At 45.4% G+C, this 144,179-nt stretch overlaps 2 long non-coding RNA genes and 1 pseudogene across 3 annotated transcripts; 1 reads left to right on the forward strand and 2 right to left on the reverse strand.

Moving 5' to 3' along the window:
• Positions 1 to 14,421: 14,421 nt before the first annotated feature.
• LOC148220209 (uncharacterized) lies at positions 14,422 to 86,960 on the forward strand. Of its 2 annotated transcripts, XR_015799111.1 has the most exons (4): positions 14,422 to 18,084; positions 79,678 to 84,242; positions 86,103 to 86,220; positions 86,713 to 86,960. It is a non-coding gene; the product is annotated as an uncharacterized LOC148220209 (long non-coding RNA). The 2 variants fall into 2 exon arrangements; XR_015799110.1 differs by lacking the exons at positions 79,678 to 84,242; positions 86,103 to 86,220; positions 86,713 to 86,960 and adding exons at positions 19,934 to 20,199; positions 28,912 to 37,190.
• Positions 15,223 to 21,018, reverse strand: LOC148220210 (uncharacterized). The gene is made up of 2 exons (XR_015799114.1): positions 20,732 to 21,018; positions 15,223 to 15,613 (listed from the first exon to the last, which is right to left on the reverse strand). It is a non-coding gene; the product is annotated as an uncharacterized LOC148220210 (long non-coding RNA).
• Positions 21,245 to 27,812, reverse strand: LOC148220211 (uncharacterized; annotated as a pseudogene).
• Positions 86,961 to 144,179: the final 57,219 nt, after the last annotated feature.

Consider the following 144,179-nt stretch of genomic DNA (forward strand, 5'->3'; position numbering starts at 1 on the left):
TAAATCTTCTTCTATGTTGAATATTCTAATTTCCACTAACCAATCTAATACAAGACACAAATTCTCTAACATTTGCATGAAACCTATAGGAATCACTATATTACCATGTTTACCATAGCTTAGAGATAAGAAATGGCTTGTGAAATGACGAATACAAAAGGAATTTAGCTTTCCCCCCCCTTGGAAGACCCTCTTATCTATCTTCAGTATTAGTGGTTCATTTTCTTTTAGTATCCATAGGCCAGCTTTGAATGCAAAATCCTTTAGGGACTGGTTAGAAAGTAGAATATCCTTGGTAATTGGTGCAAATTGTAAAACCCTCAAAAGATATAAAAACCCCTGTAAAACAATAGCCCTTGGTATATGCTAGATAGGATGCCTTCATAGAATAAACTATGGATTTGTGCCTTTCTGCATATGCTGGTTTCTTTTCCCCGCTGGTCTGAGAGCTCACCGTAAGCCAGAATTCTATCTGGGCAAGGCTCGGGAACATGCTCCATCACTGAGGGCTGCAGAAGCAGTCTCAGGGGTCCCAAAGGGACCCTGAAAACCCCAATCAGTGAGACTGCTTAATTTTTATTTTTGTCCTTGTTTTATCCCTTATTAAAGAAATTGGAGGTTCCACCAAGATACAGACCTCAAGTCTCTGTGGCTCTGGGGTTTAATTAAGCACCCCCCCTGGGCTTCTTCTGCAGCTACAAGGGACGATAGATTAACCCTTGGTAGGATAAAAAGGGACAAAAAGAGAAAGTAAAATTCCCCAAGGATCCACAGTAACTTCTAATCTGTGCACGAAGAATCCAGACGGGTGAATACATAATGAAAAAGAGGGGGTCGCGAAAATCCAGGAGTGTGTGTGTGTATGCATGAGACGTAGATGAGACAGTCCCTGATCTATGAGGTGAGTGGGGAGTCCTTCTAACCGCATTTCCATCTTCCCGTGATGGAAACGACTGGTGAAATGGTGAAGCGAATCCTGGAGGCTGAGTGAAGGCCTAAGGGGTGGCTTGGCTACTTTGGGGTTAAAATGGGGAATGAAGAAAACAAAGGGGAGAAAAAATTGCCTGTAATTACGACTGCAGAAAGCCTAATTGCAAGGTAGTACTACACTCCTATCTCTGACTGCCTACAGGAATCTTGGTTATATTGAGGGTTAGAACAGTTAAAAGGTTGGTCCAGGGTTTGCAGAAAAGTGAGATGCTGAGAGCCTGAAACCCCAATATACCCTTGAGGCATGAATGGTTGGGCTGATCTGGAGTGTTTAGCTGCTAAATAGAAAAACACTACCTGAGAGATCTGATAAACTGATTAAGTCTGCTTGATAACAGGGCAAAGTAAAAGCCTTGTAGCAGGACCTTTGAAGTTTATTTATGTGTTGCTATATGGTTGAGGTTTTATAAGTAGGAGGGTGGTGAGATAAAAATTTTAAGTTTGGGGTATCTTCAAGGGGTTCAAGGCTATTTCAGGGAGATAGGTCGTTGTGTAAGTGAATAAGTATTCGCAAAGGGATGTACCTGATTCAACAACCAGAGTTTTTATTATTGTTGTATAAATGTGTGCCAGGTGAAGGTGTATGTTTTGCTTTGTTTTGTGTGACTGACGAGTGCAGCCACAGAGTTAATGAGACATGCTATTAGCATGCAGCAAGTGAGGAGCTCAGATCTGCCGTTCCGTTCTCAGGCAACTGGGGTGGCCAGAGAAGAGCAGAGTGTTTGTTGTTTATAATAAAGGTTTTGTGTTTGTATTTCTGAATGAAATTTTGTGCTTGAGTTGTGGACCTGGCTGTGAGCCTTGGGTTTCCTGTGAATGTAAAAACTGTCATAAGAGGTGATAACGCACTGCTATCCTCAGAAGTGCTTGATGTCAGGGGTGCTGGGAAACATGAGTAGCAGCCAGATACTGGGCAGTGAATTTCTTAGTTTCTGTGGGACACAAGGAAGAAGACAGCCCAAGAATAAGAACAGCTTGGAGGGAAATAGAGGCTGAGTCATGACAAGCAAAAATAATTAAAGTAGTGCATGGCAGATGGTATTTCGTTCCCAGAATTTGGATTGAATCTGAGAGGAATTGGGAAAAGACTTGTAAAGAGTGTATCATTAGTTTCTCGTGGACACTAAAGAAAAAGAGAGGCAAAGGTGCTGTGCGAGAAGTGGTGGGATAGAATGGGTGAAATGGGAGACAAAGTAAGCAGAGAAAAAGCCCCCAGAGGAAAGGGAAGCCAGATGGATGTCCCTCCCAATAGTCCCCTAGGTATAAAGTTGGCACAAGTGGGAAAAGAACCCCTATACAAAAGATAAAGATAAGATCAAAATTATAGACTACTGTATGATAAAATGGACTAAAGAAGATATAAGATCAGATCATTTATATTGGCCTCTATACAGTTCTTTGAACAGGAAATGTGCCAAGCTTTGAATATTTATGTAAATGCCAAAGAAGCTGTCAGTCAGGAGGAAAAAGATTACGCTGCTTGCTGGGGGAAGGGAACTTATCCGGGGGAAGTGAAGGCATTTAGATTAGAAGAGAAGAAAAACTTGGTTCCCCTTGATTGTCTACCACCCCCTTATCCACCAGTACCCAATGCACCCCCTCCACATTCTGACGGACCCAGTCAGAATACTAGGGGAAGAGTGGCCCAGAGGGAAAAATTGAAAAATGAGGACCAAGCAGTATCACTATACCCTCTCTGGGAGGTCTTGTTGGGAGGGGCACAGGGGGGGATTGGGTTTGAAACTGTCCCACTTAACTCCTCTGAAGTGAGGGCATTTAAAAAAGAATTAAAAGATCTACTTGAAGATCCTATTGGATTAGCAGAACAAATAGACCTGTTTTTATAGCCCAGTATTTATACATGGGACAAAATGTAATCTATACTAAACCTTCTGTTTACATTCGAAGAAAGACAGATGATCTGAGTAGCAGGGATTCTGATATGGGAGAGGGAAAACTTAATGGACCCCCTGGAGAGGAGAAGATACTTCTACAGCACCCGATGTGGGACCACAATGCCCCGAGGGGAAGGCAAAATATGGAAGAATATAGAGCATTAATTATCAGGGGAATAAGGGAAGCTGCCCCCTGGAATCAAAATGCCCATATAAGGCATTTACTGAGCAACAAAAAAAAGAGGAGACTCCAACTGAATGGATGGAAAGGTTAAAAAGAAATATGAGACAGTACTCCGGGATGGATACTGATATGGAGTCTGCACAACTTCTGTTAAAAGTGACCTTTGTCACCCATGCATGGAAGGATATAAGGAAAAAGCTAGAAAGATTAGAGGATTGGCAAGACAGAGGGTTGAATGACCTGTTAAAAGAAGCACAAAATGTATATGCACTGAGGGACTAGGAGAAAGCAAAGGCAAAAGCTAAAGTAATGGCAGGGTCTATTGTTGAAGGAAACCACCATGCAAAGACCCACTTCTTTAAGGAGGTGAGGCCCCAATCAGTCCAAAACAAGGGTGACCAAGAAGAGTCTAAGGGGAACAGAGTTCCCTGGGGAAGGGGCCCAAAAAAGGGAAAAGGGGAATTGAATACTCGGAGCCAAATCTGTCACTATTGCAAGGAAATTGGACATATAAGGGGGAACTGCCCACAGAGGGAAGAGGATCTGAAAGTTTTCAGTGAGGATTGAGAAATAGACAAATAGGGGGGTCAGGAGCTTTTCCTCCTGGGGTTGAAATATCAGCAGGAGCCTTTGATAACTTTGAAAGTAGGTGCCCAGGAGAAAGAATTTGAATTTTTATTAGATACCAGGACGGAGAAGACCTGTGTCTAAAATGCCAACTGGATGCCAGAAAAACCATAATACAATTCAAGTAGTAGGGGCAAAAGGAGAAGGATTTCCTGCACCAGTTATAAAACATGTGATATTCGAAGGAACAAACAAAATAGGAATGGGGGACCTTTTATTTGTATCAGGGGCAGGATGCAGTTTGTTGTGGAGGGATTTACAAGTGCAATTAGGCATCGGGGTGCTTCCAGAAGGGGACAAAATGATAGTCAAACTTTTCCAGTTAAAGGAGGAGGATGAAAAGCAAATTGAAGTGGTCTGGGCCAAGCCTGGAAATAGGGTAAGGTAAACATAACCTCTATTGTAACTAAAATAACCAACCAAGATTGCCCAATTCAAGTATGGCAATATCCTCTCTCTTTAGAAGGGAGAAAAGAATTACAAACAATAATTCAATAATTAATTAAGGATAGAACTTTAGAACCGTGCCTGTGTCCCCACAATACTCCCATCTTACCTGTGAGAAAATCAAATGGTACATACAGGCTTGTCCAAGACCTGAGAGAAGTGAGCAAAAGAACTATAGACCGATACCCAGTGGTACCTAATCCCTACACACTATTAAATAAAATTCCTCCATCACATGGGTGGTTCAGTGTGATAGACCTCAAAGATACCTTTTGGGCCTGCCCCCTAGCAGAGATATATTTGCTTTCTAATGGAAGGGTCCTGATACCAGGAGAAAGCAACAGCTTAGGTGGACCAAATTACCCCAAGGATTTACTAAATCCCATAACTTATTTGGACAAATTTTGGAAGAAGTATTGCAACTCTTCCCTACTGTACCAGAAGTAAAACTTATTCAATATGTTGATGATTTACTCCTTTCAAGGGAGGATGAGGAAAAAGTCCAAGAATTTGCCATATCATTACTAAATTTCTTGGGAGGTCAAGGGCTTCGGGTATCAAAAGAAAAACTTCAATTTGTAGAAAATTAAGTAAAATACTCAGGACATATTATAAGTCAAGGGAGCCAGCGATTAAATACTGAAAGAATTACCGAAATCACCTTACTCCCTCGACTAAAAACTAAAAAGGAAATCAGAAAACTTTTGGGCCTGTTAGGATATTGCAAAATATGGATAGATGGGTACACTCAGGCTGTTAAATTCTTATATGAAAAATTAATAAAAGATGAAATTGCATGGGGAGAAGAGGATGAAAAGAGATTCGAAACTTTAAAACAAAAATTGATTAGTGCCCCTGCTCTGAGTGTCTCTGCTTTAGATAAACCTTTTTACCTGTGAGTAGATGTGGAAAATGGGGTAGCCCATGCCGTCTTAGTCCAAGAATGGGAGCGATCTAAGAAACCCATGACGTACCTGTCAAAACTGTTAGACCCTGTTAGTAGGGGGGGGCCCACCTGTATTGAGGCAGTAGCTGCCACTGCTATACTAGTAGAAGAAAACAGAAAATTAACATGTGGAAGAAGATTAAAAGTGCACATCGCACATGCAGTTAGGAATATTTTGAATCAAAATGCTGAAAAGTGGCAAACTGACTCTTGAGTGATGAAATATGAAGCAATTCTGATAGATAAAGATGATTTAGAATTAGTCACAGATAAACACTCCAATCCTGCTCTGTTTCTGTCACTGGTGGGGGTTTTCAGGGTCCCTTTGGGATCCCTGAGACTGCTTCTGCAGCCCTCAGTGATGGAGCACGTTCCCGAGCCTTGCCCAGATAGAATTCTGGCTCGCAGTGAGCTCTCAGACCAGCGGGGAAAAGAAACCAGCATATGCAGAAAGGCACAAATCCATAGTTTATTCTATGAAGGCATCCTATCTAGCATATACCAAGGGCTATTGTTTTACAGGGGTTTTTATATCTTTTGAGGGTTTTACAATTTGCACCAATTACCAAGGATATTCTACTTTCTAGCCAATCCCTGAGGGATTTTACATTCAAAGCTGGCCTATGGATACTAAAAGAGAATGAACCACTAATATTGAAAATAGATAAGAGGGTCTTCCAAGGGGGGGGGGAAGCTAAATTCCTTTTGTATTCGTCATTTCACAAGCCATTTCTTATCTCTAAGCTATGATTTTTCCAAGGAGCTTGTTCTGAGGATGCAGGGAAACTTTCTTCTGTGTTTTCTGCTCCCTCCACAACTCCTCTCTCTGTATTTACTAAAAAGGCGCTTTCAGCAACTTTCTTAAAACATTGAACAAAACATGCAAACATAACTAACACAATGACAACTACGATTAAAATCCACAAAAGTCCCTTGACCAGAGATGCGGCCCACCCCGTCAGTCCCCATTGTCCAAAAAGGTTGTTGAGCCAGTCTGGGGTGGTTTCTACTTTCAAATCCTTCACGAGGTCCTTCAGCTTCTGGATGTTGAACGTGATGAGAGATTGAAGCAGCACATCCCCTCAAAGTCTTCACAGCCATGTCTGTGGGCGAGCAGCAGGAAGTCAATTGCAGATCGATTTTGCAGGGATGCGTGTCTCGTGGTTTCTTTGAATCATGGTTTTAAAAAGTTAGAATTTTTGCCAAGAGTAGAAGTAGTTTCCATGACCAAGATGTAAGTTAGGTAGGTAAATGGTAGGTTAATAATTACTAGATGCTTAGGCTAGAGCTAATTGGTATAATTATCTGCAATTATAAATTTATGTACAGAAGAACGTAAAATAAGTAAACTGTTAACCATGAAGCACGGAGCCTTGGATCGTGCCAGAGGGTCACTGAGACCTGATGAAGACTCTCCTGACTTCATCCTTGGAGACCACTGACCCATTTCGAGACCACCGACCCAATTCAAGAGAAGAACTGAGCACGCGTGAAGGACTGATGGGCTCATTTTAATATGGGATGGGGATGGGAGGTGCTGGGGTTATGCATATGTATTGTATGTAAGATCTTGGGGAATAAATAGATGGCAAAGAACCTTGTTCGGGGCAGTCACGCCTTTCAGAGGTGACTCCCGTGCCACCTGCAGGTGAATAAACATACCACTTTCTAACTTTAATTAGTTAGAGGGTCTTTGCCCGTGATTGTACCGTTTTTTTTAACAATTCATCTTCATCCTTTAAAAGATCACTGAAAGCAGCAGATGTAACGTTGGCTTGCTTACTGAGCCAACACCCTAAATGAGTAATTTCACCAAGGACTTTTGCTGCAGCCACTCGTGGTAAGAACAGGGAGACAGTAGCTCTTGAGGATTTGTTCGAATTGTACAATTTAGGGTCACAACTTTCATCAAATTCAGTGTAAGGTCTTTTTTTGCGTTTTGATTCACTCTCCTTTTTACAATTATGTAATAAGGTAATGTTGGGGGTGAGGGTAGAAAGCTTGCCAAGGCTACAGGGTCCCCCCTGAAGGCGAGAGGGGATTCCAGCCCAAACCCGATCACCACAGATAAGAAACATTTCACCGGGTAACGTTTTGGGGTGGATGGAGGATTCAGAGAGAGCACGAGTGGGGTAATTGCACCAATCTGGATAATTGTAGTCTTTGTTGATGGGTGATATGTCTTTTCTGTATGTGTTTCGAATTTGACTCAATCCAGACCAATTTTGCTTTGGACTAGTGTAGTAAAATTTGACACAGTATGTTGGTTTGGAAGACTCCGGCAAATCTAATTCTTGGGGTTCCTCGGGGGCATTTGGCAGTATTTTTGTCCAATGGTCCCAAGTGTCAACTGGATTTGGTCTCTTATCAGTGGTTCGGAGGAGCTCTGACTTCTGGATGGGCCATTCGTCTGCTACAAAGTGAATTCCTACCAAACATGTGGAAAGTGGGTTATCAAGGTTGCCCATTGTGCTGGGGTACAATGCAAAAATGTGTATTCTATCACCATCTGTTGAAATGTGGGAGGGATGGTGATCCTTATCTCTGTGGGAGATATCCTCTGCTGATGTGCCATCTGATAAAATAAGGGGAACGATCATCGTTGTCTTTTCACAACCCATCCTTCCTCCAGAAGATATATTCTGTTAATGGGCCATTAAGTCCTATTGTGTGACTGATAAGATTACATCATCCCATTGGGAGATGCCCCAAACAGGGGCAGGAGCCAAGCCTTTCCTACCTAGATAAAAAACTGGGGTTTCCGACGCAAAAGCAGCCCTTTCTACTGGATCCCAGAGGAAAGTCTCACCTTTTTCACATCATCGCTGGACCTTCGGAGGAAAACTGCATCCTTCTACAGGACCACTGCTTCAACTGAACCACATCCGTCATCCAGGAGGACTGCAGCCACCATTTATACGGACTGCTACCAACATCCTGACTGACAGGGTGTCAGGTTGTATTTCTGACTGTGTTGGTGGTTGTTTCTTTTGTATTGTTGCATGTATTTTATTTTTTTCTCTTTTTTTCCGATTAAATTGTATTACTGACCTGAAGTCTCTCACTGGTTTTGCTTTCAAACCAAGACACCCATAGACAGGCACATGTTATCTTGTTTCAATGTCTTTGCTCAAGTCACCCAGACATTTTGTTTGGGTTGTGGACTGATCCAGCTGAAGGCATGTGGCATAGTGAAGAGGATCCAGGCAGCAGTGAGGACAGCATCAACGGAGAAAATTTTCATCTTTGGACAAGGATGGGCCTTCTGATAGGGAATATAAGTAAAGTCAGTTATTTTTATGACTGGGGAGAGAGAGGGTTAAGGTTTTCTCCTTCATCTCCTTCCTTTGTCCCTTGCCCTCCCTTTTTTTTTTTTTCCTAGGGACAGGGAAATGAATACAGGATTAGGGGTTATAGTAAAATCATTGGGGGGGGAACTAATACTAGGGTGTTTCAGTAGAGGTAGTAACATCTAACTAAAGGTCACTTTGCGGCCAAACTATGTCTAGCTTATGATTTGCCTGAAGCAGCAGATTGCTGCTTAGTTTTTTGTCTCATCTGCTGTCTTGTGAGAGGACGATCTTTTCTTTCATGTGCAGGTGTTCGGCGGCATCTTGTTCTCCAAGCAGCGCTGGTTTGGTTTTGAGGAGGTCTTTTATTTGACTCTAGGGAGCTTTTGTTGTTGTCTGTTGGATTAGGTTCCACTGTGCCTAGGTATGGTTTTATGTTTTTTCCTGGGAACCATCTTGGTCCAGACGGCAGGGAGATGCAAGCGTACTCCCTTCCCCAGGTAATTAATTGGAAAGGTCCTGAAATCTGATGTGTTTAAGGGTCTTTCACCAGCACTGGTGGTTTCTCAGTGAGCTTTGCTTGAGTTGAGTTTGCAAAGTGTCGGAATATTGGGGGGTCAGGTTCTGACTCGGTTCCATTTAGGAAATTGATGACGTAGAGAGCTTTGCAGAGTCTTTCCACTGGAGATAAAATTTCTGTGTCTCTTTGCTGTTGGTGAAAGACTGTTTTGATGTTCTGATGAGTTCTCTCTACAATGGACTGTCCTGTGGAATTTCCCAGAATGGTCTGAATGTGTTCAATTTGCCATTCACCGAGGAACTCTTGAAATTTGTGAGAGATGTAGGTGGGTCCATTGTCAGTTTTGATCTTTTTTGGAACTCCCAGAGTGGCAAATGCTAGGAGAAAGTGCTTGATAACGTGAGTGGTGTTTGTCCTGCATGAGCCAATGCAAAAACTGCTCCAGAAAACATGTCAACTGACACGTGCACATACTTAGATTTTCCAAAAGGTGGGAAATGGGTGACATCAGACTGCCATGGCTGGCAGCTGTTCAGGCCTCTGGGATTGATTCCCCTACCCATAGATGGTACTTGGTAGTTTGGACAATTTGGGCATGTTGCCACAATGACTTTTGCTTGGCTTTTTGGAATTTTAAACATTCTCATGTGGGCAGGTACATATTGGTGGAAAAATGAATGTGACAGCTTCGCTTGAGCAAAAATGTTGGGGATGTTTGCAGTCTCGACTGGCATGGCCTGGGTGTCCGCTTTCCCGTTTCCCTCCGTAATAAAACCTGGGAGGTCGGTGTGTGACCTAACATGCATGATATGGTAGGGTAATTTTCTGTGGGAAATGAGGGTCATCAATGAAGAAATCAATTGGTGTAATTTTGGATTGGAAATGTCTTTGAGGAAAGCATGTTCTGTTCTCGTAGCTATACCAGCTATGTAAGCAGAATCTGTGACTAAGTTAAAGGGTTTGTCTTTGAATTTCTCAAAGGCTCTAACAACAGCTGCCAATTCTGCAATTTGTGGAGATCCCTCCACAATTTGGACATCAGATTCCCATTCATCAGTTTTGGGGTTTTTCCAAGTCAAGACAGACTTGTGAGAGGAACCTGAGTCATCTGTAAAAACTGTTAGAGCTTTGAGGGATGCTCTGCTTTGAACGAGTTTTGGGACCAGATTGAAGGTTGCATTTCGATTAAAAAGTTTGTGTCTTGGTAAGTGAATAGAAATTTGGCCTGTGTAGCTATCTAGAACAAATTGAAGGTTTTCATTGGTTTGGAGCAGATTTTCCAAATCTCCCATGGTCAGGGGCAGGTAAATGCCTGTGAACTCACACCCTGAGAGTGGAGGTGGGTTCTGGTCTTGTTTATCAAATGTGCCATAATTTCCTGAAACATGGTAATTGTCTTTGTGGGTTGATTGCTTGTGAAAAACCATTCAAGGATCAACAAGGGGTCTGTGAGTTGAGGGTCCCATTGAAAAATCAGTCCATAGAAGCGAGGGGCCTTTCCTAAAATGACAAATTGGAAAGGCAAATTTGGCTCAAATCTGTGTGCTTCACATGAAGACAGGGCTTCCGGAACTTTGATGATGGATTGTCGGGCTTCTGGGGTGAGTGTGCGTGGGGAGTCCAGGTCCTTGTTGCCACGGAGGAGGTTGAACAGAGGGGCGAGGTCTTCTGTTGTGAGTCCCAGTAGGGGGCGGATCCAGTTGATGGATCCACACAGGCTGTGTAGGTCTCTTAAGGTCTTTGGGTCATCTCGAATGGAGAGCTGCTGGGGTACAATGGTCCTTTCTCGGATTAGAAGTCCTAGGTATTTCCAGGGGCTGATGTATTGTACTTTGTCTTAATGGATTTCAAATCCTGCTTTTTCTATGGTTTGAACGGTTTTTTTTGACAGCTTTTTCTAAGTAGGTCTTTTCTGATGCACAAACTAGGATGTCGTCCATGTAGTGATGAATTATTGCTTCTGGGAATTGTTCTCTATCAGGAGAAAGGATGTGTGCCACGTGCCATTGGCATATCATTGGGGAGATTTTGAGTCCTTGGGGAAGGAAGAGCCAATGGTATCTTTTGAGAGGAGCTTCTCTGTTGAGAGAGGGGACGGAGAAGGCAAATCTTGGTGTGTCTTGGGGATGCAATGGGATGCTGAAAAAACAGTCTTTGATGTCAATGACAGCAAGTGTCCAGTCTCGAGGCAGCATCGATGGGGAGGGCAGTCCAGGCTGGAGAGGGCCCATGTCTTCAATGATGTCGTTGATTTTGCGAAGGTCTTGGAGAAGCCTCCACCTGTCTGTTCCAGGCTTTTTCAGGACGAAAACTGGGGAATTTCACACACTGTTGGATTCAACGATGTGGCCTTTTTCCAGCTGTTCCTCAACGAGGGCTTGCAATGCACGCAGTTTGACCTTTGATAGGGGCCACTGTGCCTGCCATAGGGGTTCATCACTATTCCAGGTGAGACGAGGAGTCGGCGTGACAGTGCGTGCTTCAATGGCCCCCATCAAAAATCCTGACTTTGAATTCGGAGAGAAGCCCCCCATTGGGTCAGGGCATCTCGGCCCCATAGAGTGATTGGAGCTCTTACCACGAATGGTTGGATGGTTGCCAGTTTTCCTTCAGGCCCTTTGATGATGACGTTGTGTCTGCTCCTCATGGAAACAGCAACTCCCCCAATTCCAGACAGCATGCCTGCTACAGGTTGAAGTTCCCAGTGTGGTGGCCATTCCGAGTGGGCAATGACGGTGACGTCAGCACCACTGTCTGTCATTCATGTTTTCTGAATTTTTTCCCCATAGCAGAAAAGGCTGCACTCAAGGATGGGTTTGTTTGGACCCATAATTTGTGTCCACATTATTGTAGAGTTGAGAGGGATCCGTTCCATGTGATTTTTTGGAAGCAGGAAGGCTTGTGCTATAGGTGTTTTCTGTGGAAGAAAAAAGGGAATGTCCGTGCAACACAATTGGACAAAGATTTCTTTTCCAGGTGTTACATTTGAATTTCAGTTAAAACAGAAATTTGTGGTGGACCATGGAAACTGTCACCGAGGATTAAAATGTCCCAAGGACCATCTTGTGGTCCATACTTTCCTGTAGGAATGCGATAAAATTTTTCATCTGTAATATTTAAAGACAAAACAGTCAGCAGCTGACGCCTGGTTCCCATCAAAATCTCGCCAAATGTTGGGTCTGCCTGATGTGGTTTGGAATTTTCAAGGATGATGGGGTTTGATGTTCTTCGCTTTTCATCATTGGGGCTGGGTGGAAGGCAGCTTTTGGTTTGTTGTCTGCACCCAGAGCTGAAACCGGGCTGTGTTGGAAGTTTTTTGGCTGCTGTTGTTGTTTTTGTTGCCTTTGGGGTTTGTGGTAGTTGTTTTGGGGGTTATGGGTGGGTGGTTTGTTTGGGCAGTCACTAATAAAATGTCCAAGTTCCCCACAGTAGAAACAGCGAGCATTGTCTTTGGAGACCATTGCTGCAAAGGCTCCGGGGACTCCATTAGCAATGCCCTTGGCAACTGCTTTGGCCACTGTGTTTTCAGTGGACATGTGGCGTGTGCAGCTTTCCACCATCTGCTCGATGGTGGGATCAGTGTCTATAGGTAAAGCTCTTAAAATGGTTTTGCATTGTTCGTTTGCATTGCTTAAAGCAAGTTTTCTTAAAAGTTCTTTTTGCGCTTCTGTGCTCTCAATTTGTTTTTCAAGAGCGTCCTTGAGCCTGTCTACAAATTTTATAAAAGTCTCGTCTATTCCCTGCTTGATATTGGAAAAATGCAAGCTAGGAATAGAGTCGTCAGGGGTAAGGAGGAATGAGGTTTTTGCTGCATTAGCAATGTCCTGAAGTGTTTCTTCAGGAATAGAGTTTGCTTGTTCTGAGGGTTTAGAAAATTGGTTTTCACCAACAAGTTGTTCAATAGTGAAATCTTGTTGATTGGGATCTTTTGAATACTTATCAGATAGTATTTTTAATTGTTTTTTCCAATGCCTTTCCCATAACATAAATTTGGCCGGTGACAGAAGGCAAGTAGCTAGATTTTTGAGATCATGGGGAACCATGACAAAAGCCGCAAAAAAGGCTTCTAAAAAATTTCTAAAAATGTGTGCTGATCTGCCGTGTTCTTTTGCAATTTTTGCCAGTTCTGTCACTTTTTTCATGTCAATGGATTGCCATTCTGCTCTGTTTGAGGATCTTCCTCTGTGGCCTCGTCTATAAATCACAGGAAAGGCAGAGATTCTTTGGGCTAATTGCCAATTTCCATTTTGGGTTGCCTCCAATTTTGCGGTGGCCCACATATATGGTTCTTCTGAATCAGAGGCAGTGGAGTCACTGTCGCTGTATTCAGAGGAAGAGTGGCGTCTTCTTGGGGCACGATGCGTTTAAAATGCGAGGGGGAAGGTTGGAGGGGGGGGGTCGTTGCGGGGGGAAGGGGTCTGACCGTGTAGAAAGATGTGTGTGGGTGCACTGCATGGCTTGGTCACAGGGTGGCGCAGTCGCAGGTGTGCCAGGCGCACACCTTTGCTGCGGTGGGGGGGCTGCGCAAGAGCTGCAGTTGAAATCGGAGACGTGCTGGGGGATGGGTGGGTGTGGGGCTGCTGCGCAGTCGGGGTTAGGAAGGCACAGGAGGGGTTTCGGGGGATGGGAGTGCAGTGGGACCACGCTGTCGGGGGGAAGAGGGGTTTTGGGGAGAGCGGGGATATTTGTTGGGTGGACGGCTGGATTCCTGGACGGAACTGGGAAAGGAGAAGGAGCAGAGGGACCTTCGGAGACCGAGGAAGCATGAAGGGACGGTGGTTAAACTCCGGGGACAGGAACCGGGACAGGGGAAACTTGGGGGCTGGGGGCTGGAGGAAGCATCCTGGGGTAGCATTAGGGGACGAACTGTGGTGGGGAAACGCAGAGTTGTGTGGGGAGGTGTTGAGATTTGTGTGTGTAACTTGAGGATTACCAGAGTTAAGGGAGGCAGACTGTGCATGGCATGGGGGCTGGGACAGAGAGGGGTGAGGGGCGGTCACCGAGGGAACGGGGTGTGGGGCGGGGAAAATCAAGGGCTGGGCTACAGAGGTGGGCGGGTGAGCGACAGCTTGGGGGTGTGGAGAACTCACTGTGTGAAGGGCGGAGTTTGCAAACTGTGTAGTAAGGGAAGTTTCTATAGTTATTTTATCAGTTGTTGGGGGGAGGAGAGGTGCTGAGGGGGAAGAGATAACAGGGGCCGCGTGCGAAGGGGGGATGCCGAAGGGGGGAGGGGGCGGAGGGGGAGCGGTGAGAAAAGTTGGAGAGGTAGCTGTGTGTATATGACCTTGAGAGTAGGTAGGAATGTTGGTTTCCATGGAGATAGGACTTTTAGGGCTAGGGAGTAAGGAGGGGGGGCAGGAGTCTGGGTTGTGGCTGGGGGCACCACTGTAAGGGATGGGGGGGTGAAACGGGGGAGGCAGGAGCCAAGGAATTGGAAACGGGATTTTGGAGGATCGGGAGGGGTGTGGGGGGGAATTTGGGTATTGTCGGAGGGGATAAGGGGGGGAAGAAAGTGGGGAGAGGGTAGGGACAGTATTTTTTTTGATTTTTCGTCTTGCTCTTATGATATGTTGAAAAAGAGGAATGAAAGAAGTCACCGAAAAATCAGCATTTGCTTGGCATTCATAGATCTTCCTGCCAACAGTGTCCCAGAAAGAATCCAAAAGGATAGTTTGGTTATTAAAGTTTGAAAAGTGAGTGGAAAGCCATTTTATAAATCTTTTCAGGACAGTTTTAGAACAAGAGCGTTTTGAAAAAGAAAAATTGTCAAAGGATAAAATTTGTTTTATTATATTATAAAGATCTCTTTCGCTATGGGAGAAGGTAACTTTAGAAAAGAGATGTCCCATAGTGAACCCCGAGCCTCACGAGCAGAAGAGAAAACAAAAGAAAAAAAAAACCAAAACCCAAAACAAGACCCTAGGGGAAGAAAAGCTGCTTATACTCACAAAGCTTATCTTTGGCGGGTCGTTAAAACTGCTTGTCAGGTGCTGGCTCAACTTCAGTCCTGAGCGGGGAGGGGTCTCAGGGTTGTTGAAGTCAATTCGGTGCAGTTAAGTCTTTTAAAACAGAGACTTAACTGCCGAATTTTTCGTGACACTGCAAGACGAATGCAATCAATTTCTTGATGCCGTTCACAGAGAGTGGGCAAAGTCCACTTCTGTTCGGGGCGCCACTTGTCACCGGTGGGGTTCGGGGACCCTTTGGGATCCCTGAGACTGCTTTCGCAGCCCTCAGCGACGGAGCAAATTCCCGAGCCTTGCCCAGATAGAATTCTGGCTCGCGGTGAGCTCTCAGACCAGCGGGGAAAAGAAACCAGCATATGCAGAAAGGCACAAATCCATAGTTTATTCTATGAAGGCATCCTATCTAGCATATACCAACGGCTATTTTTTACAGAGGTTTTTATATCTTTTGAGGGTTTTACAATTTGCACCAATTACCAAGGGAATTTTACGTTCTGACCAATCCCTGAGGGATTTTACATCCAAAGCTGGTCTATGGATACTAAAAGAAAATGAGCCACTAATATTAAAGATAGACAAGAGGGTCTTCCAAAGGGGGGAAGCTAAATTCCTTTTGTATTCGTCATTTCACAAGCCATTTCTTATCTCTAAGCTATGATTTTCCAAGGAGCTTGTTCTGAGGATGCAGGGAAACTTTCTTCTGTGTTTTCTGCTCCCTCCACAAGCACAGGGTCTGGTCATAGGAGACCTGCTGAAACAAGAGAGAGAATTAATAAAAATGAAAACAAAGGAATGTTAAATTTACAGCTTAACTGATTATCTTCATACATTTGATTCAGGGGTATGTCTGGAGGTTTTTTTTAAATTTAATTGGAATGTTGAGAGAATTCAGGTTAAACAATAAAATACAAATCACAAAATCATTCTGTAATACAGAATTCATACTCTTAATGCAATGGTTTTGAAATTAAATATGGAAACTAAATTTGAGCCTTAAAAATTGAGCTTATAGAGAAATACTGTTCTTTCCAATGTATATATAAAGGAAATTTTGGCTTGAATTAAATCCTACAGTTCAAATGATGGTCCTAGAAGTGGTCTTGATTTTTGTTCATGAAGCATTTTATTGTTAATTTGAGAAATGTAAACTAGAAATTTGTTACAAATTGGTTTGAGAGAAAGCTAAAATACTGGTAATAAACTTGTGAGGCATAAATCTGCAAGTTTCTTCTTTAAAGAAATTCAAAGCTTATTAATTCATAATGAGTACATTACAAAAACTTAGAAGCTGGGAGGTTTTTAAAAATAATTAACACGCGAAACACAGCTCAAGCAGCATCGATGATGGTGCTGAGGACCGGTCCCCAGAGATGTTCTCCCCGGCTGTGGGGGACGGCGGTGGCTGGTTTGTGCTTGAAAAAAATTGCGGCACAAGTAATTTGCAATAAATTGCGACATCAATTGAGAAAGCGGCATAGAAGTCTCTGTGTTTTCAGAATTAGTAAGTGGCTCACTTAAAGACTCTGTGATCAATCTCCAAGAGGATAATAACAAAAGGGCTTCTCTATCTCCCCGAGTAGTATCATCTAAAAGCTTAACTCCTATTTGATCCCATAGAGAAGTACTTAAAGCAGAATCGGGATCTATATTTGGAAAATTCTTCCGAACATATATTAAAAGGTCTCCTAACTCATCATCTGGAACATTAAAGTCATTTTTCCTTAACAAAGATTTAAAGTAATCAAAGATATATTTCTGCCCTTCAGATATATTTTTTCCCATCTCTATAGGTTACCACAAAGCGTAACTTATCTCAATATCAGATATATTTCTGCTCTTTTGGCATATTCTTTCCCATACTTTCAGCTTGCCCCAAAGGCTCACCTCAGTATAAGATAGGTGATGAGAAGTTCTGGCCTCTTCCCCAGTCATCCAGCATTTATTGCTGCTTGCTTCTTCCAGCAATCGGTGGGGTGTCCAGCCTTCCCCTTACCACACTTAAATGAGGCCCTTTGAGAAGGCCAGACAGTAGCTTAAAGCCCTTTTAAAGCGAGTTAAAGCATGGCACCAGACACGGGCCACCAATTGTTAGGTTAGCACCTCTGGGTGCTCTTAGGCACCCAACTTGTCCGGTTGTTTTCTTCAATGAGCCAAGCAGCTAATAGTTGCTACAAAGTTGTTTATTACAGAAGCACATCAGTTTCAAAGCAAAAACAAAGCAAACCAATGGCAAAAGCAAAAGGCAATGGCAAAAAGCAATGGCAAAACCACCAGCTCTCCCCAATGCATGTTCTTATAGAGAAACTTCCCAACAAGCGAAGACACAAACTCGGACCAGTACTTCTTAACCTATTAGAATTCTAGTTTCTTAGCACGCCAGGATACATATAAACTAGGTACATGGCCTATCTTGTTCTAACTGAAAAATGTAAGCAATATTCTTTACTATAACTTTATGATGTCTGAAACTAGATTCTTGGAGCCTCCACTGAGACAGGGAATTGAAAAGTAAGGAATAGTTCATCAAAAACCAAGGCAATGAGGAATGCCTGACATTTACTATGCTTGCAAAAATTGGGAGGAGAGGCAGACTGCTTTGTGATAAATGGAGCCAGGACTTGCAAACAGGGTGAGGGGTACAAGGCTACCAGTGATAAGTGATAAATCCAAAACCCTAAATCAGCAAGAACTAATCTCAAGGTCTGGAATGTGCCCAAATGGCTAAGATGCATACTCCGGAGACAAAGTTGAAAAGTTCAAGTGCGATGAAGAGTTTGGAAGCTTTCATCAGAGACCCCCGACCACCCCTGAATTGGGGAGACGCAAGCGCAAGAGGACTTTTGGTTCATTTGAATACTAAGCGAGAGTAGGTGGGGCTAGGACATGAATATGTATTAGGCGTATTGTGTAATCTTAGGCTTTTAGGGAATAAATAGAGCAGTAGTTTGAAGTTTCGGTGTGCATGCTTTGGGAGGAATTATCCCCGTGCACCTCAGCGATGAATAAATATATACCTACTTTCTAACTCTCATTTCCTACGAGTTATAGAGTCTTTTCTGCGTATCATTTCGCGAGCGCCAGCCAGATCTCTGTCCGGCTGAAAGAGCGGGGCGGGGAGCGGACTCCCTGAGACACGCCCCGGGATTTTCCTGGAGGGACTCCGTGACTCGACTTGCTCTATCGGGGACAGACAACGACCTGCTGGCCCGTGGATAAACGGTACGTATCAAATTTAGGGAACCTAGGGAGCCTGTAAGTCGTATACGCTTGACTAGGGGGGCAGCCAGTAAGCCGCATTGAGACGTCTTTGCGCGTGGGCATAGACCCTGTGTAAGTAAGGTCTGAGCTTGCAAGCGGTGCCGGCCTGGATAGGGGGCCAGCGGTAGAAAGATACCGGCTCGGGGGGGGGGGGGGTACCGGCGGGGGGAGATTCGCTGACCGATAGAGCAGCCGCTCGCTACCCTGGGGGTGGGTCGAGTGAATCTCTGTTTTATTACTGCTATTTTGTGATTGCCAAGGTCCCGACATGCTGTGTTTTCGCGCTGTGTTTTGATGGTGTGAAATAATTTCTTCCGTTTCGCTCGTTTCCCAGGCAACTGGAGTGCCTGGAGTGAGTGCAGTGAGTGCTGATTGGCTGCAGAGTAAGGGACGCTGCGTGAGGGACGCTGCGTGTGTGCGTGTGGGTGTGTGTGTGTATTTTGCCTAGGCAAACAAAAGGAGTCCTTCTCGTCCTTCTCCATGAGTAAGTCTAGGCTTAACTCTTGAAAATTTATATACTTAGGGCGCTTGGGACTAAGAGTGCCCGATCTATTTGGATTCATAGATAAGGGCAGAAAAGTGATTGTTTAAGAAGAGAAAAAGTAAATACTGAGAGCCTCAATATGGGGACGAGAAATAGTAAAGAGATATCTAAGGCAAGTCCACTAGTGTGTGTTTTAGCCCATTGGGGAGAGATAGTAGGTGTAAAAAGTACGGAGAACAAGGGGACCGGATGGGAGGAATTTAGAAGCCCTATTAGATGAGGCATGGAGAGTTTTTAGCAACCGGGAAGAGGGATATAAGCACGGAGTGAGGAAACTAGTAGCAGTTGTAAAAGAGGAGAAAGGGAAGGGAGGACAAGGACCATGCAGGCAGAGACCGCCCCGGCTAGACAGAGACCAGTGTGCAATTTGCAGAAAATTTGGCCACTGGAAAAATCAGTGCCCAGAACGAAAGTGCCAGGGAAAGGGGAATAAAGGAAAAAGGGGGTGGTGGTCACACATATGGAAGAAGACTGAAGAAGACCGGTGAATCTTTCCCCAGAAGATCCACTGGTTATAAAAATGAAGCTGGGGAAGAAGAGAAGGCGGTGGAATTTTTAGTTGACACGGGGGCAACATATTCAGTCTTAAATAAAGCTTTAATGCCTGTGGAGGATAAGAATGTAATGGTAAAAGGGGCAACTGGCCAAACTGAAAAAGCATACTTTTGTAAGCCTTTAAAGTATAAATATGAAAAACAATAGGGCATTCATATGCTTCTTTATATGCCCAACTCCCCAGATCCGCTTCTGGGGAGGGATTTATTAGCACAATTGCAAGCAACCATTACATTTAAAGAAAATGGGGAGATTACTCTGGATGTAAACGATCAAAAATATGTAGAAATGTTAAGATTAATATTAACAATGATTAAAACTGGAGGAGAAATTAGTGAAGAAATAATGAGCCAAGTATTTCCTGGGGTATGGGCCTCTAATATACCAGGGAAGGCGAAAAATGCACCTCCTATATAAATCAAACTAAAGGAAGGAAAACAGCCAGTGTTAAACAGTATCCCTTAAAAAAGGAAGATAGAGAAGGAATTGGCCTGATAATTGAAAACTTTCTGCAGTTAGGATTGTTAAAAGAGTGTCAATCTGATTTCAACACTCCCATTTTACCTGTTTGAAAACCTGACGGCTCATATCGAATAGTACAAGATCTACGAGCTATCAATAAGATAACTGAGGATCTTTACCCTGTAGTGGTCAACCCATATACTCTATTAACATGCTTGACACCCGAACTAACCTGGTTTACCATTTTAGATTTGAAAGATGCCTTCTTTTGCCTCCCTCTCCATGAAGCCAGCCAGAAAATTTTTGCCTTTGAATGGCAAAGCCCTAAGAGAGGGCGCAAAACACAGCTCACCTGGACATGGTTGCCTCAAGGTTTTAAGAACTCGCCCACCTTGTCAGGAGAACAACTTGCAAAGGACCTGGAGACCTGGGAAGCCCCACCAGGAGAAGGAAGGCTGTTGCAGTACGTAGATGACCTCCTAACAGCCACCCAGAGAGCATGTGTGGCCTGGACGGTAAGCCTCCTAAATTTTCTGGGACTCCAAGGGTACAGGGTATCAAAAAAAGAAGGCTCAGGTAGTGAAACAGAAAGTGATCTACCTGGGATACGAGATCACTGCTGTACAAGAGACTTTGGGGCAAAATCATAAAGAAGCAATACGCCAAACTCCAAAACCTGAGACAATCAAAGAACTGCGAACCTTTTTAGGAATGACAGGGTGGTGCAGATTTTGGTTCTATAATTATGGACTACTTGTAAAGCTATTGTATGCTCTCATTGTGTCTTGGTTTGAAAGACAGGTATTTGCTAAGGAAAGGCAAGAGCCCCCTTCCTGAGATGCAGAATGCAACCCCCTCCCTTTTAATTATTTTAGTTTTAAATCAGAGGCCTTCAGGCAGGAGATGTGGGGATAAGAATAACAGTTCTCTACTGATATCTAACAAAGCAGAAAACAACAACAGCTATAAAAATTGACAACAGAACAGAACAGTATAACTCAGTTCCAGTCCCTTTTGGCCACAGGCCATCTCCCTGCGCTTAGTTACCGGTGCTGTGGGCAGGGCAGGTCCCGCGCAGTTGAAGAGGGCTGGGTGATGGCGGCAGTGGCCCAGGGGTGAGAGGGATGGGGAAAGTGACTCCCCCTCACGGTGTCGGTCGTGGTGCTCGGCATAGTGTCTGGAGGTAGTAGGGTGAGGTGGGAGAGCAGCAGAGCGATGTCCAACGGCAGGGAACGTGGATCTCAGCGCTGGGGTGGCAGGGGAGATGCCAGATCAGAGCATGGGGCGTCCTCTCCCTCCACGAGCCAAACGAGAGAGAGTCCCAGTCCTCTTCCGACCCCTGTGCCACCTTTCCTTTTTCCGGTTCCCCCCCCCCCCTTCCTCCACACACCTCCCTTCGAGAGAACAGTACCTTAAGGTGTAGCCACTTAGCATAACAATGGGAGAAATTCCACCGAAAGAAAAGGGAAGCATTCAACCCCCAACACATTGCAACTGGGAACAGGGACCTTCAGTGGACAAAAGAGGCCACACGAGCCTTTGAACAATTCAAGAAGGCTCTTATGTCAGCCCCAGCTCTGGGACTGCCAGATGTAAGTAAATGTTCTGGTTTAGGAAAAATTTGGGAGGAAACCTCTGAAGGAGGTCCTTCTAGGAAAAAAGGAAAAAAAATTGGAGAGAAGTGGAAAAAAAGAAAACTATTTATTCAACAGGCAACACACCTCCCAGCACAAAAATGAACAATATTAAACAGCAAAACCTTTCGCCGTTCTGAAGAGATGGCAGATTTAGAAGAGTGTTTTCCGTGGGCTGCCCAGCGCACTCAGTCTGTTCTCAGTCTTTCCTGTGCTGGGGAATGCTGCAGCCCAGGCCAGGCCCGGTGGGCCACAGGTGTGAGCTCCCAGTGCTCTGCTGGGTTTTCAGTCCAGAGCAGGTTCAAACGGTTCCAGGAAAACAGAAGAAGGGAAAAAACAATCCAGGGGGCTTCTCTGCCTCAGCTAACCAGAAAACTAACCAAGAGCAAAGGAGAGCTTTCTCTCTGTTTACCGCAGACAACACAGTTTGTGTGCAGGAATGCGGGGGAGCCAGTGCAGTCTCTGATAACAAATTCTGCACTTCTTCTTTCCCCCTCTTCACTCCTGGAACCAGTCTTAAAGTTGCAGAATTTAATATTCAACACCAACAGAACAGACGATTTGGGGATATAGGCATCATACAGTCACCCCAAGACATTCTACCCCTTATTCCCATATCGTCAGCTTACTACCATATCTGATACATACTCTAATTTTATAAACACATACATTATATACATATATATATACAAGATACAGCTATAGACAGACAATGACAGTGATATTCAGTAGTAATATTTACATATGGTTCTCAGCCAACAATTAGATCTCCCTGAGGTGCACATCGTGTTGTCCCATTCTTATGCATTATCCACCACGTGCAACCTGGTCCTTGAGCAAAGACAATCCCATGAATGGGTTTGCCTGTATTCGAGGCAGAATTGATTTAACTTTCTTTCTCAACAAACCTCTGGCATGCACCACTGGGACTTTATTTTCATCTACTGTATGCAAGGACTCAGACTGGGCAGGGTTTTCTCGATTTGTGGAACCTCGGGTATTAACTAACCAGGTGGCCTTTGCTAAATGCTGCTTCCAATTTTTAAAAGATCCCCCACCCAATGCTTTCAAAGTGGTTTTTAACAGTCCATTGTACCTCTCCACCTTCCCTGCAGCTGGTGCATGGTAGGGAATATGGTACATCTACTCAATACCATGTTCTTCAGCCCAGGTGTTGATAAGGTTATTCTTGAAATGAGTCCCATTGTCTGACTCAATTTTCTCAGGAGTACCATGCCTCCACAAAACTTGTTTCTCAAGGCTCAAGATGGTGTTCTGAGCAGTGGCGTGAGGCACAGGGTAGGTCTCCAACCATCCAGTGGTAGCTTCCACCATGGTCAGTACATAGCGCTTACCTTGACGTGTCTGGGGCAGTTTGATGTAATCAATCTGCTAGGCCTCCTTATACTTATATTTGGACCATTGCCCCCCATACCAGAGGGGCTTTACCTGCTTGGCTTGCTTGATGGCAGCACATGTCTCACAGTCATGGATAACTTGAGAAATACTGTCCATGGTTAGATCCACCCCTCGGTCTCGTGCCCACTTATATGTGGCATCTCTGCCCTGATGACCTGAGGCATCATGGGCCCATCGAGCCAGGAACAACTTTCTCTTGTGCTGCCAGTCTAAGTCTATCTTTGACACTTCTATCTGTGCAGCCTGATCTACCTGCTTGTTGTTTTGATGCTCCTTATTAGCTTTACTTTTGGGGACATGGGCATCTACATGATGGACTTTCACAGGTAGCCTCTCTACCCGAGTGGCAATGTCTTTCCACTCGTCAGCAGCCCAAATTAGTTTTCTCCTACATTGCCAGCCAGCCTTTTTCTACCTTTCCAGTCAACCCCACAGAGTATTGTCTACAATCTATGAATCAGTGTAAAGGTACAGCTTTGGCCACTTCTTTCAGCAATGTCCAGGGCCAGCTGAACAGCTTTGAGTTCAGCAAGTTGACTCAATCTACCTTTTCCTTTGGTAGTTTGAGCAACCTGTCGTGTGGGGCTCCATAGGGCTGCTTTCCATTTCCGGTTTATTCCTACGATGCGGCAGGAACCATCAGTGCAAAGAGCATAGCATGTTTCATCTGCTGGCAGTTGGTTATATGATGGGGTTTCTTCAGCCCGGGTCACTTCTTGTTTCTCTTCGTTAGCAAGACCAAAGTTTTCACCTTCCGGCCAGTTGGTAATTATCTCCAAAATCCCAGGGCGATTCGGGTTTTCAATACAGGTGCGCTGTGTGATGAGGGTAATTCATTTGCTCCATGTGGCATCAGTGGCATGGTGGGTAGAAGGAACCTTTGCTTTGAACATCCACCTCAGGACTGGTAGTCGGGGTGCCAGGAGGACTTGTGTTTCCGTGCCAACCACTTCTGAGGCAGCTTGAACTCCTTCATAGGCAGTTAAGATCTCTTTTTCTGTTGGAGTATAGTTGGCCTCAGGCCCTCTGTAATTTCGGCTCCAGAATTCCAGAGGTTGCATTCGAGTCTCTCCAGGAACTTTTTGCCAAAGGCTCTAGGACAGACCATGGTTCCCGGCTGCAGAGTAAAGCACATTCTTTACCTCTGGTCCTGTCCTGACTGGGCCAAGGGCTACTGCATGAGCAATCTTCTGCTTGATCTGGGTGAAGGCTTGCTGTTGCTCAGGGCCCCAGTGGAAATCGTTCTTCTTGCAGGTGACCAGGTGAATCATGGTTTTAAAAAGTTAAGTTTTTTGCTAAGAGTAGAAGTAGTTTCCATGACCAAGATGTAAGTTAGGTAGGTAAATGGTAGGTTAATAATTACTAGATGCTTAGGCTAGAGCTAATTGGTATAATTATCTGCTATTATAAATTTACGTACAGAAGAACGTAAAATAAGTAAACTGCTAACCATGAAGCACGGAGCCTTGGATCGTGCCAGAGGGTCACTGAGACCTGATGAAGACTCTCCTGACTTCATCCTTGGAGACCACTGACCCATTTTGAGACCACCGACCCAATTTAAGAGAAGAGCTGCACATGCATGAAGGACTGATGGGCTCATTTTAATATGGGATGGGGATGGGAGGTGCTGGGGTTATGCATATGTATTGTATGTAAGATCTTGGGGAATAAATAGATGGCAAAGAACCTTGTTCGGGGTGGTCACACCTTTCGGAGGTGACTCCTGTGCCGTCCGCCGGTGAATAAACATACCACTTTCTAACTTTAATTAGTTAGAGGGTCTTTGCCCATGATTGTACCGTTTTTTTTTAACGATTCACAGGTAAAGAGGGCTCACAATCTGGCTGTACTCAGGAATGTGCATTTTTCAAAAACCTATGGCGCCTAGGAAAGCTTGTGTTTCCTTCTTACTGGTTGGTGGAGACATTGCAGTGATCTTGTTGATGACCTCAGTGGGAATCTGGCGCTGTCCATCTTGCCACTTCACTCCCAGGAACTGGATCTCTTGGGCAGGTCCTTTGACTTTGCTTTTCTTGATGGCAAAACCAGCTTTCAGGAGAATCTGGATGATTTTTTCTCCTTTCTCAAATACTTCTGCTGCTGTGTTCCCCCACACAATGCATTGATGTACTGCAGATGTTCTGGAGCCTCACCCTTTTCTAGTGCAGCCTGGATCAGTTCATGGCAAATGGTGGGGCTGTGTTTCTACCCCTGGGGCAGTCGGTTCCAGGTGTACTGCACACCCCTCCAGGTGAAAGCAAACTGAGGTCTGCACTCTGCTGCCAAAGGAATGGAGAAAAATGCATTGGCGATGTCAATGGTGGCATACTACTTTGCTGCCTTGGACTCCAGCTCATACTGGAGTTCCAGCACGTCCGGCACAGCATCGCTCAGTGGTGGAGTAATTTTATTCGATGCCTGATAATTCACAGTCAATTTCCATTCTTCTTCAGATTTACGCACAGGCCAGATGGGGCTGTTGAAGGGTGAGTGGGTTTTGCTGACCACCCCTTGGCTTTCCAGCTTACGGATTATCTTGTGGATGGGGATCACAGCATCTCGATTCGTCCGGTACTGCCAACAGTGCACCGTCGAGGTGGCAATTGGCATTTGTCGCTCCATTACCTTCAGGAGTCCTATTGCAGATGGGTTTTCTGATAGTCCTGGCAAGGTGTTCAATCGCTTAATGCCTTCAGCTTCTACAGCAGCTATTCCAAAAGCCCACCTGAGTCCTTTTGGATCTCTGAAATACCCATTATGGTGGAAGTCTATGCTTAAAATGCGCAGGGCCTCTGGGCCAGTCACAATAGGGTGTTTCTTCCATTCATTTCTAGTCAGGCTCACTTCCACTTCCACCAAAGTAAAATCCTGCGATCCCCCTGTCACACCAGCAATAGAAACAGATTCTGTCCCTACATGTCTTGATGGGATTAGTGTGCACTGTGAAGCGGTGTCGACCAAAGCTTTATATTTTTGCGGTTCAGATGTGCCAGGCCAACGAATCCACACCGTCCAAAAAACACGGTTTTCCCTAGCCTCTACCTGGTTAGAGGCAGGGCTCCTCTAAGCCTGGTTATTCTTCTTTCCCTGAGCATATGTCTTGGAGGTTCCTTTAAGGGGATCGGACATGTCATCATCATCATCATCGTACCTGTCAGTTTGGCTACGGGCAACTGGGGCTGCTTTCCTTTTGGTGGAACTTCCTCTCTGCATCGCGCTGTCCTGCAATTTAAGCACCTGTTTTACCAGAGCAGCAGTAGGTTTTCCATCCCACTTCTTCATGTTTTCTCCAGAATCACGCAGGAAAGACCACAATTCAGCTCGTGAGAAGGGTCTTCTCTCCCCATCTGGGGAACGTTTACATTTGGGGCCAGCACCTTTGATCTGTATAGCCGAGATTTGGAGAAGGTTCTCTTTAATCTCTTCCCTGAGTTTCTTGTGATTCTTCTCCGTCCTATCTTCTAATTTCTGCAGATGTGTTTTCACAGCTGCAATTCTGGCATGTGTTGGGCCATGCACGGCATCTGCATATGCTCAGAGCTTCTTTGCCATATCAAGTACAGTCTCCTCCCTGTCATCCCGCTTCATTATTGCTAAAGCAGAAGCATATTCATGTGGCTTAAGTTGTACAAGTTTTCGCCACATCACGGATGTACATGGTACTAAGTCTGGATTCCTAGTGTTAGGTCATCTGAGAAAACAATCTATGCCACTGCCATTTCTCTCAAGCATTGAATCTTTTGTTCTATGGTCTTTCATTGGGTTTGTTGCATATAGAGATTGTCTGCACACAGGTATTTTTGTGCTACACTGTCCAGGACCCGTGCCTAGAGACTCTGAGGATTAGCCCCCCTCATCATTCCTTGGTCAATAACTGGATCATGTGACACGGATCCCAAATGCCTGGCTTCAGTACCATCCAGAATTGTAGCCTCGCCTGCAGCATGCCAAAGATGGACTAGCCAACTAATTACAGATTCATCAGGTCATCGGGTGTAATCCTTTCTCAGGCCACGAAGGTCTTTCAGAGATAAGGACTTAATATTGGCTTCTGATCCTGTGTCAGTTGCTCTGACTTCTGATTTTGTATCAGAAGCCTGCCTTGAGGATCGTTCCCCTTCATCATTATCGTCCACTGTCCGATCAGTTTTGCTGGTGTGCTTTCTTCCTGCAGCAACTGCCAGTGGCTTAGGTTTACTATTTGGTTTAGCTACAACCGGAGTGACTGGGGTATTGGCTGATTTATCTCCCTGCCTCCTTGCCTCTTTCTGCTGCCTTACAGTATTTAGCAGTGTGTGATAAGCATATGCCAGGGCCCAGCTTATTGCAATGATCTTTTTCTCATTAGAATCATCATGGCACTTCTTTTCCAGATATTTCCTTACTTCTTCTGGGTTCTGAATTTGTTCATGTGAAAATTCTCAGGCTGGTGGATCAGAAAATTTCTTTAGGGTTCTATCCATTTTCTCCCATTCCCCACACCACTCAGAATTTTCCATGCCTGGGCCTACTCCTGGATCAGGGGTCCCATCAGCTCCTCTGGACATCTCAGCCTTCATTCTAGAGAGGCTGCAGTCTTTGTAGAGGAAGTTTACCAGATTAAATACCAGGACGGTGGTATCTTTGACATTCAGGGGAAACTGAACATCCTCAAAAAATGACTTAACAGATTCAAGGGAGAAAAAAGAAAGTAAAGGCTGAAAAGCCTCATCCCTTGCTTCTCCTTTAACAAACTGGGTGCAATTACTAATGAACCCCCAAAACATGCTATTTGAACTGGGATGCAGGGTAGGACGAAGAAACCATAAACCATAAATACCTGGAACAAACTCCAGTAGCTTTATAAACTTTCTATAAATCATTATCACAGAGCCCAGCATAATAGCTATTCTAATTCATGCTCTTCTACTGAAAAAACTGCATGTTAGGGACACTACCGGAGCTATCTTCAGATAAGAAAATAAGCCTAGAGACCAGAAAGGTATTAAAACCTTAAAAAAGCTTAGAGACTCGAGACCTGTAAAGGCCTTCACCCCAACAGACACGACAGACATTATGACTTCAAACAACATGGTTACTGACTGTTCTACCCCAATACAGAGTAAGTATAACTAAAATGCAATCAGAAGAGGTTTTTTCTCCACTTTCTCGAGCCACGTGTTGGGCGCCAAAGGTATATGTTCTGGTTTAGGACAAATTTGGGAGGAAACCTCTGAAGGAGGTCCTTCTAGGAAAAAAGGAAAAAAAATTGGAGAGAAGTGGAAAAAAAGAAAACTATTTATTCAACAGGCAACACACCTCCCAGCACAAAAATGAACAATATTAAACAGCAAAACCTTTCGCCGTTCTGAAGAGATGGCAGATTTAGAAGAGTGTTTTCCGTGGGCTGCCCAGCGCACTCAGTCTGTTCTCAGTCTTTCCTGTGCTGGGGAATGCTGCAGCCCAGGCCAGGCCCGGTGGGCCACAGGTGTGAGCTCCCAGTGCTCTGCTGGGTTTTCAGTCCAGAGCAGGTTCAAACAGTTCCAGGAAAACAGAAAAAGGGAAAAACCAATCCAGGGGGCTTCTCTGCCTCAGCTAGCCAGAAAACTAACCAAGAGCAAAGGAGAGCTTTCTCTCTGTTTACCGCAGACAACACAGTTTGTGTGCAGGAATGCTGGGGAGCCAGTGCAGTCTCTGATAACAAATTCTGCACTTCTTCTTTCCCCCTCTTCACTCCTGGAACCAGTCTTAAAGTTGCAGAATTTAATATTCAACACCAACAGAACAGACGTTTTGGGGATATAGGCATCATACAGTCACCCCAAGACAGTAAACCATTCTTACTATTTTCCCATGAAAAATAGGGGATTGCCCTGGGAATACTGGCCCATGATCTGGGCCCATATCAAAAGGCAGTTGCTTACTTTTCTAAGCAGCTTAAAGCGACAGCCAAGGGCTAGCCAGGATGCCTCCAAGCCGTAGCAGCAGTTGTGCTAAACATCCAGGAAGCATGCAAATTCACCTTGAGCCAGAAAACCCCAGATGGGACTGTGCTAGTGTCTCACACAGTGTCCGCAATGCTGGAAGTGAAAGGTGGCCACTGGCTTTCCCCACAGAGATTCCTGAAATACCAAGCCATTATAGCAGAACAAGACAATGTACAAATAGTGGTAACTAACATTATCAACCCAGCTTCTTTCCTCATTGGAAACCAAGGGCAACCCGTACACCATGACTGCCTGGAAACCATCGAAGCCACCCATTCCAGCTGCCCAGACCTGAGGAACACCCCCACTTAATGATGCAGAAACCTGTTTCACTGATGGGAGCAGCTACGTCATCAATGGAAAGCGACATGCTGGGTATGCAGTTACCACCTGCAAAGAGGTAACAGAGTCTGGACTTTTACTAGTAGGCACCTCTGCACAAAAAGCAGAGACAGTTGCTCTAACTCGTGCCTTGTAAATGGCAAAAGGAAAGAAAATAAATATTTATACACACTTGGGGTTGTACACGCACATGGAGCCATTTGGAAGGAAAGAGGACTGTTGAATTCGCAAGGGAAAAACATCAAACATGCACAAGAAATAATACAACTACTAGAAGTAATTCAACTACCTGAGAAGGTAGCAATCATGCACATTAAGGCACACCAGAAGGTGAGCTCAGAATTGGAAGAAGGAAATGAGCTGGTGGACAGAGAGGCAAAAGAAGCAGCAAAGGGTGAGGTAGCAGCTGAGGGAACCTTGATCCCAGATGGACAGATTTCCCTTGAAGGTAAGCCAGTATATAATAAAGAGGATAAAGAATTAATTACAAGTCAAAGAGGAAAATATAACCAAGAGGGATGGGCTGTTACTAAAAAAGGAAAAGGGAGGCTAGTCATTCCCTCTAATTTATTGTGGTCACTGGTAAAGAAAGAACATCAGAAAACACACTGGGGAGTAGAGGCCTTGTATAACTACTTAATTGAAAGAATTGTTGCTCAGAAATTATATGCCACTGTCACTCAAGTGACCCAGCAGTGTTATCTTTGCCTCCAGACTAAATCCAAAACATCCCAAAACTTGGCAAAATTGGAAAAGGCCAGGGGCCTGGACAACAATGGCAGATTGATTTTTCAGAACTTCCAAGAAAAGTGGGGTATTGATATTTACTGGTCCTAACAGATACCTTTTCAGGATGGCCAGAGGCTTTCCCCACCAGGACTGAAAAGGCTCGAGAGGTAACAAAGGTACTGTTACATGAAATAATAGCACACACTGGAGTTCCAGCTATCATGTCCTCAGGTAGAGGGTCACATTTTATCTCAAAAATAGTGTAGCGGACAAGCCAACATTTGGGCATAAATTGGAAACTCCACACCCCATATCACCCTCAGTCAAGTGGGCAAGTGGAGAAAATGAATCATTTAATCAAACAACAGATTGTAAGGCTAGGACAGGAAGCTAATTTGCCCTAGCCCCTAGCTTTCTCTCTGGCACTGCTGCGAATTCGGACTAAACGTAGAACCAAAGAAAAGGTAAACTCTTTTGAGATGCTTTATGGGACACCATATGGGGTCCAAAAGGGAATGTCTACTTAGGCAGGGGAAGAAACACTGACTGTATATATGGTGGCTTTAAGTAAACAACTTAGAAAAATAGAAAAATATGTAGCTGGAACTCAAAGTGTAGGGCCTGATGACATACAGCCTGGAGATTATGTATATGTTAAGTCTCTTGCAGAAAAAAACCTTGAAACCACAGTGGGAAGGACCATACCAAGTACTTCTCACCACCTTTACTGCAACTAAGATCAAGGAACAGAGTGTTTGGATACACCACACTCTAGTGAAGAAAGCTCCTGAAGCTCCCTGGAAAGTAGCACTGGGCGATGATGAACTAAAGCTAAAATTCACCTGAGCAAAATGACTACATTTCAATCAGGAACTTTTAAGAATTTAATTAAGAAAACTGTTCTGTTTGTATAATTGTAATATTGGTTTTAGTTGGTATAAGCTTTGTAGTATCTATTATGATATGTGTGTAGGATTGAAGAATGTTGAAACGCATAGCAATTTTAACCTCATTATCAAAGGTGCATGGAAAGGTGTTGAGAGACACCCATTGTAACAATTGTCTAGGTAGAGAATCCTTATAGCAAGTAAAAGAATTTACTTTAAAATTTCCAGAAAAGGGGGGAAATGAGACAGGGAATTGAAAAGTAAGGAATAGTTCATCAAAAACCAAGGCAATGAGGAATGCCTGACATTTACTATGCTTGCAAAAATTGGGAGGAGAGGCAGACTGCTTTGTGATAAATGGAGCCAGGACTTGCAAACAGGGTGAGGGGTACAAGGCTACCAGTGATAAGTGATAAATCCAAAACCCTAAACCAGCAAGAACTAATCTCAAGGCCTGGAATGTGCCCAAGAGGCTAAGATGCATACTCCGGAGACAAAGTTGAAAAGTTCAAGTGCGATGAAGAGTTTGGAAGCTTTCATCAGAGACCCCCGACCACCCCTGAATTGAGGACTTTTGGTTCATTTGAATACTAAGCGAGAGTAGGTGGGGCTAGGACATGAATATGTATTAGGCGTATTGTGTAATCCTAGGCTTTTAGGGAATAAATAGAGCAGCAATTTGAAGTTTCAGTGTGAATGCTTTGGGAGGAATTATCCCCGTGCACCTCAGCGATGAATAAATGCATACCTACTTTCTAACTCTCATTTCCTACGAGTTATAGAATCTTTTCCGCGTATCACATACTATTACCAGAAGATATTTAAATCTTGCTACTTGGGGCATTTTGGTAAAATCCTCCTGGCATCTTTGGAAGGGACATACAGCCCAAGGCCTCCCTCCTCTGGCAGTTTTCTTTGTAATCCTTTTATTGGTTTTATCACAAATCAAACAACCCTCAATAGCTCGCTTTGCCAGAATAAAAAGACCCACAGTAACATACATTTTGAGGAAGACTTCTGCCAGTCCTCGAGAGCCCAAATGACTCCCTTCATTGAGTTGTTTTAATATCTGTAAGGCCAGAGCTTTTGGTATCCAGTGCTTACCATCCCTTGTAAATTAGTTATCCCTTCTTCCCGCTGCCCCACTCTTTAATAATCTCAAGCTTTTCTGGTGGAAAACACAGCTTCTCTGGCATCAGTGAGGTTACTGGGAGCAAGGAGAGGATCTTAGAGATTTTTGGCAACAATGCAGCTTTCTGAGCTTCTTCATCAGCTTGTCACAGAATTCACAGAATGACTAGGTTGGAAGAGACCTTCAAGATCATTGAGTCCAATCCATGCCCTAACACCTCAACTAGAACATGGCACCAAGTGCCATATTCAATCTTTTTTTAAACACATCCAGGGATAGTGACTTCACAATCTCCCCAGGCAGACCATTCTAGTACTTTATCATTCTTTCTGTAAAAAACTTTTTCCTAATATCCAGCCTAATTTTCCCTTGACGCAGCTTGAGTCTGGTGCCTCTCGTTCTGTTAGTTGCTGCCTGGTAAAAGAGACTAATCCCCACGTGACTACAACCACCTTTCAGGAAGTTGTAGAGAGTGATAAGGTCACCTCTGAGTCTCCTTTTCTCCAGGCTAAACAACTCCAGCTCCCTCAGCCGTTCCTCATAGAGCTTGTGTTCCAAGCCCCTCACCAGCCTTGTTGCACTCCTCTGGATGCATTCAAGCGTCTCAACGTCCTTCCTAAACTGAGGGGCCCAGAACTGGACACAGTACTCAAGGTGTGAGTACAGGGGAAGAATGACCTCCCTGGTCTTGCTGGCCACACTATTTCTGATACAGGCCAGGATGCTGTTGGCCTTCTTGGCCACCAGGGCACACTGCTGGCTCATGCTCAGTCGGCTGTCGACCAGTACCCTCAGGTCCTTTCCTGCCTGGGCACTGTCCAGCCACACCCTCCCCAGCCTATAATGTTGCAGGGGGTTATTGTGGCCAAAATGCAGGACCTGGCACTTGGACTTATTAAACTTCATCTTGTTGGACTTTGCCCATCCATCCAACCATTCCAGGTCTCTCTGCAGAGCCCTCCTACCTTCCAACAGATCGACATATGCTCCCAGCTTAGTGTCATCTGGAAATTTACGAATGAAAGACTCAATACCCTCATCCATGTAATAAAAAAATATATTGAACAGAACTGGCCCTAGCACAGACCCCTGAGGGACACCACTGGTGACTGGCCGCCAGCTGGATGAAGCACTGTTCACCACCACTCTCTAGGCCCAGCCATCCAGCCAGTTCTTAACCCAGCAAAGAGTGCTCCTATCCAAGCCACGGGCTGCCAGCTTTTCCAGGAGTATGCTGTGGGAGACAGTGTCAAAGGCCTTGCTGAAGTCCAGGTACACAACATCCACAGCCTTTCCTGCATCCACCAGGTGGGTCACTTGGTCATAAAAGGAGATCAGGTTGGTCAAACACGACCTACCCCTCCTAAACCCATGCTGGCTGGGTCTGATACCCTGACCATCCTGTAAGTTCTGTGTGATGACACTCAGTATATATTGTTCCATTACCTTACCAGGTACTGAGATTAGGCTTACTGGTCTATAATTACTAGCATCCTCCTTCTTACCCTTTTTGTGAATGGGTGTCACATTGGACAGCTTCCAGTCATCTGGAACCTCACCAATGAGCCAAGACTGTTGGTAAATGATGGAGAGCGGCTTCACAAGCTCACCTGCCAGCTCCCTCATCACCCTGGGATGGATCCCATAGATTTATGAATATCCAAGCATCTCTGCAGTTATCTGACTGCTTCCTCTTGGATAATGGGGGACCATTCTGCTCCCTGACATCATCATCAACCAACCCAAGAGGACCGCTGTCCTGAAGGAAAGTTGTTTTCCCACTAAAAACTGAGGCAAAGAAGGCGTTAAGCACTTCTGCCTTCTCCTCATCTGCAGTTACTAAGTTCCCTCCCTCATCCAATAAAGAAAAAAGGCTGCACTTACTCTTCCTTTTACCATTAATATATTTGTAAAAACATTTTTTACTATCCTTTACAGAAATTGCCATTTTAAGTTCAAACTGAGCATTGGCCTCCCTAATTTTTTTCCTACATGCTCTAACAGCCCCCTTAAATACTTCCTGAGAGACCTGACCCTCCTTCAGAAGATTATACATGCTCTTTTTATTCCTAAGTTCCTCCAAAACCTCCTTGCCAATCCAGGTTGGATGTTTGCCTCGTTGACTCGTCTTTTGGCACACAGGGTCAGTCTGTTCCTGTGCCCTCAAGATCTCAGTTTTGAAGCACGCTCACCTGTCCTGAACCCCTTTGTTTTTAAGGGCTGCTTCCCAAGGAACTCTCTGAATAAGTCTCCTAAATAGGCCAAAGTCTGCCCTCCAGAAGTCTAATGTAAATTTTTTATTGATGCTACTCCTTATTTCACCAAATATTGAGAACTCTATATTTTCATGTTTGCTATGCCCCAAGTGGCTTCCAACTACCACATCTCCCACCAGCCAAATAAGTTGTTTACGTATTGCCTCCTCTGAGCACCCTGCCTGGTGTCTCCCAACGTGTATTATTGCCACCCCTTTTGGTAAATTCACCACCCACAATAGGCGAGAAATTAGACTCTCAATGAGCTAATGTTTTTCCCCTGCAGGTTTAAAAATCTCTTTCTTCCCATAATTTCCGAAATGCATGTATCACCTCATACGCATGTTTAGATACATTAAAAATATTCACTATCATGTCCCGATATGATTCACAGACTCTCACAAGCGCATACATCTCTGCTGTCTGCGCAGACCACGTGGGCGGCAACCTCCCCCCATTCCTTTAATTCCTATCCATTAATGATAGCATATCTTGTAAATTGCTTTCTTTCTATCACTCTTGAAGACCCATCAATAAGTACATTTTCTCCCTCAGGCCAGGGAGTGTCTCGTAAATTTTCCCTAGCCTAGGTCTGGAGATCTATCACTTGAATGCAGTCATGGGTTTCTTCCAGGCCCCCCTCTTCAGGACATTCAGGCTGGGTTAAACCCTTCCCCACTTTTCAATTCTAAATCCTCCCGTTCCATTAAACAAGATTCATACTGTAATAACTGAGCCCACGTCATCCACTTAAAGGCTCTTTCAGTTAACAAAACTTTAACCTGATGTGAAACTTTAACAATCAGATATCCTGCCATTGTCAGTTTTCGGGCCTCAATTACTGTCACAGTATAGGCTGGCCTGTACCGGGCAGTTAATCTGACTACTGATTGGATAAGTAGCCTGGCTGAAAAGGCCAGCCCCCAAAGAACAGAGATAGGACAAGATAAGAGACAGACAAGGATTTAATCCAATGAGTTCCAGCCCTGGCTGCAGACAGCTATTGGTCAGAGGGCTGGGCAGCCTGACCTGGGAACCAATCATAAACGCTTGCCCAGGAACATTGAAAGGGGTATAAAAAGCGAGGTCAGAACTGAATAAAGGCTTTTGTCACATAGATCACAGAGTGTGGGGTTTTCTGTCTCGGATCCCACACCGTTCAAACCCAACAAGTTACTATCAAGGCTGTGGCTGCACAGTTCTGCAGACAATGAGGCCAGCCTCTGGCCACTGGGTCTAACAGCTTAGAAAAATAAGGAGCAGGTCTCTGTGTTTCTCCGTGTTCTTGTACCAAAATTCCTTTAGCATGGCCCTGTTTAACATCCACATATAACTCAAATTCCTTTTATGAGTCAGGAAGAGCTAAGACTGGGGCATTAACAAATTTGTCTTTTAATTTCCTAAAGCTTTGCTCTCCTTCTGGTGTCCGTACCACAACATTAGTACTGTCTTGGGTTAAAAAGTCATATAAAGGTCTGGCCAAAACAGAAAAATCCCCAACCCATGCTCTGCAGTACCCCATCCACCCTAAAACCTGCCATAACTCATTTTTTGTCTGGCGTAATGGTACTTGTAAAATTCCTTGTATTTTTTCTGGATTGTTAGAGATGAGTAATGCGATGATTGGCTCTCACAATTAAAGGATGAAACTGTGTATATGTTAAGATAAGTTTTGTGGATGTATAATTATGTTATTGCAATATATCCTCCCATAGTCCTCTTTCCCCTCCCCCTTGTATTGTTGTCACAAGATGGCTTGGTTAGTCAGGCATTTGGAGAGGGCCAGCTTGTTACTACACCTGACCTCAAATCAAGATGTAAGAAAGTAGTCTCCAGGAATGGATGGCAGAGAAGGAGTTAACCGACAAGACTTTGGGAGGGCCTAGGGGTATAAAAGGCAGAACATTCATTCTGTAGGCGAGCACATGGCAGTTTAGTCCTATGCTCTCAGCGCTGATTTTTCTCCTTATTCAGTCTTTTGTTGTATTTTTTTTTTTTGCTAAGGTTTAATAAACCTTTGAAATTTTAAAAGGGAGTGTCATTTCTTACATGGATCAATACACTGTAACCCTCCAGTCAGAATGTGTCCCAAATATTTAACGTTTTTCTCTACCAACTGTGCCTTCTTTTCAGACACTCTAAGTCTCTTTTTGGCAAGAAAATGAAGCAGCTTCACAGTAGCCTCTTCAACCACCTTTTCCTGTTCCCCTGATAAATGCAAATAATTCATATACTGCAACAACCTAACTCCCGAGGGTGGAGTAAACTCTTTTAATATTTTCTGCAAGGCTTGACCAAACAAAACCGGTAACTCTATATCCCTTTAGGAGGACTGTCCATGTCAATTGTTTTACCATTTTCCCTCCTTCCTCCTGCTCCCACTCAAAGGCAAAACACTGTTTATTGTCCTCGGTAATCAGACACCCCCAGAAAGCATCCTTCAAATCCAGCACTGAATAATACTGATGTGAAGACAGGATTTGATTCAGGATGATATAGGGATCCGGAACTGTGGGATGCCTTCTTTTGGCAATTTCATTTAATATTCTTAAATTCTGCACCTTTCTGTAGGTTCTATTTGGTTTCTTAACCGACAGGATAGGAGTGTTATAGGGAGACATACGTGGGTCCAAAAGACCTGCCTTTAGCAGGGACTCAATGACAGGCTGTAACCCCTTCTTTCCCTCCCTTGAAATAGAGTATTGCTTTTTAGATGCCACTTGTCCTGGTTGCTTCAAAGTAATTTGGAGAGGCTCTATGTCTAATTTTCTGTATTTCCCTGGAGCTGCTCACACTTCTGGGTTTATTTCAGCATAAGCCTTCTCAGACATTTTACACAAGGTTACCACAGTGTTAGCCTCTGTATAATTTTTCACAATGCTAATTTTCATTCCTACTTTAGCCTTCAAATCCCTTCTGAGTAAATTACATTCACAATCAGAAACAAACAGGAATTCATGCATTTCAAACCTATCCCCCACATCTAATAGTAGCAGCTGAATAAAATGCACCCACTCATCCTTTCCACTCACCCCTTGAATAATCAATGATCTTTTTGACAATTTTTCCCCCTTAGGGATAAAATTCAAGGTGTCTCAAGAGGCCCCTGTGTTGCTTTTGTGTTCAGCCTTCTGATTGTTGATAGATAATTTTTTGTACTTTTTTACATTTTGTTTTTGTAAACAATAAATGTTTTGCATTCCTCTTTGGAGGAAGAAAGAATTACTGAACTCTTGATGGAACCTATGGGGTCAGGAGGTATTATCCTCACTGTCCAATCCATGGTCACTGTTAGAATTCTATAAATAGACATAAAATGTAAATAAAGTGGTTCCTTTCCTACTTAATTCCTCACTGAGTGTGAGTGTCTTTCCTTCTGTGTCATTTGATAACACCCCTGTGTCTACCAGGAAACACATCTTCTCAATCCAGACCCACCTTAAAAGTTAGCAAGGGCTCCAGTGTGGTGGGTCCCTGGTATAATGAGAGCCCCCAACACTCCTAACAATCCATCTCCATTATCCTCTGGACTTCCTCCTCCTGAGGATCCAGCTGTCTCTGTGGACAGTCCTGCCTCCAGTGTCCCTCTGCCCTGCAGATAGCACACTGATTCCATCCCAACCTCTGTTTGGGTTGGTTCTCCCCTGTTGAGGGGGAAATGCTTCTGCCACTTCCTTGTAGCTGATCCTGTTTCCTCTGTCCCGGGGGACCCCTTGGACCCTGCGATTTATTCCTCTGAGGCTGTAAAAACTCTGCCATAATTTTTGCCTTTGCCTTTTCCTCATCCCTTACATATATCTTCTGTGCTTTTCTAACCAATTCCTCCAGAGGCTTATTCTGCCACTTCATATTTGTGTACTCCTTTCCTTATAACAGGCCAGGCTTTTGCAACAAATTGTACCTTCAGCAATGTGTCAAAGTCTGGCCCCTCAGGATCCATCCCCACATGGGGATGGGAAAATAGCTACCAACAGACTAGATGGACGTGCTCACAGGCCAGCCGATAGACAAGTCTTCATCTGTGAGAAGTACTCAAAGGGTCTTCACCAGAGGGTCGCTCTTTTATAGTCCTTCTCCAAAGTGAGTGACTTCTGGCCAAGAGGTGGGAAGATTTATGGACCATTGTGTGGTGCTGCAGGAGACAGGTGCAGTAGAGCAGTCCTCAGTTGGTACAACACAACCTCTGGTTGGTGCCACAACAGCACAGTCCAGTAAAAACAATACACTAGCACACAGTCACTTGGCAAGCATCCATCTTGGCCAGGCCAGAAAACCATTGTCCAGAGTCAGCCTGGGTGGGGGTCCTTGAGGTCTCCTTGCGACGGTCGAGAGGCAAAATCAAGGGAAACTTCGGACTGACCCTTACACAGATTTGCAAAGCAGGCAGTCCACGAGGGTTTACCCTCATCTGCAGTGGTGCAGTGTGACCTTGGCAATCAGTGCAGGTGTTAACAATGTTACAAGCTTCTGTTTGACAGCTGAAACTGCCGCTGCAAGGCTCGGACACCTTGGTGGAAGAAATTATGTGACATTCTTGCTTGTGTTAGCATATCTGGCTGTGGTGCTGTCCAGGCAGGAGCAGCTAACTTATCTGCTCGAGCATTGCATTCTGTGATGAAACCTGGCAAATTTGTGTGGCTTCTGATGTGTAATACATAGTAAGGACTATTTTTAGTTTGTATGGCAAAGCACAGAGTTTTAAGCAGCTTAAACAGTTGTGCATTTTCAACTTCCTTTAACAGTGCTTGGTTTAATCTTTGAGTGATATCAGCTACATATGCAGAATCCGTTACTACATTTAGAGGAGTGTGAGGGAAATGCTGAAAAGCCATAGCTACAGCTCGTAGCTCTACCATTTGAGGTGATCCACTCTCGTATCCTTCTAGGGTTTGCCAATCACTCCCCTCTTTCCATGTTGCGATGGCTTTCCCTGTTCTCCCAGAGCCATCTGTGAACACTGTGGCACCCTTTAAGGGTATGCAGCTACTGAGAGGTTTGAGAGAGAGTTCAGTCTCCCCACTTAGCTTAAGCAGTCTATGGCTTGGCACATGATAAGAAATCTGACTTGAGAAACCTTGCAAAGCACTTTGCAAGGCTGTCCTGTTTGCAAAACACCATTCAAACTGTTCCTGCATCACAGGAATAATGATTTTTGAGGGATCTTTAGCATTTAACTGCAGACACCTGTGATGACATTTGATAATTAACTGTGCTATTAACTCAAAGATGTTGGGAGCCGTCCTTTTGGGCTGGTGAGGCAAGAACATCCATTCTAACACATGCAGAGGATCAGGCCAGTGTGAATTTCACTGTCTGATAATTCCAGTTGGATGAAACTTAACAATGATAATAAACACAGTAACACACACCTCTGGGCATATCCGGTGGACTTGTTTCTTTGTTATGGCCTGCTCTACTATTTTAAGAGCAGCTTTTGTCTTTGGATTCACCTTTCTCGGTGAAGTCAGTTCTGGATCACCCTTTAAAAGGTTGAATAATGATGCCAATTGTGAATTAGTTAATCCTAAATACCGTCTAACCTAGTTGATAGAACCCAAAAGTTTTTGTGCACCATTTAGGGTTTCTATTTTTGTTGAAAATGGAATGGTCTGTGGTTGTATGGTCTGATTTAAAATTTTTAGTCCCAAATATTTCCATGGTGCTTGCTGCTGCACCTTTTCAGGAGCTACTTGCAGCTCAAATATTTTTAGTGCTTTTAGTAAGCTTGGTTGAATTTCTGTAAGTTCTTTTTTTGTCTGGGTTGCTACCAAAATATCGTTCATATAATCATAGCAATATGCCCTTGGAAATTGCTCTCTCACTGATGAGAGTGCTTGAGCCACGTACCATTGACAGATCATTGGACTATTTCGCATGCCCTGCGGAAGCACACGCCATTGATAACATTGCCCTGGTGCAGCGTTACTAATGGAAGGCACTGTAAAAGCAAATTTTGGGGCATCATCTAGGTGTAATGGAATAGTAAAGAAACAGTCTTTCAAGTCCACAATCAGGATGTCCCAAGAGGCAAGTATCACTGTGGGAGATGGCATACCTGGTTGTAAAGCACCCACGCTTTCCATAACAGCACTGATTTTTCTTAGATCATGGAGTAACCTCCACTTTCCAGATTTCTTTTTTATGACAAATATTGGACTGTTCCATGGACTCATAGATGGTTCTATGTGCCTTTGAACCAATTGTTCTTGAACCAGGATTTTGAGGGCTTCTAATTTCTCTTCTGTTAGGGGCCATTGTGGAACCCACACTGGTTGAGTAGTGAGCCATTTCAAAGCAAATGTGGGACGCTGTTTGCACTCTATTACAACGGCCCTTGTTAAAAATCTGTTCCCACCCAGACCCCCATGCTGATAACACATCCCTCCCCCATATGCTCATATATCCTGCTAGCACATATGGCCGCACTGTGGCTGTCTGCCCTTTATCACTTTTGATCAGCACAGGATTATCACTAAGATAACTTTGTGTAGTCCCTCCAATACCAGCAATAGTAGTTCCTGAGAGTGTAGTAGGCCAAGATAGAGGCCATTTGTAAGCAGCAATGATAGTAACATTTGATTTAGTGTTAACCAAACCCTTAATCTCTATCTGTGAGGGCTTGGCTTTAGGCATAGTAACAGTACATTTTATGATAGGTCTGTTTTTACCTATGATTTGAGTCCAAAATACCTCTGGTTGTCCCGTTGATCCGAAGCCTTGGTCTCCCCGCTCCTTTGCATCTGCATTGGGGACACAGGACTTAAAAAGGACAAGTTGTGTAATTCTATTTTTTTCAGGGATAGTTACAAGCGGAGAAGGAGTGGATACCATGGCATATATTTGTCCTGTGAAGTCAGCATCTATCACACCAGGATGCACAACGATACCTTTTAATGTAGCACTGGATCTTCCCAAAAGAAGGGCACTTAGTCCTTTCCCTATGGGCCCTTGAGCCTCGAGGGGGACCCTATGCACTTCTAATGAGTTTATGGTTACTGTGGCTGAGGTGTAAACATCCAGGCCAGCTGATCCCCTTGTCCTGGCTGTGAGCTGGTCACAAAGGCTTATGCAGGAGGTTGAGGAAACATTTCTGTCCAGGCGCATTCTCCCGTTGTGCTGGGTCTCAAGTTTCCCTGTTCCTTAAGAAGCTGACCATTAATATGATATTTGGATCTGCATACCTTACTTTCATGTCCAAGTTTTCCACATCGCTTATAGGGTAAATTGACATTACCCTGTTCCTGAGCCTTCTTCTGTGAGGTTGGTTTCTTGGGACAGTTCGCTTTTACATGGCCTGGTTGTCCACAATTGAAACAATTCACTTTCATCCTTACTGCGGCTGCAAAAGAATTAGCTAACATATCCATGCTATGTGATGCAGTCCCAGTAGTAGCACATGCATTAATCATTTCTTCCAAGGATGGATTTTCTTTGGGCAATGCACTTATAATTTTTCTACAGTTCTCATTTGCATTATCTTGTGCTAATTGTAACAATACCTGATTCCTTGCATCTTCATTAGCTATTTGTTTTTCCATGGCATCTTGCAATCATTCTATGAAGTGCATGTACAATTCACTAGGAATTTGTTTTATATTTGTATATGTCTGGTTTGGCACAGACATGTTTGTAACCTTATTTAGGGCTCTCATCCTTAATTCTTTTGCCTGGTTTAATATTACAGAATTTAAGTGTGCTTGGGTTTGAGGATCTTCCATGGGATGCACTCTCATTAGTTGGGGGATCCCCATCCCAAAGCACGGGTCTTGCTGTGATAGCCTAGAGTTTTTTAATTCTTGTTCCTCTGCATATGTTCTCCAGGCAGATTCAAACATCATATACTGCACTGGAGCACAGATTAATTTTGCAATCTGTTTTATATCATAAGGTGTCAGTTCATTAGCACTCACGAATCTAAGCATATTTGTCACAGCAGGGGATCCCAACTCATGCTTAGCAGCTAACTGGCATAATTCTGCAAGAATTTGCCAATTAAAGGGTAAGTATTTATTCGGAGTAGTTTCATTTCCTCTTATTACTGGGAATGCCATTATTGTTTTTTCTCTGCCCTGCCAGTTCTCTTCTGTTGGCGAAGACATAGGCACAGCAATTAGTTCAGCTCCCTCTAAATCACCAGATTCCAAAGCCTTTTGCTTTACCTTCATTCAGAAGAGAGCCAGGTCTCAGGAAGAGACGACCTCTGATCAGAACATCAGTGGGACTGGAGCTGCTGTTTGGAGGGTGGTAGACGGGGTGCAGATTGTGTTCTTTTCCTGGGTGCTTTGAGTATTCATGTGCTCAGTGGTTTCCTGGGGCTGTCCCATCCTTGGCTTTTGATGTGAAGAGGCTGTGGGTGCCGCAGGATTGGGGTTGAAGCTCGGTTTTGGAGTGGTTCTCGGGGCTTTGGTGTTGGTATCTCTTGATCCTGATGCACTTTTGGGTTTGTCATGTGTCGCTCCTGGTGTGATGTTATCACGGCGCACCTCTTCTTGGGGGTCGGTGGGGGGTCTCCATGGGACTTGGGGCCAAGACATGACCTCTGAAGGCTGGCCCGTGTTAGGGACCTCTCCTGCCTGAGGCTGGACCGAGGCTGGAGGTACTGCCCACCAAGGCGTGGTCGGAGTAGGAGGCGTGCCCCACCAGGGCTAGGCTTGGGGCAAAGGCATGCCCCATGAGGGAATCTGCGTTTCCTTTTTCCCGCCCTTGACCACGTGGTCGCCGCCATCTTGGGATTGTTCCCGGGCCTCCGTTTCTGCCACAAAATTGCCACCATCTTTGGGGCTTTTTTTGTTCTCTTTTCTCCCCCCCGCTTTTCCCTGGGATGGCGCGGAGCGCTCTGCTGGCCTCTTATTTCTGGCTGCAGTGGGTTTACTGGTCTGTGGAGCTGCTTCACACTGAGAAGGGAATTCATTCTCTGTGCTGCCGTTCATAGGGGATAAGCTGCGTTTCTCCATGCTTTCTCTTATCCCTGCCTTGTTGCCACCCTCCTTGTTGGTCTGCACTCTTTCGGGGGTCTCCCGACTCTCGGACGGCCCTGACTATCAGCCAGAATTTCCTGTCTCTCAGACAGCCTTGTCTCCCCCGCTTGCGGTGGTATGGCTTTTTGAGATCACGTCGAGGTCACCAGTTATTGGGTCGACTGGCACTGTGCTTGAGACAGAAAACACAGCATTCTCTGATCCATGTGACAAAAAGCCTCTTTATTCTTCTGACTTCTATTTAAATACCTTTTTTAATGTTCCTGGGTAAGCGCCTGTGATTGGTTGCAAGTTCAAGCTGCTTAGCTCTCTGACCAATAGCCTCTGCAGCTTAGACTGGGGCTTATTGGGTCACATCCTTGTCTATCTCCAATTCTGTTCTATCTCTGTTCTCTGGGGGCCTATTAGGCCAGGCCACCTCTATCAGTGGCCAAATTCATTGCCCGGTACAAGCCAGCTTGCAGTGGCATCTTTGACTTGTACTTGCTGGAAGTATTCCCGCCTAAGTCTCATTTTGCTGCATGAGTGGTCACTATAACCCCCCCCCCCCCCCCCCCCCCACACACACACCTCCCATCTTTCCTAGTTTAAAGTTCTCTTTACCAGGTTGGCCATTCTATTGGCAAAGACACGTGTCCCATTTCATGAGGTGGATCCCATCTCTCCCAGACAGCTGCCAATCAGCAAACAGGGTGCCATAGTTATAGAAACCAAACCCCTGTCACCAACACCAGTGATGAAGGCAGTCGTTTACTTGGTAAATCCATTTAGTTCTTCTCTTCTCATTTGCCCTGACAGGATCAAGAAGTTTACATGGACCTCCAGACCCATATATATAAGGAGGCAAAATATGCAGAGAAGTGATTAGGCACTGGAAGAGCATTCCAGAGAAGTAGGGCAATCTCTATCCTTGAAGATACTCAAAACTCATCTGGATGAGTCTGAGCAGTTAGCCCTACTGTGAGATGCACTTGGATCAGATGATCTTCAAAGATCCTTAAAATTATCTTGTGAATCTATTTTGAAAAAATTATGGGTTTTTTTTCCTAGCATTTATTTCTGCTGCTTGGAGGATGACTGAAACCTTGACTTGAAAAATATCCTTGGCTGGGCTGAAGCAGGGTCATGCCTCTGTGACTCTAAGCCAGTACTGGAAGGATAAAAATCTCAAGTCATAAGTGGCTGTTAAGCACCCTTATGTGATTCATAATGTATTAAATTAGATTCCTATGTTTTTTTACACTCTTACGATGTGTGTGCTCTGAAGATAGGAGCCTTTTAATACTCCTTGCCAATAGATGCTATATAGAGAGTACCCAGGAAATTATTTGTAACCTTTTTCTTGCATTGAAATAGCAAGGTAGTGACTAATTATTGTGGTTTCCTTTATAAAGTGTTTATTTTTGAGAACGGGAGATAAGCGTTTGAATTGTCGCTATTTGTTTGGCTTTAATAAAAGCAGAAGTTTATTTCCCTTTAATTTTCAGGCACCGAGGTGATTAGAGAAGAACCTTCCAACTTCATCTGTGTGTTGGTTTGAAAGTAAAACCAGTGCGAGACTCCAAGTCAGTAATACAATTTAATAGGAGAAAAGAGAAAAAATAAAATACATGCAATAATATAAAAGAAACAACCACTAACACAGTCAGAAATACAACCTGACACCCTGTCAGTCAGGGTGTTGGTAGCAGTCCGTATAAATGGTGGCTGCAGTCCTCCTGGATGACAGATGTGATTCAGTTGAAGCAGTGCTCCTGTAGAAGGTGCAGTTTTCCTCCGAAGATCCAGCGATGATGTGGAAAAGGTCCGACTTTCCTCTGGGATCCAATGGAAAGGTCTGCCTTCGCCTCCCAAACCCCAGTTTTTTTTATCTAGGTAGGAAAGGCTTGGCTCCTGCCCCTGGTTGGGGCATCTCCCAATGGGATGATGTAATCTTATCAGTCACACAATAGGACTTAATGGCCCATTAACGGAATATATCTTCTGGAGGAAGGATGGGTTGTGAATAGATAACGATGATCATCCCCCGATCTTATCAGATGGCACATCAGCAGAGGATATCTCCCACAGAGATAAGGATCACCACCCCTCCCACATTTTAACAGATGGTGATAGAATACACATTTTTGCATTGTACCCCAGGACAATCTGTTACTCTCATTGATGAAATTCTGTCATTGAGGAATTTGTGGAGATGTCATGATGCCCAAATTGTGCTTTTGTTTTATTCTGCATAGGTTTTTACCCATCTGCAACCACTAATAGTATCACTGGGTGGTCTCAGAATGCTTTAGGCAACACGAATAGCAGCAGTGATGTGCCGCTTGGTTTTGCTTTCATTGCAAGGAGGATCAAAGGGAAAGACCACTGAGTGCTGGATAAAATTTCAGTTTTGGTTGTCCTATTACTACAAAGAGGTGAATAATGTGTTCCAGGGATGGATTTGTGAGATGTACTCTTGTTCAAATTGCACTTTTCATGATGGAGAGCAGGTGTAAAATATCCATCTTGCTCCGGTGATCCTTCATTTCTGTGCTTCCCATTACTCTGGGACAAATCACATAAACCTCCATACCTTGAGCAGTGTGTCTTATCCTTTCAATACAGGTTTTCCACACCAGAGGCAGAGTATCCAAATGTAGCCTTTGTCTTCACATTGTCTGTTAGTTTCCAGCTCAGTGCTGAAAATCAGTGTCATCTGGACATTATGGGTAGCCAGCATAGAGAATGAGGTACTTAGAACTACATCTTTCTCAAATTATTTTCCATGCTGTTTGAGTTTTTTAAAGCTGTTGGCTTTGTGTCTGGATCTCCCCACTTCCAGACTATTTATATGGGAAGTGTTAGCCTGGCTGGACTAATTTGCTTGCTTTCTTCCTGAGCAATGGCAGAAACAACAGGTGATGAGCTGACCATAACCCGCATTCCCTGTCTCCCTGCATTGCTGGAGGGGAGGAAGTAGAGCTGGGAAGGATGGAGGAGTGTGGAGGAGGTGTTTTTTAAGGTCTTATTTTACTTCTAATTATCCTGCTCTAATTTTTTTAGTAATAAATTCAATTGATATCACTTATTCGAGCCTGTTTGCCCATGACAGTATTTGGTGAGTGTCCTGGTTTAGGGAAAATTTGGGAGGAAACTTTTGAACGGGGTCCTTTTAGGAAACAGATTCAGGCAGTCTTTTCTCCAACTGGTTTGGGGAAATATTTCCTCAGAGAGAAATGGGAAAAAAACCCTGTTTATTTAACAGGCAAAGCACTTCCCAGCACAAAAATGAACAATACTAAGCAACAAAACTTCTCTCTGCTCAAGAGAGATGACAAATTCAGAAGAGTCTCTTTTGTGGGTTGCAGCCTGGCTCACTCAGTCTGTTTTCAGTCCCTCTGGCACTGGGAAATGCCTCGGTCCAGGCCAGGCCTGGTAGGCCACAGGTGTGAGCTCCCGGTGCTCTTCTGGGTTTTCAGTCCAGAGCAGGTTCAAACAATTCCAAGAAAAAAGGGAAAAAAACACAGTCCAGGGAGCTTCTCTGCCTCAGCTGGCCAGAAAAGCTAACCAAAAGCAAAGGAGAGCTCTCTCCTGCTGTCCACTGCAGACAACACAATCTCTGTGTGAAGGATGTGGGGAGCAAATGCAGTCTCTGATAACAAACTGCACCTCTTGTCTCCCCCTTCACTCCTGGAACCAGTCTTAAAGCTGCAGAACTCAATATTCAACACCAACAGAACAGACGATTTGGGGATACAAGCATCATAAAATCATCCCAAGACAGTGAGTGATCTCTCCCAGTCCTTATCTCAACTCAAGAACCCTTCATTATATTTTCTCTCCCCTGTCCAGCTGCAGAGGAGAGTGATAGAGAGGGTTTGGTGGGTGCCTGGCATCCAGCCAGCATCAACCCAACTACATGCATTATACTTTGCCAGTTCATTAGACTATGTAGTAAATACAAATAGTACTATATTTGCACAAAATTAATATTTTCTTGCCTTCAAATTTCACACCTGTCAGCCATTACTTTGATTCTGCAAAATCCATACCAACTTCACCTGTGAAACTAAACAAAATCATTTTCTGGTACAACACCAAAAAATAAATTTGTAAGAAAAGGGAACGACAAAGCTGACAGCATGTATAGAAAACTGAGTGTAAGCAGATGAGACCAGTTAAAAGCCTTTTATTTAATCATTCTGCTGTTTTTGACATGCTGTCTAGTGATAAACCACATGAGTATTCCCTTGCATTAAGAAAACCACCAACCAACAATAACATAAAAATCCAAGACAGAAGGAAAAATAAGTACACTCTAGCACATATGTGATTTTGAGGATGATTGTGAGTGAGGGTCCGTAGGGATGCAGAGTCCCGAGGCAGGTGCAAAGAAGAGCCACTTTATTGCAAAAACCAGGTCTTTTAAAGCAGTTAGGCCTTTATCAGTTACATAGTTTTAAATCATAACAAACTTAATTCAACCAAACACTGTACACCACGATGTGAACACATAATGGTTATATAAGTTGTTTTTCTACCTATAATTCAGCTGAGTCACTTTCCCATAGTCCTTTTCTGCTTAGGTGAAGTAACAGACCTGAGCCATGATTTTACGAGGTCTTCCCTTTTTTAAGGTTTTAACTATATGCAACAGATGATGTTCACATGCATGTAACCTATCCAACAAATGGCTTTTCCAGTAGCAACAGGATTAATTATCTTTTTGAATTGGTATAATATTTTCCTTCTCAGAGTTTTCCTCTTTGATTAGAGAATATTTACAGGGAGATTTTTACTTAGATGTTTTTGGACATAGGTATGCCAAGAGAGATATAAGCACTGATGGTTACCAGTGCTGCCAGTTGTTCTGTGCTACAGAAAAAAATCTGATTAGTCTGTGGTTACTCAATGTGTTTGTAGCACATAGGTGCTGCTTGGCCTGTGGAGTGACAAGGACCAACACTGTAGCACAGTATTATGGCTTGCCCCAAAATTTGAAGCCCTAGTCTGTATGGTTCACGTGGAAATCCCAATATGACCTTTTTCTTTCATTACACAATGGAAAGAAAGATCACAGGAAACAGCTCTAAGAGTCTGTATTCCTCCCAGAAGAGATCCCAAAAGCTGAGTTTTACTTGCTGCTTCTTCCTGTAGTGAGCAGAAGCTCAAGAGATTTATTTTTCTTGTGGAACTGTCTCCAGGGATTTTGTGCCAACCCTTTTCCCTGCATCCCAAAAGTCATAAAATAGTCCAAATGCAATGAACTGCTGATCTGCTGACACAGTGGGGATGTGTTGGGGAAACAGTCTGCCTGCCCAGATTTTGTTTGAACACCTCAGCCAAAAACCTTATAGCATCTAATTTACTTAAACAAAAGCAGAAACCCCAGCATAGTGAGATGTGCTGCACTGTATCAGTTGAGAACAGAGGCTCAGGGACTGTTCCAAAAAGAACATAGAGCAGATATTTTTGATGGTTATATTCTCCAGACCTGTGAGGTTTTGCTTTTTGTGCCTTCTCCAGTTTTGTGCAGGTCAACACCTATCATAACTTCAATGCCCACCAATGCCTACATAGGGTGGAGGGTTTCTTGCACACCTTGAGATATTTTTTTTTTCTTTTATGGAGGAACGTTTTACACATTCACAAATACCGTGCTCTTCAGAGGCTGCAAATCATTGTGTGTGAGAGGTCCCTTCTGAGAAGAAGGAACCACAGTTTATATTCCAGCACCATAAAACTCTCTTTGAATGCAAAAAGATGATGCAAAACAACATTTCGAGGTGAGAAGTCAGTTAATAAGGAGCAGCCAGAGGGTCTGAGAGCTTTCAAGAGCACTGGCAGAGATTCCCTGGGTATGCACTGGCATGGTTCCTCAGAGTCAAGAGGTATGTGGCTTTTGCAAGAGGATCTGGTCTCTGGCATGTGTTCATGGAAGAGGAGCCTAGGAACTGTGAATCTTATAAAAACCTGACTATTAACAATAACCAAAATGGGATTTCATTTCTGGTATCTGTTTTAATAACCAAAGCTGAGCAAAAGAGCAGATATTAGGATTGGGGTTTTATCCCTAAGAAAAAGAAAACCATAATGTGTGGGTAAATTTATTTTACTTAAGTAGCTGATGAGAAACACCGCTTAGAGTCAATGCATTCATCACTGAAAATCTGATTTTATTCAGTCAGTTAAGAGAAATAAAGATGCGCACATATACATACTGTGGTCATAGGTGCTGCAGCATTTTCTAGGAAGTGAAAGATATGCACAGTGCTGTTATTCACTCTCAGTTGGAGGGGCTAGGACTGGATTTGGACCTTGCATTACACCCAATGAAAACATAAATTCTCTTTACAAAGCTATGAAAAAAACACTAAGTCTGGAAATCATGGCAGAGTGTATGCTGAGTACCTCAGCCTTCTCCATATCTTGGGTAACCAGGTGTCCTGTTTCCTTCTGGTGGAGGCCCACATTTTCTCTAGTCTTTCTTTTATCACCGACATACCTATAGAAGTTTTTCTTGTTGCCCTTGACATCCCTGGCCAGGTTCAATTTTACGACAGCTTTAGTTTTTCTAACCTGTCGTGTATGAAGGCTAGAGACACAAGCTAGATGCAAGTGAATCTGCTTTATTGCAAAGTTAAACAGCATTTATACCTTTAGCCCAAAAAGCTGTTTTTAGCCACCTACTTAAAGCCAGTTATAGTTCCTCAATAAATCTGTTGTCTTGACAGTTTGTTATTCTTTTCTCAGGGCCACAGTCCAGGAGAGCAGGAAGGCATTCCTGTTTCAGATCCTATATGGTCAGCATTCCTCCATGCTCTGGTCACCACAGCCCCCCATCCAGGCATGTGATGCTGCTGCTGCAACCACTGCTCTCCCTGTAACCCTTTCTGTAACCCTACGTTTCCCCACTCTGATTTTATTGAGGTCATAGATAAAGCTAAGGGGACCATGACTTGTTTTTGTGTCCTTTTAACAGCTCTAACTATGCTGAAAAGGACAAGACAGAAAAAAAAACCCCAAACAAACAAACAAACAAAACAAACAAAGGATATTACTGCTAAACAACCCAGTCCAATGAAAACCCAAACTCATAAATTTATTCCAGAAAACCAATTTTTCAAATTTATCCGAGAGAGATCATTTTTTTGGTCCGTCAATACCTTTTGTTCTTCCAGAGTTTGTAATGCTCTGAGTTGATCTTTTAATTGAGTGTGAAGTGAATGAATAGCTTTTAAAGTTTTATCAAAGGCCCCTGGGAGGTGGTTTTTAACTGTCTCCCAATTCTGATCAGTTTCATTCCACGGAAGAGGAGTGACACATAAAGAATTATGGATATGTTCCCAATCACAGTGTAAGGATTGGCAAGTTTTTTTGGCCTCAACTTTTTCACCTACCCATATAGGAGCACTTTCTAAGGCATATAATCTGGCCATTATTTCTTTATCAATTTGTTCTTGTGTTTGTAACTCTTTCGTAATATTAATTAAAGCTTGTCCCCTGGTATGGGCAGTTTGAATGGAATGAGTTAAGGCCACGACAGCCACGGAAGGTGTGGTCAATATTATTACAGCAGAAACAATAGCAAAAATTAGTCAATCCAGAAATTTGCGAGCTCACTTCTTACTCTTTTGGATTTCCTCTTGGAATAGTAAAGCCAATTGTGAAAGACCATCTTGTCCTTCCCAAGTCTGAGTCAGATTTACAGGTATTCAGATTTCAGGTCATCTTTTAAATGGAAGAAGGACAGAATAGTTACACATATCCTCATAGGTTACACGTGATTTAAAAACAAAAGAATTAGTGGATAAAAAATACAAATAATTTCTATAATCTATCAAAAAATCATTAGCTAAAGCAAAAGCATATGGGTATGAAGTACAAATCATTAGTAATTGGTCCTTCAGCAACATTAAATTGGCAATTGTAGCATTCCTATTCAATTTTACTTGGTATATCCTATTGCCAAAAGCAGGTAACAACATTTTCCACAAATGTTTATGAACATGTGATGGATTATTGTCTAAATAACATTGAATCAATGGTCTGGCCATCCTACCATCATGCCAAACAATACTGTGGTTTGCCTTTTGGGATGGGAGAATGGTTGCATTAGTCCCACTTTCTCTAAGGATACCATGTGGTCCCCAGTCAATTACTCTTCCATATTGTAAGAATTTTTGTTGTGGCTGTTGTCCTATACTTAATGTCCATTCCAAATACCATATATTGGAAATGGATGTAAAACGACATTTAAGGAAATGAGGTGGAGTGGCATCCACAGATTCATTGGAGGTAGACAGAATGGCCAACAATGTAATAGCAGTCAATTTTTTGCAATCTCCAAGTGTACATATATGAAATGTATTGACATAGAAAAATTAGCACAAAGTAAGGGTAAAAAGGTACTTGTTTGATTCCACATTAAGCATTCAGGTGGTAAGTCAGTAACATAAGCAGCATTGCTAATATACATATTTACAACATCCTGATCTAGGGGAGGAAGACAAGTTCCTCCTACCCATTCTCTTCCATTGTTGCTGAGGGGGAAGCTCTGGATCCCACCATGTTAGAGCTCAACAAAGTGGTGGTTCAAGAATGTGTGCCCAATAGATTCTTCTTTCCACCATTTGATGGTAGTATAGCAGTAGACGGACAACAAGATTCATTGTTGTCATCCTTGGCTGGGTTTGATGAGTTGCACCGGGGACCAAGATGGTCCTGTGGGTAAAGAAACACATCCATAACCTCTCCCCCAAGCTAACAGTGGAACTGGACCTTTCCACTGACTGCTATGTATATCTTTGTATGTAACTTCTGGGTAAAGTCCTTTCCATCAGTGGTCTGGCCTAGGTGTCTCTGATGATCTGTTAGGTCATCTGTAGTGGAAAGACTCAAAAAATTTAAAACATAGGTTGCTTTGTCATGCTTCTCTTGAGGGAGCATACCTTCCCAGGTTCCCCCTTTTTTGTTTAATATGTTTTTTAATGTATAATGTGCTCTTTCCACTATGGCTTGCCCCATTGGAGAATGGTCAATAAATGTAACATGTTTGAGGCCTTGAGTGTGGAAGAATTCTTGTGTTTTATGAGATGTATATGCAGGTCCGTTATCTGTTTTTAACTGTTGAGGGACCCCCATCGAAGAAAAAGCATGCAGCCAATGTCGGGTTGATGCCTGGAAAGGCTGACCTGGAACAGAGACTAGACAGAGCAAAAGGAATAAAATAGGTATTTACTGAAAGGATACACCTTGGGCAGCGCAAGAGCCTGGTTAGGGCTATATCCAAGTTAAATCCAAGATGGATCCCAGTCACAAGATTTTACAGTTTGTTGGAGGTTGAATTACGCCCTTTTCTTTCAGTGGAATTTTCTCCCATTGTTATGCTAAGTAATTGTGGCTACACCTTAAAACGACAGATAATGTTCTCTCGTAGGGGGGTGGCTGGAGGGGGAGGGGGGGGGGGGGGGGAACCGGAAAAGGAAAGGTGGGACGGGGGGGGGGGGTCTGGAGTGGGGCTCTCTCTCGCTTGGCTCCTGGAGTGGGAAGACAACCTGGGCTCTGCTCTGGCATCTTCCCCTGCCATCCCAGCACTGAGATCCACGCTCCCTGCCTTTGGACATCGCTCTGCTGCTCTCCTAGCTCACCCTACTACCTCCGGACACTCTGCTGAGCACCACGACCGACACCATGAGGGGGGAGTAACTTTCCCCATCCCCGCTCACCCCTGGGCCGCGGCCGCCATCACCCAGCCCTCTTCAACTGCGCGGGACCTGCCCTGCCCCCACAGCACCGGTAACAGCACAGGGAGACGGCCTGCGGCCAGAAGGGACTGGAGCGGAGCTAGACTGTTTCTGTTGCCAATTTTTATAGCTGTTGTTGTTTTTCTGCTTTGTTAGATACCAGTAAAGAACTGTTATTCTTATCCCCATATCTCCTGCCTGAAGGTGTCTGAATTGGACCTAAAATAATTAAAAGGGAGGGGGGTTGCACTCTGCATCACAGAAAAGGGGCTCTTGCCTTTCCTTACACCATACCTGTCTTTCAAACCAAGACAGCTTTTGGCGCCCGGAACGTGGGGCATTGCCTGAGGGCATTGAGAGAGGGGCAGAAAAGGGGATAACAGTTCTTAAATTACCCAAGCTTGTGGTAGGTGACACCATGCTGTCCAGCTTACCCTGGATTGGCCTCCATGTGGTCACTGCTATATCTCTCCCATTTGCAAGCCCTTTTTTAAACATGAGTTTCATAACCAAGGTTACTGTGGCTATTATCCAGTTTATTATGTGGGTTGATCAGTTGAGGAATTCATGTATTTTTAATTTTCTCTGGAAGATGGCCACATGGATTCAGAGCTATCACACTCTAAGTGTGTGTTTCTGGGGCTACTTCAATAATGGTACTTACTGTGAGGAAGTGGCAGCAGGTGAAATTTTTTCTCAACCCATCACAGGGTTTTTGAAGTTCACCCCACCAGTCTTCAAGGGGTTCCAATCCACTTTAAATGCTAATGACATTATATTGTGGCTAGTGTTGCTTATATCCCTGTTAAACCTGTTCTATCTAACATTCAGAGATAAGGGGAGATTGACTTGGATAACAACCCTGATACCTACCCCAGGGATTAGTGATGTTACCCCAGAGCCTGATCCTGTCCCAGAGACTAGGGAGGTTACCCCAGAGCCTGATCCTGTTCCAGAGACTAGGGAGGTTACCCCAGAGCCTGACGCTGTTCCAGAGACTAGGGATATTAACACAGAGTTTGACCCTGCTCCACAGCCCACCTCGGAAAGGAACCACCCAGAATGGGTGGGGGTGCTAGCAAAGGAGATACGTGAGATGGGCCAGATGCTGAAGGAGTACCTCTCCCCAGCTGGTGAGAAACCCTCCCCCTGCCTTAAAGAGGGAGACTCTGATGGTGCAGCAGTGGGACCCACAGATGTTACATCTGTCCAGGTTCCAGCTGAACTGCAAGGGCACTCAGCAGCAGCAGTTGCCCCTGTGGAAACTAGGAAGTCTAAGATGAAAACAAGGCACCTAGATAATAAGGGTCAGGAAGGGGGCCCCTCACAACCAGCAGGGGAGCCAGAAGTTGAGATCATCACCGAGTCCCTGTCATACGAGAGTCTCCGTAACCTGCGAAAAGACATTGTACGACGGGGCCGTGAGGCCTTTACAACCTGGTTACTGCGGGTCTGGGACCTTATGGGTACAGGTGTGCAACTAGATGGTACTGAGGCAAGGAATTTGGGAGCCTTGACCCAGGACTCAGGTGTGGACCAGGTATTTGTAAGGGAGACAGGTCTCCTTTCCCTCTGGAAGTGACTTTTAATGAGTGTGAGAGAGAGATTTGTCCACAGGGAAAGAATGCAGGAGTACCACCAGAGAACACGTTGGAATACCCTTGAGGAAGGGATCCAAAAGCTGAGAGAAGTGGCAGTACTGGAGGTGCTCTTTGGGAGGGATGGACAGCATGACAATGACCCTGACAAGGTCAGGTGCACAGGGCAGATGTTGTGGAATCTGGCAAACCTGGGCCCATCTCAATATACCCCCTTTATTGCAATGATTGATGCTGATACCAACCAAGTGACAGTGGGTTCTGTTGCCAACAGGCTCAGGAATTATCAGAGTATGATGGCTGGCCCAGTGCAGGCTCATGTCTCTGCTGTGGCTAAGGACCTCAGAGAGGAGTTTAAGGAGGAGATGAAGGAGATAAGGGAAGAGGTGAGGAAGATCAGTGCAGCACCAGTGCGAGTCATGGACCCCAAAAGTAGAGCCCAACGCCCCCCAGCTAGGGAGAGAGGGTACACCCCACGTGCTGACCTGTGTTTTTTTCTACGTGACCACGGGGAAGACATGAGAAGGTGGGATGGGAAACCCACTTCTGTCCTGGCAGCACGGGTGCGCCAACTCAGGGAGGGGAACACCAACAGAGGGAACTCCACTAAAGTGAGGGTAGCCTCAGCCTCCCATGGAGGTGCAGGGTATTACAGAAGGGAAGATGATCTGTCATATCCCCTTGAAGGAACCTCCAGTATGTATGCCCAGGAGAGAAATAATAACCAGGGCTAGAGGGGCCCTGCCTCTAGCCAGGGAGAGGCACGGGAAAACCGGATCTTTTGGACGGTGTGGATCCGATGGCCTGGCACATCAGAGCCACAGGAACACAGAGCATTGGTTGACACTGGTTCACAATGTACATTAATACCATCAGGACATGTCAGGAAGGAACCTGTTTCAATTGCTGGGGTTATGGGGGGATCTCAGGAATTGACTCTGCTGGAGGCTGAGGTGAGCCTGACTGGGAAAGAGTGGCAGAAACATCCAATTGTGACTGGCCCAGAGGCACCATGTATCTTAGGCATAGACTTCCTCAGGAATGGCTATTACAAAGACCCAAAGGGACTCAGGTGGGCTTTTGGAATAGCTGCTGTGGCAGCAGAGGGCATTAAGCAGTTGAACACCCTGCCTGGACTATCAGAAAACCCATCTGCAGTGGGACTCCTCAGAGTGAAAGAGCAACAGGTGCCAATTGCTACCTCGACAGTGCACCGCCGGCAGTACCGGACAAATCGAGATGCCGTGATCCCCATCCACAAGATGATCCGTGAGCTGGAGAGCCAAGGGGTGGTCAGCAAAACCCACTCACCCTTCAACAGCCCCATCTGGCCTGTGCGTAAATCTGAAGGAGAATGGAGATTGACAGTGGACTATCGTGCATTGAATGAGGTGACTCCACCGCTGAGCGCTGCCGTGCCGGACATGCTGGAACTGCAGTACGAGCTGGAGTCCAAGGCAGCAAAGTGGTACGCCACCATTGACATCGCCAATGCATTTTTCTCCATTCCTCTGGCAGCAGAGTGCAGGCCTCAGTTCGCTTTCACCTGGAGGGGTGTGCAATACATGTGGAACCGACTGCCCCAGGGGTGGAAACACAGCCCCACCATCTGTCATGGGCTGATCCAGGCTACACTGGAGAAGGGTGGAGCTCCAGAACATCTGTAGTACATTGATGACATCATTGTGTGGGGGGATACGGCAATGGAAGTATTTCAGAAAGGAGAAAAGATCATTGAGATTCTGCTGGGAGCCTGCTTCGCCATTAAAAAGAGCAAAGTCAAAGGGCCTGCCCAAGAGATCCAGTTCCTGGGAGTAAAGTGGCAAGATGGACGGCGCCAGATCCCCAGTGAGGTCATCAATAAGATCACTGCAATGTCTCCACCAACCAGCAAGAAGGAAACACAAGCCTTCCTAGGTGCAATAGGCTTTTGGAGAATGCACATTCCTGAGTACAGCCAGATTGTGAGCCCTCTTTACCTGGTCACTCGCAAGAACAACGATTTCCACTGGGGCCCTGAGCAGCAGCAAGCCTTTGCCCAGATCAAGCAGGAGATTGCTCATGCAGTAGCCCTTGGCCCAGTCAGGACGGGACCAGATGTGAAGAACGTGCTCTACTCTGCAGCCGGGAACCATGGTCTGTCCTGGAGCCTTTGGCAGAAGGTGCCTGGTGAGACGCGAGGCCGACCACTGGGGTTCTGGAGCCGAAGCTACAGAGGGTCCGAGGCCAACTACACTCCAACGGAGAGGGAGATCTTGGCCGCCTATGAAGGGGTCCAAGCTGCCTCAGAGGTGGTTGGCACGGAAACACAACTCCTCCTGGCACCCCGACTGCCAGTGCTGGGGTGGATGTTTAAAGGAAAGGTTCCCTCAACCCACCATGCCACTGACGCCACATGGAGTAAATGGATTGCCCTCATCACACAACGCGCCCGTATTGGAAACCCGAATCGCCCTGGGATTTTGGAGATAATTACCAACTGGCTGGAAGGGGAAGACTTTGGTCTTGCCGACGAAGAGGAACAGGAACAGGTGACCCGGGCCGAAGAAGCCCCACCATATAACCAACTGCCAGCAGATGAAACATGCTATGCTCTTTTCACTGATGGTTCCTGCCGCATCGTGGGGATGAACCGGAAGTGGAAAGCAGCCGTATGGAGCCCCACACGACAGGTCGCACAAGCTACTGAAGGAGAAGGTGGATCGAGTCAACTTGCTGAACTCAAAGCTGTTCAGCTGGCCCTGGACATTGCTGAAAGAGAGAAGTGGCCAAAGCTGTACCTTTACACTGATTCATGGATGGTAGCCAATGCTCTGTGGGGATGGCTGGAAAGGTGGAAAAAGGCTAACTGGCAACGTAGGGGAAAACCAATCTGGGTTGCCAATGAATGGAAAGACATTGCCACCCGGGTGGAGAAGCTGCCTGTGAAAGTCCGTCATGTAGATGCCCATGTCCCCAAGAGTCGGGCTAATGAGGAAAACCGACACAATGAGCAGGTAGATCAGGCTGCACAGATAGAGGTGTCGAAGATAGATTTAGACTGGCAGCACAAGGGAGAGTTGTTCCTGGCTCGATGGGCCCATGATGCCTCAGGTCATCAGGGCAGAGATGCCACATATAAGTGGGCACGAGACCGAGGGGTGGATCTAACCATGGACAGTATTTCTCAAGTTATCCATGACTGTGAGACATGCGCTGCCATCAAGCAAGTCAAGCGGGTGAAGCCCCTCTGGTATGGGGGGCGGTGGTCCAAATATAAGTATGGAGAGGCCTGGCAGATTGACTACATCACACTGCCTCAAACCCGCCAGGGCAAGCGCTATGTACTGACCATGGTGGAAGCCACCACTGGATGGTTGGAGACCTATCCTGTGCCTCATGCCACTGCTCGGAACACCATCCTGGGCCTGGAAAAACAAGTTCTTTGGAGGCATGGTACCCCTGAGAGAATTGAGTCAGACAATGGGACTCATTTCAAGAACAGCCTTATAAACACCTGGGCTAGAGAACACGGCATTGAGTGGGTGTACCATATCCCCTACCATGCACCAGCTGCAGGGAAAGTTGAACGGTGCAATGGCCTGCTTAAAACCACCTTGAAGGCACTGGGTGGGGGAACTTTCAAGAACCGGGAGATTAATCTACCAAAGGCCACCTGGTTAGTGAACACCCGAGGTTCCACTAACCGAGCAGGCCCTGCCCAATCTGAGCCCTTGGGAATATCAAATGGAGATAAGGTTCCAGTGGTACACATGAGAGGTATGCTAGGAAAAACTGTTTGGGTGAATCCTGCCTCCAGCAAAGACAATCCCATCCATGGAGTTGTATTTGCTCAAGGACCAGGTTGCACCTGGTGGGTGATGCAAAAGAATGGAGAGACCAGATGCATACCCCAAGGAGACCTTGTTTTAGGGTGAAATACCTATAGTACTGTGCCTATGTCTCTAACTGCATGTATGTATATATAATGTAACAGTTTAATTTGATATAGCATATTAGTATGGGAGAAATTCAGGGGTGGATAATGTTGGAGGTTGAATTACGCCCTTTTCTTTCAGTAAAATTTTCTCCCATTGTTATGCTAAGTAATTGTGGCTACACCTTAAAACGACAGATAATGTTCTCTCGTAGGGGGGTGGCTGGAGGGGGAGGGGGGGGGGAACCGGAAAAGGAAAGGTGGGACGGGGGGGGGTCTGGAGTGGGGCTCTCTCTCGCTTGGCTCCTGGAGTGGGAAGACAACCTGGGCTCTGCTCTGGCATCTTCCCCTGCCATCCCAGCACTGAGATCCACGCTCCCTGCCTTTGGACATCGCTCTGCTGCTCTCCTAGCTCACCCTACTACCTCCGGACACTCTGCTGAGCACCACGACCGACACCGTGAGGGGGAGTAACTTTCCCCATCCCCGCTCACCCCTGGGCCGCGGCCGCCATCACCCAGCCCTCTTCAACTGCGCGGGACCTGCCCTGCCCCCACAGCACCGGTAACAGCACAGGGAGACGGCCTGCGGCCAGAAGGGACTGGAGCGGAGCTAGACTGTTTCTGTTGCCAATTTTTATAGCTGTTGTTGTTTTTCTGCTTTGTTAGATACCAGTAAAGAACTGTTATTCTTATCCCCATATCTCCTGCCTGAAGGTGTCTGAATTGGACCTAAAATAATTAAAAGGGAGGGGGGTTGCACTCTGCATCGCAGAAAAGGGGCTCCTGCCTTTCCTTACACCATACCTGTCTTTCAAACCAAGACACAGTTTTATAAGTTTTGGTTAATCTACATATTGGGGTCAATTGTCCAACCACAGCTTGGCCCCTTCCCTTCGATGTTGTTTATGCTTTTTGGGTAACGGGTGTCCTTGATTCTCAAGCTGGAAAGGGATTGTTTTGTCTAACTACCCTGTGGAAAGAACTTACTAACACCTAACATGAAGTTTCAGAGTTACACATCATGCAGCAGAGAATGTGAAAAATATAAAAGCTAAAGCCCAAGGTATCAGTGTGGCATCTCTTGATTTCTCACCTTTGTGTGCTGTTGCTACTATGAATCCTGAAAAGTATCAGTGGAAGCACAGACGTTTAAAAGTCATGAAAGTCAATATGTGTGTCATCTGTTTGCTTAATGTCATTAGATTTCAACCCTCATGGGTTTGTACCTAATGTTTGTGGCAAAGAAAATTCTGTTGACATTGTGAGCAAGTATTCACTATATCCTGTGCTTGTGGCAAAGTCAAACCAAATTGCTTAGCCAGCGTTCAGGCATTTTGATGGTAGAAATCATGAGAAAGTTTTGCCTGCCCTAACTTTTGTGGTATAGTGACTGTCATGGCAAGAGCATGTGCTCTCACATTACACTCCACTATAGGTCCGGGCAGAGTGGTGTGGGACCTGAGGTGCAGAATGTAATATTCATGAGACTTGTGAAGTAAAAAGTTGTACAAAGGGGTTAATAACACAAAAAGATTTTTCTTAGAGACTTCCTTCAGCAATGAATGCTCAATTCTCTCACCTATTCCTGCAACATAAAGAGGATCACAAACAGTGTTAATAGGTTCCTGTGAAAAAAGGTGAAATGCTTCTACCACAGCTGCTAGTTCAACCAATTGGGTAGATCTGGGTTGGAAGGTGTTGGAGTGTTCCCACTGTCCCGCATCATTTTTCCACAGGGTTACAGCTTTGTGTGTTTTCCCTGATGCATCAGCAAAAATAGTTTTGCATCAGGGATAGGCTTCTTTGACTGTAATCGGCACAGTTGGAAGGGAAGTTCTTTGAAGGATTGTAACAATGCATGTTGAGGCACTGAGTGGATAAACTGCCCATCATAGTCAGCAATGGCAATTTGAAATGACAGTGAGTCCCTGAATAAATTTTCTAATTCTGTTGTAGTAATAGGGAGATGTATTACTGCTGGATCATATCTTGTCAGTCTCTGGCATTGGAGTTGTCCCATCTACAGCAGTCAAATAAGCCCCTCATGTTGAGTGGTTATAGTTTTTGTGAAAGTGTGTGGCAGAAAAATCCATTCTAATAGCCAGAGATGATGTTCCTGTACATCACATTGACCAATAAGAGCATAAGGTTGAAAAGATTGTAGAATTAGGAACAAAGGTAAAGGCAAATCTGGATTCCAACGTATAGCAAAAGATTTAATAATTTTGTCACATGTGCCAAAGCCTCTTGGACAGTCTTTGCTAACTGCCATGGGGAAGAAAGATCTGTGTCCCCTTTTAACAATTGAAATAAAGGGGATAATTCTTCTGTGGTGATTCCCAATAAAGGGCGAATCCAATTAATAGTGTCCAATAACTTTTGCAAATCGTTCAATGTGCGTATGTAGGTTTTTTAAGTTATTGGCTGTAGGGTGACTTGTTTCTAATAATTTAAAGCCCAGGTATTTCTAAGGAGGCTGTTTGGATTTTTTCTGTGGCTAGGCATAAGCCTCTGCTGGCAAGCGTTGCCTTTAAAGGAGCAAGGCAATCACACAACAATGAAGACCTGTCGGAAGTAATTAAAATATTGTCCATGTAGTGATACAGCAAAACAGATGGATATTTTTGCTGTATTGGTTGTATTACTGAGTGAACAATGAATTGACAGATACTAGGACTGGTTTTTGTACCTTGAGGTAGCACAACGCAGTGGTATCATTCCATGGGGGTCTCATGATTGACAGATAGTAAAGAAAAGACAAATTTAGGTGCATCATCAGTGTGGTTACTGCGCTGAAAAGAGAGAGAAAGGACAGCAACACACACGGACTTCTTTGGGGAATAACGGCCAACTTTATTGTATGGACAACCCGTATTTAAAGTGTGTTACGTGCAGCTAGGACAGGACAGTAGTTCATTGGACAATTGGGAAAAACATCCTTGGGATAGTACCTCAGGATATATCCCACGGGAAAGACACCAGGTGTTAATATTTATTATGAATTCTACTCTGTTTTTTACCATATTATCACCCTGGGAGACTTCCTCCCTAACTGAAGCTGTAGTTAGCTTGTCAGCCAGGGAATGGACCCGAGAGTCAGTAGAAATCCAGGCCTGAAAAGAATTCCCTAGCTGTAATTCCCTAGCTTTCTAAATGTGTGTGTCCACATATCAGGATGTAAAGGAATTGTGAAAAAACAGTCTTTTAAATCAATTATTACTAATTCACAATATTCTGGAATCATTGTAAGGTTAGGTATTCTGGGTTGTAATGCCCCCATAGGTGATATGATGGCATTAATGGCTCTGAGATCCTGTAACAGCCTCCACTTTCCCAATTTCTTAGGGATAACAAAAATAGGTGTATTCCATGGGTTTGTGGAAGGGATTATGTGACCCAAATGCAATTGTTCTTTATGATGGTGATACAGCTGGACAGTATGCCTCCTAAGAGGAGGAGGGGTTTGGCTACAGAGAGCAGACACCAGCCAATCCCTGATGACAACATAAGCAGGCAGCTATTGGCCAGTGGGTTGAGTGGTAGCCAATCAGTTTCCAACGTGGAGTCTTTTGAATAGCCTGTATAAGAACAGTGCAGGCCATTAAAGCTCTCTCTGTCACACGAACCACGAGTGTTGTGTCATCTCTTTGTCTCCCACCACTGCAACGTATGGTCACCCCAACATGATGACGATAACTAAGCCAAGAGAAAACAAAGGATACAGAGCACCAGAGAGGAAAATACAGCCAGAGAGCTACAGTTGGAGAGTTGTTGCAGCCAGAGCTGCAAATAAAGCAGACAGAGCTGTGAGTGAGAAACAGCCTGAGAGCTGTTGAAGAATGCAGCCAAAGAGCTGCCTAGAGCCAGAGAGCTACAGCCTGGAGAGCTGTGTGATGGAGATAGCCAGAGAGCTGCTGGACAGCCGAGGACCTGCTATTGTCTAGAAGACGACATAAAAGGGTGAGCTACTGCTGGGTACAATGGGTGCTACAATTTCTGCAGAGGATCAAGCTATAGTGAATATATGGACTATGATCTTAAGTAAAAGACGGGTTGAGCATGATGAAGAGGGTCTAGAGACTTTATTACAGCTTTGCAGGAGCCAGGGTGTAGAAATCACCATAGATACTGCCTATAGTGTTAAAACCTGGGAACAAGTTGGACAACTGATTTTTGACTCTGCCTCTAGAGGGGACAAAATTGCTATAAGTGTTTTAACTACTTGGAGGACATTGATGGATATGTTAAAATTGATAAAAAGCCAAGAGAAATGCAAAAGGGGCTGCTAAGACGCCTGTGCTGGTCCCTCAAAATGGAGGGAGAGCACAACGCAAGTGTGCGAAAAACCCCAAGATGGAGGACACCACATGCTGCAGATGCCAGTCCCCCAAGATGGCAGACACCACATGGTGCGGAAGTCACTTACCCAAGATGGCAGATGTCACATGGAGCCAGAGTCACTCGCCCAAGATGACAGGCACCACATGGTGAGGGAGCTGCCTGCTCAAGATGGTGGTTCCTGCACACCACAGGGGGCAGCGTGTGAGGGATGCCATGCTGGGCACACATGGGGATTGGCTGGAGGGGGAGTGGCCATCATTTGGGGTCCCCAGCCCCACAGTGTCAGGGTGCCACGCTGTGGAGGGAGCAGAAAACGCAGAGGAAAGTTTCCCTGCATCCTCAGAACAACCTCCTTGGAAAACCATAGCTTAGAGATGTTATAAATGAGAGACAAAAGTCTCGATATTCAGCAAAATTTTGGATTGCTTTATTTGATATAGAAAGAGCAAGCAGCGCGCTGGGGAACGCGAGGGGTCACCGCCCACTCCACGCTCCACCGAACCTTGGTTTGCAGTTTCTTCTTATACTGTGGTTCCTCATTGTAATCAATAATTTTTGGGGTTTTTTTGCTGTCATAATTTTGCTAGGTAAGCAGTGGTGGTCGAATAAACATCCTTACACAAATTCACAAAGCCTTTGGGTGATAATCAGTCACAGATAGCTATCTGGTCCTTGTAGATAACCACCAGAGAAGTTCTGGAAGTCTGCTTTTTGGGATAGGCAGTATTGATCAGACAAAGGCAGGAAGGGCTTTTTGGGAAGTTCGATTTTGCAAGCTGGTAGCCGATACAACTTATTTGAAAAACATAACATAATATAACATAATGTAATGTAACATAATACAACATAATACAACATAATATAACATAACAAGGTGTTTTTAAACAGAATTATTTAATCATATAATTTCCTTTATCTAGTGTCCATGCTTCACTTCAGAGCTTAGCATTCTGGTTTATGCAAACCTCAATGCTTTTGTGATTAACACGAATCTTTTATCAATTGTCACAATTTCCCCACTTTTCTTTTTTTATCCTATTGATTTGTGTTCTGGTTTCAAATTTTGTCAGTACTTCTTGTACTGCCATTAATTTTGTTGCCTTCTCAGGGTCTATTGGTATTGTAGTAACTTGCATTCCTTGAACCACTGACTGGATTAGTCGAATGAAGCATGGAACAAGACAAGGGATGAACAGTAGTCTTAATAATGCACATGTTAACATAAATTCTAATTTTTCCACCAAGCTTCCCCCAACAGGTTATTTCACTAATTATCATTAAGCATAGAGTTCCAGGTTTGTACAGGTACATGGGCTATTCGTTTTATTTCTTCTGTAATTTTAGTAATTACTTCACCATTATTATCAATTTCTAAGCAGCATTCAGAGTTATTAAACTTTCCACACACTCCCCCTTCTTTAGCTAACAGATAGTCTAGAGCCAGTCGGTTTTGATATACTGCTGCTCTAGTTTGGGTAAGTTGTTAAGCTATCAATTCCATTGCTCGGGCTGTCCGGTTTGAAGTAATTTCTACCACGGCTTGTAGCCTGATAATTCTATTTAACATATAAATTGGAGTGCGATAGCCCCAGCTCCCATCTTTAGCCCAGGTAGTTGGTCCATAATATTCAATAATTCGTTCTGGGGCCATTCATCATCCTTCCATATTTGTGTTCCCCCTATGTCTGTGCTCCTTTTATTTCGATACAAAGTTTCATACAAGGGAACTCCTAACACTTTATTACCCTTTTCCTTTGGTAATGTAAAAAGCGCAGGCTGGATAATCCCTAGAGTACATGTCCCTCTCCATTTTTTTGGTAGGGTATTATAAGCTTTTTTCCCACAGATCCAAAATATTCCATCTGGGGCTTTCCAGCTTAGTTTAACTGATTCAGGTTGTTGCTAATAGGTTCTTACACTTTTTACTTCTTTATATGGGTTGGCTTTATTTTTATTATACTAGCATAGTCCTGTAAAATTGTTCTTTATACAATTACCTTTACTTAACTTTCCCCAATATCCTTCTGGAGCTTTGGGCCACCAAGACTGATTGCTTGTATTTGTAATCAGGATAGTCTTACAGGGGGTGTGCCCCACATATTGGGTAAAGTTAGTTCCCTGACGTGTTATACATACCTCTCCTATTACCTCATGACTTAGAACCTACCCTTCAGGTCTATTGACTCCCCTCGATATTTCCGTTTGATTCCACTGTAACAACTGCTCTGGGCCCAATCCCTCCCCCCTCCATGGCCATTGTTCAGTCATTTGCATTCCTCCACAGATCCAACAGTGAGTTAAGTTCAGTTCAGTAGTGATTTCTTTCATTAATTTTACAAATAAATTTGTTCCCAAGGTGGGTAAGTCTCATTCGCTGAGTTGTTGTTTTATTTTCTCATACAAGTTAAAATTTCCCCCATGGTTTGTTTTTGTTCCTTTGAACACCATAGTTATATTTTTTATCAATTCTTCCTTGTAGTGATCTTGCACTCTTCCCTGATCTGAATATCCTCACATACCTTCTTCTGTGAAGCAGAGGTGTGTCTCTCCTACTGGACAACTTTGGTATGCTGATGGAGCCCACCCTCCTTTTCTTAAATTAGTGGCTACCCAGTAACTTCTTCTCATAATAGTGCAAGTTTCTAAGTTGTGTTTATTATAGCAGGCCGAATTGATGTGTGTATGGAAGGCAAGGGTGGATACCGTGCGTCTGCCGTACCTAATTGTCTGGTAACACTTGGAACAAGCATTAGCACTATTTCCTTTTATCATCATTAGCAATAGGATGACTTCCATGACCATTTTTATCCCTCTGTCTTTCTCAAGGCCTACGGGGTTGCTGCCAGTAGCCGAGGTTTGTTTAATCTTCTTGGCAGCAGGGAATATGTCCTGGGGTCTCCCACATTGTCTTTCTCTTTTGGTAGTGTTTCTTAATTTTGTTCCAGTTTTTAGCTTTAACATTCCAGGACGAGGTACAGCAGTAACAGCACAGTATACACAACCCTTTTGACACTTTCTTGTCAATACCTTTGCTCTGGCTCTCTTTTTTTCCTTATTCCTCCCACCAGTTATGATCATCAATTTTGATTTCTCCTTGTGCTGATAGGGTATTAATACTTTAATAGTTTCCTTATATTAATTTCTTCTACACTGGACACATAATGCGAATGGGGGATACCCACCATAGGAATAACACCACAACAACTCAGTACAATATGGACACCTTTTCTTGATGAACGGGCTACACCCGGGTTTGGGACAGGTGACTTTCAGTCCTGATTAGGAGACCTTCGAGACGAATTGATCCGATATTGACATCAAGTCTTCCGAATTCGCACTTTGAGGTCTCGAGGCTCAGATGTCACTCTCCAACCTGCAGTAGGAGGGGTTACAGGACCCTTGACTCTACTCACATGTGTCCATCCCTTTTCAGCTGTCCTCACAGCTGTTTCAGTCGTTAACAGAACTAAATACGGTCCTTCCCAATTTGGAGCTAGATTTTCTTCTTTCCATACTTTCATTAACACATGTTGTCCTGGCTTAATTTTATGTATGGCAAATCCTAGAGGGACAGTTTGAGCTAAAATCCCCTTCTCTCTTAATTCTTCCAAGTTTTTGCTGATTGTTATTATGTAATTCTGAAGAGAAGGGTCCTGAACTAAGGTCGGATCAAGGTGTACTCCTTTAGGGTAAGGCATACCATACAGCATTTCATATGGTGAAATCCCTGTTTTTGAATTTGGCATTGTTCGTATATTAGACAGGGCTAGTGGGAGGCACTTTGTCCATGGCATTTTAGTCTCAATCATTAATTTTGACAGCTGTTGTTTTAATGTTTGATTCATCCTTTCAACCCTCCCAGAACTGTGAGGGTGCCAAGGTATGTGATACTCCCAGCTGATGCCCAGTGCTGAGGTCAGTAACTTAAGCACCTTTGATGTAAAGTGTGTCCCCTGGTCTGAGTCTATTGCTCGAACCAGGCCATACCTTGGGATTATGTGTTCCAACAATATTTTGGCTACCACTTGTGATGTGGCTCTAGCTGCAGGGTATGCCTCTACCCAGTGGGTTAATTGGTCTACTCTCACTAGTAAGTATTTCTACCTTCCTATTTTTGGTAATTCTGTAAAATCTACTTGTGTTCTTTCAAAGGGTCTGTAAGCAGTTTTCTGTCCTCCTGATGGACCTTGTTGCATACCTTTTTTATTAATTTTCTGACAAGTTAAACAACCCTGTACGTTCTGCTTTGCAATATCAAAAATGCCGATGCATCCAAAGAATTTTAAAAACTGGTCTGCTAGCGCTCTGGTTCCCCAATGTGTTTGTTGGTGTAATTGTTCAATAATTTGTCTGGCCTGGGTCTTCGGTAAAATTTCCCTGCCAGCTGGTAAAATCCACTTATTCTCATGCTGTTTTGCCTTTAATTTTTTTATCGCTTCTTTTTCCTGAGGAGTAAATAGCTTTTGTAATTCTTGGTTGGGGCTGAGATCTTTAACTGTAGTACTTAATACAGAAACCGGTTTTTGCTCCAATGCTGCTTTTTTTGTTTCTTTGTCAGCCAGATTATTCCCCCTTGTATGGTAGCTTGTTCCTTTTTGGTGCCCTCCTATATGGACCACAGCAATTTCAACGGGGCCCCTAAGAGCCTCTAGTATTCTAACAATTAATTCTTGATGTATCAACCCCCGTCCTTGAGTGTTAATTAACCCCCTTTCTTCGCAAATTTTACCAAATGTGTGGACTATGCCATAGGCATACTTAGAATCCGTATATATTGTTCCTTTTTTACCTTCTAAATAAGACAATGCCCTATAAAGAGCAAATAGTTCACAAGCCTGAGCGGACCATGCTGCGTTTAAGGGTCCGGATTCTACTAATTTTAATTTTTCTTCTCTTACTATGGCATATCCTGATTTTCGTTTTCCTTCCACCACTCGAGAAGATCCATTTATAAGCAATTTTACTTCATCCTTAAGTTCAACTTCTCCCAAGTTAGGTCTAATTTTTGTTTGTAATTCTATAACATCCACATAATCATGTTCTAAATTTTCTCTTGGTTCCCCATATAGGAATTGTGCAGGACTTTGGGCAGTTGTTGCTTTTAGCTCCAAATCTGGGGAAGTGATTAGAATAGCTTCATATTTTAATATTCGGGCATCAGTTAACCATTTCTCAGCTTTTTGATTCAGAATTCCCCTTGCGTTATGAGGGGTGTGGACCACTAGGGGTGCCCCAAAGGTAATTTTTCGGGCTTCTTCAATTAAAAGTGCTGTGGCCACTAGGGCCTGGAGGCATGTGGGCCAACCCCGACTGACAGGGTCGAGCAGTTTAGAATAACATCCCACTGGCTTTCGACTGCCTGCCCATTCCTGGGTGAGTACCCCATATGCTGTTTGATCAGAGGTATTTACAAATAACTGAAATGGTCTCTCCAAGTCTGGGAGACTGAGTACAGGGGCTTGAATTAAAGCATGTTTGACCTTTTCAAAACTTTTATCATCCTTTTCTGTCCATTTTAGGCGATTAGTGGTAAGTTTTTCATATAGAAATTTTACTTTCTCACTAAATCCCTCTATCCACTGGCGACAATATCCCAGCAATCCTAAAATTTTCCTCACTTCTTTTTTGGTTTTTGGAGGTCCCAGGCTTAATATTCCAGAGACTCTATTAGGATCCAATTTCTTTTTTTCTTTACTTAGCCAATGTCCCAAATATTTTACTTCTGGTTCTGTGAACTGTAATTTGGCTTTGGATGCCTTCAATCTCTGTTGTCCCAAAAAGTTTAAAAGTTTTATAGTCCCATTTCTAGTAGATTTCTTGTCCTTTCTTGCTATCAATAGATCATCTACATATTGTAACAATTTCACCCCATCTGGTGACTCAAAAGACTGCATTAATTCTTCTAGGGCTTGTCAAAAGAGATTAGGGGATTCTGTAAAGCCCTGAGGCAATACCGTCCAATGCAGTTGTTGTTTCCTGCCCTTATCAGGATCTTCCCATTCAAAGGCAAAGTAATCTCTACTACTTTCCTCTAATGGGCATGCCCAGAAGGCATCTTTTAGATCTATTACACTATACCAAGTGTAGTCAGGGGACAACTGGTTTAAGAGAGTGTAAGGGTTTGCTACTACAGGAAATTTGGTAACAGTTCGCTGATTTATAGCTCTCAAATCCTGTACCAATCTGCAATTCCCGTCTGTCTTTTTGACAGGCAGAATAGGAGTATTATGTGGGGACATACATGGTTCCAAAGCCCCTTGTTGCAAAAGGTTTTCTATGACAGGCTTAAGGCCCCGTCTCCCTTCCAGAGATATTGCATATTGACGAACTCGGATAGGTGAATCGGGATCAGTGATTTTCACTTTGATAGGTTTCATTTTTAATTTCCCTATTTCTCCAGGGGTGTACCACACCTCAGGACATATTTGCTCCTCGTCCTTTTGAGTTAAAGCAAAATTTTTAAGCTGACTTTGGGATACTTCAATTTTCAAATCCAATGCTATTATTAAATCCCTCCCCAATAAATTATTTTCTGCCTCTGGCAGTAACAGCAGATCTTTTAATTCAATTTTGGTTTGGGTCTCAATTTGCACATTTTTAATAATAGGGACCCGAAATGGTTCACCTTTTGCTCTAACCACGCGTGCTGTTTCTCTACTAGGTTTACACCCTTTTGGTAGGTGTTTAATTGTGGATTTTTCGGCTCCTGTATCTACTAAAAATTCCACCTCCTCCCCCTGGGGACCAATTTTTAAATTTATCAAGGGCTCTTTGGATGGTATGGTCCCTAATACATACAGCCCCTGACACCCCTATTCATCTTCCTGGAACATTTTTTCATCCCGTATCTGTTCTTTACAGTTTTTCTTTATATGACCTTTCTTGTTACAGTAAAAGCAGGTTCGCATTGGTGAATTATTTCCTGCTTCATTTCCTTGTTTTGGTGGGGGTTTTCGTGGTTTCCCTCCCCCTTTCTGCTGGGTTTCTTTCTGTGTTTCACGAACTGCAGCTATAAAGATTTTTGCTTTTGCTTTCTGCTTTTCTTCATCCCTCCTTACATAAACTTTTTGTGCTTCTCTTAGCAATTCTTGTAACCCCCGATCTTGCCAATCATCTAACTTTTCTAATTTCTTTCTAATATCTCCCCATGATCGAGCAACAAATTGGGTTTTGAGGAGTACCTGACCCACTTGTGTATCAGGGTCTATCCCGGAGTACATTTGGAGATCTTTCCTCAGCCGCTCCAACCAGTCAGTCGGGGATTCATCCTTTTTTTGTTGTTCACTAAAGGCTTTATTAATATTTTGTCCTTTAGGAACTGATTCTCGGATACTTTTAACGAGTATCCATCGTAAGTCCATCATATTCTGGCGATGGACATCATTCTGATTATCCCAGTTAGGATTATTTAATGCCCATTTCTGGTCTCCCCTAGGTCCAATCTGATGCTCTTGGTCCCATACCCTCATTCCAGCCTGTCTGATCATTTCCTGTTCTTCCGTGGTGAATAGGATACTTAATATAGATTGTAATTCCATCCAAGTATACATACTTGGTCCGAGGAATTGATCTAGTCTCTCCGATACTCCTATAGGATCTTCTAATAGTTTTCCCATTTCTTTTTTAAAGTTTCTCACTTCCCCTGTGTTCAAGGGAACATTTACAAATCCAATTAAGCCAGCCTGTTGTCTTGCTAATGGAACTTCCCTCAGGGGGTAAAGGCGAGCCTTTGTGTCGTTATCTCCCTCCTGTCTGGTGATACCATCTCTCCTGGTATTCCTTTGACTGGAGCGAGTTCTTAGAGCTATGGGAGTACCAGGAGGAGAAGTGGGTGCGTGGGGGGGGTCTCCTGTATTTTCTGTATTATACGGAGGTGGGAGATTATCGAGGGGTTCCCAGGTAACCTTTTTTTTTATTTTCATCCTCTTTTTCTTTAAAAGTATATATCAAGGATGGTTTGGACTGTTTTGCCCACAGGGCAGCATACTCATATTCCTCTCTGTTAAATGGTTCTTTATGAGCCACATATGTGTTTAATGCCCGACAAATCCAACCCTCAAATCATCCAAACATGGGCCAGTATAGGTTATCTTTACGGATCATTTCTCTGGTCCATTCCACTATGCAATATTGAATTAATTTTTCTTTACTTTTTCCTCTGTATACCACCCCTGTGTCCCAACATTTTAATATTACTCCCAATGGGCTGCCTGGTGGTATTTCTGGCAACCTACTTGTTTTGTCTTTATTTTCCCAGTCTCCTTGTGGACCAAATGAACTTGAACCTCTTTGTGGGTCCTTGGGACTCAGAATCTTACTTCCTCTTTGTCCCATTTTTACCTCAAGGGACTGTCTTGAGGTGTTTGTACTCCCCGATGTGTTCCGCCCGAACCCCTGCCTCTCCTTGGGTCAGGATGGACTGGAACACGCCTCTACCTGGGCTGGGATGGGAAAAGCAGCTTTTCCCTTCTCCCTCAGTGACTGGTGTGTGGCAATCTGCTTTTCTTTTCCTCCCCTTCCCCCCCCCCCCCCCTTCCCGGGTCCTGCCTTTGCCTGGACTAGGATGGGAAGGACCTAGCCTCTACCTGGCTAGGACAAGAAAATCAGTCTCTCCCTTTGTGCTCACTCGCTTCGTCCGGTCACCGGCCAGGTCCCTCGCGGGATGCTGGAAACGCGGATAGAAGGACTCCGCTCTCGCTTCGCAGCAAAGGCCACGTCTCATTCAGACAAACACACAGTCATCCCCACCAAACCAGACAGATACTCACAGTCCGATGCTCCTGTCTGGGTCTTCGTGCTCAAGAATTACAGGTGATTTTGCCGCGGTCTTCCGGGGAGATTTTCCTTGCTCAGTCTATATGGTGCGGTACGTCGATGGGTCCCAAGAATCACTGACGAACCGGGGACACAGCAGTGGGGCGCCTCCCCGAAATCGCAGTGCCTCTCAGGGCTCCAAGGACGTCCCGGGTTTCGGCACCAAATTGTTATAAATGAGAGACAAAAGTCTCGATATTCAGCAAAATTTTGGATTGCTTTATTTGATATAGAAAGAGCAAGCAGCGCGCTGGGGAACGCGAGGGGTCACCGCCCACTCCACGCTCCACCGAACCTTGGTTTGCAGTTTCTTCTTATACTGTGGTTCCTCATTGTAATCAATAATTTTTGGGGTTTTTTTGCTGTCATAATTTTGCTAGGTAAGCAGTGGTGGTCGAATAAACATCCTTACACAAATTCACAAAGCCTTTGGGTGATAATCAGTCACAGATAGCTATCTGGTCCTTGTAGATAACCACCAGAGAAGTTCTGGAAGTCTGCTTTTTGGGATAGGCAGCATTGATCAGACAAAGGCAGGAAGGGCTTTTTGAGAAGTTCGATTTCGAAAGCTGGTAGCTGATACAACTTATTTGAAAAACATAACATAATATAACGTAATGTAACATAATACAACATAATATAACATAACAAGGTGTTTTTAAACAGAATTATTTAATCATATAATTTCCTTTATCTAGTGTCCATGCTTCACTTCAGAGCTTAGCATTCTGGTTTATGCAAACCTCAATGCTTTTGTGATTAACACGAATCTTCTATCAATTGTCACAGAGATAAGAAATGGCTTGTGAAATGACGAATACAAAAGGAATTTAGCTTCCCCCCCCCCCTTTAGACCCTCTTATCTATCTTCAGTATTAGTGGTTCATTTTCTTTTAGTATTCATAGGCCAGCTTTGAATGTAAAATCCCTCAGGGATTGGTTAGAAAGTAGAATTCCCTTGGTAATTGGTGCAAATTGTAAAACCCTCAAAAGATATAAAACCCCCTGTAAAACAATAGCCATTGTTATATGCTAGAGAGGATGCCTTCATAGAATACACTATGGATTTGTGCCTTTCTGCATATGCCAAAATTCTATCTGGGCAAGGCTTGGGAACGTGCTCCGTCACTGGGGGCTGCAGAAGCAGTCTCAGGGATCCCAAAGGGATCCCGAAACCCCCACCAGTGACACCATGGTATTGGGACCTGACCCCTCTCCCACTGCGGGTGCCGAATGCGTTTGCACAGAAGCCCCCTACAGTGCCCACGTGGCAGTGGGAGCCAGCCATGCAGCATCCAGTCGCCCCTGCCATGTCTGTAGGACCCTTTTGTCATTTCTTCCATGTCCTGCGTTGCTATGGAAGTGCCCGCCCTGCCTCTGCCTCTGCCTTGAGCTGATTGGTACAGTCCTGGAGCTCATCCTTCACTTGACACACCCCCAGAGAACCCGAAAGCATCATAGCGCCAGAACCTGGAAGTCGGGCAGCTCCTGAACCCAGAAGTGTTGGCAATGTACTGCCAGAGCCCACTCCCACTTCCACTGTGGCCTGCAGCCGAGGCTTGAACAGCCTGAGGAATCCATATAATTGATGGCTGAGTGAGACCCCCACAGAGGGAACCCGAGCTGCCACCCTACTGTCAACCCCCGAGAGGAAGCCTTTGCCACAGTGCCGGTACCAGCTCCATCGCTGCTCCTATCAGATACCATCCTCATACATAATCCTGTTAGCTTCTGGAAGGAGGTAAAATGAATGGCAGTTGCAAGTGGGGATATCAAGGGGGCCGTCCGAATTTCTGTGCCTATGCCTTCACTATCATCTTAGGACTGGCAGCAGGGGGGCAGGACTACTGCAGCATTCCCTGTCCTGCAAGATAGTGGGACAGCACCTGAAGGACATATTCCTTTTAATTGGGAAGTCGTCTCTGAGCTACACTAAACATGGACTGGGGTCTCCTGCAGTTGCAAATATGCTTCGGTTTTTAACTGCCAGTGAATTAACTCTCTTTGACATGAAACAAATCACTAAACTACTCTGTTGTCCAGTACATTATGATGTTTGAATCTACCTGGAGACGTCTTGCAGAGGAGCAGGTGTAGCTGTTATGACACAGAGAGAGAGAAACTTACACTCTTGGCTCCAAAGATTTATGTAGGACAAGAAGCACTTTATTTACATTACATGTCTATTTATGGAATTTCAACAACGACCATGGATTGGACAGTGAGGGTAATTCCTTTTAACTCCATAGGTCTTATCAACAGTCCATCAATCCTCTCTTTCTCCAAAGAGGAATGCAAAACACTCTTGTTTACAAGAAAGAGTGTGAGAAAGTGTAAAACAATCTGTCAACACTCAGAAGGCTGAAACAAAACAACAAGCAGGGACTGCAAAACTCAGAAGTTTCACAGCAGGACCCATGCTTTGGGGCAGGGATTTCTCAACTCATGGGACTACTCCCCATTGAAAGCCCACAAATGCAAGCACGTCTAAATCCCTCAATATTAGCACAGGCAAGAGACTTAAGAATATACGCCCTGATGAAAATTTCAAACATGTCAGTCCTAACCCAAAGGTACTCAAGCATAAAACAAGGCCCCAAGGAATTATATATGCAATTCATAGAACGTTTGCAAGATGCTATGGAAAAGCAAATAGCAAACAGGAATCAATTAATACTACAATTAGCACAGGATAATGCAAATGAGGACTGCAGAAAAGCTATAGATTCATAATCCAAAGAAAATCCATCCTTAGAGGAAATGATAAATGCATGTGCTAATGTTGGAACTGAATCATACAGCATGGACTTGTTAGCCAGTTCTCTTGCAGCTGTTGTAAGGGTGTCACACCAATCCTATGGAAAGGGGCAACAAGACCACACAAAAGTAAATTATCCCTGCAAGTCCAACTCATTGGAGTCATGCCAAAAACAAGGGACTAGGCCTATAGCAGCAACTGTCATCGATGTGGAAAACCTGGTCATTTTGCCAAGGACTATAGATCCAAATTCCACATAAATGGGCAATTTCTCGGCAACCAGGAAAACTGGAATCCAAGTGTGCAAGGGAAGAGCAGAAGATACAAGCACCTTCCCATCCCCCAGCCTGAGTCTATGTCACCAGCTCACAGGGAGAACAAGAGGCTCAGTTGGAATGGATGTTCCTACAGACAATAACTACAGACTCATTAAAAGTGCATAAAGTCCCTCTTGAAGCCCATGGACCTATAGGGAAAGGACTGATGGCAATATTGTTAGGAAGGTCAAGTGCAATGTTACAGGACATTTTTGTTCATCCAGGTGTTATAGATGCTGACTACATGGGACAGATTTGTGCCATGGTATCAACTCCTACCTCTCCTGTGAGTATCCCAGCTAAAAGTTGCATTGCCCAACTCATTCCTTTAAAGTCTTGTGTTTCTAAAACAGATTCGAAGCTGTGAGGAAACAGAGGCTTCAGATTGACGGAAGAGCCTCAAGTGTACTGGACTCAGGTCATTTCCGATCAGAGACCAAACATGGTTGGTACAGTTACAATATCTCAGGCAACTCTGTCCCACATTAAAGTTAATGGGATGATTGACGCCAGAGCAGATGCCACCACCATATCTGCTAACACATGGCCCCAATCCTGGCCTACCACAGCTCTGGGATCTGCTGTTGCTGGCCTTGGGAGCACCACACAGAGTTATTTAAGCAGTAAACCGGTGTTAGTAAAGAATCCAGAGGGGCAGACAGCCACAATCTGTCCCTATGTCACTGCTGTGCCACTCAACTTGCGGGGAAGGAATGTTTTGTCAGTGTGAGGAATTCGAGTAGGAATGGATTTTTAATGGAGGCCACTGTGCTGAAGGGTGTAAAGCACCCTACATTAGCGTTGAAGTGGCTCACTGACCAACCTGTGTGGGTTCCTCATTGCCCCTTTGTCGTCGTTTTGAGTTGCCAATTTAAATAAACTTATTTTTCCTGTTGTGAGACAGAACCAGGAGCAAAAGAGCAAGGCAGGCCTAAAACTTGAGAGAGTATAAAAGAAAATTTATTAACTACACAAACAAAGAGAAAGGAAAAGAAAACAAATTCAGAATAAGATTTTTCAGATCACTCCTTCCCTCCCTCTCCCAATCTTCATAACAACAAAACAAACATATAACAAATACTTCAGTCAGTCCCCAATTTAGTCTTTCTCAGTTCACTTCTGGAGAGAGAAGCCTCTTCTTGTTGAAGTTGTAGGGATTTTTCCCACAAGAAGGAAAAAGACAGTTCTCTTGTGGTTTTATCTTTCACGATTTGCATCCGCCCAGGAACCTGCAACCGTGACGCTCCTCCCAACTCTACAGCCGTCCCAAAGTTGTAGATGTGGGCCATGTCTGTCTCATGGGGTATTACTTTTAAGAATGAAATGTTCCACAGCAAAGATTCTCTCTGTCTCCTTTCTCTCTGCTCAGGCTTCATCTTCAGAAAACCGAAATCCCCTTCTTTTCTCAGGGCAGAAATTCTCAACACAGGTGCTCTTTAGTCAAATCATCTATTACATGGAACTTTTCCATCCCCCCATGTCTCCTTCCATAGTTTATAGGAATATTTAGTACATCAGTTCATCCCTACAATTTTACAAAATATTTTCAGCCATTTCAGCATCTTCTCATTCTCCTTCCATCTTAAAAACTTAGCTCTTACGTCACTGACTTCAGAAATCTTCTTATTTCCTTTCATATTCAAAGGAAAGGCTGTAGGCTTTGCAAATCTAATCTGAGCACTAAAAAAGTTTAACACAACTATAAAAGTTGGGCCAGTCTCAGGCCGCGCTGGAGGGGCAGCTGGGCTGCAGCCCCACACTGCTCATGGCAATCCGGGCAGGCCCGGCCCGGCCGACAGCAGCAAGAGTCGGCCTCCCCCCCCACGCCAGAGCCGCAGGCCCATGGAGGAGGAAGCTGTGAAGGTCTTATCACACAACTTTTTCTCCCCCCGGCTATCGGGTCCCCTTGTTGGCAAACAGGGCCCAAGCAGCCTCCCGAGCCTCCCCCTCCTCCCCGCATGGGGGAGGGGGAAGCTCGGGTTGATGTTACCTGCTCAGCCGCCGGAAAGACAAAGAGACTCAGTTCCGGATTACTTCCTTCAAAATGTGTGTTCACGGAGCGAACTAACTTTCTCTAATTGGCTGTTGCAGGTGTCCTAACCCCCACAGAGGAAATTCCCTTAGGAAGAACCTCTTTCTGAGTTTCTTCTTCCTAAGTCAACCTATCACACCATTGAAAAAGAAAAATTAAATGCCCTTAAAATCCTAGTTCAGGAAAAAGGACATATCGAGTCATCAACAAGTCCCTGGAATACTCCTGTGTTCGTAATTAAAAAGAAGTCAGGTATGATTTTATGATGCTTGTATCCCCAATTGTCTGTTCTGTTTGTGTTAGATATTGAGTTCTGCAGCTTTAAGACTGGTTCCAGGAGTGAAGGGGGAGACAAGAGGTGCAGAGTTTGTTATGAGAGATTGCACTTGCTCCCCCACATCTTTCACAGCTATTGTGTTGTCTGCAGTGGATAGCAGGAGAGAACTCTCCTTTGCTCTTAGTTTTTGGCTAGCTGAGGCAGAGAAGTTCCCTGGACTGTGTTTTTTTCCCCTTTTTCTTGGAATTGTTTGAACCTGCTCTGGACTAAAAAAACAGAAGAGCACCAGGAGCTCACACTTGTGGCCCACTGGGCCTGGCCTGGACCGCGGCATTTCCCAGCACTGGAGGGACTTGAATAACAGACTGAGTGAGCCAGGCTGCAGCTCACGAAAGGGACTCTTCTGAAATTGTCATCTCTTTGGAGTGGCAAGAAGTTTTGCTGCTTAGTATTGTTCATTTTTGTGCTGGGGAGTTGCAAACAAGTTTACCGGATATGTCCTGAAGTTGTATGACAGTTTGTTGTTACTGTTGACTTACACCCTACAGGAATTATTGGTCAATGGGACACACAGTGGTCTGACCCACTACACATCTTAGAAGGGATCTTTTTGCCCCACCAACCTAAACAGACAGCATCTACTGTTTTTGAACTAATTGCATAGGTAATAATCAAATGTCATCTAAGGTGTTTGCAGTTAAATGCTAGCAACTCTTCAAAAATTGTTATACTGGTACAACAGCAATATTTTGAATGGTGCTTTGCAAATAGCACACCACTATAAAGTGCTTTGCAAAACTATACAGGGCAAATTAACTCACTTGCCCAGCCACATATTGTTGCAATTAAGCAAGACCACTTTATTATCCCTGAAACCACTGAACCAGTGCACACCCCTGAAAGGTCTCTCTGTTTTCACTAATGGGTCTGGGAAACCAGGAAAAGCCATTGTCACCTGGCAGGATTATAATGGTTGGCAGACATTAGAAGGTCACAGTAGTGGGTCACCTCAGCTACTTGAATTATGTGCTGTAGCCATGGCTTTTCAATGTTTTCCTCATGTTCCTTTAAATACTGTGACCGATTCCATCTATGTTGCAGACATCACAAAACAATTGGACCAATCACTCCTAAAAGAAATTGATAATGCTGCATTATTTGAATTACTAAAACCTTTATGGCACACAATCCAAGACAGAACATGTCCTTAGTACATTTTGCATAGTCGGAGTTATACAAACTTGCCAAGCTTTATTGCAGAAGGTAATGTCCGGGCTGATAAGCTAGCCAGCTGTGCCTGAATGGTACCACAGCCAGACATGCTGGCACAAGCAAGAGCATCACATGCCGTTTTCCATCAAGGTGTTCAAGCTGTACAAGGAAAATTCTTGTTTACAAATACCGAGGCACACAATATTGTTGACACCTGTGCTGATTGTCAAGGTCACACTGCACCACTGCAGATGGCAGTTAACCCCTGTGGTCTGCAAGTCTTACAAGTTTGGCAAACATGTCACACATATTTTGGAATTTGATTGCTTAAAATATGTTCATGTTTCAATAAGCACTTTTTCATCTGCCATATGGGCCTCAGTTCACACTGAGGAAAGAAGGTGTGATGCCATCATACATCGGCAATTAGCCTTTGCTACCCTAGGCATCCTTCACACTATAAAAACCGATAATGGTCCTGCATACATGTCACAGAACACTCGACAGTTTTTACAGCTCTGGGGTGTATCACACCATGTAGCTTCCCCTGAGACTTCTCCCTCGTTCCCGACTTGCTCAGATGTTAGGAAGAAGCCTCTGGGATCCGCCACATGGATGTGAATAAAAGATAACAAAAGAGGCTCTTTCCCCCCTGGGGAGAGTCTGAGGTTTATTTCTTGTGGGCCTCCAGGAGTGAAAAGAGGGAGAGGTCAGGGGACACAGGTCTTTTCTAGGGTCGGTAAGGGGGCGGGGAGAAATTGGATCTCGGCTAACTAGGCACGGCCAGAGGGGAGAGGGACCAGACCACAGGACATTGCAGGGGTCAAAAAATCTACCATTTTCAATACATCTACTGAGTTACAACATCACCACACAGGTATTCCTCATTCTCCTACAGGACAAGTAATTGTTGAACATGCACATGGCACTTTAAAGTGTATTCTTGAAAAACAGAAAAGAGGCCAAAGCCTTGTACACTTTAAACCATCCAATAATATTGAAAAACTTCCAAAACCCTGTTATCTTAAACAATTTCTTGTCCCTACAGTCCTCTAGTGACATCCAGTCACCTAAACCTAAGGTATTCGTACAAGACCTCATTACAAACAAATGGGAAGGCCCTTGGGACCTTGCCACTTGGGAGTGAGGGTATGCATATATTTCTGACGCGACCACTGGAGTCTTTAGCTAGCTCTTTTAGAACACCAGCAGCCATGCCAAGGTGTGTGGAACAACTCCAGGATAAATTCAACAGTGACTGAACTTCAGAGCTGTGACTCTACAGTGGGATTAGCTTTACCAGTGTCAGGGAGAAAAGTAAAAGAGTCAACAGATGCTCTCTGCCTGATATTTCAGAAAGTCTTTTAATCCAGAGGTTCAGAAGCAAAAGAGAAATAGAGTAGCTCTGCAGTGGCTTATATACAGGCCAAAACTGGTGGGCGGATACAAACAGCCAGCCAATGGGATAACCTTAGGGGAGGAGAAAGGGGAGTGGTTTACATGGGGTGAATACAAATTAGGGAGAAACCAACTTGGAACAACATAGGGAAGGCTTTGGAAGCAACCATTATCAGAAGGAAATATTACCCAATTATGAAACTGAAAGCTGGGGTAACACAAACACTAACCGCAACATATTTCTACACATGCCAGCATTTGATGGGTACCTGCTCGGTGTGTGCGACCTGCTCTGCAATCCACTCGGGACCATGGCTGTCAGCACCTCCCTGATGGCCCCTCAGCAGAAGCCGTGGAGCAGTGACCAAGACAACCCTCTGCACCAGCTGGATGGAAATCTGAGACCTTTAGAATGACAACTCACCTGTGACTTCACCTGGACCTCAAGAGTCGGACACTTTAAGGACATTACTATCAAAAAGAAATACTACCTCTGACAGTTTTAAATGTTACCTCTGATAGATTTTAAGTTGCTTTGTTTGTAATGTTCAAGTTGTAAGTTATAAGTAATTAGCCTGCAGCATGCCACCCAGCAACAATGTGTCTTTGACAGCTCCTGGACATGATAGTAAAAATTTTGATGGGACACACCAATAGCTAAAAATATTAGACTTATATTATCTGACTTATTTCTGCTTGGTGTGAGTTTATTGTTTTGCCACACGTGTTGTTTTGCTTTTATGTTGCCTTCACGTTCATAATGAGAGACATACATGTTCTTAAAAAACAAAAAAGGTGGACTATGACTCCTCAAGAACATTTAAATAATGCAATATTTACACTAAAATTTTTGAAAGCAAATCATCAAATTTGATCCCCAGCAGAGTGATACTGCTTTGAAGATTTGCATGTGCAGAGCCATTTTCTAAAAGTTTCTACATAAAGATCCTTAATTGAGTGTACAATGATAAGGCCTAGCTGATTTACTAACCTAGGGAGAAGGTATGCATGTGTTTTATCACCAATGGGCCCAAAGTAGTTACCTGCTGTCCTAGTTTGAAAAGACGGGTGTGCTAGGGAAAGCAGGGCCTTCCCTTTGAAATGGAGAAAGTAAATCTCTCCCTCTGAATTAGTATAATTTTGAAAGATGAAGATAGGAATAACAGTTCTTTACTGGTATATATATAACAAGGCAAACAAAACAATAGCTATGAAAGTAACAACAAGCAGAACAGGAACCCAGTAACAGTTCTCTTTTCCGTGGGCACTTTTCCCTTTGGTGGAGTTACCATCACCACTGGCAGTGAGTGCTGGAAGATTCCAGGGCGACAGGGGCAGATGCAACGATCCCTGCACAGCTGCAGGGGCGCTGGGGGTGATGGCGGCTGTGTCCCAGATGGGAAGAGATGGAGGAGGCGGGACACTCGGAAAACAGCAAGCTGAAGCAGGAGCACCTCCAAACAGTGGTGCTGGGTCCAGCTCCCCAGCGTTGGGATGGTGGGGGGTGTAGCAAAGACCTTTCTCCTCCGAAGCCAAAAGCGAGTGAGCCAGTAACTGCCTCCCACCCTCCTTTACCTGCTTCCAATCTCGCGATGTTCCCCCCCTTCCCCCCCTCAGCCCTCCGAGAGAAACTCCCAAAGAAACAGGGAGGCTCTCCATCCCCCCCATCTCAAGGTCTCAAGGACCTAGCCAACAGTGCTCCTTAGCATGTCAATGGGAAAAAATTCCACAGGCAGAGAGGAAAGGAAAAACCAACCCCCAACACCTGCTCATCTGGACAAGCATCGATTGCCTCCAAGAGAATGAGGCCCAGAGAGAAGAAAAATGACCTAATTGCCATCCAGCCCTCGTGACCAAGACAGGAACAGAAGTAGGACTGCCAGGACATGGCTATGTCTAGAGGCTTACAGAGGCAGCCTGCCAACAGAGACCTTGTGTCCTACTACGCTCACCATCAGGGTATTGTTTTCTTACTGACCTTTTTCAGTCATTCCTTGTTCCATGCTTCCAGAAAGACATTCAGTAATGTCAAAATCAGCATCTCCAGCTAATAGACTCCCTCCTGCCTAAACAGCACGGCCTCTGAGCTCCAGCCATATGAACTTTAGAACAGTAGTAATTTATTTTCACTTCCTAGGAGGCCTTGGACATTATCCTTTTGTTCTCCTATACTGTGAGTCTCTTTGTCAGTGACATGACTGTATTTGATAAGTTTTTATTGATTGCGATCTGTACTACATGTATCTTATCCTGTATCTAGCAGATGACCAGTAATAATCTTAATAAGATAATAGCTTTACAAGTGCAAACTGCTTTAACTGGAACGTTGGGGTCTATGACCACCAGGGACCACCAGAGAGACCCCCAGGACAGAAGAATGCATGCATAAAGGGAAAATGAAGATATGTTAATGATTTCAGGGAAATTATTATCATAAGTATGTTTATTCTAGGACAATCAATGAATATGTATGCAAAATACAGTACATAAACAGAAACTTTCCTGTACTCAGGATGCATGGCTTTAGGAGGAGCTATCCCCCCCCCGTACATCTGGCCACATAAAGAATGCCTGCTTCTTAATGCCACATTGGTGTTAAGGAGGGGGGTTTTTTACCAAATTTTTGGTAATAATCTGAGAAAGGAAATAATTGAAAGAAAACATGTAGAACTGTCTCTACAATACTAAAAAGACAAACTGGAACAACAATTAAAAGAATCCAAGGAAAAGACAAAAATCTTGGAAGAAAAATTAGACCTGACATTATTAAAAAATCCCAATTCTAAAGATGTTAAAAATATTAAAATTGATAACATCACCCAAAGATTGGGATGGTGGTATTTGGGAAAGTCCTGGTGAAATTAGTGATGAAAATATTGAATGGGATTCCGATGAAAGCACAGAACCCCCACCTCTTAAAGAGGAAGATGTTCCAGAATTTAAAGAGACCCATAATTAAGACAGAATTTAGTAATAAATTCAATTAATAGCTAATTTGAGTCTGTTTTGCCTGTGATGGTATTTTGTGAAGGATCTCTCCTGGTCTATATCTCAACACATGAACCGTTCATTATATTTTCTGTCCCCCATCCAGTTGTGGAGGGGAGTGATAGAGTGGCTTTGTTGGGTGCCTGGAATCCAGCCAGGTTCAACCCACTACAAGCTATCCAGCATGGGTGGTAATCTTAAATAGCTGTTTAACCTTAAACAAGACCTGAACCATATTGAGCAACATGCTTGGTCCTAGCAAAAGGACCGGCTTGGTTTCAAGGGTATTCAAAGGATATGCAACATCTTTAAAATTCCCAAATGTTACTGTAAGCAGCCTGGAAGGGAAGGACAGATGAAAAATGTAGGAAGGTATCCCCTCTGTAGGTTGGGCCCTGAGGAGAAAAGTCTAAAGGTGCAATTAATATTAGTTCCCAAAGTACAGAGATGCCTGCAATACTGAATGCATATACCAGGCAACTTTCCTCACCAGTGATACTATCATATCATAAGCCGATACTACTAATTACACCACAATGATAAACTTAGCCCTGCCCCCAAGGACCATAAACATCACCACAGGGAACACATACTGCAAGTCAGATATTACATAACACAACCCTAATAACAAGCACAATAACTCTCAGAGCAAATAAATCAACATTGTGACCAGTAACTATTAAACCAATACAACGAATGCTTACAACAAATTCATTTTACATGCTATGGTTAGATCTGTCATTATCTCAATCCTTTGTTCCCCATGGTGGCTGCCAAAAAGACTGTCATGGTTTGCCTCAAATTGGCATATAAGTACCACAAAGCCGCTTGCTCACTTCCCCCTCCACCCCAGTGGGATGGAGATAAGAAACAGGAAAAAAGTAAAACCCATAGGTTGAGATAAAAACAGTTTAAGAATTGAAATAAAGGAAAATATAATGTAGTAATATATGATAAAAAGAGAGAGACACAAAACCCAAGAAAAAGAAGGGATGCAAAATACGATTGCTCACAACCCACTGACTGATGCTAAACCTGTCTCTGAACCACAATCAGCCCCCCTTGTTGGTCAGTAGACATAAGCAAGAGTGTCTTGTGTAGAAAGCTGAAAGTCAAACAGTATGTGCTGCCACTGTGTGGCGTTCCTTACCAAGGCAGCAACTCTGATAAAAGAAGAGCCATCACCATTGAACTCAACTCAGCCCTGCACATTGATTTCCATGTTTTCTTTCCTAGACAGAAAAATTTAGCATTGATACTGGGAGAAGCCAGAGGTTGCACAGCTTAGACACTTGTCCCTTACTTCCAGCTACAAATGACTGTTAACTTTGACTTAATAGCATATTTAAAAGTGGGCAATGACAGTCAGCAGCTCTTCACCAGTTTTCTCCCTTATTTCAAGCTGCCCCTAGGGGTCCTTCCACTTACTACCATTGTAGCAGGGCTTCCCCTCTGCCACAGAAGAGTTTATCTGTTCAGCCTATCAGCTGGTGCATAGCTGAGGGCGTTTTCCCCCTCACATGAATTGGAGAGATAATCCAGGCCAGACATCTGTCTGGTAGTGAGTTATCTCTGGCACCAGGAGGTGGGACCCCCAGCTGACAATAAACATCTTGCCTTGAGAGCAAGATGTAGGAAGATAAGCTGGAATTTCTGACTGACAGACACTTCACTTTACAAACTACAAAAGCTACACAAGACTTTCACAAAGAAGAAGTCTTCTGCACACTAAAGTGTAGGGCTTTTCCCAAAAGTTTGGACGCAAACTCTGTGGTTACTCTTCCAGAAGTTGAGTGAAAGGGCTCTATGTGTATTCCATCATCAATTTGGTGGTAAGTTACATTGACTCCTAATCTATACAATTTCTTTGCTAGCTGTAATATAGGTACCTCTATTGTGCACTGTATTTGTATCTACTAGTAGTTCTTTGTTTTATCCTGTGTAGTAAGTAGTCTGTTTAATCTTCTGTTTGTTAATCTTGTGTCTATTCAATAAATAATTCATTTTATAATAGATCTAATTCTTAAGAACTTGTGAGCGAGAGCAATTTGGGGTGCAGGCTGCCTCAGAGATACTGCCAGAAATCTGAGCCTAAAGCAGGACTCGTCTAAAGCTCTCACACCATTCATAACAACCACCTGCAAATTCACAACTTGCTCAGTCTTCCTTGTCATAGCTCACAAAGAATGAGTTAACACAAACCCCCAGGTGCTGCAACGTAGGAAGAGCTCTACTTGAAACCACTCTAGCCAGAAAGATTATTGTACAAGATAGCCATCAACTCATAGAAATTATGAAGAAACCTGTCATGAGGATTATAAAAATGTAAAGCCATAAATGGCTTTATGATTCTATATTAAGGTATCACCATCTGGCCTGGTCTGGGAAACACCTGCCAGAGAATTTCAGCCACTGTTTTTCATGCCTTAACTTCTGCCTGAGTGTCGTGGGTAACCCAAAATATTATTGTATTCCATAGCTCTCTGTGCCCAAAAAATCATTACTGTCTCTTTAAGACCCAGCATCATGGCCGGAACTGGAACATCGGCGGCGAGGGTGGGGTGAGGGTAGAAGGCGTTGACGCAGTCCCTTTTTAAGTCAGGGTCCAGAAGCAGGGAGCTCTTTCTCTCCTTGCAGCATTTGCGGAAGGCGGAGGTTCTTCTTTGGAGAGGTGTTGCTTCAGGCAGTTGGTTTTTTTTTTCTGGGTTTGCAACAGTAGCCACTCGGGAAAACTGCATTTCACAATTGTGATAAATGTGATTCGTGCTAATTAAGTTGTAACTATATTAACAAAATTGTATTTAGATCAATAGAAGACAATTGTTACAGAGTGAGGGGGGGGGGAGATGGGTGAGACAGGACAAAAGACATCTTCCAGATGTTGGGAGTCGAAGAAGAAGGTTGGAAGAAAGTCAGATAAGAATAGAAGAAGGACGTAGGTCTGATAAGCAGCATCTAGAAATACAGCTTCAACCTTGAAATGGGCAAAAATGGAATGATTCCAAGCATGGGACTTAATTAGAGTCATGTTATGGAAAACATCTGGTCAGTCACACAGGGCGCCTGCGCTACCTGCAGGTCACACCTCGGTCACTGATGAAGATAATGAGCCTTCATCGGAAATAAGACCCTCAAAAGGATGAGAGACCCCCTAACCCATTAGTAGAGCATGCGCCGTGCAGTATAGTTACGTAGATTTTAGGAATAGAAACTAGGAGGAGCTTTCTAGAAACTTCTGTAACTTACAGTATATAAGTGGGATTGTTAGCCTGGATACTTTGATACGTGAGGAATGGCGAGCCACTCCCCGTATCCCCGGTCGGAGGGGGGCCCCTCCCCGGTCGGTTTTGCTTATGCTTTATACGAACCTCAATTATACTAAATTACTTACTGCCAAATTTTGTATATTCTTAAATATATGCACTTTGATTGTTTCATCTCCAATACTTTAATTGTCATCTCCAATACTTTGATTGTATTCATTTTGTTACTATTAAAAACTTACTATTAAATTTAATCTTGTTGCTTGATAAATTGGAAAAAATAGAACATCATTCATAACAACAATCAAAAACTGTTTTGGAGTGAAGTTTGCAAACTCAGTCGGCAGTGTAAAGCTAGCTGGTCTCAGGGCTGGGCCACCTCATGTCAGTGCTGTGAGACCAGTTCTTCTCCCCTTAATACACTCGCAGTGGGGAGGACAGGAGCACCAACACCAGCGGAGTCCAACAGGTGGCAGGAGGAAGCAGCAGGTGGTGGAGCTGACCCCACATGAGCCAGCAAGTCTTCATCTGCCACTAGAACTGCTTTGTAAGCTCCTACCTTCCCGGGAGGGTTCTTTTTTGTCTGCAGTCTTGTTTCCCTTTGTCTCCCGGACCACGGGGTCAACTGGAGAGCGCAATCTTGAAGGAGAGACCTAACGCGCCAATTTCCCTTTGTCTTTCAAACCACACGGGCATAATTTTGGATGTCTCTTCCTTCTCAAGGAGTTTGTGAGATTGTCCTGGGGTGACTTTATTATGCTGTGTATCCGCTATTGTCTGATCTGCTGTGTGCCCAGAAATGGGCACTGTAGCTTTAATCTAGGTCCAGAGAGAGGGGGGAGGGAAGCGGTGGAAATTCCTTTCACGGCTTCTTTTTAAAAACAGAGATAAGGCTCTCCCTAGTTCTTGGCTCTGCAGAGAGAGAGAGATGGGGAGCTTTCCTTTGCTTATTTCGCTGGTTTTCCTTGTTAGCTGAGACAAGGAAAATTTTCCTGAGATTGTGGTTTCTTCTGTAACTGTTCAGCTTTTCTCTGGTCAGAAACACCAGGACATCTCCCGGGTACCCCCTCAAACTTCACTGCAGCCTGGACAGCGCCCTCAAGCCCCGGAGACACTGGGCGAGAGCCAAGCGACACCCACAGGAAAGACTCTCTGATTTAACAGCAGAGAGAGGTTTCATTATTTTATATTATTCATTTTTTTCATGCTTGTGAGTACTTTGCTTGTTAAATAAACAGTTTTTTTCAATTTTTTCCAAGGAGATTTTCTCGCGAACTGGTTGGGGGAGGGGCTACTGGAATCTGCCTTTTTAGAGGAGACATCCTTTTGGACATTTCCTCCCAAATTTGTCTCAAACCAGGAAAAATATATTTGGTACCCAGAGCGTGTCTCGAGAAAGTGGAAAAAAACTGTACTAATTATTACATTTTGGTTTTAATCTCTTTGTAGCCACCATATTGCTTGAGTTTATACCATCTCTTTGGGTTGAGTTACTAATGTCTCTCTGGTCCCTAGGCTTGTTTGAGGTGATAATACCTTTCTGGTCTCTAGGCCTATTTGCCTGTCTACAGATTGTATTGTCCCTGGCATGTAGCTTTTACAGTAGAGGGGCATGGATTAATGTTGTTATTATTTTGTTATGCTCGGTGATAATGGCTTATAGGAAGTTTACTGAGGTATTGTGGGCTGTTCAAAATGTGTATGGTCTGTTGTTTCTCCATCCTAATCTCTGTCCTAGCTTCCATAGCATGTTTTGGAGGTTTCTTAGTAATTGCACCATTTGAGAGGAGAGGAGCAGGGGATGAGGTTTCCCAGCCTTTCCACTCCTTCTTCTCCTTTAAATCTGGTATGTAACCTTTTGAGAATGTTCAATTTCCCCTGAATGTTAAAAAAAACCCACTTTCCTGGTATTTTATCTGGTAAGCTTCCTCTGTATAGTCGGCAGCTTGTCTAGAGTGAGGGCTGAGATGTCCAGAGGGGTTGAGGAGACACCTGACCCAGGCGTGGACCCAGGCATGGACAATCCTGAGTGGTGTGGGAAATGGGAGAATATGGGCCATGCCCTGCAGGAATTTTCTGACCCAATAGCCTGGGATTTCCCCTCTGAACAAATTCAGAACCCAGCTGAGGTGAAGAAATACCTGAAAGAGAAGTGTAATGATGACTCTAATGAGAAAAATCTCATTGCAATAAGATGGGCCCTGGCATATGCTTACTGCAAGCTGCTAGACACTGTAGGGCAACAGATAGAGGCAGGGGGGCAGGGAGATAAATCAGAAGCTACCCCAGTCACTCAGGCTGCAGAAAACACCCCAGTCACTCCGGCTGCAGCAGATACCGCAGTCACTCAGGTTGCAGCTAAACCAGACAGGGAGCCTAAGCCAAAAACCATTACTCCTATCGATAGAAGCATGAAACACAAAACGAAAACCGATTGGCCAGTGTATAATGATGATCCGGGGGAAGGACCCTCAAGGGCAGCAACTGACTCAGGATAAGAAATCATTATTTAGTCTCTGTCCCTTACGGACCTTTGTGGCCTTGTCTTGGTTTGAAAGACAGGTATTTGCTAAGGAAAGGCAAGAGCCCTTTTGCTGAGATGCAGAGTGCAACCCCCTCCCTTGTAATTATTTTATTTTCAAATCAGAGGCCTTAGGCAGGAGATGTGGGGATAGGAATAACAGTTATTTACTGATATCTAACAAGGCAGAAAACAACAACAGCTATAAAAATTGACAACAGAACAGAAGAGTATAACTCAGTTCCAGTCCCTTTTGGCCACAGGCCGTCTTCCTGCGCTCAGTTACCAGTGCTGTGGGGGCAGGGCAGGTCCCGCGCAGTTGAAGAGGGCTGGAGTGATGGCGGCAGCGGCCCAGGGGTGAGAGGGATGGCGAAGTGACTCCCCCTCACGGTGTCGGTCGTGGTGCTCGGCATAGTGTCTGGAGGTAGTAGGGTGAGGTGGGAGAGCAGCAGAGCGATGTCCAACGGCAGGGAGCGTGGATCTCAGCGCTGGGATGGCAGGGGAGATGCCAGATCGGAGCACGGGGCGTCCTTTCCCTCCACGAGCCAAGCGAGAGAGAGTCACAGCCCGCCCAGATCCCCCATCACACCTTTCCTTTTCCGGTCTCCCCCCCTCCCCCTCCACCCACCTCCCTTCGAGAGAACATTATCTTATTGTTTTAAGGTGTAGCCACAACTACTTGGCATAATAATGGGAGAAATTCCACAGAAAGAAAAAGGAGCAATTCAACCCCCAACAGGCCTAAGAAAGGATTACACTCGTTGATCTGATGAATCTATAATTAGTTGGTTAGTCCGTATTTGGGACATCACAGGAAATATTACAATTCTGGACGGTAATGCAGAGAGGCATTTGGGATCTCTGTCACATAATCCGGCTATTGACCAAGGAATGGTAAGGGGGCCTCACCCTCTCAATCTCTGGATATAGATCTTGAGAAGTGTGGGGGCAAGATACCTGTGTGCAGACTATATGCAGCAAACCCAGTGGAAGACGACAGAACAAAGGATTCAGTGGTTGAAAGAAATGGCGGTGGTAGAGATTGTCTTCACAGATGACCTTGCAATGTCTAGGAATCCAGACGTGGTAAAACGTACATCAGTGATATAGCAAAAACTCTTACGTCTTGAGCCACAAGAATATGCTTCTGCTATAGCAATGGTGAAGTGAGATGACAGGGATGAGACCATGCTTGATACGACAAAGAAGCTCCAAGCATATGCAGATGCTGTGCATGGCCCAATAAATGTAAGCATCTCAGCTGTGGAAACACTTCTGTCAGACCACATGCAGAATATGGAAGATAGGATGGAGGAGAATCACCAGAAACTCAGGGATGAGATCAGAGGTTCTGTTACCAGATGCAGACATCCCCCAGACAGGAAAAGAAGGCACACCCCACAAGGTGAGCTGTGGTTCTTCCTGTGTGATTGTAGGGAAAGCATGAGGAGGTGGAATGGAAAACCCACTGTTGCTGTGGTGCAATGGGTGTCTGAATTGAAGGAGGGCAAGTCTCAGAGAGGAAGTTCACCACAAAAGAAGCAGCTCCAGTTGCCCATAGCCAAACTGCTGTATATGATGATGATATGTCCGATCCCCTTGAAGGAACCTCTAAAATGTAGGCCCAGGGAAGGAAGGATAATCAGGCTTAGAGGGGTCCTGCCTCTAGCCAGGTAGAGGCTAGGGAAAACCGTGTCTTTTGGACTGTGTGGATTCGTTAACCTGGCACATCAGAACCACAAAAATATGAAACCTTGTGTTGGAGTCAGTAAGTCGGGAGTTTCTCTGAATCCTTCAGAGAGAGATCAGAATGCAGGGATTGAGTTAAATCCTTTAGATGAAGTATATTAAGCCTCTCACACATAAGGCAGAGGTGAAGATTTAGGTTGTAACATGAGGGAACAAGTAAGTGAACAGATGGAATGAGTAAGTGAATAGATTGAGAGAGTAAGTAATTAAGTAAATGGAATAAGTTTTAAGTGCTTTTAGTTAGTAAAAGGTCTTAGATGCCTGAGAAGTAGTACATGTTCTAGTGAAGGTTGAAAAACATACTAGTGTTTCCTTAGAGGCTCCAAGAACCTAGCTTCAGACATAATAGAGTTAAGAATATTGCTTACATTTTTCAGTTAGAACAAGATAGGCCATGAACATAGTCTATACGTAGCCTGGTGTGCTAAGAAACTAGAATTCTAATGGGTTAAGAAGTAGTGGTCTGAGTCTGGCCCGACTCTGCGTCTTAGCTTGCTTGTAAGTTTCTATAAAAGAACATGTGTGTTGGTTTGAAAGTAAAACCAGTGCGAGACTCCAAGTCAGTAATACAATTTAATAGGAGAAAAGAGAAAAAAAATAAAATACATGCAATAATATAAAAGAAACAACCACCAACACAGTCAGAAATACAACCTGACACCCTGTCAGTCAGGGTGTTGGTAGCAGTCCGTATAAATGGTGGCTGCAGTCCTCCTGGATGACAGATGTGGTTCTGTTGAAGCAGTGCTCCTGTAGAAGGTGCAGTTTTCCTCCGAAGATCCAGCGATGATGTGGAAAAAGGTCCGACTTTCCTCTGGGATCCAGTGGAAAGGTCTGCCCTCGGGTCCCAAACCCCAGTTTTTTATCTAGGTAGGAAAGGCTTGGCTCCTGCCCCTGGTTGGGGCATCTCCCAATGGGGTGATGTAATCTTATCAGTCACACAATAGGACTTAATGGCCCATTAACAGAATATATCTTCTGGAGGAGGGATGGGTTGTGAATAGATAACGATGATCATCCCCCCATCTTATCAGATGGCACATCAGCAGAGGATATCTCCCACAGAGATAAGGATCACCACCCCTCCCACATTTTAACAGATGGTGATAGAATACACATTTTTGCATTGTACCCCAGGACATAATCCACCCCTTATTCTATTACCATCTACATCACACCCAAACCAATACCCTCTTACAGATATATAATACAAAATGAAACCTTACATACAGTTCTCACTAAAAATTAGGTCTCTTTGCGGTACACAACGGGTTTCCCCATCTTTCTGCATTACCCACCAAGTGTAACCAGGTCCTTGAGCAAAAACAATCCCACGGATTGGTTTGCCTTTGCCTGTGGTGGGATTAATCCAAACAGTCTTTCCTAAAATACCTTTCATGTGTACCACTGGGACCTTGTCCCCATCCACTGTGTGCAGGGGTTCAGAGTGGGCAGGACCGGCTCGATTGATGGACCCTCGAGTGTTAACCATCCAGGTGGCTTTGGCCAAGTTCATTTCCCAATTTCTGAAGGTTCCACCACCAAGTGCTTTCAAAGTAGTCTTAAGGAGTCCATTACACCGTTCAACTTTCCCGGCAGCTGGCGCATGGTAAGGAATATGATATATCCATTCAATGCCATGTTCTTTGGCCCACGTGTTGATAAGACCGTTCTTGAAATGGGTTCCGTTGTCTGATTCAATTCTCTCAGGGGTACCATGCCTCCAAAGGACTTGTTTTTCTAGGCCCAAGATGGTGTTCCGGGCAGTGGCATGAGGCACAGGGTAGGTCTCTAACCATCCTGTGGTTGCTTCCACCATGGTCAGTACGTAGCGTTTGCCCTGGCGGGTTTGGGGAAGGGTGATGTAGTCAATTTGCCAGGCTTCCCCATACCTGTACTTTGACCATCGTCCACCATACCACAGAGGCTTTACCCGCTTGGCCTGTTTGATTGCGGCACAGGTCTCGCAGTCGTGGATGACCTGTGAGATACTGTCCATGGTAAGGTCCACCCCTCGGTCACGGGCCCATCGGTACGTCGCATCTCTCCCCTGATGACCAGAGGCATCATGGGCCCAACGAGCTAGGAATGATTCTCCCTTGTGCTGCCAGTCTAGATCCACCTGTGATACTTTCACTTTGGCAGCTCGGTCCACCTGCTCGTTGTTGTGATGTTCTTCATTAGCCCGGCTTTTGGGTACATGTGCATCCACGTGTCGAACCTTTATGGTCAGTTTCTCTATTCGGGCAGCAATGTCCTGCCAAATCTCAGCTGCCCATATGGGTTTCCCTCTGCGTTGCCAGTTGGCCTTTTTCCAGCGATCCAGCCAACCCCACAGAGCATTAGCTACCATCCATGAGTCAGTGTAGAGATAGAGCCTTGGCCACTTCTCTCGTTCAGCAATATCCAAAGCCAACTGGACGGCTTTTAGCTCTGCGACCTGACTCGATCCACCTTGTCCCTCGGTAGCTTGTGCAACTTGTCGTGTGGGGCTCCATACTGCAGCTTTCCATTTCCGGTTAGTGCCTACAATTCGGCAGGAACCATCAGTGAAGAGGGCATATCGTCTTTCAGCCTCCTGTAGCTCATTATATGGTGGGGCTTCCTCAGCACGTGCCACTTGTTCCTCTTCTTCTTCAGAAGACAATCCAAAAGTCTCACCTTCAGGCCAGTTTGTAATTATTTCCAGAATCCCAGGGAGATTTGGATTCCCAATACGGGCGCGCTGAGTGATGAGGGCAATCCACTTGCTCCATGTGGTGTCAGTGGCGTGATGTGTGGAAGGCACCTTTCCCTTGAACATCCAGCCCAGCACTGGTAGTCGGGGTGCCAGGAGGAGTTGTGTTTCTGTGCCAATCACCTCTGAGGCAGCTTGAACTCCTTCATAGGCGGCCAAGATCTCCTTCTCTGTGGGAGTGTAGTTGGCTTCAGATCCTTTGTAGCTTCTGCTCCAGAATCCCAGTGGTCGACCCCGAGTCTCACCAGGCACCTTCTGCCACAGGCTCCAAGACAAACCATGGTTCCCGGCTGCAGAGTAGAGCACGTTCTTCACATCTGGTCCCGTCCTGACTGGGCCAAGGGCTACTGCATGAGCAATCTCCTGCTTGATCTGGGCAAAGGCTTGCTGCTGCTCAGGGCCCCAGTGGAAATCGTTCTTCTTGCGGGTAACCAGGTAGAGAGGGCTCACAATCTGACTGTACTCAGGAATGTGCATTCTCCAAAAGCCTATGGCACCTAGGAAGGCTTGTGTTTCCTTCTTGTTGGTAGGTGGAGACATAGCAGTGATCTTATTAATTACCTCTGTTGGGATCTGACGATGTCCATCTTGCCACTTGACTCCTAGAAACTGAATTTCCTGAGCTGGTCCCTTAACTTTACTTCGCTTAATGGCAAAACCAGCTTTCAGCAGAATCTGGATAATCTTCTCTCCTTTCTCGAAGACTTCCCCTGCTGTGCTGCCCCATACAATGATGTCATCGATATACTGTAGATGTTCGGGGGCCTCACCCTTCTCCAGTGCAGCCTGGATCAGCCCATGACAGATGGTGGGACTGTGCTTCCACCCCTGGGGCAGACGATTCCAGGTGTACTGCACACCCCTCCAGGTGAAAGCAAACTGAGGCCTGCATTCTGCTGCCAGAGGAATGGAGAAAAATGCATTGGCGATATCGATAGTGGCATACCACTTTGCTGCCTTGGACTCCAGCTCGTACTGCAGTTCCAGCATGTCCGGCACAGCAGCGCTCAGCGGTGGAGTCACCTCATTCAATGCACGATAGTCTACGGTCAATCTCCATTCTCCTTCAGATTTACGCACAGGCCAGATGGGGCTGTTGAAGGGTGAGTGGGTTTTGCTGACCACCCCTTGGCTCTCCAGTTTACGGATCATTTCATGGATGGGAATCACTGAGTCTCTGTCAGTACGGTATTGCCGGCGGTGTACTGTTGTTCTGGCGATTGGTACCCGTTGCTCTTCAACTCTCAGTAGTCCCACAGCAGAGGGGTCATCTGCAAGACCAGGCAAGGTGCTCAGTTTTCTAATGCCGTCTGTCTCTACAGCAGCTATCCCGAAAGCCCAGCGATATCCTTTTGGGTCTTTGAAGTATCCATTTCTAAGATAGTCTATGCCAAGGATGCATGGGGCCTCTGGGCCAGTCACGATGGGGTGTTTCTGCCACCTGTTCCCAGTTAAACTCACTTCGGCCTCCACTACAGTCAGCTGCTGGGATCCTCCTGTTACCCCAGAAATAGAGATGGATTCTTCTCCTACATACTTTGATGGCATCAGAGTACACTGGGCGCCGGTGTCAACCAAAGCCTTATGTTTTTGTGGGTCGGATGTGCCAGGCCATCGGATCCACACAGTCCAATAGATCCGATTATCCCTCTCCTCTACCTGGCTAGAGGCAGGGCTCCTCTATTCCTGATCCTGGTACACGTTGCTCTCTCCCTGTAAATAGGTTCTTGAGGTTCCTTCAAGAGGATCAGTCATATCATCATTCTGATACTGTCTGGAGTTCTGTACACGAGAGACTGGAGCAGCATTGACTCTAGATGAACTTCTTGGGGTAGGTGTCCCTCTTTTCAGCTCCCGTACCCGGGCTGCTAAGGAGGAGGTGGGTTTTCCATCCCACTTCCTCATGTCTTCTCCATGCTCCTGAAGGAAAAACCAGAGGTTACCTCGTGGAGTGTGTCCTCTCTCCCTGCCTGAGGAACGCCGGCTCCTAATGGCAGAAACTCTTGTTGGTTCAGGAGAGATCTGGTAGTTGTTTTCCTTAAGTTCTTTTTTTAGTTTCTGATGGCCCTCTTCAATCAGGCTTCGGACTTGCTCCACCAGCCGTGTTTCCACGGATGAGACATGGGTACGAAATGGGGCTGTGACAGTGTCCTCATAAATTCTTAGTTTATTGGCCAAGACGCCTACCATGTCCTCACCTTCCCTCCACTGCAGCGTTGCCAGGTAACGGGAATACATCTCTGGTCCAAGTCGTGCAAATCTCAACCACATCTGTGACGTGCACCGGACACAGTCTGGGCTCTTAGGAAATCTCTCATCTTCTGAGAAAATGATCTCCAGCACGGCCAATTCCCTCAGGCATCGGATACCTTGTTCTATTGTGCTCCATTTTCCTTGGTGCACCTGAAGATCTTCTTTACAAAGGTATCTGTCCTTCACACTTGTCAGCAGTCGCCGCCAGAGGCTGAGAGTTTCTTGGGTTCTCCCAATCCCCTGGTCAATGACCACATCCCGGGACAGAGATCCCAGTTGCCTGGCCTCACATCCATCCAGAATGGTGTCATTGGCTGCAGCGTCCCAGATGCGGAGCAGCCAGGTCAAGATGGACTCATTTGTCTGGCGGGTGAATTCCCTCCGCAGGTCACGCAGCTCACCCAGGGATAGAGAGCGAGTGATGATCTCTGGCTCTGTCACTTCTGCTGGGTGCGAAGGTCCTGCCACGTCCTCGTCAGTCACTATGCGAACTGATTTGCTCTTTGATTTCTTCTTCTGAACGGGCGCAACTGCTACTGGTCTAGGCTGTTCTGGCTCAGTGATGGTTTGTGTGGAGATGCTGATGGTGCTTCTGGCTTTTTTCTCCTCTGTGGCAGACTGCATAGACACGGACACTGTTGCTTTGCTTTTGGCTTTTTCCTCCTCTGTGGCAGTCTGCGTAGACACGGACACTGTTGCTTCGCTTTTGGCTTTTTCCTCCTTTGTGGCAGTCTGCATAGACACGGGCACTGTTGCTTTTTGTTTGGTTCTTCTCCTCTTTGTGACATTCTGTGCAGTCGTGGACGAAGTTGATTTGTTTCTTTTTTCCTCTTCCTCAAGAATACGCATCAATACGCCATGTAGTGTTCTGTTTCTAAGCATGTTGTAGGCTGTAAAGGCTGTGCAGAGGAGACAAAGCAGAACTAACAACAATATTGTGCTGTCCTTAGCATCCAGCGGGAACTCAACATTTCCAAAAACTACTGTATCAGGCCGGAAAGATTGGAAAAAATCATCCTTTACCCCTCCCCCCAAGGGCTGGGTGTGATTGTTAAAACCCCGGATGTAGCAACCTAGACTAGGACAAGCAAACAAAGTCGAGTATATATTCCGGATTATGTTCATTGCCTCAGAGGTTATCATGCAGTAGACATAATAGGCCAGTAAAGCAATTTTTATACCATATCCTGGTCTACACAGGAGCATTACAGCTGGCAGATAGTTCCCCATGTGTGGAAAAATATAGAGAGCAAGATATAAAACCCATGTAAGCATGTTGAGAATCATGGTGAAAACAAAATTGTAATACTGACTTTCCTCAGCACCCTTCGTGCCCCACGTTGGGCGCCAATTAATGTGTTGGTTTGAAAGTAAAACCAGTGCGAGACTCCAAGTCAGTAATACAATTTAATAGGAGAAAAGAGAAAAAAAATAAAATACATGCAATAATATAAAAGAAACAACCACCAACACAGTCAGAAATACAACCTGACACCCTGTCAGTCAGGGTGTTGGTAGCAGTCCGTATAAATGGTGGCTGCAGTCCTCCTGGATGACAGATGTGGTTCTGTTGAAGCAGTGCTCCTGTAGAAGGTGCAGTTTTCCTCCGAAGATCCAGCGATGATGTGGAAAAAGGTCCGACTTTCCTCTGGGATCCAGTGGAAAGGTCTGCCCTCGGGTCCCAAACCCCAGTTTTTTATCTAGGTAGGAAAGGCTTGGCTCCTGCCCCTGGTTGGGGCATCTCCCAATGGGGTGATGTAATCTTATCAGTCACACAATAGGACTTAATGGCCCATTAACAGAATATATCTTCTGGAGGAGGGATGGGTTGTGAATAGATAACGATGATCATCCCCCCATCTTATCAGATGGCACATCAGCAGAGGATATCTCCCACAGAGATAAGGATCACCACCCCTCCCACATTTTAACAGATGGTGATAGAATACACATTTTTGCATTGTACCCCAGGACAACATGCTTGGAGAAAGCCATTGCTTTTTGCCATTGCTTTTTGCCATTGCTTTTTATGCCATTGCTTTTGCTTTACTTTTGTCCCTGCCAAATTGGAATTTGACTGACAAGGAGAGAAAATTATAAAATCCAGATATTTCTGAATTTAAAATGAAAATAAATAATTTTGACTATCTAATCTAGCTTTGTAAAAGCTAAAAGTCTTTCCTTTGGGATAAACATGAAGAATCTTATCTGGAGAAGATTCTCCTAAGTTATCATTTAAAGGAAAACTCTTCAACAGTATTAAACACAAAAATTAGATTATAACATATCAGTAATTATAATTATCACCACATAAAAATAAAGGTGTATGTTTTGTTTCTTGTTCTAAATTATAAAAACAAAAAAAGGGGGGAGAAAGGGTAGATAGAAACGTGTGTTTTTAATTGAAACCGTTTTAAGTTAAATAGTGTATTGTTTTTAAATAAAACAAAGAAAGGGGAGTAAGGAATAAAGGAAATACATATGTTTCTATTTGAAATGGTTTTAAGTTAAATGGTTTCTTGTTTTTGTTTTTTAAATGTTAATGATTTAGAACTAAGTAGTCCTTGTTTAATGTTGAATTGTAACACTGTAATTATTAAGCATCGAGCCTGTAACATGTCAAGCTAAAAATTATGTTAGCAGTTTTCTAAATAAAAAGACCACAACTCTAATGATACATCAAGCACATCAATAATTTGGAATACTAAGCTTATAAAATTCAATAACAAAAAATTAAATTTAAAGGAATTATGGCAGTAAATATTGCACCTTTTCTAAAAGATACAATTTGAATCCCAGCAAGCCTGTTAAGCAGGCAAAGTACCTGAGTGAAAATCCCAGTTCATCTATTAGACTTTAAAAGCTCATGTATCATTGGCTGAGAAAGTAAATGACAGAAATTGCACCTACCTCACAGAGTTATAGGACACTGAAATAACAGAGTTGTTTGTTTACAAAATATTTTACTGTTTACAAATTGTTTTGTTAAGTTGGAATTTTGCACAGTTCTAAAACTGAATGTTATATTAAGTTATAATTTTAAAAGAAGAAGTTTAAAGTTTTATGGTTATAAAGTTAAGTTATATTTCTATGTTAAGCAGTTAAATTGTTATATGTGAAACCAAAACGTGCTAAATTCACCTGAATGCTCCTGAACAAAAGCACTGCAGCTTCTGGTATGTGGAACTCATCACTATCCAAAAAAGCCAAATTTATTAAGCTAGGTAAAACCCCATTCCAATTGAATTTATGCTGTCAATGTCATCTTGCATGCAAAAGGGCCCTTGCAAGCAAGATTACAGAGAACAAGCTACATATTTGTGTTTCAAAATCTTTCTTCAAATTAATAAAACACAAATGGGGAATTGTCACAGTGCAAGCTGGCTTGTACTGGGCAGTTAATCTGACCACATAAGAGAGAAGCAGCCTGGCTTGGAAGGCAGGCCCCCAGAGAACAGAGATAGGACAGAATTGGAGACAGACAAGGATTTAATCCAATGAATTCCAGCCCTGTCTGCAGAGAGCTATTGGTCAGAGGGCTGAGCAGCCTGATCTGTGAACCAATCACAGGCGCTTACCCGGGAACATTGAAAGGGGTATATAAAGCGAGGTCAGAACTGAATAAAGGCTTTTGTCACATGGATTACAGAGCGTAGCATCTTCTGTCTCAGACACTGCGCCGTCGCACTCAACAGGGCACTCTTAGTCCTAAGCACCCTAAGTTCATAAATTTTCAAGAGTTAAGCCTAAACTTACTCAGGGAGAAGGACGAGAAGGACTCCTTTTGTTTGTCTAGGCAAAATACACACACACATACATATGCAGCATCCCTCATGCAGCGTCCCTTATGCAGCAGCCAATCAACACTTACTGCACTCACTCTAGGCACTCCAGTTGCCCGGGAAACGAGCGAAATGGAAGAAATTATTTCACACAATCAAAACACAGCGCGAAAACACAGCACATCCAGACCTTGGCAATCACAAAAAAGCAATAATAAAACAGAGATTCACTGGACCCACCCCCAGGCTCACTGGCGGCCGCTCTATCGGTCAGCGAATCTCCCCCCCCGCCGGCTCCCCCCGAGCTGGTATCCTTCCACTACCGGCCCCCTAGCCGGGCCGGCGGCCACTTGCAAGCTCAGATCTTACTTACACGGAGTCTATACCCACGCGCAAAGACGTCTCAATGCGGCTTACTGGCTGCCCCCCTAGCCAAGCGTATACGACTTACAGGCTCCCCAGTTTCCTTAAATTTGATACATACCATTTATCCGTGGGCCAGCAGGTCGTTGTCTGTCCCCGAAAGAACGAGCCGAGTTACGGAGTCCCTCCAGGAAAATCCCAGGGTGCGCCTCAGGGAGTCTGCTCCCCGCCCCGCTCCTGCAGCCGGACAGAGATCTCCTGGCTGGCGCTTGCCAAATGTTACGCGGAAAAGACTCTATAACTCGTAAGAAATGAGAGTTATAAAGTAGGTATGCATTTATTCAGCGCTGAGGTGCACGGGGATAATTCCTCCCAAAGCATGCACACTGAAACTTCACACTACTGCTCTATTCCCTAAAAGCCTAGGATTACACAATACGCCTAATACATATTCATATCCTAGCCCCGCCTACTCTTGCTTCGTATTCAAATAAACCAAAAGTCCTCTTGCGCTTGCGTCTCCCCAATTCAGGGGTCGTCGGGGGTCTCTGATGAAGGCTTCCAAACTCTTCATCGCACTTGAACTTTTCAACTTTGTCTCCGGAGTATGCATCTTAGCCATTTAGGCCCATTCCAGGCCTTGAGATTAGTTCTTGCTGGTTTAGGGTTTTGGATTTATCACTTATCACTGGTAGCCTTGTACCCCTCACCCTGTTTGCAAGTCCTGGCTACATTTATCACAAAGCAGTCTGCCTTTCCTCCCAATTTTTGCAAGCATAGTAAATGTCAGGCATTCCTAATTGCCTTGGTTTTTGATGAACTATTCCTTACTTTTCCATTCCCTGTCTCAGGAGGCCTGGCAGATTGACTTCATTACACTTCCCTACACATGTCAAGGCAAGTGCTATGTGCTCACAATGGTAGAAGTCACCACTGGATGGTTGGAGACCTACCCTGTGCCTCACGCCACTGCCCAGAACACCATCCTAGGTCTTGAAAGTTCTTTGGAGGCATGGTACCCCTGAGAGGATTGAGTCCGACAACAGGACTCATTTCAAGAACAGCCTTATCAACATCTGGGCTGGGGAACATGGTATTGAGTGGGTGTACCATATCACCTATCATGCACCAGCTGCAGGCAAAGTGGAGAGGTGCAATGGACTGTTAAAAACCACCTTGAAAGCATTGTTTGGGGGATCTTTCAACAATTGGAAGCAGCGTTTAGCAAAGGCCACCTGGTTAGTTAACACCTGAGGCTTCACCAACTGAGCAGGCCCTGCCCTGTCTGAGCTCCTGCATATAGTCGATGGAGACAAGGTCCCAGTGGTACATGTCAGAGGTTTGTTAGGAAAAAAATGTTTGGATTAATATGCCTCTAGTACAAACTCATCCATGGGGTTGTCTTTGCTCAGTAACCAGGTTGCACATGGTGGATAATGCAGAGAGATGGAACAACATGATGTGTACCTCAGATTATTGGGTGAAAACCATGTGTAAAAACCACTGTCTACTGAATGTTACTGCCACTATCTGTACATAGCTGTATATGTGTATATATGTGTGCATGTATAATTTATGTATGTAAAGTTAGAATATATGAGTTTGCTATTAAGCTGACCATATGGGGATGAGTGGAATGTCCTGGGGTGACTTTATGATGCTGTGTATCCTCTATCATCTGATCTGCTGTGTGTCCAGAAATGGGCACTGTAGCTTTAATCTAGGTCCAGAGAGAGGGGGGAGGGAAGTGGTGGAAATTCCTTTCACAGCATCTTTTTAAAAACAGAGATAAGGCTCTCCCTAGTTCTTGGCTCTGCAGAGAGAGAGAGATGGGGAGCTTTCCTTTGCTTTTTTTTGCTGGTTTTCCTCGTTAGCTGAGGCAAGGAAAATTTTCCTGAGATTGTGGTTTCTTCTGTAACTGTTCAGCTTTTCTCTGGTCAGGAACACCAGGACATCGCCTGCCCCACCTCCCTCGCCTGCCCCCGCCCCTCTCAAGCTGCACTGCGGTCTGGACAGCATGCCTGAGCCCCAGTGAGACTGAGCAAGAGCCAAGCCACATCCACAGGAAGGACTCTCTGATTTACCAACAGAGAGAGAATTCATTATTTAATATTTTTCATTTTTGTGAGTACTTTGGAAAAAAAAAACTGTTTATTTAACAATCATTTTCTCCAAGGAGATTTTCTCCTGAACTGGTTGGAGGAGGGGCTGCTGGAATCTGCCTTTTTAGAGGAGACACCCTTTTGGACATTTCCTCCCAAACTTGTCTCAAACTGGGACAGAGATTTAGCAATTTTCTATCTAGTGATTATTCACTGCTATTTTTTTTTTTTTGCCTGATGCTGTTTTGTTTGTTAGTAAACTGTTATTTTTTCACTTATATCTGCTAGTATTTAATTTCTCCTTATTGGTGGAAAGGGATTGATTGAAACTAAGGGGAGGTAGCTCATTTTAGAGTGTCCACCTCTTTAAATTCTCTTAAACCAAGACCCCACGTAAGACTCAACATCTTGGTCTGGAGAGCAGATGTGGGAAGAGATAAAAGAATTATTCTTGACTGAGAGACACTGTTTTACAAAGACTATAAAAGACACACAAGTTATCACAGAGGCAGAAGCCTCCTACACATGCACCCTGACAAGTACGGGACTTCTCCCCTGAGTTTGGATGCAGATTCTGTGGTTACTTTCCTGGGGATTGAGGGAAAGGATCTCGATGTGTGCCCCACCAACAACTGGATGGTAAGATACATTGAATCCTAAGTTATATTATTTCTTTGCTAGCTATAAAAAAAACCTCTCACCATCTGCTCAGTAGCTGGGCTGCCACAGGACCCCCCCCCCCCCCCGCCTTTCTTTCGCTACTGCTCCAAATTTTCACTACATTGCAGCTCTGCACTCCATGCCCTGCCAGGATGCCCCATGGTTTCCAGCTCTGCTGGGACACCCCTTGGTTCCAGCCCTGCCCCAGCACCCAGCAGTTCTAGCTGCAGCTAGGGAACTTCTGATACATCTCGTCTACCACCCTGGGATTTTTTGCTCATTCCTGACATTCCAGCTTGCTGCTTCCAAGAGTTACTGGGGCACCAGGATCAGCTGCACCCGGGGGGCTTGTAAAGCAAGCCCTTTTTCCATCCCTTCCCATCTTGGTCAAGCCGCCATTACTGCGTGGTCCCCAAGCTCACACTGGAGCACCCCCTGCAGCCACGGGAATCATTGCATCTGCCCTACCCAGCTGGGGAGCCGCCAGCGCCCCTGCTGGCTGTGAGCATAACTACACAAAAGAGGAAAGGGCCTGCAGCCAGGAAGGCTGTTACTGGGTTTCTGGTTCTGTTTGTTGTCGCTGCCATTGCTGTTGTTTATTTGCTTTATTATACATACTAGTAAAACTATTATTCTTTGTCCCATATCTTTGCCTGAAAGCCCCTTAATTTCCAAATTATAATAATTTGGAAGGAAGTGGGGTCATATTTTCCATTCCAAGAGAACCTCCTGCCTTCCTTAACAGACACATGTCTTTCAAACTAAGACACATGGAGAAAGGTATCCAGTACCTGCAAGAATTTGCCGTGGAAATTAGAGAGGTGACTATCTTGCCTGGTCTCTCAGAGGACCCTTCTGCTGTGCGACTGCTGAGGATCAAAGAAGAACAGGTACTGATCACAACCACAATAGTGTGCCATCGACAGTACCACACCAACCAGGACACTGTAACTTCCATCCATGAGATGATATGTGAATTGGAGAGCCAGGGAGCAGCCAGAAAACACACACCCTTCAATACTCCTATATGGCCAGTGTGTAAGTCTAATGGAAAGTAGAGAGTGACAATGAACAATCATGGTGTCTTGGTTTAAAAGACAGGCGCCTGCCATGGAAGGTGGGAACCTTCTTGGGATGGAAAATATGAAACCTTTCCCTCCAAATTATTATTATTATTATTATTATTATCATCATCATCATCATTTTGAAATTATGGGGCTTCCAGGCAAAGATATGGGAAAAGGAATAATAGTTCTTTACTAATATATATGTACAACAAGACAAACAACAATGGCAGCAACAATAATTAATTGGCTCGAGCAATTAACTCTCATTTTTGATTTTGATGATCTACTCATGCTTCTCTTAAGCCAAATTTGATTTTGAACTGATGCCTAGAGAGGCTGATGTAGAACAGAGACTAGACAGTTAAAATAATAAAATAGGTATTTATTGAAAGGCCTTAAAAGGATACACCTGGGGCAGTACAAGAGCCTGGCTGGGGCTACACCCAGGATGGATCCAAGATGGATCTCGGTCACAAGTTTTTACACTTTTATAAGTTTTGGTTCATCTACATATTGGGTCAATTGTCCAATTATAGTCCCAGGTCATGAAGTCTCAAACTCCTAGCTTGCCCCCTTCCCTTAGCTGTTCTTTATGCTTTTTAGGTACCGGATGTCCTTGATTCTCAAGCTGGGAAGGGATTGGTTTTGTCTAACTATTCTATGAAGAGAACATACTAACACCTAATATGAAGTTTCAGAGTTACATACCAGGCAGCAGAGAATCTGAAAAATATAAAAGCTAAAACTCAAGGCATCAGGATGAGTCCTAATAGTGTCTGTTGATGTTGATTAGGACAGTAGGAACAAGAAAAAAACTTAAGGTTTTCTCTAAGCAAAATGATTGGTGGAGTTTGTGACATTAATTGGTTTGAGCAGACAAAAGGGAATCACAGAGGTCTGGTATGGCTTTTACCCCCATCTGCCATGCCTATGGGGTTCTACCCATAGCAGGTGTATCTTGGTGGTGAGTACAGAGGCCAACCCAGTCTTGCCCTCTAGTCCCTGTTGTACTCCACTTGTATTGGAATCCAGAGGGAAAAGATAATTGAGGAATGATAGAGGTCCAGTATAGCTTCTACCCCCACCTTACCATGCCTACAGGGTTGCTGCCCACAGCAGGGCTATATAATCTTCTCAGTGGAGAGCACAGGAGCCAACCCAGTCTTGCCCTCTAGTTCCTGTCTTACTCCACTTGCCAATTTCCAAGAGAACCACCCCAGCACTTCTCACTGTTCCCCACGTACTTCCCCTCAAAAGACATTCGCAATCCCCATCCATTAAAATAGGACAATTACATCAATGACTAATATAATTTAAATTCCCTGCACAAAGTGTTTCTTAACCAGTCCTCGAGCTGGCCAGTGGAAGCTTGACTCTACTTTTGAGACGTTCTGGGGCTTCTCCAGTTACCTCTTGGTCTCTGCTTAAGAGTCAGTCTTGTCTCATCCCGTCTGGATGTTATACTCTATTTTTTGGGTTCTTCCACTGGGTCTTTAATTTGGTTGACATGAGTCCATCTCCGCTCTGCGATTTGCACAGCCAATTCAGTGGTGAGCAGTACCTGAAAAGGGACTTTCCCACCGAGGGGTCAAAAGTCAGTCTTTCCATCTGAAATCCAAGGTAGTAGTTTGAGGGATCATCTCTTTATGCAAGCTACGAGTGTGGAAAACAGTCACAGTGATTGCAGATACCCCTGTTTATAGGGATTTAATGGAAATTTAAACACAATTAAACTTGATGGAAATCACTGTACACAACTTAACATAGACTTTTTGTAATCTTAAATGCAGAGGCAAATTCCTCTCCCTACAAGAACAGAGTGTACACAGAGAGCCAGGGGCTACTTTAGCCAGCAGAGCTCAGTAGTGACACACATATACACACACACACACAAATACACATACACACACGTCTGTTTTCCCAGGTGGGACAGCAGCAGGATGCATGGAGCTGTGTATCCAGAGCTGTGTATCTAAAGCCATGTTCCTGGGCGTGCCCAGCCTGTGTATGCACACAGGGACGTGCAGAGCCAGTGCACACACATATAGGTACCTGCTCACCTGTACAGAGCTCCTGTGCATAGTGGTACCTGCCAGCAGCACACACTTGTGCACGCCCAACCTGCGCACACCAGCACATGTGCTACACAGACACCTATGTACAGTCTCTACCAATGCACACGTTCCCACAAGCATGAGACCTTCTTGCACGTAGAGCCTGTGCACACTAACATGTGCATGCAGAGCTGTGCACACCAATGTTTTTAGTGTCATATACATCAACATACACATGTCCCACACAGAGCCATGCTCACACCTGAAGAGCCTGTGCACACCTACAAGCACAGAGCTGTGCACAGACCCACTCACACTTGAGTGTGCACTCAACACGTGTATACAGGAGTGCACACAACATGTGTACACATTAGCACATCTCTGTGCACAGTGTTGTGCACGCTAGCACATATGTATACTGTGCAAAGCAGGATGTGTACACTCACATCTGGGCACACCAGAAAATACCCATGCATGCAGCCATGCACACTGATACACATGTGCACTTCAGCACATGTGTGTTCACAGAGCCGTGCACACTGGCACACACATGCACAGCACTCCCCAGAGCTCTCCTGGCCCCGACCCCCCTGTGGGTCTTTTCCCGTGGGATCACGACATGATAGGGATGGGGACAGGAGAGGGGAGTGTGGGTGGGGCATTGTGGCACAGTTCATGCCTACAATTAGTTAAAATATGCCACTCTGAGTTCTACTTACCTCTCCAATTCTCCCGCCACACATGCCAAGATAGGTCCCGTATTACTTCAGGCAACACAAGGCCACACAGAACCCTGTCTTTGGGGACAATTTATTGGTTATCTCCCTCTGGTGAGGCTCAGAGGGGGTACAATGGGATGATTCCCCTCCTCTGATGGTCTCAGGGGCAACCAACTGTGTTCTTTTTTTCATCTCACTTTATGCAGAGCTCTACCCACCATCATTTGCCTTTTAACGAAGAAACAAAAGGCAACCTACAAATCCCCATTCCAGTGCAAACAACACACAGAGAATCTGTGCTGGAAAGAGAACACCTGTGGTGAACAGTGAGCTCACTCTCTGCACAAACAGGAAAGGTCAGGCCAGTCTCAAAATGAGATGAGTCACATCATTGCTTGCCACACTCCCAGGCAATATTCACTGGTGGGGGAAAGAGCACCCTCTGTGCCTTTGGGGTGGGAGCAGACAGTGTTGTCCCAAAAGAAGGGTCAAAGAGAGACCATGCTGGATTCTTGCCTCCTTCCTCTCACTCCACAAGGGCAGGAGGGCACAAAACTGAGCACCTTTTTGCTGTCGCATCTTTCTCATGAGCTTGACTAGCATGGAGGAGAGGATTAGAAGGCTTTATTGAGGATCACTGCCAGTGCATAGCACACATGGCCTCACTCACCCCTTATATCATCATGGGATGTAGGGGTAGGAACCAACAACAGCCCTACCCCACTGCTCCAGAAGCCAAAATCCCCATGGAAGCATCAGGAGATGAAGGGGAAGTGCAGGTGGCAGTAGCTAAACTGTTGTGTTTTGTCAAGGGGCATCTCTTACCCCTTAACTGAAGGGAGGAGGGTACCTGTGGTCCCTGTTACTGTGGAGGGCAGCTCACAATCCCCTGGAGATCAGGCACAGACAGTAAGGGAAGCTCCAGGCCTCTCTGCAGGGGTAACAGTGACCTTGAAACAGAGTTCTTGGAATTTATACTGGAATCACTGTATAGAACAACTATTCTGTGCTATACTTAATCAAAAACTAGTGTCACAAAGAGAAAAAGGTAGGAGGTGGCAAAAGGAAGGAGGAAAACAAAGCATACTCCGAGCGAATGTTTTTTTCTGAATCCAGGATGTTCTGTTTGGATGAGTGGGGTGCAGAGTAGCTTTCTTTTTAGATTCTGGACTGAGAGGCCATAGCTAGAAGAGTTGTTCAGTGAGAAATCCCTTCTCCCTTATCTGTACTAGGGCTGTTCCTTAGTTTTTATATGGATGTTTAAAATCTGACACATCTACTCCTCATTTGACTCACACAACAGCCAGTACACATGGTTGGACCCAATCTCCCTCTCAGTCCACTCTATCACACAATACTGCATAACCTTATCTTCACCCTTGGTGTTGGGGTCACATCTCCACCAGGCTAGTCTTCTTCTCAGGGGACTGTTTGGGAGTATCCTTTAATTTCTCTCTCCCCTTGGGGATTCTTTACTTGTTCTTAGTCCCATTCTTCAACAGCTAACCATAGGTCCTCCCAATAAAAAGCCTGCCTTTTCAACAGCCAATCACAGGTCCTCCCAACAAGGCCCACCTTCCCAATCAGCCAAACACAGGTCCAAGCCTGCCGTCCCAACAGCGAGAAGAAGGAAAAGAAAAGAAAGAAAAAGAGAGAAAGAAGAAAGAAAACAAAAAAAGAATCTTACCTTCCTCTCAGAAAGCAAAAGCAAACAGACAACCTGCCTGGGGTCCAGGGACTCCCACACAACTGGGTCGGCTCCACCACTCTTTCGTCACCATGGTCTCATGCCCCAGTGCCTCCCAGCATAGTGCAGGACAACTGCCACCATGTGGACTCCCGTGGTCCCTTGGCTTTATGTTGGCAAGTATCACAGGGAAGCCTCCATGGTCCAGCACCCCGGTGCCTTCTGGCATACTAGTGCAGGGCAAATGCCAAAAGCCACCCACGTGGACTCACGCTTCCCTTGTACTCCATGTCCCACCTGCAGCTTCTTCCCTGCCCCTCTTTCACTTGCGTCCCACCTTTTGGGGTTCCCCACTTTCCTCTTACTTTGCATCCTGCCCTATATCAGCCCAACCATCCAATGTCCTTAAGCTCCAATGCACTAGGTATGGATCCTGTGCGCTGCCACCTGGAGCTGGGGTTAGTGCACCCAGATGACAGGCTATTAATCTGGCCAGAACAATTATGAGGATGGTAATCACAGTTTGCAGTTTTTCCCCAGGGAGCTTTTTCCCCTTCTTCTCCCTCTTCTTTTTTGTTATTTAGTCTTTTGTTGTCCCTGGGGTGTTGACCTGCAAATCACCAGTGACCCGAAGACAAGTCAATCAAGCCGCCAAATTCGGCAGGGCATGTCTCCCTTTTGAAATCTCCTAGGGCCAGGGAGATGAGGTTTTTATCCCGGACTGATCCCCCATTTGTGAGAAACGACTGCTCACTTTAAAATTTTCAAAGGTTTATTAAACCTTAACAAATACAACAAAGGACTGAATAAGGGAAAAGAGACGGCGCCGGAAGTGTATGACCGTCTGCCACATACTCATCTACAAAATGGCTGCTCCATGTTTTATACACCTGGGGGTGTTGCATCAGTCAGCCCTGGCCCCTCACAAAAGCTGTCTGTCAACTCTTCTTTGCTGTCCATTGGTGGAAACTACTTTCTTGCAACTTGATTGGAGGTCAGGTGTTGTCATGCCACGCCTTCTTAGCAACAAGCCTTCCCTATTCCCAGCTGCTCCATGCAAGGGACACATGTGCACACCCTCCGTCCACAAGTCTTTCACAACCAAGGCTGTCTGGTGGCAACAATACCGAAGGGGGAAGGGGACTATGGGGAGAACAGAGGATGTCTAAACAACAAGACCATGATAACATAGCCATACATCAATAAAACTTCTCTTAACATATACACAATATTCATCTAATTGCGAGAGCCAATCCATCACATTACCTATCTATAACACCTTACAAGTTACCTACCTCTCCTTCCAAAGGTGATATTGAAATAGAGAAATTGATAATCAAGAATCAAGCATCAAGAAATGCTTTGACTAAAAGGGGGACTGACAGAACTGTATTGTTTGCTATAAGTTACAGTGCTTACAAGAACAGGAGGAGAGCAAGGCTATAAGGTGGGATCAAGGGCTAGAATGCGCAAACAGGATGCAAGGACAAAGACACCATATGATAAGGGGGTCCTCAGACCCCTGAGACCAGGAAAACTGATATCAAAGTCTGGAAAATGACCAAAGGACTAAAAAGAGAGCATGCGAAAGGAGGCAAGGTGAAAAGTTCAAACTGAGAGGAAGAATATTTACTTCATCCCAAAGACCCCCAGAGTAATCTAAAAGGAACAATGTGCAGTCACAAAGAGGCGTGAAGCTAATTTCAATATGAAGCAGGGGACAGGCAATGAATATGTATTAGGCAAATTGTGTAGTCCTAGTTTGTAGAGAATAAAAGGAGAGGCACAGGTCACCAAAGATGTGCATGTTTTTGGAGGAGCTATCCCCATGCACCTCAGCGCTGAATAAATACATACCTACTCTTATAACTTATTTTGTGGGTCATAGAAAGCTTTTCCCCACTTCAATATTGTCTTTCCTTCCATGAGTTCCAGTCGAAACTCTGTTCACACAGGCTTCTTCCCTCCATGCTTGTCTTTTGGCACATAGGGACAGCCTGCTCCTGCATCTGAAAGATTTCCCTCTTAAAGCATTTCCAGCCTTCCTGGACTCCTTTTGTTACCAGATGATAAATTGTCTACACCTGGTGAGCTGACACACTTATTCCAACAAAACCATTGGCCTATGGCACTGTGCAATGTCCACTGTGTAAGAAGGAGAAGTGGAAGTTCACCAGCCCCGGTACCCTGCTAACTCACATATGACAGCCATAACATTGGGGTCTACGACCACTAGGGACCACCAGAGAGACCCCCAGGACAGAAAAATGCATGCATATAGGGGAAGGGAAATATGTTAATGATTTTGGGGAAATGATTATCATATGTACGTTTATTCTAGGACAATCAATAAAAAAGTATGCAAAATACAGTATATAAAGAGAAACTTTAATGAGCATGCACAGTGTCCTGGGGTACAATGCAAAAATGTGTATTCTATCACCATCTGTTAAAATGTGGGAGGGGTGGTGATCCTTATCTCTGTGGGAGATATCCTCTGCTGATGTGCCATCTGATAAGATCGGGGGATGATCATCGTTATCTATTCACAACCCATCCTTCCTCCAGAAGATATATTCCGTTAATGGGCCATTAAGTCCTATTGTGTGACTGATAAGATTACATCATCCCATTGGGAGATGCCCCAACCAGGGGCAGGAGCCAAGCCTTTCCTACCCAGATAAAAAACTGGGGTTTGGGACCCGAGGACAGACCTTTCTACTGGATCCCAGAGGAAAGTCGGACCTTTTCCACATCATCGCTGGATCTTCGGAGGAAAACTGCACCTTCTACAGGAGCACTGCTTCAACAGAACCACATCCAGGAGGACTGCAGCCACCATTTATACGGACTGCTACCAACACCCTGACTGACAGGGTGTCAGGTTGTATTTCTGACTGTATTGGTGGTTGTTTCTTTTATATTATTGCATGTATTTTATTTTTTCTCTTTTCTCCTATTAAATTGTATTACTGACTTGGAGTCTCGCACTGGTTTTACTTTCAAACCAACACACACAGTTTTCAGAGGAGCTATCCCCTTGTGCATCTGGCCACATAAAGAATGCCTGCTTCTTAATGCTACATTGGTGTTAAGGAGTTTTTTTTTTATTTTACCAAATTTTTGGTAACAGTTTTAGCGACCCAGGTGGAACATACACCTGAATTTCAACTGATCCAAGGGATTGTGGGACCTCAAGCTGGCACTGAGATGATTCTCAGGGAGAACCTTTGATCCCAGGTCCAAAGGAAATTGGAACAAGACCCCTGGTAAGATAAAGACATTCTTTATTTTAAAGGTGTTAACTGTTAACCTACCTGTAAGGCACAGCAAAAGTTAGGCAGGGTTCAGTTTAAAGGTACCTAAGGTGGGAAAAGGAAAGGGTTAAAGTCTCTTCAAGGCACTCCTAAACAGTAATTGGTTGTAATTGGAAACAAAACCTCGAAAGGGGTATCACAGGTGTTACCACTGGGATGTATCTTGAAACACTGGAAACAAATTTGGGGTGATCCCCTCATGTGTGAAAAACTTGTAAAAGTTTGTAATCAGTTGTGGCCACTTTACACAGTGGAAGATCAAGAGAAGTGGCCTAAGGAATGAACCTTACAGTATAATAGCATAGTGCAATTAATTTTGTAGAAGGGAAAATAAGTGGGATGAAGTTCCTTATTGTTGGGGGTTGAATTGTTCCCTTTTCTTTCTGTGGAATTTTTCCCATTTTTATGCTAAGTGGCTACACCTTAAAAACGATAATGTTCTCTCGAAGGGGGGTGGGTGGAGGGAGAGGGGGGAGACCGGAAAAGGAAAGGTGGGATGGGGGGTCTGGAGCGGGCTGGGACTCTCTCGCTTGGCTCGTGGAGTGGGAGGACGCCCCGTGCTCTGACCTGGCATCTCCCCTGCCATCCCATCGCCGAGATCCACGCTCCCTGCCATTGGACATTGGCTCTGCTGCTCTCCCACCTCATCCTACTACCTTCGGACACTCTGCTGAGCACCACGACTGACACCGTGAGGGGGGAGTCGCTTCCCCATCCCTCTCGACCCTGGGCCGCTGCCGCCATCACTCCAGCCCTCTTCGACTGCGCAGGACCTGTCCTGCCCCCAGCACCGGTAACTGAGTGCAGGGAGAGAGGGCTTTGGCCAAAGGGACTATAACTGAGCTATACTGTTCTGTTTTGTTGTCAATTTTAATAGCTGTTGTTATTTCTGCTATTTTGCCTTGTTAGATATCAGTAAAGAACTGTTATTCCTATCCCCATATCTCCTGCCTGAAGGCCTCTGATTTGAAACTAAAATAATTAAAAGGGACGGGGTTGCACTCTGCATCTCAGGAAAGGGGTTCTTGCCTTTCCTTAGAACATACCTGTCTTTCAAACCAAGACACTTATGCACTTGAAAAAGAAAAGAAAGGCAAAGGGTTGAAAGAGGTGTTTTGTGTGCAGCATACAACAGAGGTGCTTAAAGCTCGTGTGAGAGTAGAAGGAAGACTTAGACCTGATAGTTGCTCAGCTGCAAAGAATGGGGGAGGTGAATGGTGAATCACCAAGGAATACGGTTAGAGGCATGAATACGTCAGATACATGAGTAGGTCGTGAGAAAGTCGACTGGAATGGAAAGAACATTTTGGGGGATCAGAGGATTTTAGTCTATGGGATGCACTAGAAGCTGGCAAGTTGTTGGGGGAGATGCCAGGGAAGTTCTTATGGCTCCCCTCCAGCAGGCGGTCAGGAATCATGATCTAGTAAAACCAGCATTTTTAATAGTGGATTTAATGTCGTGGAGAAAGTGGCAGGAGTTCATAGGGAAGATTTGGACAGAGTTGCTAAAGTATTTGAAACCATAATTAGGATACAGGACCCGAACACTCAGAAACAATTGGTTATGAGAGGAAAGATGTATGCTAAAGTCTTTACAAATAATTTGATGGGTAAAGGTATGGGTGTTAATGTCTTTGAAATGGGTCTTAATGTTTCTACTGACTTTGGGCAAGAGGTTCGTTGCAGAACCCAAACAGCTTGGCTCCTGAAACAGACAAGGGTCTGTCCAAGGCTGAACTTCACAGAATCACAGAACCACTAGGTTGGAAGTGACCTTGAAGATCATCGAGTCCAACCCCTGCCCTAACACCTCAACTAAACCATGGCACTGAGTGCCATATCCTGTTGCAGCAGACCTCTCGTTAGGGGTAGAAATGATCCAAGACACAGACTCTCATTTAACAACATGAAAAGGGTCCCGGTTTATTCTTCTTTACAGATTAGGCATCCTGACTCTGACTCTGACTACAGCAAGCTCCTACTGTAGGGTTCAAATGCAGACACTGACTGCTGGCTATTTCCTACTGGACTATGACTGCAATTATTGGTTTGCAGACTCTGAACTCAGGCTTTCACCTAGCTTAACTATGACTGCAGGCTCCAACAGCAGGCTCTAACTCCATCAACCCCAGACTGATCTCATAGCAGATCTTTTACAGCAGCAGCTCTCTTCCTTATTTCCTTCTTCTTTGTGTCTCTCTGGATCGTTCATTTGTCGTCAGGGCTCCTCTACCTCCTTAAGATGCTTTCTCCAGGCCCTCTGCCTCCAATATCCTTCCAATCAGCCAACTCACCCCTTTCATCACACTTATCTGTATTAGTCACACCTGCGACCCATTAAGGGCAAGGCTAGTCTTCTTCTTTGGAAATTAGTACAACTGTGACTTATCAGGGGCAAGGTCGCCTGTAATCTCTTCTTCTATACCTACAACATCCAATCATTTTTAAACACATCCAGGGATGGTGACTCCACCACCTCCCCGGGGAGATGGATGCCTTGGGTTTTAACTTTTATATTTTTCAGATTCTCTGCTGCCTGGTATGTAACTCTGAAACTTCATATTAGGTGTTAGTAAGTTCTCTTCACAGGGTAGTTAGACAAAACAATCCCTTCCTAGCTGGAGAATCAAGGACAACCAGTATCCAAAAAGCATAAACAACAGTGAAGGAAAGGGGGCAAGCCAGGGGGCTGATACTTCATAGCCGGGGGCTGTGGTTGGACAATTGACCCCAATATGTAGATGAACCAAAACTTATAAAAGTGTAAAAACTCGTGACCGGGAGCCATCTTGGATCCATCCTGGGTGTAGCCCTGGCCAGGCTCTTGTGCTGCCCAAGGTGTATCCTTTTAATAAAGACCTATTTTATTCCTTTTGCTCTGTCTAATCTCTGTTCCAGGTCACCCTTTCCAGGCATCAGACAATTCCAGTACTTTATCACTCTTTCCTTAAACAACTTTAAACTTCTGAACTTTGGGGAAAAATTACAGGTTCAGGGGGAGAATATATGGTAGGAGATTCGTGAAGGCTGTACCCTCCTAGTACCTCAGCCAATAGGGAAAGGAAGAGGGCAACATGTGGCTGGGAGTTAGGATAAAAGGGAGGCTGTGTCCCCCTGAAACCTAGAGAGAGAAAACCCCACAGGCATGTGCCCCAGTGGACTCTCTCCCGTTATTCGAATAAACTTGAAGGACTCCTCTGTCTCCTTGGACATAAAACTCTGTCACTTGTAGATTTTCCTGACAGTTGAACATGATAATGATTGGTGCCTAAAGTATACTTTGGTAATTTGTATTAATCAGTGGCTGAAGTATATCTGGCAATTTGTATTGTGATAATTAATGGCTGAAGTGTATTTGGCAGTTTGTGTTGTGATAGTCGGTGGCTGAAGTGTATTTGGCAATTTGCAATGAACGAGGATGTGGAAGCTGAAAGCCCTGTAGAGAAAGAGCCTGACTCTCTCCCATGGAGGGAATGCCCTTACGTACTCTCTTCTCATAATGGTTATGATAAGGTTTCCTCTGCCATGCCTCCCTGTTTCTTGTAAAATGTTTGTAATATATTGGTCCTTCCCCATTTGTACTGCCCCTGTGCCCTCAGATGATTTGTTAGTTGTTCTACTCCGACTCCTTGCTCTCCTATATCAACCCTGCTCCCTCTGCCCCTTGGAGACATTTCGTCCCAGGACCCTTCAAGAAGGAATAAACTCTGCCTTGGATCACCATACGTGGCTCCCCTCCCTCTCTCCACCGTCAGCAAAATCGGGGCTCTCACGAAAGAGCTGAAATCACTCTCCTCCCAAGAGCGGGAACGTGCCTGTAACCACCAGGACGTCTTTCTAAGGACGCTTCTCTGGAAGGTCGCGGAACCAGCGCACGCCCCTCACCCACCGGCACTTTCCCACCGGTGCCACTCTGCCGCCGCGATAACTGGCGCCCGAAAACAGGGACCTTTGCCAAAGAGTTCCTGGAGAAGCGTCTCCTGTATCATCGGCTGCAGGACACAAGCCGCTTTTCGGGACAGACAGCTCCCCGAGGATAGCTCTCCATGTTCTAGTGGAAGCGATCTGAGGGGCAACCGGGACCTTCTATGGAAAATCTTTGGAGACCAGTCGACGGCCTGACGACCTCCCCAGCAGCTTTTCTGTTGACCCAGCGGACTTTGGTTAGCCTGTAGAAAAGAGTGAGTTAAGAAATACAGGGGTCTTCTTCCTTTACTTTTTTTCTTTTACTGCTGGGTGGGAGATTGGAGTTTTGAGGATGGGCAATTTGATCAGTCCTTCTAAGCTCAGCCCTCCTCAAAAGGACGATTATTACTGTTATAAATGAGAGACAAAAGTCTCGATATTCAGCAAAATTTTGGATTGCTTTATTTGATATAGAAAGAGCAAGCAGCGCGCTGGGGAACATGAGGGGTCACCGCCCATTCCACGCTCCACCGAACCTTGGTTTGCAGTCTCTTCTTATACTGTGGTTTCTCATTGTAATCAATAACTTTTGGGTTTTTTGCTGTCATAATTTTGCCAGGTAAGTAGTGGTGGTCGAATAAACATCCTTACACAAATTTACAAAGCCTCCGGGCGATAATCAGTCACAGATAGCCATCGGGTCCTTGTAGATAACCACCAGAAAAGTTCTGGAAGTCTGGTCCTTGAGATAAGCAGTATTGATCAGACAAAGGCAGGAAGGGCTTTTTGGGAAGTCCGATTTCGCAAGCTGGTAGCCGATACAACTTATTTGAAAAACATAACATAATATAACATAATATAACATTATGTAATGTAACATAATACAACATAATATAACATAACAAGGTGATTTTAAACAGAATTATTTAATCATATAATTTCCTTTATCTAGTGTCCATGCTTCACTTCAGAGCTTAGCATTCTGGTTTATGCAAGCCCCAATGCTTTTGTGATTAACACGAATCTTTTATCAATTGTCACATTACCAAGTTGTGAGCACCCTTTTTCTTAAGTTATCAAAAGGGGAACTTAAAAGATTTTTTTCTTTGGGTTTTCAAACGTTTTCCTAATCTGGTCGTTTGGGTTCTTTTTGGGCTTTCAGTTGCGAAGTTCTTTCCTTTGTCTCGTAAATCAGGTGCTTCAGGTCCCTCGTTAAAAACCCCTTCCCCTCTTTCCTCCCCCTGCGCTCCCAAACCTCTTTCCCTGTCTGAGGGATGATCAGCAGGTGGTTGTAGCAATGATGCACAGGGCAACTTCCGACTCCCTGACACCTCCCGATCCTCTCTCCCCCTGCCAGGGCAGCACTGGCCATGCGGCTCTGGATTTCTCCCCCAACCTCCTACCTATGCCCCTGTACCCAGTTTCGTCCTCTGTTTCACAAAATGGCTCTGGCAATGCAACCAGCCCGGCCATTTTGCCTCCCTCGTACCCCAGTTTTCCCGCCCTACCACCTCAGAATGGCTGCTTTCCCATGCCCTCCATCGCACCCGGCTCCTCCCCCTCCCCTGCGTCGTTGGGTGTAACTGCGTCGGGACTCTCCCCCTCCATCGGGAATCCTGTCCCTACCGCGAACCCCACCCACTCCCCCTCCGGTTCCCATAACACCGGGACCAGAAGTGGCCCTGCCGGGGACCAGAAGGAGGCCATCTTGGCTTCCACTGCCACTCACCATCTGGCATCTCCGGCTCGCCCAAAAAAGCCTCGCCGTGCAATCAGGCATTCTGCATCCTCTTCAGAGGATGAGAGCAGCAACTCCTCAGACTCACATTCTCATTTCCAGTCTGAGGATTGCTGGGCAAAAATCCATAGGAAGGCCACCCGGGATGGAAACTGGGATTTGGCAAATAAAATCACAGTATTCCCAATTATCTACAAGCGGGGGAGGAGGGCAACATCACCTCCACTATGGGAGCCCCTCCCCTATGGGGAGCTTAAAGAACTGTGTAAGGCTGCCAAGGAGCATGGTCGGGGCTCACATTACTTTAAAAATCTTTTAGAAGCCACCTTCTCTGCCCATGTTTTGGCTCCCCATGACATCAGAAATATTATAAACTGCCTCCTTTCCCCAGCTGAATTCATGCTGTGGGAAAGACAATGGAAAAGGCGTTTCAAAACCTTATCAAACACCTATTCAAAGGATGTAAACAAACCAAATTTGTCAATGAAACAATTGGCTAGAGAAGGAGACTTCCAAAAGCCCACTAACCAAGCTCAATTACTACCTGAAATGACATTACAAGAAATTGCCACCGCAGCAAAAACAGCCTTACTCCTCACCCCTAACAATTCCCTCCCTACACAAAACTTTGCTAATATTAAGCAAGGGGCAAAAAAATCTTTCATAGAATTTGTTAAAAGATTAAAAATTGCACTCGAAAAACAAATTAAAAGTTCTGAGGGACAAAAAGAAGTGTTAAACACAATTGCCATGGCAAACACCAACCCCAAGTGCAGAGCAATCTTAAAGTCTCTACCCCTAGACTCTGAGCCCACCATTGAACAGATGATTGAAGCCTGCACGAAACATGCCTCCACTGAAAATACCGTGGCACGGGTAATAGCAAAGGGAATTGCAGATGGGGTGGCAGAAGCTTTTGCAGTGATTGCCGCAAAAGACAATCAAAAATGCTTTTACTGTGAGAAACTTGGTCGCCTTTTAAAGAACTGTCCTGAGAAGGCAACAATTCAAGACCGCTGTCCATGGCCCCCAAAACAAGCGCCCCTCCAGCCACAGCACTGGCTGCGCTACAGGCCTCGTCACCAGCTGCAGCACGACGTGTGCCGCCACTGCCAGCGCACTGCCTCACCTACACGCAAGCTATGCTGCCTTCACACCTGTGCTGCTGAAGGGAAAAGCAGAGGAAAGCGCCCACCGTGGAGCCCTGTGCACCCAACCCCACTGGTGGGCACAGCAAAGCCCGTCCTGCTCAGGCTCCAATCCTGCCACTTCCTACCCGCAACAGCAATGCCACAACCAACAACAACCTCGCCAACACCAGCACATCCAACAAAACAGCCATAAACACAAACTCACTGACAAAAGTAAAGTGATTGCCACAAAAGTTTTGGGAACTGTTCAATGGTTCAATGTAAAAAATAAATACTGATTCATCACCCGAAATGATACCAAGGAAGACGTGTTTGTCCATCTAACTGCAATTAAGAAAAATAACCCCAGGAAATACCTCCACAGTATAGGAGATGGACAGACTGTTGAATTTGATATAGTGCAGAGAAAAAAAGGCCCCAAAGCAGCCAATGTTAGAAGACCTGGTGGAGTCCCAGTGCAAGGCAGCAAACATGCACCAAACTACCCACATCCTAAAAAATGCTGTCCCCCACACAACAACCAAAGAAATGAAACCCAAAGCCAACAGCCATCAAGCCGCAGCAGCAACCCAAAAGGAAAAACAACACAAAACACCAACCAGCCCTCCTGTGTTGCGTTTCCTACATACATTGTAAATGGTACATTCCGTGACCCCTGCTGTGCCCTGTATCTTGGTCCCTCTCCCCTCCTGGCCACACAGGGCTGGCCGGGATCCAATTTCTCCCCGCCCCCCCTTTCCAGACCCTAGAAAAGGTCAGTACCCCCTGGCCTCTGTCTCTTTTCCCTCTTTTCCCTTCCTTTTTCCCCCTCCCTCTTTCCCTCGCTACCCACGAGAAATAAACCTGTAACTTTATTAGGGGAAAGAGCCTCTTTTGATATCTTATTTACGTCCATGAGGCAAGGGCCCAGGGAAACTTCACCCTAACACCTGAGCTAGACTGGAGGAAGGGTGAAAAACCCCATTTTGGGGCCAAGTAAAAGCCTCAGTTTGCGCCCAAACGTGGTCAGTCTCTACAGAGCACCCCACGTTCGGCTGTGACTCCTATTTTCGGGATTCAACAAGCCTTGGAGCTGATCAACTAGCTAAAATTTCTTTAAGCTGCATTTTGTGCAGTTCGAAGACTTTTCAGCACGAACCGGCAGCCTGGCAGGAGCCCAGACAGGTCTGTTCTGGACGTAGACCCACTACAGTTACACAGACGCCTCTGCCTACAAAAGAAAAAGGTGAGTAAAACCGTCCTTTCACGGCGGGTGGTTCCCGGAGCTCCGCGGGGGGGTCTCACCGGTGGCATTTTGCAGGCCCGGTGCCGTTCTCGGCAGGAAAGGCGGCGTGGGCATGTTTGCAGTGTGGGCGCGGCTCGGGAGCCCACGGCCACGTGGTGTGTGCGCGTGGGCGGGGGGGGGGCTGGACGCAGTCACCCAGGCGCAGCGCAGCAGGCAGACAGCCTTGTTCGGTTTCAAAGCTGTGGCACAAGGGGTTTTTTTTGTAGTTTCTGCGGTTTTTACGGGTTTTTGCGGCGGGGTCGATCCCTACAGCGGCGCTGGCGCCATGTAGGTTTTACCGACAAAAAAACCCGGTGAAATTAACATCGGCTCCACATCCAGTAAAGCCTAAAAACCGTAGTGTACCTAACACGTCTTAACAACTAACTCCTTTCCTGTGTTTTAACTGTAGTGGGGTGGATATAGTGCAAATTGCTAAACACCATGGGCTTACAGCAATCTGCCTTACAAGAGTATAAAAAACCAACTCAGGGAAATATTAAGTTCAGGAAATGTTTTAATATCTAATAAAAAATTAGCCCGTTTTGCCAGCTGGCTGTCTGTTGAAAAATCTGACCTTGAATTGCAAAATATAAATTCGATTTCATTTTGGGATGAAATAGGGGATTTATTAACTTTAAAAGTAGAAAATGGAGATAAAACTGCCTCTGTATTCCTCCCGATATTCTTACAAATTCGGAAACTTTTAATTCAGACAGAAAACAACAGACAGCAGCAGCAAAATGATTCAAACTCACCTTCCCTTTCCCAAAAACCCTATAACCAGGACCTAGAAAGGACCCGCGGGCCTCCCTGGGAGATGCAGGGTGCCCAGCACGGCTGTAACTGTTCTGAATCCCTGAGTCCTCCCCAGTATCCCGCTTCTGACAATTTTTCGAAAATTATCAGCTCTCCCTCCTTGTTCCCTTCCCCTCCGGGCCACGGACACGTGGCCGTATCTGGACAGGTCAGGATCGGAGTCCCAGATAGCTCTGGCCATGCGGTACAGGGAGAGGGGGGGGGCCCATATGGTGGCAGCCACGTGTCTCCTCCTTCATTCCGCAACCCCCTTCACCCTCCAGTCCCTGCCCATAAGCCTGTCCCCTCCCATAACCCATCCCTGCCCTCGGCTCCACCGCCCCCTCCCCCCTCCAAGACCCCGCCCTGCACGGCACCCCAGATGTTGCAACCCTGGATCTCACCACCACACCCTTGCTCCGGTTTCACATTCCTTCCCTCCAAGCTGCTGCGGGGTGGGGGAGGGCAATGGAGCCCCTGCTAGTTTCAGTGCCAGTGAGGGTGGGGGTTGGGAGGGATCAGCTCACAGCCCCTGGGGGACGGATGGTGCCCCCGTGGTGGGGGGGGGGGGTGGGCAGCCTCCCGGGCTGGGTGGGGGGGGGGTGCCCAACCCTGAAAGTCAACACCAGGGAAAAGAGTATATACCATCAGTTGCTCCTGTAGTTTATCTTGGTGAAAGAAATGGTAAAAGAAGTTATCAACCTTTGTCCTATCAAGATAAAAAGGAAATTTGTAAAGTACAGAGAGAATTTGGTAGAAATAGTGAAATCTTTAAAGGCATGATGAGAGCCACCTTTAACTCAAACGAACTGGTTCCATATGATATCAAAGAGCTTTTCTGATGTCTGTTAACTCTTTCAGAATATGATCTATGGGAAAGCCTGTGGAAAAGATCGTTGAAAGTGCTTTTACAAGAGCTTCTTCAAAGCTCAGATGATGCAAAAGATGCTGATAATAATGACATAACATATGAACACCTATGTGGGGAAAAGGATTGGCATGGCCCCAAGAGCCAAACCAGAGTACTATCCAAGTCTGTCCTGGATAAAATATGCAATGTTGCAGAAAAGGCTTTTAATCAATTACCAACAGTAAATACTAAAGGCAGTTATGTTAACATTAAACAGTTTGCTTCTGAGAATTTCTTACAGTTTGTGGACCGCCTTTGTGCGCAAGTGGAAAGACAGGTGTCTGATCCCGTGGTACAAGCTGAATTAATTAGATGGCTCAGAGGAATGCTAATGATACCTGCCGTAGGGTTATCCTTGGCCTTCCCCTCGAGCCAGCACCTAACTTAGCACAGATGATAGAAGCCTGCGCCAGGAAAGCAGAACTGCTCAATGGACACGAAAGAAATCCAGGACTGGCACGCCCAAAGACCATGGCAACTGTAACACCAGAAGCCAAGAAGCAACCAATGTCACCAGAGCAGCTGCAGCACATCATCTGCTTCCAGTGCAAGCAGCCAGGACACTTCGCCAGAGACTGTCCACACAACCAGAAACAGAAGAAGACCAACAAACAAAAAAACTAGCTTCCCAGAGCGTACCCGCCATTAACACAATAGTGCGCTCGGCTATAAATGCGGCGGGCTCCACACTCGCAAAGGACTCTCTCTTAATAAATAAAAAGGGTGAGGATGGGATAGAGAGTGGGGGGATGCATGGCAATGAAAATATCAAATGTTCAACTAACAAGTTTTGGAAGCCGCTAGGCCGTTTTAGGCTCGTGACTACCAAAGGTGTTCATTTCAGGTCATCTGATTGGACAGTCATTACACTGGACTTACCTAACAGTACACAGGACGTGACGTTAAACCACATGAAACTGGACAGTGAGTACTTTGTTGTCGGGGACACAGCACACACACCCCCAGAGATTGAGGTAGCTCCCATGACCAGCAAGGGAAGCATAACTGGCCTCATTCTCCTGGCACGATGTCCTCTACCACCATATTACCTGGTTGAGGGACAAATCCTCGCCCAGGCCATTCCTGTTCCAGCGGAGGGCCCAGTAGATGGAAAATCACCTGAAGTCTACTGGGCAGAAGTGGTGGGTGAGGACAAACCTTCTCTGGCATGCAACCTAACCCGTGGATCAGATCACCTCCATGTGGAGGGGGTACTGGACACAGGTGCTGATGTGACTATCATACCCGAGAGGGTGTGGCCGTCACATTGGGAACTTCAGCCTGTGGCAGGCAGAATCCAAGGTGTAGGAGGAGTAAAATTGGCAAAAATATCAAAAAGCATCGTGCAAATTGAGGAGCCAGATGGAAAATTGGCTAGCATCCGTCCATTTGTTACAGACTATAAATGCCCTCTATGGGGGAGAGACACCATGTCCCAGTGGGGGGTAAAATTGATTATTCCTAAGACTCCTCAGGATTTTTAGAGGCGGCCACTGTAGAGCGCCCTACCCAAAAATTGAAATGGCTAGATGATACTCCAAAGTGGGTAGCACAGTGGCCGATGAGTAAGGAGAAGCTCAAGGCGCTTGAGGAGCTTGTGGAGGAGCAATTGGCTAAAAGCCACATAGAAAAGACCACAAGTGTGTGGAATTTTCCGTTTTTTTTTATAAAGAAGCCAGGGAAGGACAAGTGGAGGCTGCTCCATGACCTCCAGGAAATAAACAAAGTGATTGAGGACATAGGGTCCCTCCAACCTGGGATGCCTTCTCCAACAACGCTTCCCAGAGATTGGCAATTGGCTGTTCTAGACATCAAGGACTGTTTCTTCCACATTCCCCTACACCCAGAGGATGCCCCAAGGTTCACCTTCTCAGTTCCTACCATCAATCGAGAAGCCCCAATGAGGCGCTACCACTGGAAGGTTTTGCCCCAGGGATTAAAATGTATTCCCTCCATCTGCCAGTGGCATGTGGCCTCATTGATGTCCCCAGTGCGTGCCCAGAGAGGGGAGGCCATCATCTTGCATTACATGGATGATATGTTTGTGTGTGCCCCCGATAATTCTCTACTCCAAGACACACTTGACATAGTGGTTAAGGTATTTAACCTCTGCTGGACTTCAATTGCAGGAGGACAAAGTCCAAAGAATGCCACCTTGGAAGTACCTGGGCTTGGAAATTACTGCACGGACCATTGTTCCGCAGAAATTGGAAATTAATTGTAATCCAAATACCTTAGCAGATCTCCATTCCCTGTGTGGGTCATTGAATTGGGTCAGGCCCTGGCTAGGCCTCACTAATGAGGACCTAGAACCTCTCTTCAATTTATTGAAGGGGGAGAGAGAGCTGCTTTCTCCCAGGGAACTGACCCCAGAGGCAAAGACTGCAATCGAAAAGGTTCAAAAGACTTTAGGAGAGAGGCAAGCTCACCGTTACCAGCCCGAGCTGCCCTTCAAATTCATTGTCCTAGGAAAACTGCCACACTTACACGGGTTAAAATTCCAATGGGTCGAGGGGCTGAGAGAGTCACTCTTAATCATAGAGTGGGTCTTCCTCTCCCACCAAAGATCCAAAACTATCACGAAGCCACAAGAGTTAATAGCTCAGCTGATTCGGAAAGCAAGGATGAGATTGTATGTACTAGCTGGTTGTGACTTCACATGTATTCACCTCCCTGTTAAACTGTCTGAGGAGGGAAGGAACTCTCCTGAAAGATTGACTAAAGAGATGTTTGAACACTTGCTCCAGAGCAATGCCAGTCTCCAATTAGCCCTGGACAGCTACAGAGGACAAATATCAGTCCATGCCCCGTCTCACAAGCTGTTTAATGAGGAATTCCACCTCATTCCTCGTGAGAAGAGGAGTCAGAGACCACTCAAAGCTCTCACAGTGTTCACCGATTCATCTGGGGCATCCCACAAGTCGGTGATGACTTGGAGAGATCCTCAGACTCAGCATTGGGAAGCTGATGTTGAGTTTGTGGAGGGATCACCCCAGGTAGCTGAACTGGCAGCAGTCGTGAGAGCCTTTGAGAAGTTCTCAGAGCCAATAAACTTGGTAACAGACTCAGCCTATGTACCGGCGTTAGTGTCCAGGGCGGAGCAGGCAGTGCTCAGAGACATCGAGAATGAGCAGCTTTTCAGGTTGCTTTCCAAACTAATTTATTTGATTTCTCATAGAGAACACCCGTTCTATGTGATGCATGTGAGATCACACACAGATTTGCCAGGCAAAATTGCAGAAGGGAACCGTCAGGCAGACTCCCTTGCAACCCCAGCAGAACAAGCATGCCTTCCTGACATCTTCCAACAGGCAAAGCTGATCCACCAGCAGTATCACCAGAATACACCAGGTCTAATGCGTCAGTTCCAGCTAACACGGAGTCAAGCTCGAGCCATTGTGGCCACCTGTCCCAACTGTCAGTTGCACACCATGCCCTCAATAGGCATGGGGGTTAACCCCCGAGGTCTTGGCAGTTGTGCGGTATGGCAAACAGACATCACACACATTCCTAGTTTTGGTCGCCTCAAATATGTGCATGTTAGCATTGACACATATTCAGGCGCAGTCTATGCCTCTGCCCATGCAGGAGAAAGGGCAATGCACGCCAAACAACACCTAGTGCATGCCTTTTCAGTGCTGGGGGTCCCTAAGGAAATCAAAACTAATAAGGGCCCAGTGTATAAGTCCAAGGAGTTCCTAGAATTCGTCCAGCAGTGGGGAGTGGAACATAAAACTGGCACCTCCCACTCCCCCACAGGCCAAGGTGTAGTTGAGCGAGCCAATCAGACGCTCAAGCAGGTTTTGGCTAAACAGAGCAGTTCAACTGTGTGGATGTCTCCACAGCAAAAGCTCTGCAAAGCCATGTTTACTATCAATTTCCTGAATTGTTCATTTGAAAACATGAGTCCACCTGTGGTACGTCACTTTAACAGTGCTAAACAGTTCAAGTTATCCCAACATCCTCCAGTTTTGATTAGGGACCCAGAAACCTGGGAAATCAAAGGTCCCTATGAGCTTGTTACCTGGGGGCGTGGCTATGCATGTGTATCCACTCCCTCAGGCCCTCAGTGGATTCCCCAAAAGTGGGTGAAACCGTATGTTCCCAAACATCCTACTCCAACTGAAGGGAACGAGGAGCAGGTGGCTGTGGCTTCAAAAAGAAGACGCCGCCGGAAAAAAGGAAATGAAATCCTCATAGAGGGTGGCATTCCGGCAGATAGAGACTTTTAACTGGTTTTATAATGTTTGTCTTTCCTTCTAGAGAAAAGCTTCTCTTCTCTCAGTCCCGTGATGAACCCCATCCAAGCTGTCTTCCTGTTAACACTGAACAGTCTAGCAGCTGCATGGATCGTCCCTCAGCCACGTCAGAACATCTGGGTGACCCCGGCACAGATGTTCCAACAAAAAAACATATGTCTGTCCACAGCAGCAACAGCAAACCCTATGTCCACCTGCCTGGTAGGAATCCCATTGAAGGCTGGAGAATATTCAGCCAGTTTTGAAACACACTTGCCCAATGAAATTCCTGAGTCACACACCATTTCATCACACAAAAATCATAGGCAGCAAGCTGGAGTAAGTAAGAACCCCATAGAAGAGTTGCTGCCAAGTTTGCCTAAAACAGCTCAAGAACCCCAAGAATTAGAACTGTTAGGTTCCTACCCAGCACAATATTGCATTCGCTTTAGGATCTTCCCAAAACCTTCTAGCATAAAGGGATTCCACAACATACTGCAACATCCTGGGGAATTCACTGCCAAAAGGTGGTGCAATACTATAAGCCATATTGCAGCTGATACCCCAACTTATTCAAGCCCCAAAAGCCTCCCAAAGGGATTGTTCTTAATTTGTGGAGACCGGGCGTGGGCAGGAATTCCTTCTCGGCTCTTAGGAGGGCCATGCACCTTCGGTCGGTTGTCCCTGTTGGCACCCAACGAAACCTTAATTAACTATTGGACTCACAAAAACAAATCAGGTAATAAAATCCAAAAAAGAAGTGCAGACAATTTGGACCCAAACTGTGATTCTGAAATTTTCCATTGGGCCAAGTCCAAAAGAATTGCTGTGTCCCTGTTTCTTCCGTGGGTTGCAGCAGCTAAAGCTCTAGGCGAATTGGGCCACCTAGAGTGTTGGGTAGTCAAACAGGCAAACTTAACATCCACCGCAATCAGCTCCCTCCTAGAAGACAAGGAAATTACCAGACAGGCCACACTACAAAATCGTGCTGCTATAGATTTTCTCTTGCTACTGCACGGACATGAGTGCCAGGAATTTGAAGGACTTTGCTGTATGGACCTGACCTCAAAAGCTCCTAACATCCATGCTGCCCTCCGAAACATGAACAACTTGATCAGACAAGTGAAGCAAGAATCTGAAGATTGGTTCAATGGACTGTTCAAAGGCTGGGGACTAACAGGGTGGTGGACATCTATAGTCAAAACAATTATGTTAATTTTTGTTATTCTTTTTCTTGTAATAACGGTGTTCGGGATCCTACGTCACTTAGTTTTCAAGGCCATTAATGGTCTCATTCCCTCTACCTCAGTAGTCAATCACATAGAAATGAAAAACTTGGAACAATCTAACCCTCCCACCAACTACAAGTGGTGGGCAAAATCATAATTTGAATGAAACTAATATCCTTCTTTCAACTTTGCTAAACAAAAAACGGGGAGATGTTGCGTTTCCTAGATACATTGTAAATGGTACATTCCGTGACCCCTGCTGTGCCCTGTATCTTGGTCCCTCTCCCCTCCTGGCCACACAGGGCTGGCCGGGATCCAATTTCTCCCCGCCCCCCCTTTCCAGACCCTAGAAAAGGTCAGTACCCCCTGGCCTCTGTCTCTTTTCCCTCTTTTCCCTTCCTTTTTCCCCCTCCCTCTTTCCCTCGCTACCCACGAGAAATAAACCTGTAACTTTATTAGGGGAAAAAGCCTCTTTTGATATCTTATTTACGTCCATGAGGCAAGGGCCCAGGGAAACTTCACCCTAACACCTGAGCTAGACTGGAGGAAGGGTGAAAAACCCCATTTTGGGGCCAAGTAAAAGCCTCACTCCTGCAAGCATAAGCCCTTTCCTATAGTTCCAAAACCTCCCAAATTGATGTCACACTCCTTTAAGTGCCTTCTCTCAATCCCTATTGCCTCCCTACCTCCCTCCCAATTTCCCCTTTTTCCACCCACAAAATAAGTCAAAGTCCTTTCAAAATTTCCCCAAATCCTATTATCCTTTCTTTATATTCCCCCAAATTCCTACCTCCCTTTCCTCTCCATAGTCTCCCTCCCACAGCCATTCTTCTCCCTACCTTTGCTACCCAGCTACCAATCCCTTTTCCAAAAATTTCTTAATACAAAAGGGGAGAAAGAGAAGAAAGTCTCCTAAAGTAACAATATTTTTCTTCAAAATTAACAATTTTTATTTGGAGTTCCAGCAGATACACCACCCCCCCCCTCTGTCTCGTGTGGCTCAATCAAAGCCAATCCCACTGCTGGGAGTCACCAGTGTGCCGGTCCATACTGGGGCGTCCCTCTCCTGGCTCAGTTTCCTGACAGGCCATGCCAGGAAGGCTTTGCCTCCTTTTACCATCTTTGAGATGTTCCAGAAGGACCTGTTCGGACATTAGGGATTTAAAGGATGGAGGCTTTCCCTAGTTAAAAGCATTCCATGGACTTTTGTTATTGTTGTGTTACTTATGTTCTCTTGTTTCACATGTTGCTTCAAAAGGGCAGTCGGAGAGGCCTTTTTAATAAATAAAGGGGAGTTGTGTAGGCTGAAAGCCCAGCAGAGAAAGAGCCTGACTCTCTCCCATGGAGAGAATGCCCTTATGTACTCTCTCCTCATAATGGTTATGATAAGGTTTCCCCTGCCATGCCTCCCTGTTTCTTGTAAAATGTTTGTAATCTATTGGTCCTTCCCCATTTGTACTGCCCCTGTGCCCTCAGATGATTTGTTAGTTGTTCTACTCCGACTCCTTGCTTTCCTATATCAACCCTGCTCCCTCTGCCCCTTGGAGCCATTTCGTCCCTGGACCCTTCGAGAAGGAATAAACTCTGCCTTGGATCACCATACTTGGCTCCCCTCCCTCTCTCCACCGTCGGCAAAAGCGGGGCTTTCACAAAAGAGCTGAAATCACTCTCCTCCTGAGAGCGGGAACGCGCCTGTTACCACCAGGACGTCTTTCTAAGGACACTTCTCTGGAAGGTTGTGGCACCAGCACGCACCCCGTGCACACCGGCACTTTCCCGCCGGTGCTGCGCCGCCCCTCCGCTGCCACGGTACGGGGACATTGGAAAAGGGAATGTCCCCAAGCCAAGGGAAATCAGACAAAAACCCCTAAACTCAGCTCATCAAACCATCAAGCTCAAGACCCCAAGTGAAGATGAAGAATTCCCCTGAAGGGGACCAAGGAAATCATCCTCAACTGAGCCCCTGGTTACATTATCACAGGGGAATAAATTGATAATTTTTTAAATTGATACAGGAAGAATTTAGTCAGTATTGAATACGTGCAGAGGAAAACTTGGCTCAGAACCTGTTGTGGGTGCGTGTTGGGGATTTGGTTTTCTTTTTCTTCAGGGAATTTTCTTCTTATTTGTTGCTATAGAGATGCCAAAGGGACCTCGATTTAAAAGACAAAAGATGTAGCCATTGCCTCGGCATAACGTGAATGGTTCTGGGGGAGGGGGAGAAGCGGAGTAGCTATGTCAGTTTCTTTAGCTGAGGGTGATGTGATCTTTGCCCAGCTTGGAGGGCAGATGGTTTTGGGTTTTGGTGCTGGACTTCTGCCCAGAGGACTTGCTGCTATTGTTGAACCTTCCTTGCTGTTTCTCCTTACTGTTGGTAAGCCACTGCTCGCAACAGCGGCTGTTCGACTGGGACTTTTCAACACCCACCCTCACTGGGAGAGACCGCCACCATCTGCATCATCTGCATGGGTGCAACAGGGAAAAACGCCCCCCCCCCCCCCCCCCCGCTCCCTCTCTCTGAAGGAAGCACCTCATGACTGCCTACTGGAGCCTTGTCTGCTGCTGCTGTCACCGGGACACGTGAGAGCCAGGGGAAAACCGAAATACAACCCACCTCCACCTTGTCTCTCTCCCCGAGGCCACCATTACCCCCTGGGAAGGCTCAGAGCTTGCATCAGCCACCCTCTGAAGTTGTATGAGCTCACAGCGCCCCCTGGAGCCACAGGGGAGTCACTGCAGCCTCTCTGCCTCAATGTGAGCCATTAGCACCCCCTGCTGGTTGTGGGTATAACCACACCAAATGGGAAAATAGCTTGATGGGTGGGAAAAAGGCTGTTATTGGGGTTTCTGTTTTGTTGTTGCTGTTTCTCTGTCTCTCTGTGTATATATGTATTCTAGTAAATAACAGTTATTCTTTTTACCATATCTTTGCCTGAAAGCCGTGTAATTTCAAAGTTATAATAATTTGGAGGGAAGGGGTCATATTATCCATTCCAGTAAGTTTCCTGCCTTCCTTGACAGACATCTGTATTTTAAACCAGGACAGTGAGACAGGAAGGAAAGAGAACAGGCCTTTTGTTACAATTATTACTATTTAAATTAATAAAACAATGGGGGAAACACCAATTTGTGTATGCCTGAATGCCCAATCCCCTTTTTAGGGAGAGATTTATTGGGAAAATTGGACTCTTAAATATTTTTTTGGGGATGGGGAAATACAAATTCAAACACCAGAATCAAAAGCTGTCAAGGCAAAGATTTTATGTTACAGGAATCAGAAGAGTTGAAAGAAATCCCAAAGAGGGCAAACAATGCTGTAACTATGTTGGTATGGGCAACTGAGATGCCTGGATGATCAAAGGTGGCCACACCAGTGAGGATTACTCTCAGACCTGAAGCTAAGCCTGTAAGGCAATAACAATATCCTATTAAGTGGGAGACAAGGCAGGGGTTGGAGATATGTATAGAAAACTTTTTAGAATATGGGTTATTGAAAGAGTATGAATCAGAATATAACACACTGATATTACCAGTTAAAAAGTAAAATGGGGAATATATATTAGTACAAGATTTAAGGGTAATTAATAAAAAGTCCCTGATATTCATCCAGTAGTAGCTAATCTGTACACACTCTTGACAGCACATAAAAGGAAATACAAATGATTCACAGTGCTTGATCTTAATAATGCCTTTTTCTGTAATACCTCTTGACTCAGCTGAAATTCTTTGTTTTGCAGTGGATGTAAGGGTCGGTCCGAAGTTTCCCTTGTTTTTGCCTCATGACCATTGCAAGAAGACCCCGAGGACCCCCACCCAGGTTGACTCTGGACCATGGTTTACTGGCCTGACTGAGGTGGATGCTTGACAAGTGACTGTGTGCAGGTGCTCGATGTACTTCATGGTACACTGCTCTCGAGCAGGCACTAGCTAGAGCGACAGGTTCTGTATACCTGTTTCTTGGAGCAACCCTCACAATGGTCCATAAATCTCCCCACCTCTTGGCCAGAAGCCACTCGCTTTGGAAAAGGACTATAAAAGAGTGACCCTCTGGAAAAGACCCTTGAGATCTCCCCACGGATGAAGACTCGTCTATTGGCTGGCCCATGAGGAATTCCATCTCATCTCGTTGGTAGCTATTTTACCATCCCCCTCTTATTCTCTCTATACTTTGTTTCTTACATCTCTCCCCTCTATCACAACTGAGTTGTTTGCATTAATAAAAATGCATTGCTGTTGTTGAATAAACTGATATTGTCCCCTTCTATTTGCCTGTTTGCACCTCTGAGATCAAACGAACCATCACCACCCCCGGTCTGTATTAACAGCGGATCGTGACAGTGGGGGAATCCAAACACTGGGTGGAAGGTGCAGCTAACATGGATTATGCAAAAAAAGAAAAATTTTAAAAAATAGAAAGTATTCTGACAGCACTCAATACTGAAAATAAGTGTCTCAATGCTACTGTAAATCTGTTCTTTTTCTTGGGAATATCTGGATACAGGGTGTCAAAGAAAATGGCACAAATAGGCAAAGAAGCAGTAATATATTTTAATTTTGAGATCTCACAGGAAAAAAGAAGCTTGGGAAGCAACTGAAAAGAAGCCATTTGCCAGACTCCAGAGGCAAGGACTACAAGCTGCCTTGGGTATGATGAATAAAAAATGCCTGCTTCTTAATGCTACACTGGTGTTAAGGAGGCTTTTTTTTTTTTTTAATTTTACCCACTTTTTGGTAACACTTTACCCTTCAGGACTGCCTCCCAAGGGACTTTCAACTAGGCTCCTTAACAGGCCAAAGTCTTCCCTCCACAAGTCCAAGCTGGCAGTCCTTCTGGCTCCCCTCCTGACTTGTCCAAGAACCCAAAACTTTCATTTCATGATTGCTATGCCCAAGATGGCCTCCAGCCATCACATCACCCACCAGTCCTTCTCTATTCACAAACAGCAGGTCCAGCAGAGGCCCTAGTTGGCTCACTCACCAGCTGTGTCAGGAAGTTCTCCTCCACACACTCCAGGAATCTCCTGGACTGTTTCCTCCCTGCTGTGTTGTATTTCCAGCAGATATCTGTTAAGTTGAAGTCCCCCATGAGAACAAGGGATAGAAATCATGAGACTGCCCCCAGCTGCTAAGAGAGTATTTCATCTGCCCCTTCATCCTGGTTGAATGGCCTGTAACAGACTCCTTACTGGGGATCTGCCTTGTTGGCCTTCCTTCTAATTCTTATCCCTAAACATTCAATCCTATCATCACCATTATTAACTGCTAGACAATAAAGACACTCCCTAACATACAGGGCTACCCCACCACCTTTCCTTCTTTGCCTGTCCCTTCTGAAGAGTTTATAGCCATCCATTGCAGCATTACAGTTGTGCAAGTCATCCATTATGTTGTCCATGATGACAATTATGTCATCACTTTCCTGCTGCTCACTTGCTTCCAGCTCCTTCTGTTTGCTGCCCATGCTGCGTGCATTGGTGTAGATGCACTTCAGTTGGGCCATCAATCCCACTGGCTTTTGGGGGGGAGAAGCTCTGATTCCAACATGACTCTTCTCAGGTGCTTCTGCCGTTTCTATCACATTAATAATCATTGCATCCTTGATGCCACATGGATCTCCATCCCTTACCTCTAACAAGACAGAAGACTGAAGGACCTTGCTAGCACACCATCCTCAGATTTGTTCGTACTTCGTTGTTGCCCATCTGAAAAAATAGTAGTGGATAAGCTGGCAGCTATGAAATAACAAAGAGAAGTCTGAGGGCAATCAAGAGACTTCAGGGCCTCGGAACAATTGGTTGAAGTATCAGGAGCACAGATAGTGATTTACTCACTCCTTCCAGTAACAAGGAATAATATTGATAGGAATAGGCAGATCCATCAGGTCAATGCATGGTTCTGAGGCCAGTGTAATTGGAAAAATTTGGGGTTTGTTTACCATGGGATGATATATTCAACACATGGTCTACTGATGCCTGATGGAATGCTCCTTTCTCAGAAGACAAAAGGAGTTCTAAACCAGGAGCTAGCAGGGCTCATTGATAGAACTTCGAACTAGATTGGAAGGGGGAAAGGGAAAATACCAGGCTTGCCAGTGTGGAGGGATAGAATGGTGTGCAAAACTTGAGGAAATGAGCACTAATGGGATCCCTCAATCTGCTTCACGAGGTGTTGGCTACAGTGAATCACACCTAAAATGTTTGTACACTAATGCACACAGCATAAGGAACAAAGAAGAGGAGCTCAAAGCTTCAACCCAGTCCCAGAGATTGGCATAAGTGAACCTTGGTGGGATAAGTTCTGACTGGAGTGCCCTGTTGGATGGTTACAAGCTCTTCAGGAGAGATAGGCAGGGCAGAAGAGGTGGAGGGGTGGCACTGTATGTAATGGAAGGGTTAGAATGTATGGAGATCACAGTTGACAGTGGCACAGTTGAGAGCCTCTGGGTAAGAATCAATGGACAAACAAATAATGTGGATGTCACTGCCAGAGCCTACTACAGACCTCCTAGCCATGACAATTATGTGGATGAATTATTCTTCGAGGAACTAAGGGATGCTTCCAAGTCAACTGCCCTTGTCCTTACAGGGGACTTCAACTGGCCAGAAATCAACTGGAAGCATCACACAGCTGGTACAACCAAAATCAGAAGATTCCTAAAGGACCTGGATGACAACTTCATGGAACAGGTCCTAAGGGAGCCAACTCTGAAAGATGCCCTCCTTGATCTACTGCTTGTGAACAGAGTGGATCTTATGAGCAAAGTGGTGAATAGTGGCCATCTTGGTCACAGCAACCATGAAGAGATGGAGCTTAAAATCTCTGTTGACAGGGGGAAAAGTGCCAGCAAAACTTCAGCCTTGGATGTGAGGAAAGCTGACTTCAGACTGCTCAGGGAACTAGTGAGTAGAGTCCCCTGGGAAAATGTTTTTGCAGGTGCTGGGGTCCATCAGTGCTGGTCAGTTTTTAAACATCACATCCTAAGGACACAGGAGTAGCAACTCCCAAATGTCGGAAGTCAAGTACATGAGGCAGAAGGACGGCTTGCCTAAACAGGGATATTTTCTTGGGGATAAGGCAAAAAAGGAAGGTGCATGCCCAGTGGAAACAAGGTCAAGTGACATCAGAGGAATACAGTGATGCTGCTCACCACTGTTGAGAGAAACTTTGTGCAGTCAAAGCTCAACTGGAGTTTAAGCTGCCAGAATTACAGGGGACTGTATTGGTTTTGCACGGTGTGGTTTATGGTAACGGGGGGGCCACAGAGGTGACTTCTGTGAGAAGCTGCTGGAAGCTTCCACCATGTCCAGCAGAGCCAATCTCTGATGGCTCTGAAAATGGACATGCTGCTGGCCTAACCTGGGCCAATTAGAGAGGCTGGTAATGCCTCTGTGATAACATTTAAGAAGAAAATCAAAATAAAGGGCACACAGTTTTTCTTCTAGTCAGAGAAGAGGAGGTGAGAACATGTGAAGGAAAACAACATGGCGCCACCAAGGTCAGTGGAGAAGGAGGGGGAGGAGGTGCTCCAGGCATCGGAGCCAGGATTCCTCTGCAGGCCGTGGTGAAAACCATGGTGAAGCAGATTGTCCCCCTCCCCCTGCAGCCCATGGGGATCCACACGGGATGCAGAGATCCACCCTCAGCCTGTGGGGGAGGTGCTCACACTGGAGCTGGTGGATGCCTGGAGGAGACTGTGATCCAGTGGGAGACCCAGTGGAGAGAGGGGGCCCCTGCTTCCAGGCTGGAGCAGCCTGTCCTTGGAGGATTGCACCCTGTGGAAGAGTGACCCACACTGCAGCAGTTTTGGGAGGACTGTTTGCCCATGGGAGGAATTCACATTGCAGCAGGTGTGGTAGGACTGCTTCTCATGAGAGCGGACCCATGTTGGAGAAGTTAATGGAGAACTGTCTCCCGTGGGAGAGACTCCATGGTACAGCAGGGGGAAGGACTCCTCTCCCTGAGCAGTGGAAGAAAATCTCGGGTGATGAACTGACCAAAAGCCCCATGTCTTGCCTCCCTGCGGTGTTGGTGGGAAGGAGGGAGGGGCTGGGGGAAAAAAAGTGTTTTAAGGGCTTATTTTACTTCCCATTATCTTCCTCTGATTCTGTTAGTAATAAATTCACTTTGCAACTTAAGTTGAGCCTGTTTTGCCCTTGGAGTATTTTCTCCCAGTCCTTATCTCAACTCATGAACCCTTCGTTGATATTTTTTTTCTCCGCTGCCCATCTGTGGTAGGGGAGGGTGAGAGAATGGGTTTCGTGGGTGCCTGGCATTGGGCCAGTGTCAAACCACGACAGAGACAATAAAAAGAGTTTTTTCAAATATATTAATGGCAATAAGCAGTGTAAAAATAACATCGGCATCTTCCAGGATGAGCATGGTCACCTCACAAACAGGGACATATACAAGGCAAGAGATTTTAATGTTTGCTTTGGTCTTGAACATGAATGGTGGACCACGGGGTCCCAGTGCCCTGAGCTGGAGGACCATGACTGCAAGAATGATAAACTCCCAGTCGACCCTGAACTTGTGCAGTATCTGCTGCTCCAGCTGGATCCCTACAAATCTATGGGGCCTGATGGGATTCATCTGAGAATCCTTAAAGAGTTGGCTGTCACGATTCGCCAACACAGGGAGGGTGTCATGATGGTTCGTTTGATCTCAGAGGTGCAAACAGGCAAATAGCGGGGGACAAATCAGTTTATTCACAACAATGCATTTTTATTGAATCCCAACAACTCAGTTGCGATAGAGGGGAGAGATATAGGAAATGGAGTATATATATAGAGAAAGAGGAGAATGGGGAAATAGCTACCAACAGATGAGATGGATGTCCTCGTGGACCAGCCAATGTACGGGTCTTCATCCGTGGGGGGATCCCAAAACCTTCTCCAGAGGGTCGCTCTTTTATAGTCCTTTTCCAAAGCGAGTGGCTTCTAGCCAAGAAGTGGGAAGATTTATGGACCATTGTGAGGTGCTCTGAGAGGCAGGTGCAGACTTGTAGTACAAGCAGTCTTCAGTTGGTACCATAACAGCACAGTCCAGTGAGCACAACACACCTGCAAACAGTCACTTGGCAAGCATCCACCTCGACCAGACCAGAAAACCATTGTGCAGTCAACCTGGGTGGGGGTCCTTGGGGTCTTCTTGCGACGGTCATGAGGCAAAAACTAGGGAAACTTCGGACCAACTCTTACATTGGCTCATGTCATCATGAGACCTCTCTCAATGATTTTTGGGCAGTCTTGGGAATCTGGAGAGATCCCAGCTGACTGGAAGCTGGTGAATATTGGAATGTTGTCCCAATTTTCAAGAAGAGCAAGAACAATGACCCCGGAAACTAAAGGCCTGTCAATCTTACTTTAGTGACTGATAAAGTTATGGGGAAGATTATTCTGAGAGTCATTGAAAAACACCTGAAGGACAACACAGCCAGCATGGCTTCATGAGAGGCAAGTCCTGTTTGTCAAACCTGATTTCCTTCTACAACATGGCATCCCACCTAGTTGATCAAAGGAAGCCAGTAGATGTCATCTTTTTTTACTTCACCAAAGCTTTTGTTATTGTCTCACACAGTATTCTTCTGGACAAAATGTACAGCATATAGCTGTATAACCATGTTACACAACGAATGGGCAACAGGCTCACAGGTTGGGCACAAAAAGTTTTAGAGAATGGGGTTACATCAGACTCTCCACTGGTCGCTAGTGGTTTTCTGCAAGGCTCCATCCTTGGCCCAGTTCTCTTCAACATCTTCATTCATGACTTGGATGCAGGACTCAAAGGAATATTAAATAAGTTTGCCAACAACATTCAATCGGGAGGAGCTGTTGAGTCCCGGAAGGGCAGAGAAGCCCTGAGGAGAGACTGTTAAGATCTGGCTATTAAAATTTTTAGAGATGCCTCTGCCCAAATTAAGGTGCAAATGAGACCATATGCCAAAGTCAACAGGAAAGAAAGAAAGAAAGAAAGAAAGAAAGAAAGAAAGAAAGAAAGAAAGAAAGAAAGAAAGAAAGAAAGAAAGAAAGAAAGAAAGAAAGAAAGAAAGAAAGAAAGAAAGAAAGAAAGAAAGAAAGAAAGAAAGAAAGAAAGAAAGAAAGAAAGAAAGAAAAAGAAAAGAAAGGAAAAAAAGAGAAAAAAGAGAAAGGAAGGTGAAGAGTTGGGGGCAGAGAAAAATAGTGGCAGAGACAGATTAAATAGAAAATATGAAAATATCACCATGTCTTGGTTTGAAAGACAGGTATGGTCTAAGGAAAGGCAAGAGCCCCTTTTCTGCGATGCAGAGTGCAACCCCCCTCCCTTTTAATTATTTTAGGTCCAATTCAGACGCATTCAGGCAGGAGATATGGGGATAAGAATAACAGTTCTTTACTGGTATCTAACAAGGCAGAAAACAACAACAGCTATACAAATTGGCAACAGAACAGTCTAGCTCCGCTCCAGTCCCTTCTGGCCGCAGGCCGTCTCCCTGTGCTGTTACCGGTGCTGTGGGGGCGGGGCAGGTCCCGCGCAGTTGAAGAGGGCTGGGTGATGGCGGCCGCGGCCCAGGAGTGAGAGGGGATGGGGAAAGTGACTCCCCCTCACGGTGTCGGTCGTGCTGCTCAGCAGAGTGTCCGGAGGTAGTAGGGTCAGCTGGGAGAGCAGCAGAGCGATGTCCAAAGGCAGGGAGCGTGGATCTCAGTGCTGGGATGGCAGGGGAAGATGCCAGAGCGGAGCCCAGGTTGTCTTCCCACTCCACGAGCCAAGCGAGAGAGAGAGCCCCGCTCCAGACCCCCGTCCCACCTTTCCTTTTCCGGTTCCCCCCCCTCCCCCTCCAGCCACCCCCCTACGAGAGAACATTATCTGTCGTTTCAAGGTGTAGCCACAATTAATTAGCATAACAATGGGAGAAAATTCCACTGAAAGAAAAGGGAATAGTTCAACCTCCAACATTATCCACCCCTGAATTTCTCCCATACTAATATGCTATATCAAATTAAACTGCTACATTATATATACATACATGCACTTAGAGACATAGGCACAGTACTATAGGTATTTCACCCTAAAACAAGGTCTCCTTGGGGTATGCATCGGGTCTCTCCATTCTTTTGCATCACCCACCAGGTGCAACCTGGTCCTTGAGCGAATACAACTCCATGGTTGGGATTGTCTTTGCTGGAGGCAGGATTTACCCAAACAGTTTTTCCTAGCATACCTCTCACGTGTACCACTGGAACCTTATCTCCATCTGATATTCTCAAGGGCTCAGATTGGGCAGGGCCTGCTCAGTTAGTGGAACCTCGGATGTTCAGTAACCATGTGGACTTTGGTAGATTAATCTCCCAGTTCTTGAAAGTTCCCCCACCCAGTGCCTTCAAGGTGGTTTTAAGAAGGCCATTGTACCGTTCAACTTTCCCTGCAGCTGGTGCATGGTAGGGGATATGGTACACCCACTCAACGCCATGTTCTCTAGCCCAGGTGTTTATAAGGCTGTTCTTGAAATGAGTCCCATTGTCTGACTCAATTCTCTCAGGGGTACCATGCCTCCAAAGAACTTGTTTTTCAAGGCCCAGGATGGTGTTCCGAGCAGTGGCATGAGGCACAGGGTAGGTCTCCAACCATCCAGTGCTGGCTTCCACCATGGTCAGTACATAGCGCTTGTCCTGGTGAGTTTGAGGCAGTGTGATGTAGTCAATCTGCCAGGCCTCTCCATACTTATATTTGGACCATCGCCCCCCATACCAGAGGGGCTTCACCCGCTTGGCTTGCTTGATGGCAGCACACGTCTCACAGTCATGGATAACTTGAGAAATACTGTCCATGGTTAGATCCAACCCTCCATCTCGTCCCCACTTATATGTGGCACATCTGCCCTGATGACCTGAGGCATCATGGGCCCATCGAGCCAGGAACAACTCTCCCTTGTGCTGCCAGTCTAAATCTATCTTCGACACCTCTATCTGTGCAGCCTGATCTACCTGCTCATTGTGTCGGTGTTCCTCATTAGCCCGACTCGTGGGGACATGGGCATCTACATGACGGACTTTCACAGGCAGCTTCTCTATCCGGGTGGCAATGTCTTTCCATTCATTGGCAACCCAGATTGGTTTTCCCCTACGTTGCCAGTTAGCCTTTTTCCACCTTTCCAGCCATCCCCACAGAGCATTGGCTACCATCCATGAATCAGTGTAAAGGTAGAGTTTTGGCCACTTCTCTCTTTCAGCAATGTCCAGGGCCAGCTGAACAGCTTTGAGTTCAGCAAGTTGACTCGATCCACCTTCTCCTTCGGTAGCTTGTGCGACCTGTCATGTGGGGCTCCATACGGCTGCTTTCCACTTCCGGTTCATCCCCACGATGCGGCAGGAACCATCAGTGAAAAGAGCATAGCGTGTTTCATCTGCTGGCAGTTGGTTATACCGTGGGGCTTCTTCGGCCCAGGTCACTTGTTCCTGTTCCTCTTCGTCGGCAAGACCAAAGTCTTCCCCTTCCGGCCAGTTGGTAATTATCTCCAAAATCCCAGGGCGATTCGGGTTTCCAATACGGGCGCGTTGTGTGATGAGGGCAATCCATTTACTCCATGTGGCGTCAGTGGCATGGTGGGTTGAGGGAACCTTTCCTTTAAACATCCACCCCAGCACCGGTAGTCGGGGTGCCAGGAGGAGTTGTGTTTCCGTGCCAACCACCTCTGAGGCAGCTTGGACCCCTTCATAGGCGGCCAAGATCTCCCTCTCCGTCGGAGTGTAGTTGGCCTCGAACCCTCTGTAGCTTCGACTCCAGAACCCCAGTAGTCGGCCTCGCGTCTCACCAGGCACCTTCTGCCAAAGGCTCCAGGACAGACCATGGTTCCCGGCTGCAGAGTAGAGCACGTTCTTCACATCTGGTCCTGTCCAGATTGGGCCAAGGGCTACTGCATGAGCAATCTCCTGCTTGATCTGGGCAAAGGCTTGCTGCTGCTCAGGGCCCCAGTGGAAATCGTTCTTCTTGCGGGTGACCAGGTAAAGAGGGCTCACAATCTGGCTGTACTCAGGAATGTGCATTCTCCAAAAGCCTATGGCACCTAGGAAGGCTTGTGTTTCCTTCTTGCTGGTTGGTGGAGACATTGCAGTGATCTTATTGATGACCTCACTGGGGATCTGGTGCCGTCCATCTTGCCACTTTACTCCCAGGAACTGGATCTCTTGGGCAGGCCCTTTGACTTTGCTCTTTTTAATGGCGAAGCCGGCTCCCAGCAGAATCTGAATGATCTTTTCTCCTTTCTGCAATACCTCCATTTCTGTGTCCCCCCACACAATGATGTCATCAATGTACTACAGATGTTCTGGAGCTCCACCCTTCTCCAGTGTAGCCTGGATCAATCCATGACAGATGGTGGGGCTGTGTTTCCACCCCTGGGGCAGTCGGTTCCACGTGTATTGCACACCCCTCCAGGTGAAAGCGAACTGAGGCCTGCACTCTGCTGCCAGAGGAATGGAGAAAAATGCATTGGCGATGTCAGTGGTGGCGTACCACTTTGCTGCCTTGGACTCCAGCTCATACTGCAGTTCCAGCATGTCCGGCACGGCAGCGCTCAGCGGTGGAGTCAACTCATTCAATGCACGATAGTCCATGGTCAATCTCCATTCTCCTTCTGATTTACGCACAGGCCAGATGGGGCTGTTGAAGGGTGAGTGGGTTTTGCTGACCACCCCTTGGCTCTCCAGCTCACGGATCATCTTGTGTATGGGGATCACGGCATCTCGATTCGTCCGGTACTGCCGGCGGTGCACTGTTGAGGTAGCAATTGGCACCTGTTGCTCTTTCACCCTGAGGAGTCCCACTGCAGATGGGTTTTCTGATAGCCCAGGCAGGGTGTTCAACTGCTTAATGCCCTCTGCTGCCACAGCAGCTATTCCAAAAGCCCACCTGAGTCCCTTTGGGTCTTTGTAATAGCCGTTCCTGAGGAAGTCTATGCCTAGGATACATGGTGCCTCTGGGCCAGTCACAATTGGATGTTTCTGCCACTCTTTCCCAGTCAGGCTCACCTCAGCCTCCAGCAAAGTCAATTCCTGAGATCCCCCCATAACCCCAGCAATTGAAACAGGTTCCTTCCAGACATGTCCCGATGGTATTAATGTACACTGTGAACCAGTGTCAACCAATGCTCTGTGTTCCTGTGGCTCTGATGTGCCAGGCCATCGGATCCACACCGTCCAAAAGATCCGGTTTTCCCGTGCCTCTCCCTGGCTAGAGGCAGGGCCCCTCTAGCCCTGGTTATTATTTCTCTCCTGGGCATACATAGTGGAGGTTCCTTCAAGGGGATATGACAGATCATCCTCCCTTCTGTAATACCCTCCACCTCCATGGGAGGCTGAGGCTACCCTCACTTTAGTGGACTTCCCTCTGTTGGTGTTCCCCTCCCTGAGTTGGCACACCCGTGCTGCCAGGACAGAAGTGGGTTTCCCATCCCACCTTCTCATGTCTTCCCCGTGGTCACGTAGAAAATACCACAGGTCAGCACGTGGGGTGTACCCTCTCTCCATAGCTGGGGGGCGTTGGGCTCTACTTTTGGGGTCCATGACTCGCACTGGTGCTGCACTGATCTTCCTCACCTCTTCCCTTATCTCCTTCATCTCCTCCTTAAACTCCTCTCTGAGGTCCTTAGCCACAGCAGAGACATGAGCCTGCACTGGGCCAGCCATCATACTCTGATAATTCCTGAGCCTGTTGGCAACAGAACCCACTGTCACTTGGTTGGTATCAGCATCAATCATTGCAATAAAGGTGGTATATTGAGATGGGCCCAGGTTTGCCAGATTCCACAACATCTGCCCTGTGCACCTGACCTTGTCAGGGTCATTGTCATGCTGTCCATCCCTCCCAAAGAGCACCTCCAGTACTGCCACTTCTCTCAGCTTTTGGATCCCTTCCTCAAGGGTATTCCAACGTGTTCTCTGGTGGTACTCCTGCATTCTTTCCCTGTGGACAAATCTCTCTCTCACACTCATTAAAAGTCACTTCCAGAGGGAAAGGAGGCCTGGCTCCCTTACAAATACCTGGTCCACACCTGAGTCCTGGGTCAAGGCTCCCAAATTCCTTGCCTCAGTACCATCCAGTTGCACACCTGTACCCATAAGGTCCCAGACCCTCAGTAACCAGGTTGTAAAAGGCTCACGGCCCCGTCGTACAATGTCTTTTTGCAGGTTACGGAGACTCTCGTATGACAGGGACTCGGTGATGATCTCAACTTCTGGCTCCCCTGCTGGTTGTGAGGGGCCCCCTTCCTGACCCTTATTATCCAGGTGCCTTGTTTTCATCTTAGACTTCCTAGTTTCCACAGGGGCAACTGCTGCTGGCTGTGAGTGCCCTTGCAGTTCAGCTGGAACCTGGACAGATGTAACATCTGTGGGTCCCACTGCTGCACCATCAGAGTCTCCCTCTTTAAGGCAGGGGGAGGGTTTCTCACCAGCTGGGGAGAGGTACTCCTTCAGCATCTGGCCCATCTCACGTATCTCCTTCAATAGCACCCCCACCCATTCTGGGTGGTTCCTTTCCGAGGTGGGCTGTGGGGCAGGGTCAAACTCTGGGTTAATATCCCTAGTCTCTGGGACAGGGTCAGGCTCTGGGGTAACATCACTACTCCCTGGGGTAGGTATCAGGGTTGTTATCCAAGTCAATCTCCCCTTATCTCTGAATGTTAGATAGAACAGGTTTAACAGGGATATAAGCAACACTAGCCACAATATAATGTCATTAGCATTTACAGTGGATTGGAACCCCTTGAAGACTGGTGGGGTGAACTTCAAAAACCCTGTGATGGGTTGAGAAAAAATTTCACCTGCTGCTACTTCCTCACAGTAAGTACCATTATTGAAGTAGCCCCTGAAACACACACTTAGAGTGTGATAGCTCTGAATCCATGTGGCCATCTTCCAGAGAAAATTAAAAATCCATGAATTCCTCGATTGATCAATCCACATAATAAGCCGGATAATAGCCACAGTAACCTTGGTTATGAAACTCATGTGTAAAAAAGGGCTTGCAAATGGGAGAGATATAGCAGTGACCACATGGAGGCCAATCCAGGGTAAGCTGGACAGCATGGTGTCACCTACCACAAGCTTGGGTAATTTAAGAACTGTTATCCCCTTTTCTACCCCTCTCTCTCAATGCCCTCAGACAATGCCCCAAGTTCCGGGCGCCAAAATCTGTCTTGGTTTGAAAGACAGGTATGGTCTAAGGAAAGGCAAGAGCCCCTTTTCTGCGATGCAGAGTGCAACCCCCCTCCCTTTTAATTATTTTAGGTCCAATTCAGACGCATTCAGGCAGGAGATATGGGGATAAGAATAACAGTTCTTTACTGGTATCTAACAAGGCAGAAAACAACAACAGCTATACAAATTGGCAACAGAACAGTCTAGCTCTGCTCCGGTCCCTTCTGGCCGCAGGCCGTCTCCCTGTGCTGTTACCGGTGCTGTGGGGGCGGGGCAGGTCCCGCGCAGTTGAAGAGGGCTGGGTGATGGCGGCCGCGGCCCAGGAGTGAGAGGGGATGGGGAAAGTGACTCCCCCTCATGGTGTCGGTCGTGCTGCTCAGCAGAGTGTCCGGAGGTAGTAGGGTGAGATGGGAGAGCAGTAGAGCGATGTCCAAAGGCAGGGAGCGTGGATCTCAGTGCTGGGATGGCAGGGGGAGATGCCAGAGCGGAGCCCAGGTTGTCTTCCCACTCCACGAGCCAAGCGAGAGAGAGAGCCCCGCTCCAGACCCCCGTCCCACCTTTCCTTTTCCGGTTCCCCCCCCTCCCCCTCCAGCCACCCCCCTACGAGAGAACATTATCTGTCGTTTCAAGGTGCAGCCACAATTACTTAGCATAACAATGGGAGAAAATTCCACTGAAAGAAAAGGGAATAGTTCAACCTCCAACACACCACTCTGTGGATCCCAATGTCATCCCATTGATCTTTTCCATCTGGTCTTCTTGGTGGTGAGGGTTCCTTGAAAAACATAAGAGTTCAATTGATTAATATATGTTTGGGCCAGGTGGGAAGGCCCAGGTACCTCTCCTGGGGAGAGCAAGTTTTACACTGTTCCTTGCAACAGACTGGATCTGTTGCATCACTTTGCATCATGTGAAGTCTGATGCAAGGCCTCAGGAATCAGTCTGGGAGCACTTCAGAGGTTTTTGATGGTTTATGACACCTCCTCAGCTGCCTCTCAGGTGAATATTCTGTGGATGAAGCCTTCCCAGGGTGGGGGTTTTACACCTGAGCCAGTTTGTGTAATGGAGGATGGGTGTTCATTCCCTCTGACCAGAGGTTATGCCACACACCCAAAACTCTCCTCCTTCCCCTTGGTTGGGGGGGAGTGTATGCAATCCAGGCCTCAGCAGATGAGTCCATGGGCTATGGCCTCCCCCATCTCAAAACCAGCTAGAGCTGATTTTCAGGACAGCTGCTTGGTTTGGCTTTCCTGTGGATACATTCTTCTCCCTCAGCCTTGTTTACTTCTCCCTAGACCTGAGATAATTGGGCAATAGTGTCATCTTTATCTTAAGTTCCCTTAGGTGGCTTAATTCACAGTCCAGAGTTCCAGTCAAGAGGCATATTCAGGGAGCACTGGACTTTGGTGGTCACAGTTTTGCCACAATGGGCAAAATGTCCTTCATAACAATGTTTAAGCCATTAACCATAACATTTCAGTCTCTGACAGAGACCTTGACAAATCAGGGACATGGGCAACCACCAGCTATATGAAGTTTAACAAGGGCAAGTGCCAGATTCTGCACCTGGGACAGAGCAACCCTGGGTGTATATAGACTGGGGAACAAGAGGCTGGAGACCAGCACTGCAGAAAGGGACCTGGGGGTCCTGATCAATATGGATCTGAGTCAGCAGAGCAGTACCCTGGCTGCCAGGAAGGGCTACCGTGTCCTGGGGTGCATTAGGCAAAGCATTGACAGCTGGTTGAGGGAGGTGATTGTCCCACTTCGTTCTGCATTGCTGTGATCTCACCTCGAGTCCTAGGGAAAGTTTTGGGCACCACAATTTAAAAAAGACATTAGGCTGTTAGAGAGTGTCCAAAGGAGGCTAAAGGATGGTGAAGTGTCTGGAGGGGAAGCCTTATGATGAGCATCTTAGGTCACTTGGTTTGTTCAGCCTGGAGAAGAGAAGACTGAGGGGAGACCTCATGGCAGTCTTCAGCATCCTCATGAAGGGAAGAGGAGGAAGAGGTGCTGATCTCTTCTCTTTCATGACCAGTGACAGGACTTGAGGAACCAGCATGAAGCTGTCAGGGGAGATTTAGGTTGG

The sequence above is a fragment of the Sturnus vulgaris genome, chromosome W, assembly GCF_052056855.1.
Source record: "Sturnus vulgaris isolate bStuVul1 chromosome W, bStuVul1.hap1, whole genome shotgun sequence".
Lineage (NCBI taxonomy): Eukaryota > Metazoa > Chordata > Aves > Passeriformes > Sturnidae > Sturnus > Sturnus vulgaris.